Source organism: Sceloporus occidentalis, unplaced genomic scaffold, assembly GCF_023333645.1.
Source record: "Sceloporus occidentalis isolate IW3139 unplaced genomic scaffold, rSceOcc1.0.p SCAF_24, whole genome shotgun sequence".
NCBI classification, from domain to species: Eukaryota; Metazoa; Chordata; class Lepidosauria; order Squamata; family Phrynosomatidae; genus Sceloporus; species Sceloporus occidentalis.
Window position 1 is genome coordinate 8,737,360 of NW_028317004.1, and position 135,619 is coordinate 8,872,978.

Genomic DNA, 135,619 nt, shown 5'->3' on the forward strand with positions numbered 1-135,619 from the left:
CTAGATCTGCACCAGTCCACTGTGCTATTATTATTTTTGACGAGTTTAATTTGGAGAAACTCGAGTTGCATGCAGAGACCTGTCCTCAACCCCATTCAACACCTTTGGGATGAATTTGAACGCCGATTGTGAGCCAGGCATTCTCATCCAACATCAGTGCCTGACCTCACAAATGCTCTTTTAGCTAAATGGGCACAAATACACACAGACAAAATCAAAAAAACAGAAAAAAGTGGAAGCTGTCATAGCTGTAAGCAGGGCCAGCCCAAGGCAAAATGCCGCCTGGGGCGAATTTTAAAATGCCGCCCCCCCCCCCTTATCTACCCTTCCTCTCCCCCCCCCCTTATACTTACCTTTCAGCAGTCCTGCGGCGAGTCTCCCTGTTCGGTCTCGGTGCCGGCTATGAGGAAATCTTCCGGCACTCAGCATTACAAGCCGGCACCGAGACCGAACAGGGAGACTCGCCGCAGAGGAGAGAGAGAGAGGGGCGCCGAGCGGGTACTGACAGCTTGGTAAGCGAAAACCAAGCCCCTTTCTCTCTTTCGCTTTTTAAAAAAAAAAAAGGGCTTGGGGCGGCAAAGTGCCGCCCCTTCAAAAGTGCCGCCTGGAGCGGTTGCCCCACTTGGCTCCATTGTCGGGCCGGCCCTGGCTGTAAGGGTGGGGTGGACATATTAACACCAATGATTTTGGAGTGCGATGTCCAACTAGCTCAAATAGGTGTGATGGTCAGGTGTCCACATACTTTAGGTCAAGTAGTGTATGCACACACACTGGCATACTAACATTCGTACACACTCTGATTAATTCATATGATTATTTACATATAATGATTTATAAATTGACAGGTATATAAAATAAACACATGTACCAACCGATATATACATACAAGTTGATATATGAGATACTCATTAAAATCTTCCACGCTCCTATAATACTGACATCACAGACGTTCATCAGTACATATAAACACAGACCCACAATCATACCTTTTATTTTATATTTTAGAGTGCCAGAGTCAGATCCCATTTACATAGCTTAGCTTGCAGATGGTGGCCCTATGATGTTGGTGCATTACCTGGTGATGGAGCATGCAATGGCAGAGATGTTCACTTTGACATCATTTTTGGCCATTGGTCATCCAAACTAGTGACCTCCTCATGGTCCCCCTTTGGGGGGCATGGGATTCCAATACTATTTGAAATTATATTTTATATTAACCAAAGTTATATTTTGCTTTGTATTTTATTGATATATATTTAAATTGACGTTACAAATTAAAACATATGCAAACTTGATATTTTAAACAAGAAATATGTAGACACTTCATCTCATTGTTATTTATCAACATGGCCAAATAACTCCAAGTGAATTTGCACACCTTTTAACCATGTAATGCAAATGCTTATAGGTCACAATAAGACTTCCCAGCTGTTCATAATCTTACTCGTTTACTTTAATGTTCTAATCAAATGTTGATAATTATCTTATTAATGAAGCAAATGATAGAACATTTAATTATTATGTAGATCTTAATAAACGGGTATGCTTTTAAAGGCACAAAATCTGTTTATTATAAATTAACTGTTATTAGTAAAATTAAAACATTAAGCTACTATTAATTACCTAAAACATAAATTAACAAGTAGAATTTAGCAGGGTAAAATAATTAAGAAAAAAATATTAACATGTATTATCAATGCCAGTTTATTAATATTTTATGGTTTTTTTTCTTTATAGCGTGTCTTTTAGAAATTAATGACATATCTGACCAATTTTTTTTTTAACCTAAATCCTCCTGTAAGGTTTTAGTCTAAAGTATTATCTGACAGGTCTGCTTTAAACATAATGTTTTATTTTATTTTCAAAATCATTCAGATTTAAGGTACACCCTATAGTTTTGCCAATACAGCATTCATTAATGACATATTATTCCTATTAAAAAAAAGAGAATCAGAATTTAAAGCCTATTCAATATATGACATATTCTAAAAATATAACACCATTTTATATACCTAGAAAAAATATATGGATAAGAAAAGTCTATGAGGTCTTCACTCTGTGCTTGGTTCTTCAAAGGCCTTACCAAAATTTAAAGCAATTTCTAAGCTCAAATATCATTTTCATTCCGTCCCTTTAAATAAATGTCAGCGGGTAATATATAAAAGTTCTTTTTTTTTTTGCAGTAAAGGGTAATCTCAAAAACTTGTGTTCACCAGCCGCCAGGTGTCACGGCGCAACTCCTGAGAGCAACTGTCTTGCCTTTCAGCCGGTGAGTTCTAGAATACATTACATTAATTAAGTCTTTGGTGATTTAGCTTCCTAGGAGAAAAGTCCAACAATGTAATTAAGAGCACACTGGCTATATTGGATATGAATATTCAAAACAGTGTCAATTAATTAACCAACATATCTCCCCACACAACCAAACATCCCGTAGTTTAGAAATATACGATGAAGGGCACCGAGGTGCGGAATTAACACAAAAAAGGTTCATCGCTAATGTCTGGAAAATGGTCATTACCGATGTAATAAAAATGGGTTAGTTCAAGGGACTGAAGTTGTTTTGACTCAAGCCAAAACACGTTAACAAAAAGGCCTTCAAAAGGGAACCACAAGGATAATCCAATGTACACCCTCTCAGACATGTTAGAAAGATAAATATTAAATCTTCCCTCACAAAGGGAGCTGTTAAATAGATACTAAGCTGATATGCATAAAAAATTAATTAGGAGGTTTTCTCAGCATCAAACTCCTGGACAAATAACAACGTGTAAAGTACACCTTCTGGGCATAATGAACATATGCTAGAATTATCCTTAATTGACTAATTACATAAATTACTCATTAATTTTACAGCACATCAATTATAAAAGATATATCAATTAATTTTGCATAAATTAAGACCCATGCCCCCCCCCCAAAACACACAAGAGAAAAAATTGTATAATGTAAAAAGTAGCATAGAGAGAAAAACAATGTTTGTGTATTTCTAGATCGCAATAATAATTTGTTCTGCTCTGGGCGTAAAAAAAAAAAAAAAGTTATGAAAAAAAAAACATCCTTGGCAATTAAAATAATCCTAAAGACCACTTACGAAGTGATCATTCGTGCAGCAAGGCGAAACAGACCATTTAAATCAATTAGAATGGCTCTGATGGAAATTGAGAGCTTGGCAGTGACAAAGTATTTAGACATTAGTAATCACAAACGATTTAGCTTCCACATTAAATGCCTGACTGCATAGTAAAGCTTTATTTTACTATCTCAGCAGGGTGCCTGCCACCAAGTTTTTTTTTCTGCCGTGTATCCCAATGTAGACTTTGGCAACAATTTCACAGACAATTGGTAAAAATTAATTTGACACTTTCAAGACCCAAAATAATCGTGTTTGTTTTCTTAGACTGCAAGTAGGTCATCAATTAAGGACAGTAAAGGGGGTACCCGTAGAATAACACAGGACTCCTTGGAGTTCTACATATAGACAAAGGTAGAGTTGTGAAAAAACACTAACATTGGGTTGCCAAAATTATTGGTCCTCGGAACAAAATTAGATTTTAAAATAAACGGGTATTTTGATTAAAAATATCTCCCAACGTTTAGCCAAAAAAAGGACACTTTTATTAAAAGAATGTGTTTGATTTTTTTAAATTTTGGTTTCTGACCTATTTATAACTATTTATAACTGGGAAAGAATAAGGCATTTTACAAAAACAATGTAATATACATTCCCATCTTCTGTAATTTCTATACACATTATTGTGGCTTTAAGGGAAAGAAAGAGGAACCAAGGGATTCATGCCCATAAGTGGGACCATCACATGTCACGATCGCTAATCCACAGTTCCCATAAGCCACTGGCTGAGGTTTTTGGGAATTGTCGTCCACATGCCATATATCCGCACAAGTTTACTAATTTCACGTTTAGTTTAATGACTGCCATGCAACTACATACATTATGTAACTTCATTAAAGTTACATAACTTTACAGGGACAGAACAGAAAGCGCATACTTGATGTATTTTGCTCTACATCACTTATTCATAAGCAGAACAATTTTGAGAATGATTAAATTAGTATAAAAAGCAAGCACCAAGAATTTGACAACAAAAAAAAATAGAGAAAAAAAAACCCACAAGACTTTCCAGAAACTGTCATGCCATTTTTTTACATAAATGGTGTTAAAAGAAATGTTAGAATTCTCAGTGTGTTTTTTCTTAAATAAATACTCTGCAGACTAGCATGCCGTTGGCACAGTCCCAAACCTGAAATTATGTTTAGGGAAAAGAAGGTCCTGTACTCCTTAATAATTGGGAATATTTTGAGCAGGGGCAGGCTGGCTCAGGGGCAACTGCCCCACAGGTTGGTCCAAAAATCTTCACAAATGGCCAGCCCACTCATGAAGGTAGGAACACAACAGGGTCACGTAATGCTAATAGAGAGGCTTTTGTGAGCGAGCAATTAGAAAGAAGGCTTTGGGCAATGTGAGTGGTAAGGAAGTAAGGGAGTGAGAGAGTAAGGGAATACATTTTTATGTATGTATGTATGTGTATGTTAGAGTGAATGTGTGTTTGTGTTAGAATGAGTGTGCATGTGTGTGGTAGCATGAGTGTGCTAGTGTATTTTACTGTGAGAGTTTGTGTTCGTGTGAATGTGTATGTGTTTGTGCGAACGTGTGTGTGTTAGCAAGTATGTATATGTTAGAGTGAGTGTGTAAATTTGTGCCACTGTGCATGTTAGTTAGGAGGGCAAAAGGTTGATGGGGCCACTTGGCTTTAACTGTCCCCCACTAGCAGCTATACTAATATATATATATATATATATATATATAATGTAAAAGGGTGAAGCCGTATTAGTCCAGTAGACACGATGTCAAAAAATAGAGTATTGAAGAGTATGCGGTGATACCTTTTTTATTGGACTAACATAATATTAAAAAGACAAGCTTTCGAGAGTTATCCTCCCTTGCTTCAGACCTGATGAAGGGAGGATAACTCTCGAAAGCTTGTAAAAAAAAGGTATCACCGCATACTCTGCAATACTCTATTTTTTTACATCGTATATATATATATATATATATATATATTATTTTTTTTTTATGTCATAATAGAAAAAACTCCTATTCATTAGCAATAACTTATTTTTAGACTGTTTAGAGTAAGCTATTTTATTTTGTGCAATAAAAACCATATATGGTGTTTGGCATTATTATTTGGTTAGAAAGATGGTTACAAAGATGGCAGTGTAATTGTGTCCAGACTGTAAAGGATGTCCAGGTCAATGTCTTTTTTGTGTATCTCTGCTGTTTTGTACAATCAAATCAATGTACTCTAAGCACTCCATGTCTTATTTGTGAACGATTTTCGACCAGCCCAGGGGGAAGTATGTATGTATGAATGAATATATGTTAGAGAGAGAATGTATTTCTAAGTGTGTTTGTGTTAGTATAAATGTGTGTGTTATTATGAATGTGTATGTGTAGGTATGTGTGTTATCATGAATGTATGTGTGTGTGAGCATGAATGTGCATGTGTAAATGTGAGAGAGGGACTATGTGTTAGGCTGTGTGTAAGTGTGTGTATGTTTGAGCAAGTGTGTAAGTCTACATAAACGTGAGAATGTCGTGAGAATTGGTCACGACTCGTCTTTACCTGTTTCTTTGGCGAGCAGGTGCCAGCCCTCCCCTGAATATTTCAGCTACCATTTGCCGTAAATGACAATTACTATTATTTCACAATGCTAATTCACACAGATTTTCAAGAGAGCAGCTTTTGAAATAATAGTACTTTTTCTTTTGTGATATATGACTTTGTTTGGGTTATTGTATTAAACATTGGGGAGGCAGATATTGCATAATGTACATAGCTAATCAGAAATTACAGTAAAGGTCCATTAAATCTGATCTCGGGAATTCAAGTGAACTCAAGTAAGCAAATTAAGTGCTGAGTTAATTATGTTGTTAATTACTTAATTAACCGTTATCTTTTTAACGGGTGCCATTAATGAACTTGCATAAATTGCTATTTGACTACATTTATGTATTGTGTGTCTTTCTGTTTTTTTAAGTGTCTCCTGGGTTTTGCATTTTTCCCCAAAGTTTTGAATTTAATTTTATAGTAAAGAATCATTTCCCAATTGAGCGTTAAATCATATTAAATCTTGTCTTATTCGTAATTAAATTTGTTTAAATTGATTATATTTTCCAAAAGATAGACAATGCATTAATTAAAAAAGAACATATATTGTTCTACTGATGAACATAGTTGTTTTTTTCATTATACAAAATATTCAAGGGATTGATCAAATCTCTGGAGTGAGTTAAGATATCAATGAGTAAACACTCTTTACTTCAGCAGATACAATTCCCATTATCCTCCGCCAAGGATTAACTAATATTGGTTTGGACAGTTATCAACCTTTATTGTGATGATCTTGTCTATACTGATCAGCCATAGCGTTAGGACCACCTGCCTAATATTGTATAGGTCCCCCTTTGGCTGCCAAAACAGCCCTGACCCATCAAGGCATGTACTCCACTAGACCTCTGAAGGTGTGCTGTGGTATCTGTCACCAAGATGTTAGCAGCAGATCCTTTAAGTCCTGTAAGTTGCGAAGTGAGGCCTCCATGAATGCATCCTGCTGCCATGTGTTCTTCTGGTAAGCAACGCACACCTAGCTATCCATGCGATGTAAAAGAAAATGTGATTCTTCTTTGTACAGCGCTGTGGAATCTGACACCGCTTTATAAATAAAGTATAATAATAATAATCAGACATCAAGATTGTAAGCTTGCGAGCAGGGCTCTCTCCACCTAATGTATCGGTTTGTCTTAGTATGTCAATGTCATACCCCTTGAATATATGTATTTTATTAAGCGCTGCGTAAACTGTTGGGGCTATATAAATAAAAGATAATAATAATAATAAGCCACCTTCTTCAGTTGCTCCGTGGTACACTTTCAGCAGTGTGCTGGGGTCAGCATAGGCACCCTAATGGGTCTGCGGCTGCACACCCCCACACGCAAAAACTGTGATGCACTGTGTGCTCCGACACCTTTTTATCAGAAACAGCATTAACTTAAAACCTGCTAAGTATATTCTACTATTTGTCCTCAGTTTAGAAATACCCAATGTATTTTTTGCTTTTTTTCTGCACATTATATGGCAATAATTACAAGTAGCATTTTGCTATTCCAAAACCACTTTTTCCATATCTGGTAATTCTGCCCCAAGTGCCCGCGGGCCGGACTTTGGACATGCCTGCCCCAGGGTATTTCAAATGCTGGTATTTCAACTCTTTCCATGCATACATTTTACCACTAGCCTTTGTCAAAGTTTGCAGTGATATTGTTGTGTGTATTTTTCCCCACACATTGTACTTCAGTGTACTTCAGCTCCTGGTATATGTCATAACATCTATGGGTTTGTTTGGAGACTAAAAGGCCACATTTGGGAAGTGTGCATTTTTCAAATTGGAGTTTTGATATTTTGAAAATTCTGCCCATAAATCCTATTTGGGACATCTCTGAAGCCGGTCAGTTCAATTTACTCCATCAAATCATATATTTTTGAAAACTAGACACCTCAGGGTATTTCAAATGCTGATATCTTAACTCTTTCCATGCACCCTGTCACGGGCAGGACTACTTGCCAAGCAGTGACTGTGTGGAGGGCGTAGGCATTAAGGGGTTAATAGCACCAGGCCTCTGGATTTACTAACTTCACCCCTTAACAAGGCATAAATTACACCAAATTAACCCCCAAATCCTGCCTGTATCCCCCCAGGTAGTCTGCCACCACTCACGATTTTGATACCGGATTCGTGAGAAATCCGAATTAGAACATTTATCTCTATAATAATATATATATATATATATCAACCCACCTCGGGCAAACAACATATATATATCCTGTAGAAATTAATAACAATACGGTAACGTGGTATCCTCTCTTAGGGTTTGTGGATATCAATACTAGAGCCCAAACACAGACTTAGATTAGGAATATTTTAATAACAAAAACACAAAGATTACACAGTGCCAGAATTACAAAAACAAGACATACAAAAGAAAAAGAAAACAGCAAACAGTTCTTAAAAACAATGGGACTTAAACACAGGACCCTCACTCACGAGTTTCTCCAATAAGCCGGCCTGTGGGAACTCCTTAAATCCAGATGGTTTCTTACGATGTTGTTCCGATCAGAGTATATCATGGAGTTCTGCTTTGAGGTCGCTGCATTGTCCCTAAATCAGATTCAGCTTCAAGAAAACACCCCTCTGACCACATGGCCTATTATATGACACCTTCCCCAAGAATTGGTTCCCATCTTTGATGTGCCAATAAGTTATGGTGGGGTAAAGGTGATGGAAACCCCTCCACTTGAGATAGGAATGGAATTCCTATAACTAAGGATCCTTATCTGTTAGGCCATGAGTCACCACAGGGGTCCTTTGAGAAGATGACACCTCTAGCCAGAACAGATACAGAGGGCATGCCCAAAGAAACACATTAAATCAACCTCAGATTAACTCATTGAATGCTTAAACTAACCACCTCTGCTGGGTTACCCTTCCATGCATCCACTACATTATATGAGTTAATCATGACACACCCATTTTACCACCAACCTTTGTCAAAGTTTGCAGTAGTATTTTTTATGTTTTTTCCACCCACACATATTCCACATTAGGTATGAATTTACAGCTCCTGGTATATGTTGCTGTAACAACACCCTAATATGTGTTCAGCAGCATCTCCTGAGTGATCCCCCCATGCATGGGTTTGTTGGGTTGTTTGGGGGCTAAAAGACCACATTTGGGACATGTGCATTTTTCTCATTGGAAATTTGACATGTACCCCATCAAATAATACATTTTTAAAATGCCCCATCTAACATGCCAGTATTTTAACTCTTTCCATGCAAGAATTGTTTGTGAATATATAGTGCTAATTTTAGGACTTGCTCATAAAAATATATATACCGTATTGGCTCGAATATAGGCCGCACCCCCCCCCACTTTAAATGTTTAAAGTGGGGGTGCGGCCTATATTCGGGGTCTAGCGCCCGACGCCCGGGACATGCAGTTCCGGGCGCCGGGCAGGCAGCAGGGTTAGGATACAGATCCCCCGCAGCAGCGCAGGGGACCTGCATCCTACTCTCTGATACGCTCCGACAGCCTCCCCTGTCGGCACTTCCCACAGGGGGAGTGCTGGCACGGGAGATTGTCTAAGCGCATCGTGCAGACGTTCACCGGCAGCGGCGATGAGCGTGAATGACCTCCGCTGCCGGCACGTCTGCTCAATGTGCTTTAACAATCTCCCTTGCCGGGAATTCCCACGGGGGGGGTCCCGGCAAGGGAGATTGTTAAAGCACATCGTGCAGACGTGCCGGCAGCGGAGGTCGTTTACACGCATCGCCGCAGCCGGTGAACGTCTGCATGATGCGCTTAGACAATCTCCCGTGCCGGCACCGGAAGTTGTCTATGCGTATTGCGTAGGTGTCCCCTGCCGGCCCCGCAAGACACACGAAGTCTGCTTTGGTAAGTCGTGGGGGGGGGCACATCTTGGGGGCAGAGTGGCAACGTATCTCGGGGGGGGGGCAGAGTTGCAGCAGATCCCGGAGGGGCAGAGTGGCAGCATATCTCGGGGGAGGGCAGAGTGGCAGCAGATCTATTCTACGTTTTTTTTTAACAAAAAAAAAAAATTCCTTAGAAAAGCACCTTACTTTTAGGGTGCGGCCTATATTCGGGTGCGGCCTATAACCGAGCCGGCACGGGAGGTTGTCTAAGCGCATCGTGCGGACGGTCACCGGCTGTGGAGGTTGTTTACCCGCATCGCCGCAGCCGGTGACCGTCCGCACGATGCGTTTTACCTCTGCCCCCAAGACTTACCAGAGCAGACTCCCGGGTGTCTTGCGGGGCCGGCGGGGGACACCTACGCAATACGCGTATACAACTTCCGGTGCCGGCACATCCGCTGAGTCCCGGCACCGGAAGTTGTATACGCGTATTGCGTAGATGTCTCCCGCCGGCCCCGCAAGACACCCGGGAGTGTGCTCTGGTAAGTCGCGGGGGGGGGGGGGAGGACAGTGGCAGAATATCTCGGGGGGGGGGGATAGTGGCAGCATATCTCGGGGGGGGGAAGGAAGACAGTGGCAGCATATCTCGGGGGGGGGGGAGGACAGTAGCAGCATATCTCGGGGGGGGAGGACAGTGGCAGCATATCTCGGGGGGGGGAGACAGAGTGGCAGCATGTTTTTTTTAGTGCTTTTTTAAAGAAAAAAAGTTTTCTTTAAAAAAGCAGCAAACTTTTAGGGTACGGCCTATATACGGGGGCGGCCTATATCCGAGCCAGTACGGTATTAGAGTTGGAATGTGAAGACATGGAGCTAAATACTGCATATGATTGCAGAATTGCCCTCCAGGAAGGTTTTCGCTATGGGAGTGTCCCATCCATGAAAAACCATGAATGAACTGAACACTAGAAACACTAGATTAAAAATCTTCTGCTTTTTTTCTAACAGTTCAAGTTTTTTTAAAAATATGTTTTCATACAGCTGCATATCGGCCAGTTGTATGTTTTCTAGTTGTGTTGTGTTAAGCCCTATCTAATAGACTTGTGCAAACGAACCCAAAACGATTCTGACAAATTTTTAGTGTCGTTTTTGGTCCATTTGCTTTCGGACAAAGAATTTTGTTTCCTGCCCTTTCAGTCCGGATGAAACTTGGAGGGCTCTTTCCATTTCGAAATGAAAGTCGTCGTCACTCACCCTCACTTAATGTCTCCCTAATCACCCAATTAGACTTATTACAAGGGTAAGGGAAGATTTGGCTAACATTACCTTAACAGACTGGGCATGAGCCTCTAGTGCTAGGGATTGCTCACAATTTTCCTGTTCATTTGCATTAATCTATTATCACAAACATCTTCAGGGTTTAATAGGAAATGTTACTATTTTTATCCAAAAGCAAGATGAACTGAAAGTTTCAAAGCAAAGTGTTTTGGTAATGGTGATCCCATCAAACAGTACCTTGCTGTCATCACCCGAAAACTATTAATAGAACTATGACATCATGATCTCCTGCAGGAAGAGCCTTTAAGAACAGGCAGATACAAGTGATCCCTGTCATTGTCTTAGTTATAACATTTCAATCACATTGCTGGTTTATCTTTCCTATTGTGTACACACATATGATTAATGCCCTTCCCCTTTAAGACACGCACATTAAACTTCCAAACCGCACCTAACAATCACAGGCATTTCCCCAAGTGCTGTATATGACGTCATTATCTTCAGCTACTCGCAGCGGTACGTCATCCCCGTCAGTGGGCATTTTCAGTACGTCAAGTTATATAAGTATTAGATGCATTATCCAGCCGCACGTGAGACGCGCCGCTGATCTGCAGTATGGGCGCGAGACTCCCTACTCCATCGGCCGGCTTTACCCCGCCCACTTGGGCGCTGTCCGCTGTTGCAGTGCTGATCGCCGGATGACGTCACCCTCGCAAGTGATTGGCTGGTCAGTCACTGTTTCCCATCCGCACCGGGAGCGCGCGTGGCTTTCATCCAAACACTTGTCACGTGCACTAACGCATCCTGGGTATAAAGTCCTGTATATAGTGATGTGCAGTTATATTACCTCACTCATTGTAAATCTAAAACCACGGCTTCCGCGTTTACAGTAGGCTGTAGATTAAATAAGTTTTACATTTAGAAGGGAATTCTCTTTATTCCTTCACCATCCCCCTTCTCATCACCAAAATAAAATTCTGCTCTTGACATATGAACAATGGACAGCTGAATTGTGTGATGAGAAAGCAAGCTTTAACAGAGCTGATGGTAAAAATAAATAAATAAATAAATAAATAATAAAAAATAAATAAATAAATAATATATATATATATATATATATATATATATATATATATATATAGTGCGTATGTGTGTAAGTGCACCATGCACAACACCCACAAGTGAGCTACGGAAAACAATTCAAATTTAAAGGGAAGCCTGCAGTACATCAAGAACCACTGGTAGCATGCAGTCGCATTTTGTGAATGTGTACTATGGGTCTGTTGCAGTATATATATATATATATATATATATATATATATATACCAAGTAGTCGATTTTTAACACAGCAAGGCCAGATTAAGGAGCTTTGGGCTCTGGAGAAACTAACTTAGACATAATGGAAAAAAATCTCAATTTACTGTAACAAAAAACACCAATTTTACAGTTACAAAAAATGTATACTTTTGATGCATTCTATCATTCAGAAAATTAAAACCAAAAGTAAACATTTCTTTCTTTTCTACTACTCTGGTTTTCCTGCCTACTGCAATGTCTTTTTTCCTCTTGCAGTCTATTTTTTCCTTCTGTTCTATTATTTTCTGCCTCTTTGGCAATTTCTTTTCTCCTATTTCTTTTTTTTTTGCACCTCACTTGCTGACATCTTTTCCTCAAATTTTTCTACCTTCTTTTATCTTTACATTTGCTTTCCTGCCTTTTAAATTTTCATCCTCTTTTTTTTTGTAACTACCATTCTGGCCCCCACATCCATACATACACACACATACGTACAGTATATATATATATATATACACACATACTTATATACATACGTGCACACACACACTCACACACACACTACTTACCACATCCTCAACTTCCGTCCTATAAGCTCTTTGTGACCTGTAGTTCCCTCACTGTGCTGTGCTGTATATACTGCAAAGATCACTTAGTGGGACCCGACAGGATCACCATTCTGTGGGACAATGAGACCCTCAGACAGAACGCTAACATTTGCCAGCATAGAGGAAGGAGTCCTAGGGGGAGGCAAGGGTGGCATTGTGGAGATTTGTATTTTTAAAAAATTGTGCAGTTTCTGTATGTGAGTCCCATTGTTGTTTTCATACATGAGCAGTTTTCTATATGGGGGTCCCAGATTAAAGGGTGTTTTGGCAATAGGTGGCATACCTTTTGTAGACGTATGCATTTGTATTAGTACAAACTTTAATTTGAACGAAACTTATCAATTTTGATAGTTTGTACAAAAGGAGGAAATGGTCCTAAACAAAAAAAAAAAACTTAAGGAGAAAGCTTCAAATTTTCCTTTGCATTTCATTTTTTTCTCACTCTCTCTCTCACACTCTCTCTATCGCCCTACCTTCTCTAACAACAGCTTGAGTGACTGCTCTTCTTTGACTTCTCCTGGCTTTCCTCTGCTCCCAGCTCGTCCCTGCATTATCCTGAACTCTTGGAGTACTTCTACAACAGGACGGAGACTCTGCTCACAGCACGGAGGCTACCTCTTTCCAATCTTCCAGTTGAGGCAGAGGGTACATGAGGAGGCTCCAGCAGGATAATGTTAGGGCAAGCCGGGGAAGAAAGAACAAGAAGATAAGAAGAGGAGCTGCAGAGAAGGTGAAGGAAAAGCAAAGACACAAAGCTGTTGTTGGATAGGATGGGGAGAAATTGAAATTGAAATTTTGTCCAGTCTTTCAAATAAAAATAGTTTTTGATGGTTTGATTTGAGGTTGGATTCACTCCAAAGTTTCATTGACAGATCTCTAGTGTATGTATGTGCGTTTGCATGTAGGATGCTGTGTGTGTTAAGTGTCAAGACAAGTAAGAGAACCTGTACAATTGTAGTTAATTTTATTGATTTACTGGGACTGCAGCAAACGTTTTTTTCTTAGTTTTTTTTTTTCATTTAATAATTGATTTATTCATACTTTTGAGCTGTTTTGCAATGTAAAAAATAAATTCATGAGCCAATTACTTCAATATTTTCCCACAACAAATCAAAACAAATTAGGCAGGGCAGGGGACTGTGCAATATGCACAGTGTGTTTCAGTTCTTAACATCTTGTTCCTGAATTGGTTTTAAGTTGCACTTTTACACTCCGAGCAACTTTTTTAATTTCAGACAACGAAAATAATAAGTCAGAAAATAGTTCATGGAGGCAAATTATGACAAGGGACTTTATTTCCCATTTTTACCGGTGACTACAATCAATTTGGAAATGTCTGTGAGACAAAATGATTCCAGTTTTTGTTGGTTGGACAGAGGTGGCAGCAGGCGTGTATGAAAAAATAATATGATGACCCCTGGTATACCAGTACCAAGTAGGCTGAAGCTTTCTTCCCTGCAGTGAGAAATACAACTTGCCTGCCAGTGCCTGCCCGATGCCCTGCCTCTGCTGCTAATTCTCTATGCTGCAGTGACCCAGTCTTCTCTTTACTCTGGAGGATCAGTTCTTCATTTTTGTTACTGCTTGTCTGCCATTTCTTCATTGATGTCACAACGTTACCTGAAACGTAATCTGTCTAAAACGCAACTCATTATCTTCCCTCCTTCCATCTCCACCCCAATACCTGAATTCTCTATTACCATCAACAGCATGACTGTCTCTTCCACTAACCAGGCCTGATGCCTCAGGGTCATCCTTGACTCAAACCTCTTCTTCATCCCTCACATTCAGTCCCTCACCAGATCCTGCCACTTTCCCCTAGAAAACAACTCTAGATTGTTCACTTATGATTTCCTGTCTTGACTATTTTAACACTTTTCTGGTTGGCATTCCACTGTCTCCACTCTCTCTTTTCTGCAGTCTGTCCTAAATGCTGCTGCTAGGCTTATCTTCTCTTCCCCGTACTCCGCTCTTCTGCTTCCCCACTCTGCGAAATCCTCTACTGGCTCCTTATTACCTTAAAAACTAAATTTGAAAATGCTTGTACTAACGTATAAGGCACTCCATAACACTGCTCCTCCATACATTTCTGCCCTTATAAGCAAATACTCTCCTACTCGATGTTTACGTTCTTCCCATGGGCTAGGGCTCTCCTCCTCACTTATCACCTCTTCCTTTTCCGTCTACAAGATTTCACTCGGGCTGCCCCATATCTCTGGAATCTACTTCCACCGAACCTTCAGCATTCACTCTCCCTCCCAACATTCAATAAACATCTCAAAACTCACTTCTTCAGAGAAGCCATGCCATTTTAGCTGCTAAAACTTCCCTGTCATTGATACAATCCCACACTACCTCTCACCCTTTCTCTGTGCCTTATGTTTGTCACCCCATTCCCTCAAGATTGTAAGCTTGTGAGCAGGGCTCTCTCCACCTAATGTATCTGGTTGTCTTAGTCTGTCAGTTCTCGTCTTGTCATACTTCATGAATATATGTATTGTAAGAAGCGCTGCATAAATTGTTGGCGCTATATAAATAATAATAAAAAAATAATAGAGGGGCACATTTTGTCATGTACAATCAGTCTGTCTGGCAGAGCTTGCCCTGTTGCTCTGCTGCAGCTCAATCTATTCCTTACTTTGAAGAAATCAATTCTTTTTGTTTGTAATATTGGGGGAAATAGTGTAAAATCCTTTACAATTTGGATGTGTCTGTGTGCCAGTGCCTGCCTTGTGCCCCAACTTGCCTCTGTGCCTCAATGAAGTTAGCAACCTCTGGTAATGCAAAGTGTTAATTCCTCTAATTCAGTAGGAAATTGCCAATAGTGACATTTAAATAATACCTCCTGTGTGGATGCTGTGCTGCAATAGATAGATAGATGATAGATAGATGATAGATAGATGATAGATAGATGATAGATAGATAGATAGATAGATAGAGATGTATGCAAACTATATATCACTATATAACATCAGGCCAGCAGGGAATGAGCTACAATAGCTGCATTGTAACTGCAGTACATTACTTTCGTCAGACTGCATTGCATTGCTTTGATTGTGTCCCCAGTGTCAACCCCCTCGGCCCAGTGTCGGCACGGTCGCCCTATGTTTGTGTAGAGCTGTAGGCGTAAAAAGGGTTAAGTGCGCGGCGCGGTGTCATGTTTCAGCACCTTGGATAGGTTCCATGCGCGCTCCCGCGCCCTCTCCTTCTCACTGGGAGCTCTTGCTGCTGTGCTGCGTGTCCGGCTCCCCATTCAGGGCTCTCTGCGGGGCGGCAGCAGCAACAGCAGCAGTTTCACCAGCGCGACCAGCAGGTGCATGTACCCCAAGGAGTAGTAGAACTAAGGCAGGCAGCCCGGGGAGAGTTGTACATCAAGTAGCATGGAGGAATTCCTTCAACGCACCAAATCGAAGCTGGTGAGTCTTTTGTACTGCCGCCCGTACCGTTAAAGCCCCGCTGGATGAAACTTTTAACGTCGGTTGCAGATACACACTTGCTCGTTGGGGGCATTTGATACATTTTATCTGCTGCGTATTCTGCCCCACCCAGAGCTGGCAACTAAGCTGTGGATGGCTGTGATTAGGTTTCAGTTGGGCATCTAGGGGATATAATATTGCATTTAAAATAATCAATTCCATTGCTTTTTACATAATGTACACCATTCCAAGAGCATTTGAGCAAAATGGAATAATATACAGTCTTTGCTTTGTGGAATACTCTGGCACTTAAAGGGTTAACAATGCTAGAATGTGGAATTCCTGTGCAAATCCACTTTCTCTTTCTTTCGTTCGTTCTTTCTCTCTTTCTTTCTTTCCCTCTTCTTCTTTCTTTCTTTTTATAATTACAATATTTGTTTACCAAATACAAAGTGTTTATGATGTGAGAGGTATACTTTGCGGATTTAGATGCACTCTTGATTGATACAACTTGATGGACTGGTTAGTGGAGAGGGAGAGGATTCCTTGTTGAACACATAATCAGCGAGCCTTTGGATTCCTTTAATAATTTATTCCTGAGTTAAAAAGTTACACTGCATTGGTCGTCATTGTTGTGGATATAACTGTGCCCTGTTTAGCAGTTTACCATTGATTTGGGAGGCTGTCCTTGCTGTAAAGTTAGATGTAATAAGTTACTTTACTGAGCCTTCCAGCAGAGGTGGTAGAGGTTAAGTAAGGGAATTTTAACAGGCATGTAATATCCACATAGAGTTCTTACATCTAAGAGACCAATTACTGTTTAAGATTTGAGTCTTAACAGCAAGAAAAACTGACAGGCTAGATGGGCGTCAAATTTTATATTTCTGCTACGTGTACGTAGACAGTGAGCCTATGAATAATATTTGTAGTTATGGGTAAGGATTCCCTTTGCAGCGTCAAAGAATTAGTTCATACAGCAGAATCAAAATATAACGTCAACCAGCATCAGCATTCCGAACAGTTAATTCTTGGAATAAATCAGCGTTAAGTGATTCTCAATGTTAATGCTTATTTTTTCTGTTGCCGACATCTTATTGCTTATACCAAGATATCTTCTGAACCCCCATGTTTACTCATATCCATCACCTGAACATACCGGCCTTAGAGAGCCAGATAATATTCTCATAGGCAGAACCACTGCTTGAAATCTTCAACCACATTACTGTCTGTGGGTTTCAACTTTCCTTCTTCAACTCTTGTTCCATTTCACTTACAATTTCCTAATCTGCTCTCCCACTTACGGCCTGCAAGAATCACAGTGAGTGCATTAGAAGGGTTCATTATGAATGTGTAATTGAATGTCAGTGTGAGCGGTTTTAGAAAATGTGAGGGATGTCTGCAAAGAGCTGGGATGAAAAACCTCAAAACTAACATTACCATTTAGCAGCCTTCTGGAAATGGCCTAGTTGCCATCAGGGGATCCATGACACAACAGTACATTGCTTGGGGCTAACCCATACTCACACACACACAAAATTTCCTTCCTACCATATTCATATTGTGTAAACAGAATAGGTAGCTCAACAATATAGAGGGTAGGACCAAATGAGAACTGGTATTGAGATAAGGTTGTGTACCCTTTACAACCTAAAGCAAATGAGTATAAAAACTATTACTGTTCTCTAATAAGGTCCCTGAATGGTATGTTAGAACACCAGCTGTATTCTAACATACCATTCAGGGACCTTATTAGAGAACAGTAATAGTTTTTATACATATTCATATTGTGTTAATTACTATATGTTATCATAATATAGTCAGCATCAATATTGGGTATGCAATGACTTGAAGTACCCTCGATATCCAGGCCAGGACCCCCCCCCAATGTCCATTAACCCAATAATAACAGGCACCAGATAAAATGGCTTGCAAAGGCCACAGCCAATTTATTTTTTAACCAAGTCATTGCCACGTAACCTTAGCCCCCACACCTCGTTTTCAGGGCAAACACTACCAAAGTGAACACATAAGTATAATAAATAACACCAATAAACATAAATAATTAACAAACCCAAAAAGCCTAGCAGGCAAACTAGAAACCACCACACAGGGAAGGACTTACTGAGATGCCCAAACCTGAGGCTCCCTGAACCACCTACTGGAAACCTCCCACCAAATGCTCTTCCCCAGAGCATTCCCATCCCCCAGCCTGGTTAACTACCAGCCTGGTTGTGACAGCATAAATACCCCCTTCCTAACACAATAAACAGGGAGGGAGGGTAGGACAAACAACACAGGGTAAGGTGACAACAAAATGGCCCTCAGCCTCGTGACACAACCCCTTAAATAACCACCCAACTAAACCCCAACCCCACCAACCAAAATTGGCGCCAAGGCCTAGCCCTACTCGGGATTCCAGTCAGGGCCCATGCTGGCCCCCCAGGGCATCGTTTTATTGGTAGAGATTTACCTAAATTTGACGCTTACGTTGCAGAATAAAAATGTAATGTTATCTGAGACGAGAATGCTTTTTCTTTTAGCATTTGCGTAGTGTTCCATACCATAATACTGGGAGTTTCACTTTCCAAGTTTTCTATTCTGTTGTGTTGTCAGAAAACAAGAAATGTCAGGTCCCGTTTAAAAAGTTAGCAGCTTCAGAAGGTTCTGGTTTGGCTTATCCTCCTTGACTTTGATTTTAATGTATAGTAGACTGTGTATTCCCAGACACAACTTTGTTTATGTCAGATAATATTTGGTTGTGGGTGGAAGATATATATGTGAGGGGATTTAAGCACGCATAGAATCTAAGACAAGGCTTTGACAAGACTAGAGGGGCTGAATGGCTCTTATCTGCCATCAAATTCTTTGTTCTCTTTGATTTAGCAACCCAAAATGAGAACTGTGAAGGTACCACTATACAGAGAGCACCAGGGAAAATTCTTGTTCTATAGCGCAAGGTCTAAAATGTGCAGTATATCTCATCACTAGGCACGTATAAAAAGCATAAACTATAATAGATGCCTTTTTTGTCTGAAAACAATTAGCATAGTACCCAAGAGCAGGGGCTACTATAGAAACTTAAAAAAAAGCTTCTTTAATGTATTTTGATGTCATTATACCTTCAAAGAAAACAATAAAATGACATATCTGCTAGAAATTGTGTACTAGAGAGTGCAGTTAATGTTTTGTGTAAGTGGAACAGCACCTTGAAGAGCCACATATTCCCCATTGTTGATGTTAACATATATTCCCACCTAAATATAACTCTTATTTTTTGGAAAACATACACTTATTACACATAAAAAGTGTATTTTCTATAACTTTGTGGACAAAATAATTTGTTAACTGTTCTATGCGTTGGATATTTATAGCATGTGTTTGCTTCACAGCCAGGACCATAAAATTGTAAATACATCATTCATTCTTGTATGTGACAGGAACACCCCGCTGTAGAACATATTGCAGGCCTTGGGACAGAAGTTGTACATCTTTCCAGTCAGTGGTCTACTGTATATATGATGTAAAAAAACATCTGTAACTCTGCATGGCAGTGGCAGTGAGGGGTTAATTGGTTCTTAAAAAATAGTGAGCTTTTCCAAACCTGAGATACAGAGGACCAGATCTATATGTCTGCCTCTGCGTGTCTCCTTTCTTGGGTTTATCCTTCACAACTTAGGAAACAGAGGGATTGAAGTTAAAGAGTAGGCAACTTCTGAAGTGCCTTGTTATACCAATGAACAGTATGATACCCTACTCTGCCAATTATCAATCTTAACTTGTCATTCTCTATTACCAATTACACATCTACTTGTAAGACTTATTTAACTCAAAGGGAAAGTACATTTTCTTTTTTTCCCCCATTCTCCATTCACTGTCCCAGTCTTTTTGCCTTCAGAGAATAGTGGCAGCATTCTTTAAGAATAATTATATCATGATTCACCGAATGTTTGGGGTCGCTCAGGAGACCCTAATGGGTACACATGGTGGGAGCACTCTGAAAGGTGCATGGTACCACCTTCTTGAAATCTGATTGTTGGCATTAACAGGAACACTGGCTTTGGTAGTTTTTATTAGTCTCCCCATTAGTCTCCCCATTGATCTCCCCAGGCGGAGTTTCACCGTTAGGAGTGAAATAGAGTCGCTAGTACAGACCTTTAACTCCTGGAGCGGGAAGACCAATGGTCTCCGCAGGCTGAGTTTCGGCACCAGGATTTTTAAAGTCGGTACGAGCGACTCTATTGGTCACCAGCAGGGGGCTCGTCTACCATCAACCAATGAAGAGCAGTTGCTCGTACGGACCTTTAAAATCCTGGAGCCAAAGCTGCTGCGTAGTGCGTACCGAGTTAACCCTTCTTAAAAAAAACTGCAAAGAACAAAGAGAAAAAACCTAACACGAAGAATGTACTCAAATATTCGCCGAAGCACAGGAACGGGCGAATATTCGTGGATTTTTTCCCCCCAGGAAGATGAAGATGAAAATGAAGAGTTGGCCGGCGCCAAGTCTAGTTTTTATTTACTTTGAGCTTTTGTTTTCTTTCCATTCCCCCTTAAAATCCTCTTTGTCCTGTGTCGAGCATTCATGGATCAATAATTGCATTGGAACAGGTTCACCTCTATTAGTACACAACATACATATGGTGACTTGCTAGTTTTAACTGCACAGATAAATAAAAGTGTCCTGTACTACTTGAGAGTCAGGACTGGATCCATAAAGGATATCAAGCACTTAGATAAAGGCTATGTCTTATTGTTTCACGTGGGAGACTTATTTAAAGAGAGCACTATTCTCCACTATTTGTTCTTCACCATATTATTACTATATCTGGGCGTATGGTTACGATATTTTGTAGACATTTATTTATGTTTCATCTTATGTGTTCCAACATACTTTGTGATAAATAATGTAATAGAAAATGAATATCTTTGGGGAAGTCCTGTCTGAATAAAATCTGTCAAAACTGATTAAGCTAGAAATAACCTTGAATTTAAAATTACATTGAGAAATTGAGCAATATAATTACTAATGTTAAATGTTTTGCTTTTATCCTGGGATGTTGATTTTTTTATTATAAAAAAAATAGAATTTTATCAAAATCTTAAAACTAAATCAGATGTTGGATGTGTAAGGGTCAGAGTCCACCTAAGAGTTTATTTTTCGTAAATGGATACTGGAGGACATGTTATTATTCAAAATGTTATCTTAACAGGATTCTAAAAAAAAAAAAACTACGCTGGTAAATGATCTCCAGACACCCTCAGACAGAAGGAGGTGGAGCCTAAAGTAGGTGGGGCCACACAGCTCTATATTACTCCACCCACTTTAGGCACCACTCCTTTATGTCGCAAGACATCTGGAGCAAAAGTTGGCAAGTATGCATTCCCCAGCCTAAGGGATGGGGTTACCAGACATGCATCATCAAAGTGACAATGCTTTCTTTATATTCTGTGTGCTCCTTCAAAAGAGTTCAGAGATTATATTCTGATAAACACATATCTTGCACTGGTTTGGAGAACCTACCACTTAGTTGACCAACCACTGAAAGAACCCACGATTTTAGAGCAACATGTAGAATATGGCATCAACATTTAAACTAGTGCAATATTTGTTTCTCATGTTTTACCTGCATTATTATGGTTTATTGAGTATATAATTAAACTTTCTTCTTTTCCCTAAAAATCACTTTGAAGCCACCTCCATTAGATAGAAAAATGTTCCTCCATAACTGGAATGCTAATATTTTTCTTCCTTTTTATATTATTTAAGTTGACTGTACAGTGAAATACATTTAAATGTGATGGGAAATAAAAACTAGCATGCCATTGGTCTATTATCAATGCACATATTTACATTGTAATCATACCCTAAAACCTCTACCAAATATATCTCACATCTTGCAAGCATTTGAGCGTAAAACACAACCCAGTCAGCTGAAGTTAATCCGCGGTCACTGATCACGCTGTCTCTGCTTATGTAAGCTTACTTTATGTTCTTCTGCCTCTCTGTCTTCCAAAACATTGCATTCCATTCAGTGAAATAAGAAATGATACATTTAAACAGAAAAATAATCTTAAAAAAAGTTGAAAGAGGGGAAGGCAAAATGTCTGTACCCAGACACCAGTGCCCGTGACAAGGGTTGTGCTAGTCATTGTTGTTAATGGCGTCTTCACAAAGAATCTTGCCACCTACCCCTGAGTGGGAATCTGATAAAAAAAGGCATAATAAATTAAGGACCAGTTATATGATTAGTGAACATGCAAATATTTTCCTATTAATGAAAATACTGAAATTAATACTTTCACTTTACTTTACTTTAAATTAATACATTTAAAGATTGCAATGAAGATTGCAAGTTACTGAAGGTTGGTTTGGGTTGTCAACTTCAGAAACCGTACAAAGCATTTGTCTTTGGGATGGATAATGTAGTAACAGGGAATGGAATGCACATATTGTTTGTGGAATTTCAGTAGGATAAGCCCCAATATCCAAATGCTGCTAGTTTCTTATGAATCAGAGTTGCAAGTTAAGTCCCCATTGAAATCAATTAAAATCATCATGCAGAAACCTAAGGGAACTATGAGATTGTCAGTGAATAGTACATTTCTTGAGATCTCCCTTCCCAGCCAGTTGTTCCAGGTTAACCCTGTGATTATTTGGTATGAGCCAGCTGTACTCTGGAATGGCTAGTGTGCATTGGGTAGGGCTCTGATGCTTTCCTGGACATTCATATTACCATAACATTTGCCTCATCCCCTTGATGTCTGTTATTTGTAGTATTGGATGGTAGATATGCCAGTTCTTCTGAGACTACTATTCTTATTCTTTCCACTGCATGAAGTAACGGAAGGATTTGAGGACCCCTGACTATCAAGGGCGTTCTCTCATTCCTCTACCTTTCTAACATTAGACCTAAAGGCTGTCTGGTCGTATCTGCAGCCAAACTGTACTATTGCTGCACAGTCATAGTTATGGACTCCTATCAACATCAGTAATACAAGCCCAATTCAATTTTGGAACCTTTGTTTCTGAGCCTCAGTCTTGCCTCTGTACTTTTCTCCTGGGAAGAGCCAGTTCAGGTTTTACCCTGCTCCTACAGCCAATTAGTTGTGTGACTTCCCCCTTTATGGGGTCATTAAAAAGGTATCTGTGCTGTACCCAGTATGTTTTCAGTCACTGAAAGTATCTACTGTGTAATATAAAATCATGATTTTTATTTTTGCAAAGTAGCTTCTTCCATCATTTTTGTTTAAAAAAATTAACAATAAATAAATAAATAAATTTAAGGAATCTGATTAAAAACAATGTGTTTTTTTGTTTCTGTAAGGACATAAGACTGCTTCCTCGTAATTGATTGTATATATACAGACCACTCCAGTATTGATTTGAAGAACCATGCTAACCACAGAAATGTTCTACTCGTCTACTAAGAGGCACCAAACAATTGTCAATATTCCCTTTCTGAATCTACAGTTTAAGGCTGCACTAAATAATTAAATTACTGCAGTACTCAGCTTAAAATATAAGTGCATGTTGTCTTCTTGCAGTAGTGATTATATAGCAGTGGAAAGAAATTGAGGCTGAATCATTGCTAGGTTCAAGTTGCAATAATTTAGTTTTCTGTACAGATAAGCAGACAGATATGAAAAACTACACTTTCCAATGACTTTTTTTTTTTTTTTTTTACAAAAGTTGTAATACATGTAGTATTTGGGAGATATAGAAATGTTAGGTACCTTATAGATAATTGAAGAAACAAAAAATAATCAAAATATTCTAGATTTTTTTTATTTCTTTAGTATTTACAGTTTTTCAGTTTTTTCTTTCATTACATATAATATACATAAGTAAATACCTATACAGTATAGTGGAAGTTTTTAATGAGACTTTTTCATTTGCCTTATCAGAGTGGATTAGACCTTGCATATGGGACATCAGTGAACAAGGGGGTACTTAAACCTACCTACCTCTTGGGTATGGAGTGATTTGGAGTGATTTGTTTTATTCAACGGGTAGAACACATGGAATTCCAGGTAACGTCTTTATAGGTCAAGATTACCAGCAGGAGGTGCCAGTAGCCTCCATCTGTTGCTGTTTTGGATCCCACAGTTTAGTTGAGTTTTGAATACGAGAGCCAGTGTACAACCTTCGACATTCCTATAGTTAATAAGGTCTATGCACTAAACGGTGAATACTTGCGAGTTGGCAGAACTTGAGCGTTTGCAGCAGTAAGGGAGGTGAAATATGCAGGCATATACACCAGAGCAAGACAACTTGATTACACTGTCCTTGAATAATAATCTTTGGCCAAATGAAAGGTGACACCAAAAGATCAAATAAGAACCCCGCCAAATAAAAACAGCTGCTAAAAAAACATTCTTTGCTTGTTCACATTGGATTCCAAAAGTCCACTGGTTATGCGGGAGTGTAGGTACGATACACAAGGGGCCCCAAGTGGATTAAAGATGCATTGCATTTTCCATTGACTTCAATGGTCCACTGGACATCTTAGTAAATAGACCCAATTGTCATGTCATAATATACATTTTCAGCAAATAATACCTTTTTTGACAGATAAGTTCAGAAGGCACTTGTACCCAATTGGTACATCCAATGGGTACATGATAAGTATTGGGTTTTTTTTTTTCATACGATAAAACACCATGTCTAAGCCACCAGATTGTGCTCTGCTGACTGGACCATGGGGCTGTTGTTGTCCAGACCAATATCGTGTATGCTCTATGACGACCAAGCGGGTGCTTCTTTCGGGCTTTTTTAAAATCATCATTCGCAATAATCACAATTTATGTTCCCTCATTAGCTATTTTCAACACATCCATTTGTGAGTATCTAAGAGTTAATATAAGACCAACTCATATTTCCATATGCAATTTCCTTAAACAGCTTGCAACACAAAAGCCCATCTTTTAGCAAAATGTTATCCTGCGATGCCTCAGGGGAGCCAACATAGAAAATGGACAATATCATCTCAGTAATTCACAGCTTTTTTTGTAAATAAGTTATTTGTGTACACATCTAATGGCTCCTTAGCCAATGTACTGAGATTGCAGTACAGTGACAAGACAAGTTGTTTCTGTCTTATTCCATATGCTTGAGTCCCAAGTTCTCCACACTTTAATTGGTTCCCAACAGAATAACGTTTATAAGCATATGGTATGTAAAATGCTGACTTTGCTTTTGTTACCCAATATTTTATATGACACTTCTTTAAAACATATGAAAGGATCTTGATTACTCAATGTTGAAAAACTGAATAACTTTGTAGCACCCTGCAGTGGTGTCACGCCAACATGGAAACAGCGTAATGAGAATGTGTAAAAGCATTTGCTCTCTTTTAAATACTGAATTTTAGGGTTCGCTGAACCTATCAGAAAGGTGCTGTGGTATCACAACAAAAACAAACATGTTTGTGTTGTTGATTAACACTAGTTTTATTTATTCTAAGAGATAATAGTGTGATTATGTTAGACTATCCCAGTGTACTCTTTATGTATGATACATCTGTTGATTAGGGTCTCTACATGGAATAAAATATTGCCAGAGGAAAGGGAATATGGTTTCTTAAGTTTATTAAGACCCACTCATTTGTTCCCACATGTCTAAAAAATGTCATGACTAATTTTATTAGTTATCCCAAGGTTCAACTTTGGGGAAGTATTTAGACATTCCTCAAAGAAGGACCCGTTGGTATATGTTTGACAGCATCCTTTTTTGGGAATACATTGCAAATTTGCATTAGTATTGTAGTGTTTATAGCTTTTGGTGAAAAGCCAAACTTTACTGTTAACATCTTACTTGGTGCTTTTAATAGGACGAGATGTGCAATCAGTGTCATGCTCAGCTTGCAATGTAAGAGTCAATTGACGGCAGTAATTTGGCAGAAAGAGGTAACTTTCATAGTGTAAACTACAATTAAATGCAACTTTGAAATATGCTGTTGACTTTCCTTGTCCTTAACTTAATAAAACCGTTTATGAGGCAGAAAATCCACAGTAAGATAGCAATACTATAACATACCCCCAATGCTCCCTCTCTAGCACCCATATCCCTTAGTCACACGTTTTCATGAAGTTTCATTTCTAGTTATTTTCCTGCAAATAATGTATCTATATATTTATATATAGTTACTATTCTTCACAACTAACAGCCAGCAGCACTACACTGTAATACTTTAAGTAAGCTAGTTGCAAGACAAACCCCAGATCATTTATTGGAACCTAACATCACCCCTGTTCATAGCAAGTCCTAAAGCATAGGTGTGTCTGTTTTGTCATGGAAAATATTACAAGATATGCTATAGGGCAGATATATGGTTAAAGCAAAATATCAGATTTTCAAATATAATATACATTTTTCTTTAGAGGGGTTCAGTGGAAAACTTTGGGGACAAATGATAAGCAGGGATGCAAGCAGAGGAGGGTTGGCACCTTCTGGCTCAGTGGTCAGGTATAGCTGAGTGGCCCCCAGCAACTAACACAACAGCACACACTCACTGTAACATACACACTTACACAGTGTCCATCTCATATACTTAAACTAAAACGTACTCACATCATTACACCTCACGTATATCACCCATCATCATATGTCATACCATGATGTTGTCTAGATCCTTTCCTTGTAGTTGCTTGCACACTGTGCAAGCCACCATGCTATTATCATGGGGTCGGGTAATGTTGAGTTTCGTGACCCCACTGCGCTCCTGCCTCCAAGACAGACAGAAGACAGAAACACATATAGGTGGAGAAACACACATAGGGCAAAAACACATGAAGAAAGTTTGTGGGCATCACAAGGGAAACCCCAAACAAGTAAGTCTTTAGTTGAAGTTGATACATTTTATGTTTTTGAGACCTCAGAAGTCCAAAAAGCTTATGTCACATTTTAATTGCTTTTTTTTCTTCAGCTAGTTCAATAAAAAGACATCATTTTCTCTTTGGCTAATATGGATATATTTATTTTTCTTATGAAGAATAAAAATGGAGAAAGAGGGGAAGAAACAAATATACAGTCTGAAAGGAGGTATGAATGAATGAATAAATATGAATATACCCAATCTGCTCAGTAAACCAAAACACAACTGACAGATAACAAGAGCTAGGAACTTACCAGGTTTCAAATAAGGTCACTTAGTGAAATACTGTTTCCCCAGGGCTTCAGGTTAGTATCTACAGTTGCTGGATGGGGTATTAACCTTTGCTAATTTAGTTACAGCCTAACATTTTCCAGCAAGGGCAGCCGACTGCAAATTTTTCTTACCCCTTTAACTTCCTCATGCCAAGATCTTCAACGAATGAGGGAATGCTGCTCTTTTAGACAATCACATGCAGAAATTTTTTCTAATGATACATCAGCCAAAAACCTGCACTATATGTAAATCACACTCAATTATTTCATTATATGTACAAGGTTTTGCTTAAAGTGCGCCTACCATGCAAAAGTACACTAGAAACCAAATATCTACCAAACAAGAGAAGATCAAATGTTACTGAGATGTCCACTTCAAATATTCTTTTCTATCTGTATCTGTAAAGAGCTTATGCAATCATTTTACTGTATATTCTGAGATTTTCATATTGAATTTCACGCTTCCTCCGTCCGTTCTAAAATGCCTAATGTTCTGGAATCTGCTTGATCCTAAGTGTACTTGACACTGTTGAAGCTTTGTTGGTTTAGCCTTAAAGAGTGATTCTACTGAAACATTCTCCCCTATAATCAGTCTGACAGTTTCTCCTTCTCTTGTGCCAGCAAATACAAGATATCCGTGACTCAATGATTGGGTTAATATGCAAGATAATTATTCTCACCTCTATGGGAGGTACAGATCTTCACTAATAATCTAATTGTATAACAATAAATAAAAACAACAGAGAGGAAATAATAAACCGATGCTCGCATATCAAAGCCATCTACAGAAATCTCAAAACAAATAATTTGTTATTTGTGGTGATCCCTTTTTTCATTCAGGGTTTTGAAGAGTGAATTACATTGTAGGCATGTAGATTAGCTCTTTCCCACAATTTAGCATATCCTTGATCTTTTTAAATAAGCAGGTCAGTGTCATCAGAAATTTGTTTTATGAGATGAAAGAAATGGCTTGTAGTTAAGCATCGAGATTGAGAGATGAAACACTGTACTGTTAACTAATAGAACATCAAGAATAATCATAAACTATAGCAAACATCAAGAATAATCATAAACTATAGCGTTAAGGGGGTATTTACACAAATAGGGTTTGCTGCTTTTATTGTATTTTTTACCTTGCTTGAGATAACCTTGAGTGTGCATATACAGGGAACTGGATAATGATTGACCATATTGCAGCACTGTGTGGACAAGCTCTGGCTCCTGGCCTGTGCTTCTGAATGGTGTATAGCCCTCCATACTGCAAAGGCTGGATGAAACTGTTATAGGTCATTTGTGTCAAAATACACATTTCCTGCCAGTTAGCATCCACCACAAACATAAATGGGGAAAAAAGTGAAAAATCAGCAACATAAAACATATAACACATATTATTATATAGTTAGCCAGACACAGATTGTGGTACAGCATGACTCTTATTATTATATAGTGGGTCTGACGCAGACAGTGATACAGCATAACTCCTATTATTATATAGAAAGTCAGACACAGATGGTGGTACTGTATAACTCCTATCATTATATAGTGTTCCAGACATGGACTGTGGTGCAGCATGACTCCTATCATTATCTAGTGAGTCTGACACAGAAGGTGTTACTGTATAACACCTATCATTATATAGTGATCCATACACATACAGTCATATAGCATGGTGGTACAGAATCACTCCTATCATTACATATGATTTGGGCACTTCCTCTCCTCTGATTGGTGGAACAGGGGAAAGGCTGTCCTTGTGGTTCCTGTAGGCTCTGCCCATATACAGAAGTGAAGACAAAAGTAATAATATAGAAGAAGTGAAGCTGCAGGAAATGAGACAGGGATGTGGTAGTGGTCAATGGAGAAGGTAGGGAGACTTCTTCTGGGACAGTGCACACCCCAGTAGATCTGTGCTCTAGTCCTGACAGGGTCTCTGGATAACTGCTCAATGTGCCATGCACTAAGGACGGCTTCACCCAGAGACTCTGAGTCAAACATTGAGAGTTCCCAGTTATGCTTATTAGCATAACATAGGAGCAACCATTTTAAATTACAGTTCATAGGATTTGCATAATTATTTCTCACCGTTATCAATTCCCTTTTCTATAAAGACATAGTAATATTTCTCATTAGTGGCAGCTATAATTTGGGAGATAATTTTAGGATTCTTGATATGCTACTGCTGCCATTTTTTGATACAGCTCTCCATGCACCCATAGTTTATTTCCATAGGTTCAGTCAGTCCCTTGTTTTTTAAGACATAAAGGTTAAGTTCTCAGAACTTCTAGAACACACCTATCATGTAGGACATTGTCAGTACTAGATTGATGACCAAATGTGACATCTTTAATTAAATCACAAACATTAGTAACAAGATCCCTGCGGAAATCATAAGGATGTTGTACCAAAACAAGTTTAGGGAACCTTATTTTTTTTTAATTGATTTAATGTGCTTGAGTGAGAACTCATAATGGGATCAGTCAACTAAAAGGTTTTCTTATTAGTCACGTTAGTTAAGTCATATATCAGTCTCATGCCATCCCTCACAAATCAGCTTGGATATTTACAAGTAGCTGTTGACTAGATGCAAGTGTCTGTGATTTTACAGGATTGAGGACACGTCTAGGAGACAAGGACACCCCTCTGGCAGCTGCAGCTCAATCACTCCATTGGACATGGACTTTGACGAACTCTAGGCTAAAATACTAAAATACTGCTCTATTTTAACAGCGTGAGTTGAGGTTGTCCATGGGTGTGCTGGATCCTCATGGGTTACTTCTATTCCCCTTGGTATCTGAGGCAGAATGAAAAAAAAAGCATAAATAGCCTACATTGATAAACTCAGTAAAGATCACTGGGTCCAGTATACAAGAAAAATTGTCTACATAAAAGAGCAACCGATAGAGCAACAAAAGGTTACAAATGCTGGATAATATAAAAACATATAAATAGAAATAAATAAGAGTGAATTCTTACACATTGCATTTTACCCTTTGTATGTGGGCTTTTTCACAGTTTCTTATTTGAGTTAATTTCATTATTTACTTATATGGCTGTGTTCTAATTCTGCTTGGGATACCAAGGGGAGCAGAAGTAACTTGGTGAGGATCCACTACCACCATGGACAACCTCTCCTCGGCTGTTAAAATAGAGCAGTATTAAAATAGTGAGTGTAAAATCTACAGAATTTTCAATAGTGCTATTTTCATACTGTAATATACTACACTATATTTTATATTTTGTGATTATGATTTCAAGGGATGTAATTTTATTTTGCTTATTTAAAGATGTGCCCATTTAACCAACTCCATCCCACAGCACAGGAGATGAACATGGTCCATGCATGCCCCCTAAACGAGTTATTCTGCATGTTTACTAATGACTTTTATTATATTTTCAGGATCGAGCTAAACAATTGGAAAAGGTTCACATTGTCATTGGAAATAAATGCTGTGATTTGGATTCTATTATTTCCACGTTAGCATATGCCTACTATCTAGATAAGGTAAGACTACTTTTGACATTTCTTTTCAGAATGCAAACAAAATAAGGAAACTGTATTCTAAGCACTTCATTTTATAAATAACCAACTGTTAGTCTGGCCTTTGACATAAACTCTAACCCTGTTGTTGTTTGCACACTGGTGGCTGCCGGCCTGTCAACTGCCTTCCTGCAGCTGCTGGAATATTCAGCCTCAGGCTACTTATGGGTCACACACACCTGACAGCCATTTTGCCATTATTATCTTTTTTATTATCTTTTATTTATATAGCGCCAACAATTTACGCTAGCTTGTTATTTTCCTTTTTTAAGCCTGCTCTTTGCCATACTCCCTTGACAGATCATAATGCTCCTCTTTATGCTGATACTGAGTCCTTGTTTCTGAATTCCACACCCCTTGTTTTCTGGTACCTTAAACATTCGTTGTTTCTGAGCTCCTGTACCTTGTGCTCAAATGTTTAGCGTTTGTATGGCCTCTTTGACCCATCTTCTTGTGCTCTGGTACCGTGAGGTTTTGTTACTGTCACGAACCGAGTGAACAGGTCTGGTAGGAGCCCAGGTGCAGGGGATATCCTCTGGACGGGGCACACGGCAGGTAGTCCTCTGGATGGGGCGCACGGGCAGGAACCCCACTGGACGGGGCGCACGGGCAGGAACCCCACTGGACGGGGCGCACGGCAGGAAGCCCTCTGGATGGGGCGCATGGCAGGAACCCCACTGGACGGGGCACAAGGCAGGAACAAGGCAGGAACAAGGCAGGAACAAGGCAGGAACAAGGCAGGAACAAGGCAGGAACAAGGCAGGAACAAGGCAGGAACAAGGCAGGAACAAGGCAGGAACAAGGCAGGAACAAGGCAGGAACAAGGCAGGAACAGGTACTCAGGGCCAGAGCAAAACAGTCCACCAACATCAATGCAAAGGCCCTGACTGAAGGGCTGGGCAGGTTTAAATAGGTAGGCTTAATCCAGGTAACAGGGTCCAGCTGCATGCACTAATGAGGTCTGAGTGGTTCAGAGTGACAAGGGCGGCCACTAGTGGTTGAGAAACATCATGAGCTTAAAGCAACAGCGAACGCTCCAGGCTGAGTAGGGTTACCTTGTTCTCCATGTTCTTCTGCACCTGTCCTGGTTCTGTACTGACTTACTCATGGTTTATGACCTTGGCCTTTCTCACTGTATTTTGAGTCCTACCTGCATTGTTTTCTATATTTGGCATCCTTGGTTATCCTGAGTCTGTATAGGACCTTGTCCATGTTGTTTCTGACATTAGGCTACCACTACCAATGGGATCAACAGGTAAATTTGTTTTGGCTCAACCTGTAGGCTTAATTGGAAGCATGCTGGGGGTTTAAGCTACATTATGTTGTGTTACCCTGTATTCAAGTGATATATTAAATGTATCATGGTAAAGAGGTGTCTAATTGTGGTATGTTTTTTTGTGTGTAACTGTTCTGCTTGTTTTGAATTAGGAGTGTGCATTTCCCTGAAACATCATTATCTGGCATACAAGCGTATTTGAGTATCAGTTTATTGCTGTTGAAAATGTATTTGATCGCAGGCCAGTTACAGATTCTTAATAATTGACACAGTGAGAACAGAACATTTATCTCTTAGCAGCAATTTACAAACCAATCTCAGTTCCAATTTTGATCTATTGTGTCTAAGTGCAATCTGAAGAAGGGTGAGCTGGAAATGAATTACGTGACAAACACATGGTATTTTCACCCCCGGCTACAGTACTTGTGACTTTAATGATATTTTACAAATTTTTTTTATTTATTAGTGAATATGTGGTGAAAAATCAAATCATGTTAGTGTCAGCTCTTTTGTATCAAATGTTTCATTATGGCTAAGGAGCAAGATTTTAAGGCATGCTCTTCTAATTTTTCCCATAGTGTAGCATAGAAAAGCTTCACACATTTACACTGCAGTTGCATTTTGAAACAGGAATCAAAAATACTATCATAGTTACTGTAAAACATTGATCCTCTGGTATACCAGGAAATGCTCTGTAGGGAATGCATTAGGAAACTTGTAAAAGTGGACATCATTGGCATCTAAGGTCAGCAGTTCAGATAACAGGTTCAACTGCCGGAAAGAAGAGGGCATCTGGAAAAAAAATCCAGTGTAAACCTGCATAATCCCAGTTTAAAAGGGAACTCCATTTTTATTTTACGTTGTGAAGTCAGCAGGGCACCTAGTAAAATGTGCTTAGTAGGGTTAGCGGAAACAATGGGGTTTTCCATGTATGCCTTACCTTACTGATTCACTCGATCTGCACTTGCAGCCTTTTTGGCAGTGCATGGCTTTTGTATGGGACATTTTGCAATGTCTGTATTTACACGTTATATGTTGCTATGTTAGTTAATTGACACTGTGTTTTGAGCTCCAGGAGGTTTCAAGGTCTTGAGGGCAGAGGTTGCTGAGTGACATAGGATCATGAGTAGGCGACTACTAATGTTAAAAATAAAGTTAAATAAAATATAACACATAAAGTACATAAGTAACACTTTATGTAATATTATGGTGAGCAAAAAAAGTACTAGAAGCCCTCCATGTACAAAAACACTGCTCCAAATGCAAGAATTCCAGTTTTCCAATTCACTTCAATTGGGTACTCTAGTTATGATTATTATTATCTTTTATTTATATAGCGCCAGCAATTTACGCAGCGCTTAATACAATACATATATTCAAGGGGTATGACAAGACGAGAATTGACAGACTAAGACAAACCGATACATTAGGTGGAGAGAGCCCTGTTCACAAGCTTAGAATCTTGAGGGAATGGGGTGACAAACATAAGGCACAGAGAAAGGGTGAGAGGTAGTGTGGTGGTTGTATCAGTGACAAGGAAGCTCTAGCAGCTAAGATAGTGCGGCTTCTCTGAAGAAGTGGGTTTTGAGATGATTCTTGGACGTTTGGGAGGGAGGGTGAATGCTGAAGGTTCGGTGGGAGTAGATTCCAGAGGAGAGCCTTAGCCCATGGGAAGAATGTAAGGATCGAGTAGGAGAGTATTTGCTTATGAGGTCAGAAATGTATGGAGATACGTAAGATTACATTTCAGGTTGTGACATTCATGAACAAATATCAGACAAGCAATTGGTAATATGCAACATGAGAGATGGAGAGAGATCAGGAGAAGACAGGTAGTGCCCCTAAATTTGCATCTTACATGCAATTCACTTTAGGCAGCATAGGTGGTATGTTGTCTGTGCATGCACAGAAGCACATATCAATTTGCATGTATGAGAAATGATCTTCTATTGAAGCCAGTGGGTGTTCAGCTCACATACATGCAAGTTGAGTGGCAAGTCATGATCAAGAACTCCATACTGTTGTCTAAATGTTCACTTGTTTTCAAAGTTTGGATCTGCTTTGGACAGATGAACATATGCTGGCATATTGGGTTAATTTTTGTGATACATTTTAAATAACTGCTAAATTATTTAACAAAGCCTACCTTGTACTGACTATATTTTTTGTAAGGCTGTACATTCACAACATATTGATCATGCCATAAGCATTTTGAATTACTGTTAATATATTTGTATGTCATGTCTGTGATCCTTCCTAATCAATGTGTGTTAAATGTGCCTTCTTAGGGAGAAGCCTGGGATACTTTTAAAACAAAGCTGTTTACAATCAGTGATTGTTGGACAACAGTCATGCTCCTGCAGTCAGACACTTGTCTTCACCTAAGATCAACAGAGGGAATCTAAATCGACATAAACTACATCATATTTACTAATCAATTGTGAATAAGAGCATTTCTCACAGCAGGCAGCAGGAATTGAAAATTCCTTACACCTCAATGGATAATAATGTTTTCCAACTGCATCTTAAAATTTATTTAGACTTCTTCAGAGAAACATACATTTAGTGTCTTTTTAATTACTTAAAGAACCCTGAATAGGAAGTAGAACTTGGCTTGCTTCCTTTAAGGCATAATTAATGGTGAGTTAAAACACCATCTTCACCTGCAAACTCCTACAGTATGTTTTTCCTTTTTCTTTGTGAATAACCCCTCCTCTGTATGTTTTTGGATTTTAATTTTCCATGAAATGCACGTGTTGTATACACGAGCACTGAAATCTGAATGCATTCCTGTCTTTTCAGACATCTTCACCGAGCATACTCTGTCTACCTGTTCTAAATTCCTCAAGAGTGGAATTTAGCTACTACAGTGAGACCAGGTTTATTCTGGAGGAGCTGGATATTCCTGAATCATTTCTAATCTTCAAAGATGAGATCAATCTTCAGCACCTAAATGATGAAGGCAAACTGTTAGTAACGCTTGTTAACATCAGCACCTTGACAAGGTATTAAGCACTGATGAGTTTTCACATACTTATTTCCTGCATTAAAACTTTGTGCAAGGCAATCTAACAGCAAATTTACAGGTATTGTACCTGGCCATTTTCACATACACATTTGCTCTAACACACATATACACACTCATTATAACTAAGTCACACAATTACACACTCTTACTCATTCACACACCACTCACATATGCTCCCATATACCCCACACACTTCACATTCGTACCTTGTCTGCAGCCTTTCCTTCATGTCTGATCACACACAATAAAAAAATAATATACAGAAAAGGGAGCGCACAACAAGTTTGACGAGTCCTATCTAATGGCTATTTTGCTACACACGAGGCCGAATCAGTCACACAGTGCAAGCAGCCGTGATATTACTGCAGGTTCACATAACATTGCATTACGTGACCCCACTGCACTTGCGCCTCCACAAGACAGACTGTGCCTGTTTGTAAAATTTTGGGCCATCCGGGGGCACTTGCCTCCCTGCTCCCCAGGCCAGCCGGTCCCCTTACAGACCTTGATTGTGTCAAGTGGTCCTGAGATCAGATATTTTTTTTTTGTTTTGAATCCTCACTGACAACAATGTATTCTTGAAATTCATAGTGTGGATGCAAATTTGGAGGCATCAGCTGTCAACGTCATTAATCCAGATAATAGATTGGATGGAGTCCAGGCATTCCACGAGTCATCTTCCTCTTTAGTCGCAAAAAAGATTCTTGAAGAGGCACCAGAGCTTATTACTCGGCAGCTAGCTCATCTACTCAGAGGTGAGAGATTACTCATGACATTAATAAATGCTAAAAAGTTTAATGGAGTGTTTCTAAGTCTGTCCATGCTTAAAAAGCGTGATCCATTCTTTGGTTAACAATGCCTTGAAAGGCCACAGGGAGCTTCATAAAAGAAGCAGGGTGTAAAGAGTTTGTTACGAGTATCTTTGTATTGACTAATAAAAATGCACAAGTAAAATAGGCGCAAGCTTTCCTTACTATATTACCAGACAGGAATATTAAGTGGTGCTATCTACACCCCAGCTGGGAGGCTGTAAAGGCTCTGATGGTTGTTTTAACTTTGTTTCCTGTGGCTCGGTGGCATTGGAAGTAATGACACGCGTGCCCTACAGTGGACAATGAATATGGATCAGTGTCCTGTGATTGCATACTTAAAGACTTTTCTGGTCAAAAAATGCTTATATAATTCTATTTTGATGGTGAAAAATGTAACTTTCATTATCCTTTCATTATCTGCAATGGCTATAATCAAATTTCCATTATGTTTCTTCTTTTCTCTTGGAATGTCCAATATAGCCACCACAGCTACAAGCAGTGGGGAAGAAAAACAGAGCCATAAATAGGATTATTGGTGTTTCATAATGTAGCATCAAAGTATCTTACGCAGCCTACACCATTTTGCTAGGATTACACTGAGGCTGTATAAAAAACATATAAAATGATAACATCTGTTTTTTCTTGTAAGCAATATTTACGGATGTCTAGTGTGAAGGAACCCTTCAAATAAACTCTTCTAGATCAGATTCTTAATGTCTGTCCTCAAATTCCCTCAGCGTCCTTTAGTGGTCTTAGTAAAGCCTAAACATCTACTGTAACTAGAAAACAAAAATAGTTTTTTGAAATTATTTTGATCTTTCCTGATTTAACATTTTGCTGGATGATGTTTTTTTTGTTTTGACTTGTTTAATGAAATTTGTATTTTCAGGAAGCATTTTGTTTAATTGTTTGTCTGTGGAACACGGAAGTATTCCTACTCAGCTAGAAGATATTCTTTATGTGCTGGAAGAAAAGTTCCCAGAGCTGCCACCACGGCAGGATATTATCAGCTGTCTACAGGAAACAAAACTGCATAGTCAAGGTAATTGTTGACGTACTGTATGCCTATTATAGAAAACAACGGATTTATGTTTTACGAAAACAAGCAAACTACTTAGTTGATAATACAGTATACTTTTTAGAACTGCACTGGTGAAACACCTGCATTTGATTGAGGGCCCCAGACTGCAAGCATTTTAGATCACATTGTGGGATATGTCTATGAAATGAGGCTGTACCTCCGGGTTAACTGAAGTCACCTGGAGTCAATTGCCTGGGTGCATTATGAGGGTCTCTGTATAGACTGACATGATGACTACTCTACATTTTTTTTTGTGAATTCACAAGAACTATGTGGTTTCTTTATTTCAGGAAGATATTTACAAATGAATGTGATAAACATGGCAAAGATGACAAACAAATCTAAAAACATTTGCTCCGCTTTGTCTCATAGTATCTCAGAACAGAGGTAGTTTTCCACTGATAATCAGCTACTTAGGTTAGATGTGCATCATGGAAATTATAGTTCCACGGCAGTTGGAGAGCTACCTGTCCAGTTGGTTAACAATGTTAAGTAAATTAGCTCATGAACAAACTATAACTGTCAGGAGACTCCACAGCTCAGAGCAGCGTAAGGGTTGGATATGTAGAGTACACCCTTCTAGCAGGTACATTTTAAGGTGTTTGGACTACATAAGAATATTGTTGGGTTTTTTTTGGTTAAACAAAAAGGACATATAGGTTTGCCACAAAAAGCTTTATTTGTTTTTGCTGAATAAAAGACTATTTTTCTATCAAACTGGCTTCCAGTCTTCATCTCTGATAAGATCCCTTACAAATGGACAGGCAAAGATCATCAAATGAGCGGAGGAACCGCATAGGTGTGTATTTGGAGATAAGTGAGGAAATCTAGGTAGGGTAACTTCAATGCAGGGGTGAACATAGGATTTAAAAAGCCCTTGGGTGCAGGATTTGACACACCCTTGTTACTAGCACACACATACTAACACACATACTAACAAATTGCTCTAACACCCACACACTCGCCATATACTTACACATACATACACACGCTTTCTCTCTCACTCCTCTTCTCCCCATCTTTTCCTCTCTCACACATGCCATTAACCCTAAACTGTACCCTGACACTCCGTACACTGGCACACACTCACCTTAATAGTATACACTACCATACAGTGACTATCTTCAGTGTTTTATTAGTATGAACAGGACCCATCTTTTAAATTATTAACAAAGAATGAATCTAATTAGTTTCTCAAAATAGCTTTTATACTTTAATGTCTAAAAACTTCGCTCTAAGCCCTTTCTTTTTTTTTGACATTCTTTATAATTTCCTACAATATGATCACTACAATTGTCTTTCATATTGAGCGAAACAATTAAATATTGCAGCTTGATTGATTTAACAGAGCAAATACAAATAAATAACCACAAAAAAATAATTAGTAGATAAAGATGTGATTGTTTTTCATTAAGAAAAATAATTAACATGAAAGGAGATGGCGGCATTGTTTGATTAAACTCCTCAACAAAGAAATAATTAGCAGTTGGTGATATGCATGGCTATGTTATTTAATAAAAAAAAAGATAAAAACTATGCTTGATAATATTATTTTACAAGAAAACAATCAATGACGTATGTTATTATGTTCATGTTTTTGACAGTTCCTAAATCTATGATACCCATTCCCAAATTTATGATACACATTTATTTTTGTGTATTTTCATTCTTATGCAACTCAATGTGTATACAGTGCATAACATTTTTTCTTTCTTGATCCTTTAAATTAACAAAATTATTCAGAATATCAGTAATACTAATACTATAATGTATCCTATTAGAAATAGATGTGCGTGGAACCACCTCTATAGTACTTTGAGCAGGGCCCTCCTTATCTGTTCTTTTTGTATGTCAAATTGCTGTGATATATACTATTTTGTTGTAATTGTTGTATTTACAATGAAAAACATTAAATTAACTATAAGCAGTTGTAGATGAAACTGTCATTTGCCAAGTAGGTGCCTGTTGAACTATTAAAAAAAAAAGCAGTACAGACAGAGATAAGCTAATGCAAATGTATACTATATGGACAAAAGTATTGGGACACCTGACCATTAAACCAACAGGAACTTTCATGACATTACATATATATATATGACATATATAATATGTCTATGACATTAATACCAAGCTCGCAATCTCCATTCCAGTTCATCCCGAAGGTGTTTGATGGGGTTGAGGTCAGGGCACTGTGCAGGGTAGTCAAGTTGCTCCACATCAAATTCATCCAACCATGTCTTTATGGACACTGTGCACTGGGGCGCAGTCATGCTGGAATAGAAAAGGGCCTTCCTCTAACTGTTCATACAAAGTTGGAAGCATAGCATTGTCAAAAACGTCTTGGTATGCTAAAGGGGATATAACAAGACATTTTGGACAATGCTATGTTTTCAAATTAGTGGGAACAGTTTTGGGAAGGCACTTTTCTATTTCAGAAATTTCCATGAAAACTGCTAAGTGACCTCAGTAGTGTATATTATTGTATTTGAAATATTTCAAGTGACTTTCCATCAGTAAAAATATAAACATGCAGAATACCGTTCCTAACTACTGGCTAGTTATATCACATTATTTTACTGTCTGGAAAATGCTATATGTTTAAAACATGGCTTATGAACTTTGCCTGTGATATTTGTCATCTATGGCGATTGATAAATCTGTTGGATGTGATTTACACGTGTTGTATACAATATTGACTAATCAAGTCATATTCACCAGGTACAAGTGTTGACGAGATTATACTCAACGACTACAAAGAGCTTTTTGATGGGGATATAAAAGTGGCTATTAGTACCATTTACATGATGTTAGAGGTAAGTAGTTATTGTGTCTCCCACGTTTGGCATTCTGTAAAAGGGTTTAATATTAAATACTAGAGATCGCACAGGTACTATGTGCACTGGCAACATTTAGATTGCTTGTGAGCATTCAATTTAGTTTATGTGTCGGGGCAGCATGGAGGCACAAGGATCCAGAAACAGAAGTGGAGAGGAGATGTTTAGTTTTCTTGTCCTCCATTATCCCTGATAGTCAGAAAAGGATCCAGGCAATAGGGTTAAGGTCACACTGGCTCACATGGCACTAGAGTTACATCTGCATTCCATCACTGTTTACAGAACACAGAACACAGGTTCTGTGTTTGCCGATGTGGGGTGCTGTATTGACCCTTGGTGGATAATTTGCTACTCTAGGTCTAATTTTCCTATATGGTGGGGCTAATCCTCTTCTCATGTAAATACTCTTCATCTTACCTCAATGGACTGTTCCAAATGCTTTCAGTCCTCACTTTACTGTGGTAGCCTAAACATAACTTCAGGGTGTGATTATACATAGTATACAAAGCAAATGCACTACGGTATCCCCAGGCCTGTGCTTGTACAATTTATCTAACTGCAAATTTAACAATGATTTAATAAATACTTGTTATACAATCCCCCAGCAAGAAGAAAATAGTTATCCACATAAATTAACCACATTCTCTTCTAAGAAATGAACAGAGTTACATTTTAACTTGTCTTAGAAAAAAGTCCACAGGGAGATGGCACTAGAGGCAGCAGAAGCAAATAATTTCAAAGTTGTTTCCAAATCCCCACATTGTCTGTCAAAATAATTAATGATGCAGATATTTGAAGAAAGAACATCTTACTTTGAGCCCTGCCATTAAACGTTGATGTTTTGTAGATAAAACCCAGGTAATTGGCGTTTGCAGCCCCAGCAGAAAACTCTTCCAACCTACCGGTAAATGCTGATTTTTGCCCCCAGTGGTTATCTAATTTTTTTCACATTTCAGAAATGTGGAGAGCTTTGGGGTGTCTGTCTATGCTAATAGTTTTGCAGCTGCTCAGCTACAAAAACAAAAAAGAGATGAATATTCATACTTAAGTTTGCCATAAAGGGGTAGTCATAAATTAAAGTTGATGATAAAAGTGCCTATTAAAAAGTAAGATGGCCAGAGTTGCTAAAAATGGACGTTATACCCCAAAATAAACATTCCCTAAAAACTGAATAGATTTCTTACAATGTTTTGAAGTCTCTAATGGACTTCCTTTGTTGTGTCTTAGTCAAATGAGTTTTAACCTTGGACTGGTCCTAGATTATGCAAGGAAATTTTTGGTGGGTCATTGGGCCTGGGCCGACTTGTTTCAATTTCAGAATTCATAAAATCATGGAAAGTGGATTGCCGCACAGCCATTTAAGCCACAGACCCTCACTGACAGTCCTCTCACTCTTGCTCTCTCACACTCACATTCACTTTCACGCGCTCTCTTAATGCCTCCCTACCTTTTCCGCTGACAGCATCCATGTCCCAGTCTCCATTTCCACAGCTCCACTTCTTTTGCCCTTTCTTGTCCTTCTGTCTTCTTTTTTTTCGGTCTTCTCTCTTCATCCGCCTCTCCCCGGTATCAGCTCGGTTATAAAAGTTACTTTTACAAAAGAGTGGATCCTCCGTATACACTGTCTCCCTTGATTAAAGGAACAGGGGAGAGAATGTGGTGCACTCTGCACCCATTGCAGATGGGTTCAAGGAGAAGGAGAAGTATAGAAATGCAGGACACATGAGAGGTCAGCGGAGAATGTAGGGAGACATTGAGGGAGATTGAGTGAGAGCGAGAGTGAGAGCAAGCAAAACAAAAACAGTGGTTCTGGGTTTGCTTTTTTTTAATAGAGTCATTTTATATCAAGGCTTTTTCTTTTTCTTCATTAAGAGCCAAAGTTTGATGGGTCGTCTTACAATTAGTCCCAAACACCTGTATAAGCAGTTAGGCAGCCACCCAAACTCAAACAAAAACGTATTAATGGGAACTCATTCACTAAACAGTCTTGTACCAAAGATGGGACTAAACCATGCAATATACCTCTCTGTAAACTTTGTAAACACATCTGCAGGAATAATACAGCTCAGCACAATATGCATCATCAAAGGCTCATACTCATGCAAATATAGTGTATATAATGCAGTGAACTGAGCTAACCAAAAGACAAAAATAAGATGAAATGACATATCATCCAAAAGAACAAAAATTTACTGAAATCCTTTAAATCATCACGTCAGACAGATAAACTAGTCCATACGTAACCTCAAAATCAAAAAGCACTCTAATGGAACTCCAAAGATACCCCAAAACAGAAAGATGTTTAAAATTAATATGATTCATTAATTATCCATTCAGTAAATTGTGTAATCTTTCATTGGTGGAAAATATTTGATTTACAATTCAACTCCCTGGCTAAACTCAGTTGTGGATGCTTTGAAGTCAATAGAAAAAACACTGCTCCTAGGGCATTCAGTAGTAGATTCTATGCAGATGTGTAAAGAGGTTAAAACATAGTGTAACATAGGGGAAGCAACAAAAAATAAAGTTATATGCGGATGACGTACTACTTACAGTCAGAGATCCCTTAAATTCCTTAATGAAGACAATGGATTTAATACACCAATATAGTTTGGTTTCTAACTATAAATTAAACTTAAAGAAATCCATTGCGCTCCCTTTTTGCTTAGACGTAAAACAAAAGAAAGAAATGGAGAAAATAGGATTAAGTTGGGCTAATCACTCACTTTGCTATTTGGGAGTTAAAATTTCTATTACCCCAAATAATTGGATGGAGATTAATCTCCTCCCTTTGATAAAAGAAACTAATCTTTATTTTAAAAATTGGTGTAGTTTGTATATATCATGGTGGGGGAGGATAAATGTGGTCAAGGCATACATCTTACCAAAATTTTTATATCTCTTTAGAATGATTCCCTTGAGTATACCCTATAGCTGGATGGAGCTAATCCAACGGTCCTTTAATAGATTCATCTGGGCAGCTAGGAAACCAAGATTGAAACAGCAATGGATTTCAATGAATAAATCACAAGGAGGTCTAAGCGTGCCACTTATTCAAGACTATTCACAAGCGGCTATATTTTTACAAGCATGTTTAACACAGAGAATTGAAGCAACTCAAGAACCGTGGTATAGAGCAGAGATTCCAAGAAACTACCCATATAATAATTTACAAACTCTTTTTTGGTTATCGACCAAAAAAGTTACTCATATAATGGAAACAGCAAACAGTATGGTTCTGAGACAGCTCCTTAAAAATTGGAATTGGGTAAAAAGACAGTCAGGATTAAAAGATAAGATCATAACAGGCCTCCCACTCCATATTTTAGGAAACTGTATGGAGAATATAAACTTGAAACCTTGGAGCCAGAGAGGTATAATCTTTTTCGCAACTCCAAATTGAATACCAGCTTCCAATCGAAGAATGTTATAATTATTTAAGAGTAAAAAGTTTCCTGCTAAAGTGGAACTTAAACCCCAAAATACAAGAACTTTTAGGCTATTTGACCGAAGTAGGCACTCAGCGAAAAGCACTTTCAAAAGCGCTCCAACTTATAGCACTGTTGAAAAAAGATCATACCCCTTTGGCCCTAAAAAAATGGGAGAAGGATCTGGGAAGTAGAATTAATATAGAGGACTGGAATAAATCGTTGAATCTAACTTATAAAAATATACACTGCCTAAACTTGAATGAGGTACAATATAAACTAATAAATCGTTGGTATTTAGTTTCCACAAAAAATGTATCCAAACAATATACCGAATTGCTGGAGGTGTGGATATTTTAAGGGAGATTTTCTCCACATATGGTGGAATTGTTCCCTTTTAAATAGACTGTGGATGAAGGTATCGGAAAAACTTATAGATATATTTGGCTCGCAATGGACATTAACTCCAGATAGAGCGTTATTACATTTGACTTTACCTAAAGCCACAAGTCAAGAAATACAACTATTATTACACCTATTGACAGCTATTAAGATAGTAATAGCTAGAAAGTGGAGAACTCCAGAGCCAATATCATGGATAATAGTAAGATCGCAAATCCTACACCAATGTTACATGGAGAAATTGATCCTAACACAAGATAGAGGCACTATTAAAAATCAGGAAATATGGGAAAAGTGGATCAACCTCATTTTAGACGGCAAATTAGATTAGAAATAAGCCTGACTAAATACTTTATATCTTCTTTTCTTTTGTCTTTGGCTATAGGCTAAGGAAACAAATATGGCCAATATACCTTAGTAACGATAATGAAATATATATACACACAGGGCCGGCCTTAGGGGTGTGCGACCTGTGCGACCGCACAGGGCGCCATGGTTGCAGGGGCGCCTGACCGGGACTTAGATTAAAGCATCGGTTTTTTTTTTTGTGTTTTTTTTTAAACTTTATTTAACATCATTCATGTTAAATAAAGTAAAAAAAAAAAACGATGCTTAAATCTAAGTCCCGGTCAGTTCTCGGCAACCGCTCGGCGCCCCTCACTCTCCGTGACTCCGTCGCTGTGCCGGCATCTCATGTTGAGCGTCGGACTATTCCGGCTCTCAACATGAAATGCCGGCACCGCGGCAGAGTGAGAAGACGGATGCCTCCCGCTCTCACCGCAAGACTCCGGCAACAAGGTAAGTGGGGGGGGTGTAGTTTGAAGGGGCAGAGGGGGGGTGTAGTTTGAAGGGGCAGGGGGGGGGGTGTAGTTTGAAGGGGCAGAGGGGGGGTGTAGTTTGAAAGGGCAGAGGGGGGGTGTAGTTTGAAGGGGCAGAGGGGGGGTGTAGTTTGAAGGGGCAGAGGGGGGGTGTAGTTTGAAGGGGCAGGGGGGGTGTAGTTTGAAGGGGCAGGGGGGGGTGTAGTTTGAAGGGGCAGAGGGGGGGTGTAGTTTGAAAGGGCAGAGGGGGGGTGTAGTTTGAAGGGGCAGAGGGGGGGTGTAGTTTGAAGGGGCAGAGGGGGGGTGTAGTTTGAAGGGGCAGGGGGGGTGTAGTTTGAAGGGGCAGAGGGGGGGTGTAGTTTGAAGGGGCAGAGGGGGGGGTGTAGTTTGAAGGGGCAGAGGGGGGGTGTAGTTTGAAGGGACAGGGGGGGGTGTAGTTTGAAGGGACAGGTGGGGGTGTAGTTTGAATGGGCAGGGGGGGTAGTTTGAAGGGGCATGGGGGGTAGTTTGAAGGGGCAGAGAGGGCGGGTAGTTTGAAGGGGCAGAGAGGGGGGGTAGTGAGGGGGGGCGCCAGAGGAGTAGTCCGCACAGGGCGCCACAACGCCTAAGGCCGGCTCTGTATACACACTATTATGTAAATGCGAAAACCCCAAATGAGTCCATACCTACATATTCAGTATATTTAATATATGAAATTACGGAATCCACAATAACTGTTGTCTTAGTATTGTCAGTTTTTTTAATTGTATCTTGTTTGTTATTTGTCTAAATACTGTATTGTATTCCTTTTTTATGTTGTATTTAATACTTAAAAAACAAATAAATTAAAAAAAACAAAAACAAAACATAGTGTAACATAGACCATTTAATCATCTCACTGTCAAGTCAAAATATTAATAATTGTCAGGAAGGCAAGAAATGTACCATGTACCAACTTGCACTACCTACACATCATCAACCATTTTAATCATACTTAAAGTTATCATGCATATTTAATGATTAAGAATATAAAGCTTTAATTTCACAACAATCTGTACAAATAGGAGACAATTTAGTGACATCAAGACTAATCCCTATGCATGTAGAGTAAATCTACAAGAATCACTACACACTTACAGCTTATTAACACATTAATTCAAATTAATTTGACAATTTATTTGATTTGGAGGTGCAGAGGTATGCTTTGATTTGATTAGACAAACCTTGGTTTAGATGTGAAAGCTGCAGATGCTGTGCTGTAAATAAATGACATACCCACTAAACATTTACATGCATCTGAGCAGTTAGAGATTTTTCTTTGAATTGTGTGTTGGGAGTTGAATAGTTTACGAGTGAGTCTGGTTTTGACATGAAATCAGCATTTGGTTGCAAATTGTAGTTTTTATGCTTATTACTGCTTTAGACTTGATAAAGGGAGGTCAGATTAAAGTTATCATACAATTTTTGCATTGGACTAGCATGTCGATTCCCAAATATATATAAATATATAATAAATATAAGATTGACAGACCTATATGGGGATTTAATGCAGTTTAAAACATCATAGAAAACTTTCTACAGTTTGTAAAATAAATTGATTCTTTTTTACAAGTGTAGTGACACTGAATGTTTAAGTAATTCTGTTTGATGGAAAACACGAACCCTTTGCCTCTTGTGTAGCTTTTCAGAAAGAGCTTCCTGTTGTGAGAAGTTAGGGTATGTAAAATAAATGATGTATGGAGATATTGGAATGCGACTTGGCTACCTTATATCTAAGGAACATTAAACATAGGGCCCTCGTTTAGCAAATAAATAACCATTCATTTCTGTGGCTTCACACTTTGGACTTTTGTGCATATTCTGCCAAGATAAAGAGAGGATATTAGGGATTTAACATAAAATATATCGCCAAGGGGGCTTCTCATAGTCCTAGTCTTTCTGCCACATGGTGTGTTACTAATGTGCATAAATGGGCTTAAATGAATGTGTTGTCTGTGTTGCATTTGAAATATGTATATATTTATATATTATTTTCTAATTGTGTTTAAAAACAAAACATTAAATATGTAACTTTATTGAGTTTGAAATCCAATATACATACATAAATCAACTTCAATTAATTTTTAAAAGCAGTGTACGAAAGCGCCCACTGATTTCCAAAGTTGCAGCTGCCACTGTGATCATAAGTTTATATTTTTCCGGTTAATAATGGACTTCGCTTAATATTAATCCCTCGCACGTTATATGACATGTTGTCAGGGCACTCGGTGCCAGATCAGGTAGGAGTCTCAATGCAGGGGCAGGTTCAGAACATGGATGTAGGCCGGCTGATGTGTCCAGTTCAGGGCTGTGCGCTACTTTAGCTTTAGATTTTCTATTAGGCGCCATCTTTAGGTGTTCAGAGAGAGCAGGAGAAAAACAGGCAGGAAACTGGAAGCCCACGGGCAGGGCAGACGACTAGGAAGCACACGGGCAGGGCAGACGGCTAGGAAGCCCACTGGCAGGGCAGACGGCTATGAAGCCCACTGGCAGGGCAGACGGCTAGGAAGCCCACTGGCAGGGCAGATGGCTAGGAAGCCCACTGGCAGGGCAGGCGGCTAGGAAGCCCTCAGGCAGGGCACAAGGCTTGGAAGCAGCTGGACAGGTAGGTACGTCTGGAACACGCCGGGGTCTGGTACACAAAACTGGATCGTTGACATAGCCAAGAGTCATACACAGGAGACCGATCAAATGCAGCAAAGCAGTAGCTCAGTATACAGGGCCAGGAACACAATGCTCTAGCAATGAGGCTAGGCTGATGCCTGGTTTATATTAAGCCTTAATTGACCAAACGAGGGGCAGGTGTTTCAAGAGCATTAGGGAACAGCATGGTCCAAGGAGAGGCAGAAGGACACTGCAGTCCAAGATCCACCTGGTGGAGTATTGGATAGGTGATAAACCCAGAGTCCACAGGGTTGCAGGTTCGAATCCCGGTGGTGCCTGACACATGTACTATTCACTGGTATTAGAAGTCAGGTTTGTAATGATGTCTAAGTATTAGATGAAAATGGAAATGGGAGGGTGTTATACAGACACTAGACAAGCCAAAAGGCTTGTTTTTCCTCAGAAATCTCATGGTGCTGCCACAACCACAAGGGATTCTGGGTAGGCGCATGCAAATAAGGCTAACAATTATCACCTTTGCCTCTATAAATACTATATATAGTGGAAGGGTTTCCATCACCTTTACCCACCATAACTTATGTAATGGTATTTGGTAAAATTAAAGATTATAATAACGACGATCTGGCATTATCTTTTGTTGTAACCTTTGGTTGTCGGTGATGTGTTGTTGAGAGGCACTTAAAAAGTCAAGTGAATGTACTTAGTACCATAAGAAAGTACCCTGGGTTTTTTGGATCAGTTTTTACAAACCTAACAAGGTAATACCTGTAGATCTGAAAGCCATGTGACTGTGAGGGCTTTATGCTATAAACAATTTTAGGGCCTGCCACTAGGAAAGTCATATGAGATTGGTACTATTTGGGCCTAGACAAAAGTATTAGAAGGGAGATCAGCAGTGACATAGGCACAGATCTCCTTTGTCTTCTTTAGACTACCAAAAACAGACAATATAATGTATAAGTAATTCTGTTTTATGGAAAACAGGAAGCCCTGGCTCTTGCGGAGCTTTTCATAAAGTGCTTCCTGTTGTGAGAAGTTACAGTATGCAAAAATAATGATGTCACTTATCATCTGGTCAATACCGCTTTTCTTGTAGCGTCTGCTACCCCGCTAATTCAAGGTAAAGGCAGAGCCTGCTCATAAATGTACAGAGGATTATGTACAAGGTGTCACAGGTGCACAAACAGCATAAAAATACACGCATTTGTGAGTGCGCCATCATATAGGCAATAATTCCAAGATGTTGCCAAATATAAATATAAATATGTCTGGGTTTTAGCAAACAAAAAAAAGTCAACCAAATTACAAGTGTAAATGCTGGTAATTCCGTTTACGTATATCATATGGCACATATTCATACCTGGGAACTCTCCGGTTACCTGGTATTAACCTATTATGTGCATGCAACACCATTTACATAACCCCTGGTAGTGAGGCAGTTATGCCACTTTATAGAACTCAAAGTCAGACCTCAGCTATAGTATTATGTACAGTTCTAGAGACCCCATCTCCAGAAGCATATTGATATTATAGACAGAGTTCAGAGGATGGCTACTAAAATGGTGAATGGTTTGCAGGATATTAGGAAAGGGATCTCAATAATTACAGTTTGGGAGACAGAAGAGAGAGAGAGGGGGGGGGGGGTGATAGAAACTAACATAATATTTAAAAGACAAACTTTCGAGAGTTATATCTTCATCAGACCTGATGAAGAGATAACTCTCGGAAGCTTGTCTTTTAAATATTATGTTAGTCCAATAAAAAAGGTATCACCGCATACTCTGCAATACTCTGTTTTTTTTTACATCGTGTCTACTGGACTAATATGGCTAAACCCATTTACATTATATATATATATTTATTTATTTTTTGTCGAGTTACAGACAAGGATATGCTCTCACCTAAAACTTGCCAAAAGGCCAAAAGGATCCCAAAACAGATTTGAGAGTAGAGACTTCTCTCAAATCTACAATCTCAAAGTAGAACTTCATGGGATACCAATAAAGGAGTCAGTAAGGATCCAGCCAGAGCGTAAACATCTCCACAGAGGCATCTGTCCTCAAGCTTGTCCTCATGGTTTAAAAATAGAGGATTAGATGTAAGTTAGTGGTTTAAAGAAAGAGGAAGTAAGATTAGAAGCCTGATATCTGAAAGGTACCCATTGGATGCATTCTAATAAAAAATGCCCTTCACAGCTTTATCACTGAGAATTGGCACACATTATACGGTGTAGAATCCAACACTGCCTTGAACACTGTCCCTTTAAGAATGCTGATCTGAAAACAAAAGAAAATATTTGCCATAGTGTATAGGTTAAAGGTTAGAGATACTGTGGTTTCTCAATTAGGCATGTAAATGAAACATTCATTATCTTACATGCTGAGAAGTTGATGAACTGTGCAGTATGTCTAAGCCCACAGTCAGTAGTGAGATAAACCATTTCAGACAATGCAGTCAAAAACCCAGCTAAGGTCTTCTCAGGCTTCCCTTGATTGATTATTCACTACATAATTGTATTTTACTGTAGATGTAGAAACTGAACAAAGTCAAAATGTATAAGAGGGTGTTTACCCAGAGACAGTACCAAAGCTACTGTGTCACTTGGCTGTACTTGTCTGCCCAGGCCAAAGGAATACCTGAAGTAATATTCCAGATATGACATTGGGTTTTATGACCCATGTAGACGCATCCATGTGGCGTCATGCACCGTTTTACTCTTAGGTTACTACTTTTGGGGGCCTTTTTTACTTTCGGCAGTTTGACATATTGGTCATCTAATTTTGGCGTATATTATACTGAAAATAGTGTTGGACACTGGGGAATTAAACCAATATATTTGAGAAAATGCCAGAAATGTTAAATTGTGTCATAGAGTGGGACTTTATAAGTGCTTTAATGGTTATGTTATGAATAGTGAATGCTACAGTGTTAAGTACAGATCTGGAGTCTCAGATAGCTAGATAGATAGATAGATAGATAGATAGATAGATAGATATTCCTAATTGGTGTCATTCGATGCTTAGAAAGTAACAGTCAGCCTACGTTGCAAATCAATATATTGTGAGTAAGAAATAGATAAAATAGTTAACATTATTTATTTATATTGCACAGCAATAATTAATGTCAGTAATTTCTAGCTAACTGGTTTAAATGGCAAGTTCTAAGTATATAAGCTCAGTTGATAAAACAACCCCAGACTTTAGGTATTCTTTATTTTGACTATTGAATAAAATAATAGCAACTGACTGAAACTATGAGCTAGCAGTTGAGATGCGTAATTAAATATCTCTTGGAATGCAAAAGAAATATACATGATGTATCACTGTTTTTCAGTATTAACCAGTTATCTTACAGGACAACACATTTAGCGGCTTTATAGATAAACTTATTGAAAAAAAACTTTTTCAGTGTCCGAATCAGCTTGTGCTCTACTGTAAAGACTAAGTCTGTGACAAACCCCTTTAAGCTGAGGGCCAATAAATCCCTTGTTTTGGGACTTAAATTAAGGGCAGTAAGGCTGATTAGCAGCAACTGGTAAACCCTGATTTCATCCAGAGGGGAACAAAAAAGCGAAATAATAAAATAAAACCCTAGCTCCCTGTTGGAGTCCTCTTTGGTCCATACTTTCCTGCCTAGACCGAAGAGACTAAATGTCGTCTCTTAATCCTCCCTGCTAGACACAGCTAAACCAGGGTCTGGATAACCTCCTCCAGACAACACATAGGTCCAGGCAGGAAATGCACTGGTTTAGCCATATTCTTTCTGGGCCTCTGCTTGTGAAGGGGAGTGGGGCATTAGCCCACCCTGCTTTCCAGCTCAACTTTTCCACCCCAGGGACATTTTGTGCGATTTTGTGACAAATTGATGACTATTCATGCAATTAAGCATAGGACTGCCCCTCCTCTTCGGAAGTAAAGTTTCTACTTGTGCTTCAAACAAGTCTGGACATTTGAACACTAGCACTCTTCCTACCCCATCTCAAGAATATATTTGATGTGTGAAAATTAGATGAAACATCTGATATACTCTCCCTCCTCCTTATAAAGACTGCGTGAACTAATCAGTAGCAGATCAGAAAGTTAACATTAGGACTTATACAAATATAGTTTAATCGGGAGGAATACTCATGTAGACCTTCATGTTTGAAGATAATATACTATACTTTCCCTATAGTATAGACATAAGGTTTTTAATACATATAAGTTACTTATTTTAATATGTAAACACAATGACACAGGTTTATTTAGAGTATAGAACTGCAAAAATGTAGTATTAGAGAAAAAAACAATTTACTTTAAGGTCCAGGTGGTCATCCAGACGTCTTCCAAAAAAGGAACATTACACATCCCATCCAGTTGTCTCCATAAAGGTTTAGTAAGTTTATTAGAAGTAAATTGGGAACATCTCTTGAGATTGGACACAAAGGTCTTGCAAACTGTAAATTTAATAAACAAACAGCTGTTGGGAATATGCTGTAATAGCTGCTATTAAACTCCATTAGCAATGTTGATGGCTTGCTTGAATTTGATGCATCATTTATCCAGCACTTTCAAGAGGTTTTAGGAAAATATGTAGATTAAAAAAAAACACAACAGGGTAGATGTTTTTTATTTAAAGCTGTCACAAGTGAAATATACATCATGCTCATACATCTGATATACAACAGCTTTTCATAGGAATTATAAACAATTATTTAAACTAACAATTGTAATTTACCCTTGTGACATGCCAATGGTTAGTAACATGACCAGTGAATAAGCTGGTCGCACAAATAATATAATATATATATAACCTTGTCATTCATGATGGGTTTTTTTTTGTGCTGCACAAATCCTTGTAGCGTTAATCTGGCTACCATGCTGCCATTACTGGACACTGGCACAAAATACATTGCACAACCACGTTACAAATGTATAAGCATTGATATCGCATTATACCATACTTCAGGGAGGGGAAACAGGAAACCTTTGAGAAACGAGGCATGGTTGATAGTGGACAGGGGTGGCATTAGTGGCAAGTGGTATGAGGTTGTGGGCATCATATTGATGTAGAATGCCAGGATATGGTTTTAGTGGGCCATGAAGAGTCCGCATGGGAACTGTGAGGTCTCTGTGAGGTTTGCCCTGGCTTACATAGACACTAGCATAGCGGAACCAGGAAAAAAGCAAAGGTTGTGCAACCATGAAATTATCTTATGGAACTGTAAAAGGCATCCATTTTATTCATGGGAATATCTGTGCCTTGTATCTGCCCTCTGCCCTGTAGCAGTCTATAGTCCCTCAATTCCAAGACTCTTGTGCTGCCTCCTGTTTCAGTATAGATTGTAAGCTTGCAAGCAGGTCCCTCTCTACCTAATATATAGTATTTGTCATACCCCTTGAATATATGCACTGTAAGAAGCACTACATAAATTGTTGGTGCTATATAAATAAAAGATAATAATAATAATAATGAGCTAATTTCCTGTTTCTGAACCTATTGTCACAAGAGAGCCTTGTACTATGACATTCCCCCACCAGAATCTCATACTTTGAGTGCCATAATATACCAGACCAGTAGATGTGAACGAACTCTAATGGTTGGTTATTACAGATCCCATAATGATAAACATAATTATAAATGCCAGAGGCACTGCTAGGCTAATACTGCTGAGGTCATAGCAAGTGTTAGCAAACATTTAAGAACTGTAACCACAAACACTATATGTTATAGATTACAAAAGTATTTTTTATATATTGTATTAGCATTAATTAGAAGTATGTCTCAGTAAGGGAGAGTTTAAAGATTCTTGCTTTATACATATCCCATAAAAAAAACCTTATAACCCCATTACATCCACCGTCTGGCCACAAATGTCACTGGGAATAATGGAAGATGAGGGTGAAAGACTGATCCTTGTATCTAAGAGTACTGGTTTAAGAGCCATTTTAATTTTAAATTCTGAAGGCTTGAGATGGCTCAGGGGAATAGGTCCCCTGTTTCTACTGGGCACCATAATGTAAAATAAGCCATATAAACACATAAAAGTAACACATTATCAAGTTAGATCTTTTTTACCATCATCTTTGTACAGTCATGGTACTGGATTACAGCCAATGGTCCTCTGACATTTACAGTTGGTTTTACATATGAACTAGGGTGACCACATCAGCCATGTTTTCCAGGACACATGTCATTTTTACATATTGCTGACCAGTCCAGATAAAGTGCTGCCCTCCACTATGGGGGATGTATGACTGACTAATTGCTTACCTGCCATAAGTTTATATATCCCACATAATGCAGGGCAGCATTTTATTTGGGCTGGTTAGCAATATGTAAAAACTATATGTGTCCTGGACAACATGGTCGATGTGGTCACCCTAATATAAACCAAAGGGTCATGCAGTGTGCAGTGGCGTCTCCAGCTTTCATATTTAGGGGGGGCACATGGGGGGCCAGGAACCAAAGTATGGGGGCCAATTATAAAACGGTACATATACACTATATATATATATATATATATATATATATATATATATATATATACACACACATATACACACACACGTTAGGCAGTTATTTCTCATTCTTTAATATTAGCCCCTGCTGATGACAATATATAGAAATATTACACCCTGCTTCTGATATATATTAATATTAACCCCTGCTGCGGATATATATTGATATTAGCCCCTGCTGCGGATATATACTTATATTATACCCTGCTGCCGATATACATAAAAATTATACCCTGCTGCCGATATATATTAATATTTGACCCTGCTACCAGTATATATTAATATTAGCCCCTACTGCCAATATATATTATTAGTCCCTGCAGCCAATATATATATAAACTTAGCCCCTGCAGCCAATATATATTAATATTAGCCCCTGCTGCCGATATATATATAAATACTAGACCCTGCTGCCAATATGAATATAAATACTAGACCCTGCTGCCAATTAATATTAATATTAGCCCCTGCTGCCAATATATGTTAATATCTCCCTCTCCCTCCCAAACTATCCTAACTACCCCCTCTCCCTCCCAATCTATCCTAACTACCCCCTCTCCCTCCCAATCTATCCTAACTACCCCCTCTCCCTCCCAATCTATCCTAACTACCCCCTCTCCCTCCCAATCTATCCTAACTACCCCCTCTCCCTCCCAATCTATCCTATCTACCCCCTCTCTCCCTCCCAATGTATCCCTATCTACCTCTTCTCACTTCCTATCTACCTCTTTTCACTCTCTAACCCCCTCCTAACTTTCTACCCTCCTCCCCCCCCTTTGAAGTTCACTTACCTTGGGCTTGTAGAAGTCCAGCGGCGGGATCGCGAGGTCTCTGTCTTCCTGGTTCTGCCGCAGTGTGCGCGGCTTCATTGCTGAGCGCCGGATATGACATCATATACCGGCGCTCGGCTTGAAATGCCGGCACTGCGACCAAGGCAGAGGCCTCGCGGTCGCGGAAAAGAGTGAGAGGCGCCGAACGGTCGCTGAGAACTTATTCCTCAGCGACCGCTCGGCGCCTCTCTCTCTCTCCTCCGGATCTATTAAAAAAAAAAAAAAAAGACGGCGTTTCAATTGGGGGGGCACACCGGGGGGCACAGCATGATTTAGGGGGGGCCATGGTCCCCTCTGGCCCCCCCCTGCCGACGCCACTGGCAGTGTGACAGTTATTGCGGTCATTTGCCCCCTTTTGTTGAGAAATTTCTCAACAAAGGAAAAAATACATAGGAAGCTTATCTACTGACCAACACTCATCCCACTGAGCATGCTTCATTACACAGCCAAATGACCCTCACTCTAGGGTGACCAAATCCACCATGTTTTCCCCATAATGCAGGGCAGCATTTTTTGGGGGCTGGTCAGAAGTATGTAAACATGATTTGTGTCCTGGTGTGGTCACCCTAACTTACTAAGAAACACACACTCTTATTGTGCCAACTCTTAACCGGAATAACCAGTCTCACTCACACAGACCACTCCAGTTGATGCCCACTCACATACAGCACTCTCAGCCAAATTATACTTGCACATCACTTAACCAACACAGAAATGCTCCACATGGTCAGGTTATCTCTGTATGATAGTCTTAAGGTCTGAGTCTTAAGTATGAGACTTTACTTAATGTGCTGAGCACCCACCTCACACTCATCAGCAAGCCTAACTCTGTTTTTCCGTGAGTGTGGTCGGTCCCATTATTGTTACATTCTTGCAATTATGAGACTGATTTCAAGCCCTGATGAGAATTATGTTATGTCTAACAGACACTACTCTGAGTTTAAGATGCATATGGCCACAGGTAATGTTTTGTTGCGGTGCCAAAAGGAGCTGAAGTGTGAACAGTTAAAACCAAGAGACATTATTAATTGGACATCATCCAGGGAGGCCTCTTATGACTGAAATGGTAATGTCTGAATCGCAGTGTCTCTGTAGTTGCAGTAGACTGTAGGTCCACACAGTGCTGACGTGATTAAAAGCCTCGAGACTAGGTCATAGACAAAACAAAGTGTTGTATACTATAGCAAATATATGCAGCAAATGTGTATTTATAACAGATATGATAATTGGCCTTCAAAGGATAAAAATGTGCCCCAACCCCTGGAACACAAACTGTTAAAAAGCCCTCTGTCAATAACACCTGATTTAACAGTATGTGTCTAGCATAAGGAGAAGCTAAGAATCATGATAATCATGATGGTACTAATCATGGTGTTTGGAATAATCTCAAAAATAATTTAGAAATGGTCTCCTAAAGCGTTTGGTTCCATTTTTAGATGGCGTAATATAAATACAAGCTAATCTAAATGATGAGTGTAAATTAATTATTACGAAAACCCTAAAACTCACCCTGGCTGATTAATCAGGTAAACATTTTGCTTAGTTATAAAAAGCAATCTTTTTAATTTTAAGCTAAAACATTTAAGCAATTTCCTCAAAAAGGGGAAAAAAATCCTTCTGTACTTGAAAAAAGGGAACTTGATGTCTCCCTGGATTAACAAACTATAACGAATCCTGTCCTTATAGCCAACTATAGCCCTGTATATTCTTCGCTAAAAAATAATCGAGTCTATATTTAAAGGCATCTATTAAATTCCATAACATCTGTAAAAAGTACATTCCACACGTTTATTGTTATTACTGTATAAAACCTTTACCCTGGTTTAAGTCAATATTCCCTTCTTTAGATCAGACAATAATATTGTACAAATATAGTATTGCACCATCCTTCCCACTAAACTCATACTAAATAATAACATTAATCGTATTCTTTTATTGAGTAAAATAAAATTAAATGAAGAAAATGTGAATTCTATGCATGTGTACATTAAAGGCAGCAAAGCAGTCCTTGTGTCTACCATTTCTAATTAAGACAGAAAAAAAGGTAACATAATATGACTAGAATAGGATAGAGCAATACATTGTATATTTTAGTTGGTCTGTAATTCGTAAAAACAATCATGTAGCAATAAGTAAGACAGCCCTAGTGGTCTACATTGTCTCACTGTCTATCCATGTACCTAGACACTGATTGCATGACTACTTATATATCATTTCTTCCATAAAAGATACATAAAACGCTAAATGAAATATACTAAATATTTAGACCATTCCATTGATCACAAAGATGTAACAATGAGTTAGCAAGGATAGAGGTCACTGTGCTAAATAAACATTAACAACACATTTTGTCTATTATACAGGGTTTAATTGCACTCATTGACTTGTAATTCTCATAGCTGTACAGCCTCCATTAGCATTAGCCCTTCATTTATCTTCACATTGTATGAATTAGTAGAATGCAAATCTTAGTTCTGAGATCTTGGACAAAAATAGAATATATATGATATGTTTGTACAGAGTATATAATTTCTTTATTGCCAATTTTGCATTTCGCCAAAGAACCTGACTGTTTAACAAATGAGTTGCTGAAGGCGTCATGCATAACCATGAGTAGTTATGACTATATTTCTCCAAGACTATCATTGTTTGTAGTTCTCTCCCAATTCATCAATTCATCTTAATTTATTTGCATAATACTGGGTTTATTCAAAACTTAAATGCAACAAAGTTTCAAGGCTCCCTTCCAAAGTCTGATAGAAGTAATAGATGCCATTTGCCATTTTTACAGGGTTACTTGGTTACCGCTTTGTTGCTCAAATAAGGGTCAGGCCCAACGTTACATTGTTGCATAGTTACTCAGGTGTAGCTAAGGTCTATTAAGTTCCAAGTACCCACATCTATCAATCCAGAAGAAGGCAAATAATTGAGACTTTCATAGAATATTGTCCCAAAGACATAAACAAAACAGGCAATCAGATATTTCCTTGGATCAACATTACCTATGCTAAAGTTTTTACCCTATGTTGGCTAGGAAGGCATCCAATCAGTAAAGCCTCTTTACTTGGCAGTAGATTACACATCTTAACTGTTTTCACTGTAAAAATGTTCTCTTTGCTTAGCAAGGAATCTCTTTCCATTACAGGATGCCACCATGCTGTCTGTAAAGTCCTATGAGTGAAACGATCCCTAGACAAGTCTTAAGATTGTGTTTGATAATACTTGTGTATAATAATAACACATAACAATATTTATAATATCGTACAAAATGATTTAGAAATCCATAGGAGTGAAGCAGTGAGGTCGCCCTTTTTTAAATGCACATAAAGGTATTTGTATCTTTAGGAAGTTGAAAACTACCATGCCAAGGGCTCATATCTCAACAGTTGAGTAATCTATGGAAAACGCAATTATAATGTATATTTTATATCTTGTCCCTACCCCACCTTGACAAATTTCTACTAGCTGCATGCTGATTCATTATAGACAAAATTACAGAAATAATTTGTATTAGGAGTAAGATCTGTCATCTATATGTTGCAAACCGAAATGTCTATGATGTATAGATTACATTTTATTGCTTGTTTTGGTTTTCTGTTCCTATCTGAATACCATAGACATACAGATATAACACACCAGAGAATCATGTGAGACAGAGCCATGAACTTGGTTCTTGACTTTTTAAGATGTCCACTACCCCCGATACCACACACACGGCACACTATGTGCCAAGGATTGACCCAACATGAGGTTTTGTTGCTGTAGATATTTTCTGTGAAGATCCATCTCTGCTGTGAACGTGTGATTAAGTAACTAGCTAATGGCATTTGTCATGTAATCCAGGCTTCTAGTTTGTTTATGCTAGACCAACTTTATCCATACTCCAAACAAATTATCTTTTATAATTACCAGCCTGAAGATAAATCTCTAAATGTTTTTCTGATGATAGTGCTGTGGTTGGCAGGTGTTTAAAGTGCCTCCTAGGGACAGAGATTGAAGACGGGCCTTTTTCTCATAAATCCTCGGGGCAAAGATGTTTAGTGATCTTTTGTAACATGTGTAGAATATCCTTGTGTGGTGCCCCTTTTAATGAATACTAACAGGCAAAGGTCATATATCGCTATGAAGAAGAATGTATAGCTGCTGCATGATGAATGTCTGAAAAAGAGCTCAGTGGACATTCTGAAGACAGAAGAAAAAAAACACCATTCCTGTTTGAACAGTGCTCCCTGCTGTTTCATCTGCTTAGTTTTCCGTGTGTATTTTACCTTTCCAACAGTAATTCATTTTGTCACTTTATTTGACAAATGGACAGCCTCGCAAAAGTGACCTTTCTGTAAACGAAAACTAATATCATTACTTAGAACAAGCATTTACCAAAGCAACCATTAAAGAAAAGACTTTTTGCTTAATGTTAATGTTCCTTCTGTATAAACATTTTGCTACCATGGCTCAGCCACCCTATATGTGTGAAAGAGATGTACGGCAAATAAAAGATTGCAAATTTCAGCATATTGCTAGCTCTGAAAATGAATCCATGCATAGGGTTATCATGTGTATTACGCATTACTGATTGTTAAAGGGTTAATTAGAGACCTCAGCGTTGAGGTCTGTGGTACTCTGTGAGTTAAAGAATTAAAAAGCTCCACTACTCAGCATTAAAGTGGCCAAGCTCTTCTTAGGGCAGTTTTGGTACCTATTTTTTATCCTGGACATGGTGCTGATGACCTTATAGCAGCCAAAATGTCCCAAAAATACTAAAATAGCATTTTACCATAAAAATCCTAGTAAGCAGTAGAGTGAAGAAGAGAAACAAAGCACAATATGTTTTTGTTGTGCTTTTGGTGAAAGTATATTGTGTTATGGCAATTTTGTTGCATAGTTTTATTGCTTTTATACTGACAGACGTGTACTCTATACTTTCTGGCCGTGTTCTGCCTTTCCTTGATTTTGATATAAATTATTCTGATCACCATGGGGTGAAAGGCAGCACATGAGACCAGGTTCTTAACCCTTTGCTGGCCAGATATGTTAACCACACTTATCCCTATTAGCATATTTGGTTAGGAAATGACAAAGAGTTAAATATCTTCATGAGACTGTTTTATGGCGGCAGTTTTTGGAGTAGTTACCAGTTCATTTGCTGTTGTGGTACTGCTGAGACAAGAGACAGTTTCATAAATCAAGGCGAGCTTTGATGGATTCTACAACTCATTGAAATGAATGCACGGAAGAGGGGAGAAATCTCTTCAAATTCCCACTTTGACAAAAGGGTATGCAAAGAGCCTGAATGGATGAATGGTTGATTAATTTTGCCAGAAATGTTCTCGACAGCAGGAAATGTGTTTCTGCATTACTGTGTTTGCATGGGAGTTATTCTGTAAGATATGAATGATGGCTTATAAATTTACACCTGGGGCTCTGAAACTAAAAAAAGACAGCTCCCAGTCAGATTAACCAGCATTATTCATATAATGTTCGGTGCATTTAATAAGGTGCACTAAAGCCTCCAGGTCGTTTCATAATATTTGTACATGTCATCCCTTGTTATTTTGTTGATGCTAAACTCAGTCTTAATTTATATGTGAATGACTGTTGCCTTGACAGGGGTTCTCAATCATTAAGGTAACATGTATCAAAAGTATTTAACTAGGTGGAATAGCTCAGGACTACTTTAGTTTCAGCATTGTAAGGTAATGGTATAATGGTATGATGTAAAGTCCATGCGTTTAAGAATAAACAGGACAAATGTTATAAAATGTTATAATCATGTCTGGGAGTCTACACGTGAAGCCCTGCAACCATGGGCCTTTGGGTTAGCTTCTTTCTTCTCTGGGCAGAGGGAATGGCATTTGATGTGCCCTGTCACCTGCCTACTTCTGCCCACTCCCACTTCACCCAAGGCTGTTTTAATTTTTTTTAATTAATATCCCCTCTTTATTATAGTTTTCTGTGAAACACCATTGAGATTTGACATTTTTGGTCCATCAGAAGTTCCACAAAAGGCTACTTCTCAGTTTGAGAAACGTTGCTTGGAGACTCTAGAACTTGACAACAATACTATTTTTACAGTATATTATATTAAGAAAGACCTATAAATCGATCTTGAAGAATATTCTTGGGACACAATATAACAGGGAACGTATGTTATCTTCAGACTTGGTTATACGTATTCAGCTTCTTCTCCATCCTGATTGAACTAATTACAAGAACCATTACTCTTCCCTTGGTTTAGAAATACAGAGGACGGTTAAAGTTTAAACTACAGTATCGACATTTGTGCTATGCACTCTTCTATTTCTATAATTCTTAGTTTACTGCATATAAACAGTAAGAAAAAAACATTGATGATCTCACCTCAAAACTTTTAGAAAAAAAATAAAATAAATGGTCTTTTCTTCAAGAGGGGTCTTCTGGTAATTAGCTTATATTTGCAACAAATGGTACACAGACTGTTGGCTCTGCATGTGTGCTATACAATTGGTGTTTACCCTATTATGTTGCAATTTAAGTATATGTCATAAAGTTTATCAACGGGAAATGACAAAATAATTAAAAAATTTTACATTTGATGTGTAAATTTCAATACTTGTAAACCCTCGATTGAACGTGATATTTTTATTTATTAAAGGACTTGATTAGACAATTTACGTTTAAGATTCTCTATTGTTGGGTATTTTTAGCAAATGAGATGTCAGCAGAAAGGCTTCATTAGACCCATCAGGATATCGGCCCATGAATAACGATTCCCAAACTGTACTGACAGTTTCCTTGAGCCAAAATGATGGAGCACCTCTGACAAAAGCCATATTGTGCTCTCCATGAGCAGAGTGTGAGGAACAAGAGAGACAGTTTGCTCTTAATTTGGTCAGGTTAATATTGACACAAGCGCTTCCAAGAGTCAGAAATGTGTTTGCTAGACATTTTCAGGAAATCGCTTGGGGTATGTGACAGAAATCAATTAATAATGAACTTGACATTTTTTTTCATGCAGCTTTTTAAATATTAATAAGCAGTATACTGTTTTAAAATTTAAACTATGGAACAAAGGCACTGGAATATTTCTTAGGGAGCATTTGAGAATTTCTGCAGACAAAAGATTGGTAAGATAGAAAACTTTTTAAAATATAGTAACTGCAAGATATCAGCCTGAGAATTTACAAGCATTTTCGGTTCATTGTGAACTAACACACCACTGTGCAGTAATATCGATTAAAAAAAATACTTATATTCAATGCTGTAAGGAATGAAACTGCCTTGTAACCTTACATAGGAAATGATACCATAGAATAACACTGTATAAAAAAATTGGATGTTTTCCCTGGCTGCCTAAAGAGAGACTCACATTTTAGGGGAGCAGATCATTGCACATGGAGACCCCCACTAGGGTTTTTGATAGTCTTGATATAAAGTATCCTCACAAAAAGATAGGTACAATGTGGAAATTAGGATCAAAGTGCAAATAATATAATAACAAACCTAATATATGCTTACATCAAAGTTTGCAGTAAGATTCCTCCAAAACAGCAGGTAAAAATAGTGGCCAATAAAGTAATCATTAATTTACCATGCGGCTAAATGTGGTGTTTCACTAAAAGGGATCATTGTACGCTATGATATGCTTTTCTTCGTAAATCATATTTTATTATGGCTTTACAAAGAAGTGCACAAAGGACATCACATAAAAGTCCCCAACCAAGTTATAGTGTGCATGAGCAAGAGAAGCTCTGATTGTCACTGACTGTAAACCTTCACATTAATGTCCTGGGCTAGCTCCCCCAGTATGTCACACACTTTGAGCAGAAGGTAGAAGTGAAGATTAAGACAGCAAGCTTCCTTAAAATAAAGCTAATAAGAAGGGAAAAGGTGAGAAGAAAAAGGGGGGAGGACCCCAAACAGATGGGGCAGAGCATGGAGACTCAATTCCAGTGACCAGGTGATCCGGGCAGGAGCCATGTTAGCACTGGAGACCCAACCTATTCTCATGTCCTCACTTCACTAATGTTTTAACTCATCTGATCCCATGAACTCCATCCACCCAAACCAGGTGGCGGTCATTTGACCCGAGGCAGACTTGATTAGCTCTTCTGTTGCCCTGATCTCCTCTACTCTCTTGACTCATTACCATGAAGTCTGGATTTTCGGAGAGAGACAAGAGCGGTGAGAAAAATGACAAAAACAGGCCTCCCCACAAATGCCCAACCAGACACTCACAGTAAGGCCCACCAAAAGAAGGCCACAGAATGTTTTCTTATCCTGCAATGGATGCAGCCACAGGCTATTGCTTAAGGGGATTCAGAAGGTAGATCGCTTCATCTTTATCTATTGCTTCTGAGTAGGGTAAATGTTCCACTCCAGAGCTTGCCTAAAAGATGGGCAGCCTGATAATACTTAAGGGGCTCCCAGAGAGATAGCCCCCCTCTATTCTCCAGGACACAAGACCTATCACCTGAGCCTGGGACCACTTTATTTTGGTGAGGTTAATTCTCCCCTGCCAAGAGACCTCATCTTCAAATCACTTTCCGGCCAAAGGGAGGAAATTATCCACGTATAGGAGAGAGAGATCGCTAGAGACCCGAATTCCCTAATACTTAATTCTATCCGAACACCAACTAAAGGGGGAGGATTCACTCAAAGCCAAGCCATCTACAGCTGATTCTGAATTTTAAACCATATGCCCCTCATCACATTGGGTAACAAAACCCTGGGCTGTGATACTGACAGCATTATGTCATCAACATAAGCAGAAACCTTCAGATAACCACACCTATAACAGAAACCATGAACGTTTGGATTCTTCCAAATAGCTTCAAGTTTGGGTGAGCCCAAACTGCATAGGCAACAATGGGCAGCCCTGCGGCGTCCCCAAAGGACTGAAAATATCCTCTATTTATCCCTACAGTGGCTGATGGAACACATCCATACATTGCCAGTACCATACTCCGTAAAGTCTCCCCACAACCCATCTGAGACAGGGTGGCTGCCATAAAAAAAACAATTCAACCTTCAAAGGTTTTTTCTGCGTCCGTGGAGAGAAGCAAGACCTGATCTGAATGAGCAAGAGATGGCAACACCTACCGTAAGCGCAAAGCCAAGATCTTAGCAAAGATCTTTAAATTTACATTTAATAGGTAAATTGGAGGTAGCTCTGGCACCGCGTCAGGTCCTTCCCCTCTTTTGGCAATACAGCAATCATAGCTGCCAGAGTATGCAGATGAAAGTTCTCCCCCTCTCAGGTGAAGTTAAACATAGCTACCATGTGTTGCAACAGTGCCTGACCAAATGATTTATAAAATCATAGTGGAAGACCATGTGGCCCAGGAGCCTTACCTGATTTCATAGCTTTAATTGCTAGCAGAACTTTGTCCTCTGTAATCTTTTTCTCCAAGCAATCTGCCACAGCAGGATCTAACCTGGAAGAAACATGCTTAGCCAGGTAGTCCTTCATTTTCTGAGTCCTACCAGGACTACACTGAGCCGCCTGGCCATAGTTCTGTGGTCAAAGTAACAAGTTCCTGAGTACTTCCTCAGCCCTGTTTTCCCCCAAATAAGTATCTTTTCTGCTTCTGAAACTAGAAGGGACTAACGCAACACCCTTCAGCAATATGCCAGGCAGTACATCTCAAGGGTAGCTCTAACTTTGTGTGCATGTGCAGGGATTGTGCAAGGATTTTTGCCACCTTGGGCAAAAACCAAATTTTGCTGATCCCCCTGGGTCCACGACTTTGTGCCCTTTTCTTGTAAGTGGAGTCATGTAAGCATATCATAGACATGACACCCCCATGTTGACTGCACCCTTTGTCCTTTCCTTCACTGTGCTACACCCATCCCCCATGTAGTTCAGGTGTAGATCAAATAAACACCACATGGAAACACAGCAATGCTGATATAGAGTAACTGAATAACACACAAACCCAGGCTTATAGGTATAGATTAACTGAAAATCACAAGCAAACCCAGCAGTGAAGGCATTAATCAAATAAAAAATGCATTGAAACTGTAGGCCGTACACCCCTGAGGCCAGCCCTGACACCCAGATTGCACACACATGACTTGCCCCAGCACCCAGATTGGATGCACATGACTTGCCGTAGTACCCAGACTGCACACATAAGCATACCTGGGAACTTTTGTCCTTGGCGTTGTCCTTGACGTTGGCGGGCATTCCCACTGACGTCAGGGGCGTTCCCACTGACTTCTGCTGGAAATACCCCTATTTCAAGGAAAAATGGGCGGGGAGCGGGGAGTGTCAAGACCCCGCTCCCGCAACCCGGGTGATTCGAGTCTTGACCCGGAGAACCGGAAAAGTGGTGCTTCACCCGGCAATCTCCGGGTCAAACCCAGAAAGTTCCCAGGTATGCACATAAGGGCTCAGAACCTTTAGGCCCAAAGCAGTAACAGTAATAGATAGACTGTCAGAATACAAACATATACACTACCCTTACAAATGCCTGCCTATAAACACATACGTATACGTGAATTTTCACGCTTGCTCCTGGCTTAAACTTACCCTTGTGTGCACACACTTGCTTTCTGTAACAAACACTTTCACAAAACAAACACACCCTCTCTCCTCTTTCTGAGAATTTCTACCCCATCTCTTTATCTCTCCCTTTTCTGCTCATATCTCCCCTTCTCATTACCTCCTTTATTTCTCCCCTTCTCTTTGATCCTACCCCTTTTCATTACCTCTCCAATTTCTATTTATCTCTCCTTCTCTTTCTATTTGTTTTTATATTTTCTCCATATCAATCTCTTTTTTCTGTATCTCTCTTCTTTCTCTTTATATGTCGTTTTTCTCTTTAGTTCTCCCACTTCTCTTTGATCCACCTTCTAATTTTTTTTGTTCTCTCTCTCTCTATCCACTCACCTTTTCTCTTTATTTCTCTCCTTTTTCTCTAAAACTCTGCTCCTCTGTACCTTTTCTCCCCCTTCTCTCTACTTCTCATGTTTACATCATGCTTTTTTCCATGTGTCTTCCCTGTTTTCCTCTTTTCTCTTCTTTTTTCTCCTTAGCCCTCCTCTTATTTGTCGTTATTATATCTCACCACATTTAGTATTGTTCTCTTTTTCCCCCATCTCTTTTCCTTTTCATTATCTCCCCCTTCTCACTGTCTCTTGTTTTTCTCCCTATTTCTCCTCTTTCTGATTATATCTGCCCCTATATCCATCTCTCCCTTTTCTCCTAATCACTCCTTTTATCATTATCTTCCCCATCTCTCTGTGCCTCCTCTAGATCTTTTTTCTTTGTTTTTTAACATCTATCCTATATCTATCTGTTCTCATCACCTACCTTTCTGAAGCCTTCTCGTTGCAGGCCTCAGATCATTGTTCCATTGCTGAGCATCCGATCTCACTGCTGAGCACCTATATATGACATTATATCCCGGTGCTCAGCATTAACTGCTGGCAGCATCACTAGAGAGCAAGGAAACGCAGGCCGTCACAGCATGTCACTGCTACCTTGCAGCGCTGCCGGTGAATAATGCTGAGCAGCGAGGCCGGGTGCATGGAAATCTATGATCTCCACAACCAGCCCTGCCCCTCCAGTGCCTTAAAGGAGCCCCCAACTGATTTGCGCCGTAAAATCAGTAGAACACAAGAATTGAACACAATTCATAGAACACAAGAATTGGCTCAGATTCTTATTAGATAAGTATTCTGAAGCGAATGTAAACTCTGTACTCGCCATCTAGTCTCTCACAAAAGCAATTTTCCAGGAGGCAGCATTGGGTGAAGATGGATTATTTATTCATCTGTGTCTTCCTTTTGTGGCAGATTTTTTGCATATAGGTTGCATACCAGAGCATACGGCCATTTGGCAAGTGAGACTAAAAACGAAGCAGTCACTATCGATGAGCTTAAAGAGGTGTTGACTGCATTGATTTTCAGAAAAAAAAGCAACATTTGGATTGACGGATTCATTTGCTAATTGTGTTACTTCTTTGAACATTGTACTTCTTAAGGTTCTCACCTGTTTGTGAAAATGGTGTTCCATGCTGTCATGTAAAATGGTCCTTAAGGACCATTGCAACTGCATGGGATGTTACATGAAAGCCTTCCAATGGTGCCTCTTTGCAAAAAATTGCATTGGGAGCTTCTACCATTGCTTCACAAAGATTATGTGGGTAACTTCTTCATAAGTATAGCTTTATACAAAACTTATTTTTTTTTAACACCTATATTTTTTGGAAAGTTGTAAGTCCAAGTCCAAGTTTTTTCTGCAGTGGGCCACTTCATCAGAATTGTATACGTGCGCGGGCCGCACTCATTTTTCACTGTGAGAAAATATGGCCTTTAAGAAAATATGCAGATTAAAATAAAGTAAATGACACAAAACCTTTACTATCACTGATTTCTGGGCCTAGAAAGTGTTGTGACTACAAATTCAGGATAATTAAAAATGAAATAGTTCTATTTATTCTAGGGATGCACCAAAATGAAAATTCTGGACCAAAACATTCACGGTTCACTTAGCCAAAACCTAAAATGACCCCCCACCTTTAAAAATAATAATAAAAACTCACATTTTTAATAAAAGTAGGTAACACACCACAATTGGACAGAAAAAATAGCAATATGACTTGGCATGATAGGAGTGTGATTGCTAACAGCAATCACACTCCTATCATACCCAGGCAACCAGTAAATGCTGGTACCTAGGCATGATGGGACTGTGCTTGCTGTGATTGCTGTTAGCAATCACACTCCTATCATGCCAAGTCAGCCAGCACAGGGTAGCTGTAAGTTATGTGCAGACCCCATACTGCTGGCAGCATCAATACACAAGGGGGGCAGCTAGCTAGGTTTTAGCATGTACTGGCTGACTTGGCATGATAAGAGTGTGATTTCTAACAGCAATCACAGTCCCATCATGCCTAGGTTCCAGCACTTACACATCCAACCAGTAAATGCTAGAACCTAGGCATTTTGGGACTGTGATTGCTGTTAGCAATCACACTCCTATCATGCCAAGTCAGCCAGTACATGTTGGTACAGGGTGGCTGTAAGTGATGTGCAGACCTCATATTGTTGGCAGCATCAATACACAAGGGGGCAGCTAGCTAGGTTTCAGCATGTACTGGCTGACTTGGCATGATAGGAGTGTGATTGCTAACAGCAATCACAGTCCCATCATGCCTAGGTTCCAGCACTTACACATCTATGCTATCACACACACACTCATTCATTCATATACTCATTCATTCACAGATTAATCACGCATACTCATTGTCACGGAGCTGGCTAGTCCGACCGACTACCTCCGCTGTCTTGTGCTCCCTTAGCCTGGGACACCACACTTTCCCCGGTTCCCCAGTCACTAGCCGAGACTCAGTGTAGGGTAAAACCAAACCAAGACTGATTTATTTTAGACACACAGAGCTGGATATATCCAGCAAAACACACATTAACATAAAACAAGACATTGGGACACAAACTGCCCCCTTAATCTGCCTCTCAGAGACAACAGGGGCAGTAACGGGATTAACAATACAATAAGGGGAGACTGATTTATACAACATTAAACATCAAAGAATGGTGGTCACTCCCTGGTGGCAGATCCTGGCTGTCTGCCGGAGATAATCCTCTCAGCCAGTGATGAGATCATACTGCTGGGGGTAGCCACAGAAGTCTTTACAAACCCAGGGCCCATAGTCAATAGGGAGGAGGCTGGCAGTCAGGCTTCTCCAGTGGCCCCAGTGATGGAGGCTTCCGTCACAATTCTCCCCCCTTCGAATTGGACTGACATAGGATGAGACCCCAAACGGGTTGACTCCGTAGTCAGTCAGTTTATTTGGCCCATTAATGCCCTCCCAAAATTGGTGCTCCTGCTGCTGCTGGGGAGATGGGCCGGCTGCGCCATCTCCCGGGTACCGCTGGGGAGTGATGCCGCCTGCATCCCCTCCCTGGTGCTCCTGTTGCCGTTGAGGAGGGAGTTCCGGTTGATCCGGTCCTGGAATTAGGTTCTTCTGCTGGGGGGGCGGGTCGGCCGCTGTATCTCCCTGAACTCCTGCAGCTTTGGTAGGTGCTGCGCAGAGGCCAGCGATGCTCTGCCTGGTTGCCAGCACTTCAGCTGGGGTTAGGGAATCTTGTGGGTCGGCCTGCCGCTGGGGAGGGAGGACCGGTTCCTCCGCTCCCGGACATGTGAGCTGCCGCTGGGGAGATGGGCCGGCTGTCACATCTCTCGGTTCCTCCCACTGCCGCTGGGGAGGAAAAACAAGTTCCTCCGCTCCCGGACATGTGAGCTGCCGCTGGGGAGAAGGGCCGGCTGCCACATCTCCCTGGATCCCTGTAGTCATTGCAGGTGTGGGGCAGTAGCCAGCAGCGCTCTGCCCTGTTGCCAGCTCTTCAGATGGGACTAAGAGATCTGGGCAGACTGCCCAGCATTCTGAGGCCCCCGGTGTGGAGACCGCAGTGTTATCCACCCCTCTTGGGTTAACATCCTCAGATGTAAAATCAGTTAGATCCACAATCTCTGGATCTGGTTGTGGAGCACAGTCGCACAGCTCCAGTATCGGATCTGGATTAGCTGCCCAGTATCCCTCTGACTCAGGGGTGGAGACCGCAGTCCCATCCACCCCGCCTGGGTCAACATCCTCAGGTGACCACTCAATAACATCCACAAAATCCACACAATCCCTGGACACTGGGGCATTCTGTTGAACGCGGTCAAACAGTTTTTTATACGCCTTTTCCAGTTCCCACTCCTGCGTAATTAAAAAGTCTAAATCACCTTTAAGTCCTAGCGCATCTGGGAGGTCCCACTCCCTGAAATCCCGGATGTCCTCAATCCGCCACTCCGCTGTACTGCCGAAGTCCGGATCCTCCTGAAGACTATCCCATAATAATCCAGGGCCACCAAAGTCATAGCCCTCTGGAGAACAATCTTTCGCAGTTCCCCAATATGCTTGTTCTGTATACCACTGCAGAGCCCTATAGTGATCTTCCAGCTCTACCTCCTGTTGGACCAGCTTGTCCAATTCGGATACCCATTGCTCCTGGGGTTGCTGTCCCAGGAAAGACATCCGTAGTTCCCGCTGGTCTCTAATTTTTTGTTCGGAGCTTGGAAGACACTGACCCCGGCGTATAACAGCCCTCTGCCATACTGACCGTCGAACCACTTGCCTCAGGTTCTGGTATTGTTCTGTAGGCAAAGCAGTGGTGTAGCAGGAGAGGATGACCCGCAGCAGTCCCTGGAATTCGGATACCACATCCATGTCCTTGTCAAGGCGACCGAAGTCTGCCGTCCTGTCGGTCAATCCCGGTAGAAAGTAAGTGTCCCTCAGACTAAGAAGAAATCCCACCGCTGCCACCAATGTCACGGAGCTGGCTTGTCCGACCGACTACCTCCGCTGTCTTGTGCTCCCTTAGCCTGGGACACCACACTTTCCCCGGTTCCCCAGTCACTAGCCGAGACTCAGTGTAGGGTAAAACCAAACCAAGACTGATTTATTTTAGACACACAGAGCTGGATATATCCAGCAAAACACACATTAACATAAAACAAGACATTGGGACACAAACTGCCCCCTTAATCTGCCTCTCAGAGACAACAGGGGCAGTAACGGGATTAACAATACAATAGGGGGAGACTGATTTATACAACATTAAACATCAAAGAATGGTGGTCACTCCCTGGTGGCAGATCCTGGCTGTCTGCCGGAGATAATCCTCTCAGCCAGTGATGAGATCATACTGCTGGGGGTAGCCACAGAAGTCTTTACAAACCCAGGGCCCATAGTCAATAGGGAGGAGGCTGGCAGTCAGGCTTCTCCAGTGGCCCCAGTGATGGAGGCTTCCGTCACACTCATTCAACTTCAGCAGGGGGCTCGGCCTCCCTCTGCGTTCTCTGGTACTGCACAGAGGAAGCAGGACTGGGGGAGAGTCATGTGATGTCACGTGAACTCTGCTGGGTTCCGCTTCCTCTATGCAGAACAAAAGACCCTCCCACAGGTAAGTAGCAGGGCTCTTGCCGATCTTACGCGGGCCGCACCTCGAGGTCTCGCGGGCCGCATTTGGCCCGTGGGCCGCATGTTGGACACCCCTGTTGTAAGAGAATGTAGAAGAATTAATATGTATTATAATAAATAAAATGAAAATTTAGAAAAAAAATGGCGTACAAATGGGGAAATTGTGGTTAATGAACACAGAACAACGGTACCAGAAAAGCTGTGTTCTCTGGAATGCAAAATATCCAAGGTGCTGAAAGGGTTGTCATTGTAACGCTTGGGCACTCTTTTCTATAAGCCAGTGGTTGCTATTTGCTTTGCACTGTACCCTTCCTCTTAGTCGTCATAGCAGCCTCTTTCTATAATGATAGATAGATAGATAGATAGATAGATAGATAGATAGATAGATAGATAGATATTGCCTTTAACTGTTAGTTATTTACCAATTACTTTACTTTGCCAGAGACAAGCAGTATAACTTTCTGCTGTAAGCTAAAAAGTGCCAGGAAGGCAGTGTTGTAGTTTGGCTGTGATTTATCATATGGAAAATTCTCTGAACAGCAGCACTGTAGAAACGGCCAGCCTTGCAACTGAATGTCTAAATATAATTTTAAAATTAATAGGCAATATGTCAAACTCCCAGAGTGGACAATTTGACCATGGGTTACAACAGTGCTTTTGCGGATATCGTGCTATGTATGCAGAATATAAATATCCAGTACTTGTTTAGAAAGTTCCTGCTTAAACTTATACAGTATATCAACTGCAATATCTATCTATATATCTATCTTTATATATATATATATATATATATATTTAGTTATAAACTGCATTGAATGGGTATTATTACAGTATAGACATGTAAGAGATTGTATGTGGTTACATTTAATATAATTTTTATTACATTTATTATTATTTTTGTTGTTTATTTTCCTTTTCCTTATACTTATTATATCAATTTATTTATAGTTAATTGAATTACTAGAGAAGAGAAGAATTATAGAAAATGAATGGCAAAAACATCTGTTAAAGCTAGAATTAAGTTCACACACAAACACCCAGCTTTCAGGAAATACAGGTTAAGTTAACTCCTTGTGGTTTTTTTGGTTTTTTTTTTTTCTCAATAGCATAATGTGACATTGATGTTGTGATATCTTATGTCAGCAGCAAAGCACACAATGTTGTTGAGCAAAGTTCATGGACCTTAACTCCCCAACTTTGTACCTTTATAGCAGGGGCGTCCAACATGCGGCCCGCGGCCAAATGCGGCCCGCGAGACCTCGAGGTGCGGCCCGCGTAAGATCGGCAGCAAGGGCAACCGATCTTACGCGGCCCGCACCTTGAGCCCTGCTACAACAAGAGCCCTGCTACTTACCTGTGGGACGGTCTTTTGTACTGCATAGAGGAAGTCCTGCTTCCTCTGTGCAGTACCAGAGAACGCAGAGGGAGGCCAAGCCCCGAGGAGCTGCAGTGCAGGTAAGGGGGTGGGGAAGGTGTTTGAATGAGTATGCGTGATTGAGTGAATGAATGAGTGTGTGTGTGTGATAGCATAGATGTGTAAGTGCTGGAACCTAGGCATGATGGGACTGTGATTGCTGTTAGCAATCACACTCCTATCATGCCAAGTCAGCCAGTACATGCTGAAACCTAGCTAGCTGCCCCCTTGTGTATTGATGCTGCCAACAATATGAGGTCTGCACATCACTTACAGCCACCCTGTACCAACATGTACTGGCTGACTTGGCATGATAGGAGTGTGATTGCTAACAGCAATCACAGTCCCATCATGCCTAGGTTCTAGCATTTACTGGTAGGATGTGTAAGTGCTGGAACCTAGGCATTATGGGACTGTGATTGCTGTTAGAAATCACACTCTTATCATGCCAAGTCAGCCAGTACATGCTAAAACCTAGCTAGCTGCCCCCTTGTGTATTGATGCTGCCAGCAGTATGGGGTCTGCACATAACTTACAGCCACCCTGTGCTGGCTGACTTGGCATGATAGGAGTGTGATTGCTAACAGCAATCACAGCAAGCACAGTCCCATCATGCCTAGGTACCAGCATTTACTGGTTGCCTGGTTATGATAGGAGTGTGATTGCTGTTAGCAATCACACTCCTATCATGCCAAGTCATATTGCTATTTTTTTGTCTAATTGTGGTGTGTTACCTACTTTTATTAAAAATGTGAGTTTTTATTATTATTTTTAAAGGTGGGGGGTCAAGAATTTTCATTTTGGTGCATCCCTAGAATAAATAGAACTATTTCATTTTTAATTATCCTGAATTTGTAGTCACAACACTTTCTAGGCCCAGAAATCAGTGCGAGGAAAAGTAAAGGTTTTGTGTCATTTACTTTATTTTAATCTGCATATTTTATTAAAGGCCATATTTTCTCACAGTGAAAAATGAGTGCGGCCCTCGCACGTATACAATTCTGATGAAGTGGCCCACTGCAGAAAGAACTTGGACACCCCTGCTTTATAGTATAATGGAAACAAACCTTTTTGACTTTATTATCATTAATATGTTAAACAGTTTTATATTACATATGCTCTCTAATGCATATGACTTAGTGTCCCCAAATGCATGGTGGAGATTCATGAGCATCCTCTATACGTATTTGCTCTTTCTCCTAAATACTTAGGAGATGCCTAAATATGGGTTGGGGGGGGGGGGTTAGTGTTCGGTTTTCCTGTTTTTCATTTTTTGGGGGGCCAGGAATAGAATGGATGGTAAATTACTTACAAAATACTTGAATATGCATTCTTCGTTGTTACAAAATACTTTGTTGTTGATGCTTTATGGGACATTGGACTGTGCCTTTAAGCATTAATGGTATAGAGTTGTACTGTGTTCGCCATAGAAAGATATATAATATGCCTTAGGAAGAGACCTAGATAGTCTCGAGAGCTTGAAATCTTTCATACAGTATGTTAGGTAGCCAATAAAGGTTTTATCTTTATCAAATTTTCTTTAAGCATTCATATAATTAGTAATAATACTAATGTATTTTTGGTCTATTACATCACTAGTATATATATATATATATATATATATATATATATATATATATATAATTAGATATATCCCAGCTGTGCTCTTAGCAAGTGTGAAAAAACTAACAACAAACCAAAGTGTGCTTAGTTGCAACAAATCGAAACATCTAAGAGCTACCTTTACCCTTTAGATATTTCTTCAAAAATATCTCTTGTACATGAACATTCAGGCATAACTCGTGATATTTGACCTGTGCGATATTCTATATTTCTCAATCTTTTACTGCAACAATACCTCGCAAGTGACATATTATAAAATATTTCTGTTTACTCGAATTTTTTTTTCTACTTGTATGGTTCAATTTGTGGCTAAAAGAAATTGAAGGCTCACTTTTATTTTTTCCCCTAAATGTTTCTTTCAATGTATTTAACAACAGTGCCACCTTCTGGTACATTTTATAGTTAAAGCTGTACTGTCACCCAAGTGAAAGCCATAGTTCAATCACATATTTTTATTTGTTTGAATGTTCTTTTAAGTATTCAGATTTTGTTATTGCAGATAAAATCCCAGGGCATTTAAAATCTTCTTTCTTTCCCATGAGCCCTCTGATTGTAAAATAAAACTCATATTAGCCCAGGTAGGAAGTAATGTAGATGGGCTAGCTGTGCATTATTTTTAGCTTACTTAAATGCCCCTAGCACTAGTATTAGGCATGGCTGGAATGGTCCGGGGATCCAGTGACATAGTCATAAGCCATAATGACTAGATTAGATTGACTGCAGCCGATCCACTATAACAGGTAGTATATAAAACACATGAAAGACAGCCAGAGAAATGGAACATGATACATTATGGCATAAAGTAGCGGTGCCTTATGAAACAGAAAGAATAAAATAAAGCATAACGTAGGGAAGGAGGAGTTAAATAAAAGAAGTTAGTGAACTGAAAGATGAAATGAAAACATGATATGGTGATAAAAGAAAAAAAATAGGAAATATAAGTAAATACAGGTGCAGTAAGTGACTGCGGCAACAACTAATTCTCACAAGTGAACAAATAGTTGGGGGTATGGTGTTGCTTCATGGTAGATCCCACTAACATAATACATGTTCTGTTTAATACTTTTTTTTTACTTATAACAAAACATATTTCAGCCTTTTTAAAAATGTAAACTTAGCTGTGACACATTTTAGAGAGTGTCATCTAGGCACTGGCTTGAGGCTTGAGATACCTACAGCTCTACAGCATGTAGGTGATATTTTATCTCTTAGCCCATAGGTGCTGTCACCCCATCCCACAACTGTTATTATTGCTACACAAAGTAAGCAGTTATATGTGGATACTGGCTTTTGTGTTGGATATTTTTTTCTGCAGATTGCATTTACGCAAAACTTCACAACATCAACAAATCAACCTCATCAGAAGCTGCACAATAATAATAATAAAAGCCTGGCACGTGCTGTTTGGTGATTAAACCTGCTGTTTGTGACACCTGTCCCAGGTCCCATGTTAAATCTGCACACAACAGATGGGACAAGTATTTCCAACATTCTTGCTTCAAAACAGCTTCTAGTGACATGTAATTGTAAATTAATAATTGAAGAAATCAAATGTTTCCATAGGGGAACTAGTCTCTAGAAATAGGGTTTGATATGGATGTGATTGTCTTTAAATGTCTCCTGGGCTTCTGCTGAATAGGTAATAATTAGGGCTGCAACTAACGATTATTTTAATAATCGATTAGTTGGCCGATTATTTTTTCAATTAATCGATTAATCGGATAAAACATTTTTAAATAATGTAATAAAAAACGTACAATTTACACTTTCATCTCTTTATTGCAATGGCCTCTCTCTCTCTATTCACCTTCTTATTTTACTGACATAATAATAAAAGCTACAAGAACCCAAACACAGTGTTTCTCAAACTAGGTTTTAATACAAAGTTATTAGTAAATATTAATTCATATGTTAACTATTTTTCATATTTAATAAAAACTATGAGAAAAAAGCCTTGTTTATATTTTTGTTTTATTTATCAAACTGCCCCCAGTTATGCACATCTGACCCCCAGCTTGCCACTCTTCCCCCATATATGCCTTATACGTCCTATATGCCAGAGATTCCACTCTGCCCCCTCAGAGCCGGCCTTAGGCGCTGTGGCGCCCTGTACGGACTACTCCTCTGGTGCCCCCCCTCACTACCCGCCCCCTCTGCCCCTTCAAACTACCCCCCCCTTTGCCCCCTTCAAACTACCCCCCCTCTGCCCCTTCAAACTACACCCCCCCTCTGCCCCTTCAAACTACACCCCCCCTCTGACCCTTCAAACTACACCCCCCCTCTGACCCTTCAAACTACACCCCCCCTCTCTGCCCCTTCAAGCTACACCCCCCCCCACTTACCTTGTTGCCGGAGTCCTGCGGTGAGAGCGGGAGGCATCCGTTTTCTCGCTCTGCCGCGGTGCTGGCATTTCAACATGAGATATGCAACTGAGCCCCCTGATATACCTTTTACCCCCAGATATGTCTTATGCCCCCCTGATATTGATAATGATAATAGTGATCAGGCGCTAAATATTGTATAATTAAATAATTATATACAAAAATAAATATTTTTAAAATATAAAAAATTATATATATATATATATATATATATATATAGGTGAATATAAATAATGCTGCAAACACTAATAGGGTAACCCCAAAATACCTATAGAAATAAACAAAATATAATAAAGTGTTGCGCCTATAATTGTAAAAGTGACAGTAAATTACTTATTACATCAATATAATGTGCAATATAAATAAACAAAAAACAATACTTATATTGATTTTCCAGTCTCCATTCGTTGTGTCAAAATCATGTATCAATATATGGAAACAAAAAATCATAGTGCTTTCCGCAAATATATGTGAATCAAGTGTATCCTCTGTATGATGTTTCACTCACATGGAGATGAGCAATAAGTTTGCTCTGACTTGTTGAAGTATATAGCGAAGGAGTTTCGGCTCCGTTCCCGCCGAACAAGTTGTTTCAGGACGCCCTCTCCGAATCCCTTCTTCGACGTCACTGAAGAAGCCCGATTGGGTGAAACGCGTTTGCGTGTTGGATCGTCATCGCGCTACATCCGCAAGTCGTTCGCCTTGGAAAGGAACGGAGAGACTCAGACGCGCTACAGATTGTTTTTTTAAATGTAAGCATGCTGCACCTTTTTTAAATATTAAATATACATTTATACCTCACCTCCCTGCCTTTCTATTTTTTTACTGAGTCGACTCGTGCTCCTGCTGTGTGGACAGCATAAATACTCGAAGAAGGGATTCGGAGAGGGCGTCCTGAAACAACTTGTTCAGCGGGAACGGAGCCGAAACTCCTTCGCTATATACTTCAACAAGTCAGCGCAAACTTATTGCTGTTACCTTTCGCCGGCGGGTCTGTCCAGGGAGCTCCTCTGCTGCCGTCCTCGGTGCTATGGAAGTGCACACACGTGCACGCTGTCATGGCGGCCAGGAATCCTTACCCAGCAACTGCGTACGTCACGCTAGGGGGCGGGTCCTCCCGCTTTTTATCTGATTGGCTGATTATTGCCTGCAGCTGTTTGGCACCAAATTTAAGCCCACTGCTCACTCTAATCTGAGCCCTTGTGTGGTACATTCGTTATCACTGTCTCAGTGTGCTATATATCTGATATTCTGGTTTTCTGACTCCTGCTTTGTTCCTGACTACTCTTTGATCGCCGCCTGGATTGACTTCGGATTGCTTTTTGAACTTTGCCTGTTTGCTGCCTGCCTTGACCTTGGACTGTGACCTGTTTTTGCTATTTGTACTGTTCCGCTGCTGTCCCACTATTCCTCCTACAACTACTTGTCCGGATAGCTCACCACTCTGCATACGGGACCCGTCCCTTGTCGGATTGTTACAATTGCTCATCTCCATGTGAGTGAAACATCATACAGAGGATACACTTGATTCACATATATTTTGTTTCTTTTTTGTTTCCATATATTGATACATGATTTTGACACAATGAATGGAGACTGGAAAATCAATATAAGTATTGTTGTTTGTTTATTTATATTGCACATTATATTGATGTAATAAGTAATTTACTGTCACTTTTACAATTATAGGCGCAACACTTTATTATATTTTGCCCCCCTGATATGCCTAATATCGATATGCCTTATACCCCCTATATGCCTTATAACTTCCAATATGCCACTCGCCCCCATTTATGCCTTATACCTCCCTATATGCCACTGTGCCCCCTGATATGCCACTCCACCCCCCCATAAATGCCCTGAACCACCCTGAAATTCATTATACTCCCTGATTCACCACTCTGCCTCCCCCAGATATGCCACTCTGAAATTCATTATACCCCTCATACACCACTCTGCTACCCTGAAATTCATTATACCCCCCATACACCACTATAACTCACCCATATACCACTCTGCCTCCTCCCCCTCCCATACACCACTCTGCCTCCTCCCCCATCCCATACACCACTCTGCCTCCTCCCCATCCCATACACCACTCTGCCTCCTCCCCATCCCATACACCACTCTGCCTCCTCCCCTCCCATACTCCACTCTGCCTCCTCCCCCTCCCATACACCACTCTGCCTCCTCCCCCTCCCATACACCACTCTGCCTCCTCCCCCTCCCATACTCTACTCTGCCTCCTCCCCCCTCCCATACGCCACTCTGCCTCCTCCCCCCTCCCATACTCCACTCTGCCTCCTCCCCCTCCCATACTCCACTCTGCCTCCTCCCCCCTCCCATACTCCACTCTGCCTCCTCCCCCTCCCATACACCACTCTGGTTCCTGCCCCCCATACTCCACTCTGACTCCTCCCCCTCCCATACACCACTTTGCCTCCTCCCCGCTCTCATACTCCACTCTGCCTCCTCCCCCCTCCCATACTCCACTCTGCCTCCTCCCACTCTGCCTCCTGTCAGCAACGGAGGTTCACAAGACACCAGGGAGCCGGGGGTAGAGAGGCAGATGGCGTATGGGAGGGGGAGGAGCCAGAGTGGTGTATGGGAGGGTGGCTCCCATACACCCCTCTGACTCCTCCCCCCTCCCATACACCGATCTGCCTCTCTCTCCCGACTCCCTGGTGTCTTGTGAGCCTCCGTTGCTGACAGGCACTTACACTGCACCTTCATAGAAGCCTCAGCGTAAGTGAAGGGCAGTAACTGAGTCTGTCTGTGCGATGCAGACCCCCACCGGCTGACAGAGAGGATGATCCTCTGTAGGAGACCTCGATTCTCTGTCAGCCGGTGGGGATCTGCACGATGCGCACAGACAGCCTCCATTACTGCCCTTCACTTACGCTGAGGCTTCTATGAAGCTGCAGTGAAAGTGCCTGTCAGCAACGGAGGTTCACAAAATACCAGGGAGTCGGGAGAGAGGCAGAGTGGTGTATGGGAGGGGGGAGGAGTTGGAGGAGTGTATGGAAGTGGAGGGGGGAGGTGGAAGTTGTCTGTGCGCATCGCACGGACACCCGCCGGCCGACAGTGAGGAGAATCCAGGTCCCTTGCAGTGTTGCGGGGGATCTGGATTCTAGTGTTATAATCCGATCTCTGTTTGAGGTCGGATTATATAAGGAGAGGAGTTTTACAGAGCATTTGCTCTGAAAAAACCTCTTTTTATAATTGATAAAAATCGATTCGACTAATCGATAATGAAAATCATTGTCAACAATTTTAATTATCGATTATTATCGATTTTATCGATTAGTTGTTTCAGCCCTAGTAATAATAGCAGATACGTTTTCCTGGTATGTCATTATGGAAGCCATAATGAGCTTTATCTGTATTGTATTCATTTACGGACTCCGTTTTACATGTTTACAAACTAATATCATAATTTATATATGGACCTACCAACCCACAGCATTCATGAAAATCTACTGTCCGAGTCTCTGTTACATGTATTTGCAAGTTCATATTACGCATTAAAGATGTCTGTCGCAAAGCTCTCACCACACAAAACTTGTCAGATGGATTCATATTTTTGTCACCCTACTTTGTCTCCAATATTTGAAAGATTGACTAAAAGCAGCTGGCTGGATTTTTGCAGTTTGACATGCCTTGTAGTTAGCCCTATTGACATTTTTGTTTTCATGAATATATACAATTATAAATGAAATAACTGACGGTGCCTGTCTCAAGTCCTCTGAGTTAACATATTGGACAGAGTCCTGGAAAAATTATTGCCTGTATAAAAATATGAAGATTTGTCTACCTGCGTATGGGCATAACTCTTAATAGTTTACTGTGTATACCAGGGCCAGTCTAGTAACACTGTGTGGGTGCAGAGGTACACAAAAAACAATTGAGTAACCAGTGCGACACTGAAATATTTTACATGCACAGATTCTGTAAAGAAAACTTAAATTTAACAAAGAAAACTAAAAAGATTGAAGCCTGCAGGATTAATTTGTATTGTAGTTAATAACTAATGCAGCAGGAACAATCTGAAATAACAAAGTAAGACATGGGAAGGTTTGTTCGTAACAGAAGTAAGTCAAAGCAATGGTTAATCATTAGCATGGAAAGGAAAAAAAAATGTATTAGTTTTTTTATAGAAGTGTAATAGTTTGTCATATAATACTTAATAAATATTGTTCTAATTACTCTTGAATTTAGGATTTAATGAGCTGCAGGAACATCATTGGTGATCTCAAACTGTTTGTGGACAAATGGGAATTTGACATACTTATACTTTTGGCCAGCTCCACAACCGAGGAACAGCCAAAAATACGGCAAATAGCTGTCTATTCTGAGAGCCCTGAACTGTGTAATCAAGTAAGTAGATCCATGTAACTGCTTTCATTTAACATTTCCACAATCACAGCTTAAAACTAAGATTTAATGCAAAATCTTAGGTGAACTTGCAGTCTACTGGCCAGACCTCTTCTAGCTATGCCCCTTGTTTGTTTGAAATGTCCCTAGAGCAGGTTAATTTGGCATTTTAACTTACTTATGATCTGTAGAAGCATAAAAATCTCAACTATCTAAAGAATAACGTCTAAACCCTGTGATGATAACAAGCTGGAAAAATAATGTTAATTCATTATGTGTTTTGTATTTTAACAGGTTTGCTGTGAACTAGAAGAATGCCAGAGTCCTTTCCTCGATATGGAGCCATCTGATTATGGTTGTGAACAGTTTTATGTCTACCAGCAACAGAATCCATTCATTACTTCTGATCAGGTTGCTGCTATTATCAAAGAAGCCGTTAATAGGAGACGAATCGGGATACACCCCAATAGCAGGACTTCCTCTACAGAAGCAGTTGCTGGCAGTGCTCCCCTCTCACAAGGCTCATCTGGCATCATGGAGTTATATGGTCCTGACTTAGATCCGCAGCCAAACCCTGTGATTTTTCCAGACAATCCACAAGACGTAAATGGATCAGTACCACCCCAAGTTGATGTCAATGTAGACCTTGTGAGTCCAGACAGTGGATTGGCTACAATACGAAGCAGCCGATCTTCAAAGGAAAGCTCAGTTTTCCTCAGTGATGATAGCCCAGTGGCTGAAGTGGCTGGGCCTCACCAAAGCTTTCTTGCTGGTGCTGATTCTTACAGTCCGATTCCAGAAGGCATTATAGTGGAAGAGGAAACACCACCATCCAGGAATAACAGTGACAATCATGATAAATATAACTTTGATTTAGCCCCAAACCTCCGCTCTGAATCTTCTTCTCATTCAGCTGACTATTCTATGGTTGATGACTTTTTCTTTCATAGTGATTCATCAGAAGGCCAACAGCCTGTTGCTTTGAAAGGACACGATGAGCCACATCTTTATCCGGGCCATAATGCAGACTGTTCTACTGTCTCATTGAATGAAAACGTGGAAAATATTAATTTAGTAGAATTTGATGATGACTTCATGCAAAGCCCAGAGAGCAATGGTGACTTCTGTGAAAAAAATCATCATATGAGTGACACAGTTGAATATGAATCACCTTCATCTTTTGAAGTTCTAGGAAATTTAGATGTTAAAATCCCTCCAACTCCCATGAATAGCCTAGTTGAAAGTTCTCCACTGGATAATGGACCTCCAACCTTTTTTCCTGAAGATGTAATAGATAAAATAAATGAAATTGGAACTAATGACTCATCTCAGTCTCAATCTAAGTATGTATATTGGTGGAATGCAGGGGAATCAAATTCAGCATACGAGACCTTGATGGATGCTGATACATGGAGTTCAAGTGAACAGGAAGTTGTGTTTCACAGCCCTGTGTCCTGGAAAGACCAGAGACCAAAGCTATCAGTGAAAGATCATTTCGAAAGAAATTCCTCTTCATTTCAGATAACACTTGGTGATCGCCATAAAGAAAGTGCAAGAGAAAACCAAGGAGTAGAGGAAAACAAAGAAAAGAACACATTTTCAGAGTTATGGAAATCCAGCCAATCCTTACCAATGACATCTGACCCTTGGAACGTGTCTGCAGACAAATTTGGACAACATGCCAAAGAAACTGACAATACCTGGTGTACAACAGTTGAAGAGAATAATGAACCCCATAACAACCAGAAACAGGGGGCAGTACCAAAATCAAAAGTGCTACATCCTGAAATGAATACTACTCAGGATTTAGGACATCTGCAAAATGATATTTATATTTGGGATTTATATGAAGACAGCAAACATTCAAGAATTGTAGATCCTCCTTCGAAATGGGAGGATCCATTTTTTTCTTATAGTTGCTTGGACTTTCCTATTGCTAACACAGTCAAAGACTCCTTTGTTTCTTCACCAGATACAAATTACTCAACATCAGACTCAAATATATCTCCTACATTTGAGGAAAAAATTAAAGATCTTAAAATACCTTTGGAACAAGAGAAAATATTTGACCAAACTGAGATGTGGAAAAGCGAAAATCAGACATTCGATGATGCCTTTAGTTCACATGCGAAAAATGTTATTTATCCCATAAAAGATACAATAAGATCACCCAATGAAACAGTTCAACCTGAAAATGAAAAATCTCATTCTGTAAAGTTACTTGTTCAGAATTGCATTATTGATTCGGAAGGAGCAGATAACACAAATTTTGCACAACCCTGTGTCTTAAAATTAGAAAATCTTCGGCATAATAACCAAATGAATAACCAGAAAGTTAGTTTTAGAGATGAATTCATCTTTAATTGTGGGGAACATGAAGAAATATCACTAAATACCAAAAGTTTAGTAGGTGAAATTCACAATTCTGGTGAAGGCTTTAAAAACTCAGAGTTAGGCCCAAATAATTTACCTCTTGTTAAAAATGTTCATAGTATATTAGTTACACCACTGCATGGAGAACACACTGAAATTTCTGGTATCGCCTCAAACCTTTGCCCATCAAGTAAAATTAGCAATGATGCTTCCCGCAAAAACAAAGAACAGTCTGATATAGCTAATAATACATATGTTTTAAGTGGTAGTCCAGTAGCCGCAACGCTCCCTGTTGACACTGAATGTCTGCCCTCTCATTTACCAGACAAAGTGTTAAATACTTTAGCTATAAAACCAGTGGAAAATATTTATGAACTGCACAGTAGAAAAAGTGAGGAAGTCCAGCAGATGACCTCTGTAGCAAGAGAGAATAACGACTCCCCCGAACCAGATTTAGAAGGAGATACAGAATCCTCTTCATTAAACACACCTGATGATATAGAAAGTCCTGATTCAACTTGTTTAGGAAAATGGAATTTATTAAGTAAACCTTTGCAAGATGTAATCGAAACTCAAACTAGTATTGGTGTACAAGAGACCCACATTACAGATGATCATAGTCATGATGTAATTCAAGAATCAAAGGCCAATAATCCTGACAACAGACATTTACCCTCAAATCAATTTTCAGTAGCTCCAGAGGCTAATAATAGAAATAAAATGCATGCCTCTAACAATTATTTGGAGAGTGAAAATCAGTATCTTAATAGGAAGATTCAAGTGCAAGAGAATGTCTTGTTTAGTAACACGTCTCCTGAAAAATACTTAGGATCCATGTGTTTTAGTGTGAACGATTTTGTTTCACAAGAAAATACCAGTGAAGATGTGTGGAGTAATACAGTTCCTGACAATTTTGATTCTGCTGATACAGATTCAAGTTCTGGTATTTCTAATATATATTTGAAAGAAGATTTGAAACATGATACGTACAATGATAAAAACACTTTGAGTTCTTCTTCACATTCCAGTGCATCAAGTCCAGAATGCTGGGGCGTTTTACAGGAAAATGCAAGTGATACCTACCTATGTACAAATAAACTAGAAAAAATCCCATTATCAAAGAACAATGAAGAATGTTTTGACATGACTCAAACTGATATGTCCAAATTAAGTGAGATGCAGAAGGAACCGATTACATGCAGTATTCTAAATAAGGTTCCTATGAATTTAGATATTTGGAATACTCAGGTATGTGAAGACTCTGAGTCTTCATCAACGAGTCCTGAGGAAAATTGCAGTCTGAATCAATTGCCCATGTTAAATAGAACTACCAAACACTATTCTGAGGATGGACAAAGAAAAATAGAAAATACAGATAGTGTATTATTTAGTGAACAACAGTCAAACAGAACTACTGCAGATATAAATGATAGTTTAGAAATTGTCCAAAAACAGCTAGACTTTTTCCATAATTCTTGTTCAAATGATGAACTGAAGGTCAACACAAACATGCAAACAAATCAAGATACAATCTGTTTAGATACAAGTCTAGATTACCTTCAGAATTCCATATTATGTGAAGGTTATGTTCCACATAATAATACTTCCTTAGTAAATAAACTGCAACACAGTAGTTGTGCCCTTGATAGTCACAATGCCAAAAACTCAAGAGACGGTAAAGGAGTTTTGTCACCCTGTGAAAATGTTGCCAAAAATGGATTTTCAAATAACACCCTGAACCATTCACCTGAAATTCTGGATTGGTGGAAGAATGATCAACAAACAGATCAGAATTTAGAAGAATCTTACCAAAATGACACAAAATATGGAAACAACTGGTTGTCAAAACCAAATGAGAGTATTAACATCACGAGCTTGAGTTCATTGGCCAGAGAGCATCAGTTTCCTACTGATTTTTTTGAGGACGGCTCCTCTACACTTGCAGAAAACCTTGAGGTTCCAATGAGTTCATATGCAAAAAATACACAGTCCATGCAATCCAGCCCACCACATCACAACCGTGGAGTTAATGTGGATAATCTATTTACAGGTGACTTCAAAGGGGTTCAAAAGATCCTAGCCTGTGCTCCATTGCAAACAGATATACCAAATAGCTATATTAAATTTCAGACTTCCAGGAGTCCTGATTTTTGCAAAGAAAATGATGAAGCCCAAGCATATGAAGATGAAGTTAAAACTAGAATAGAAACTACTCACAAGACTGGATTGGAAGTTGTCAAAACTTTCTTGCAAAATGAGTGTTTACAAAAAGAGAATAATACCTTTGACTTAGAGAGTCAACCTAATGAAAAACTAACAGAACCCAAAGTGGAGAACATATCAGAAACATTAAATTCACATACATCCTCAGCTTCCAGAAATTATTATGACAACATGATTCAGAACACATGTTTTACTATTCCAGAAGAAGTATGTCATCCAAGCAAGCTTTTAGGAGTACATGGACAGGTCAAAAACAAGGAAAAGATGTTGGAACCTGGTCTTCCACAGACACAGGTGTATACCACGCTAGAATTAAGAGATGAAGCCGTGGGGAGTAGTCATATTTCACCAGAAGAGGGAGACAGTCGAGCTCACAAAGGTAAGAGAATGGAACTAAGTAACAATATGTCTTTATTTTTTAGAGAACATGCTAATTAATACATATTAAGATAAGCACTCATAAGATGTAGTTCAACTTATTCATTGTATGTTGTCTTCTGGGAGGATTATAATTATTGTTGATGTTAACTGACAGTGGCGGAACTACCGGGGTCGCAGGATTCTAGGGAATCCTGAATTTGTAGTCGCAAAACTTTCAAGGCCCAGAAATCAGTGAGAGGAAGAGTAAAGGTTTTGTGTCATTTTACTTTATTTTAATCTGCATATTTTATTAAAGACCATATTTTTTGTCACAGTGAAAAATTAGTGCGGCCCGCGCACGTATACAATTCTGATGAAGTGGCCCACTGCTGAAAAAACTTGGACACCCCTGGATTATGCCCTTTGTACATGCGCCCCTTTTTCTTTGATTTTTTTACAGATATGATTCAATATGTAAATTGAATTTGTTGAATTTGTTGAAAAAAAATTGTTGGGTAAAAATCATGTTTTTTGGGGGGGGGTGAGGGGGTGGGGGGGCCCTTAACAGATTCTCGCACCCGGGCCCTGAGGCGTCTAGTTACTCCCCTGTTAACTGAGCTGACAACAAGGTCTGATGCAGGTTGAGGATCAAACGTGAATCACTAGATACGTAACAGAGAAAGACATTGATGTCCCTCAATTGCAATCCTTTTCTAGAGTGTCCATAAAACGGATTAGGTATTAGGTACCTTTATAGGATCCTACTGAAAAGTAGCATTAAAAAAAACCAAAGTGCTAGAAGTATATTTAGAATGTGTGCATGTTATCCCCTGTGTATCAAAACAACTCTCATTTGTCATTTATAGAATTTGTGGAAGGTCTGATTCCGGGTTTGAGCAATAGCAGAACAGCTGAAACAAGTCCAGTTGATGAAGTAATTAATGACAGTTTTCAAAGTGGTTCCCCTGATGTAATAGTGCACAGTTTTCCTTTAATGGACACTAATATCAGAGACTCTGGTAAAGCCTATTCAGTAAACCTTCCAGATACATTTCATGCAATCTCCATGACAAATACAAGTGAAAAGCAAGCTTCTCCTAAATCGGAGTGTCATTCACTTCGGTTAGAAGAGAAACGTTCTTCTGTTATACCTCAAAGACTGGCAAGTGAAAAGAAATCAGAAGACATTTCTGAACAGGAGCACAGCTGGAGCATAATACTGAGTCAGACAGAAGTCTCTGATTCCTCCCTTGAAGATATTTTTAGCAGATCTGTAGATTCAGATAAAGCACTAGGGGACAGTTTATATCAAGGGTATGCAAAGTCAGATAATTATCAGAGTGAGTTCAAGGATCATGAGTTCACAGACCTTGAGGAAAGTTTTGAAATGTGCAAAATAGATGAGAGCAATAGCAAACCACCCATACAATTGCACGGTTCTCCAAGTCCACATGAAGTACACATGCAGTACATGAAGAATCCAGAAGATGGCAAGGCCATAAAGCACTTGATCCCTGGTGGGGCTCAGAGGTAGGATTTACAAATGTTCACTAAAATGCAATGAATTAAAAAATGTTTTACAATAATTTGCACGAAACCTTTTTTCTGTTTCCAACAATGCTATGGTTCATGATATTTTTTTTTCAGATGAGGAGCGAACAATTTCCGCATCATCTAGAACCATTATACCAAAATGGTTGGCACAAATACAGAAAAACATCCATACTAACAAATATGACTTTACTAAACTTGCTTGCAAATGTGCTAATGTAGTCCAAATGAGGTTGAATACCTTTTATGATACATGCTAGGAGCCGGGCTTAAGATAGTGACCATACCTCAGAATTTTCTGGCTTCCCTTGGTGGGATGTGGGTAGGAGATCCCGCTGATGTAGGTAGGCGTTCCCACTGCACTGATGTTGTAGGCGGCCCCCTTTACATTTTAGGCAGTTCCACCAACATCAATAGGCTGTCTCCCCAACGTCATGGGACACAAGCTATTTTTAATGGAGAGGTAGGCAGGGAGTGGGGCGAGTTTCCCATAAGTGACCCAGAGAGTTCCCTGGTATGATGGTGGCTTGCAGTCCTTGGAGCACTTTTGATAGGTACTGACCACTGCAGACCGGGAACCCCCAACAAGAGCATGGAGATGCTCTGACCCAATCGTCTAGCCATCACAATTTGGCACTTGTCAAAGTCTCTCATTTTTCCTTTTTCTAACTTCACCTGTCAGTGGTCATAATGTTATGGCTTTTTGGTGGCATATATATATATATATATATATATATATATATATATATATATATATATACATATATATATATATATATATATATATGTGTGTGTGTGTGAGAGATAAATCGGGACACTGCCCATGGTTTTTCCAGAGGAAATCCCAAATCAAGCACATTAAAGTAATGAAAGAGAAATGGGGGGAGCTGCATGTCTTAAAATTGAAAAAAAATTAAAATTTGTGGTATTTACTCATTCTAACATTGGAAAGGTTAAATGTAATTTCACTAATCCCTTTTTCCGGTATTTTGGAAATCATAAAGGAATGCAAAATGTTAATGGAGTCTAATAGGGTCATTTGACTTTTTAAAAATTTAAATCAGTCCAGAACAGAAAAGATTAATTGAGTTTAATCTGTTCTTCCTTGTAATTGATGCAGTGCTCAGTGGCTGACCAGTGATTGCAGCTGTCCGGCACTGCAGAGGTTACCTGTAATGCAGAGGTTACCTTAATGGAGTAACTATAGCCAACACATTAACCTCTTTAAGGACAGGAACATAATAATATGACCTCCGCTGCCTCCACTGATCGCTACAACTGCCAGTTGTGATCAATGAGGGCACTGATGCTGTCTGCTTGTCCAATAAGCAACACAGAAACAGAGGTTCCCCCATGATCCTTCCCCTGGCTTAACCCTGCAATCGCCACTTTGCAGAGAATCGCAACTGCCTTGACACTTCTCCTCACACTTTCACCTCTTCAATGCATTTTAGGGGTTAATATTTGTGTCTTCAGTCCCCACGGGCTTGTGGGGACCAAATTAGGATGATTGTCGTGTTCCTATAATTTGCTATGTGATCATTGATTAAGTAATTGATCACTGATCAGTCACACAGCCTAATCTGATCATCCATATTTCCAACACTTTACTCTAAATGTAACCTAACCATAACATCTAACGCCACCTAACACTATCCACTAACACTACTCAACACTACTTGATTACAATGTTTGAAAAACATGACATACCCATTCATTTGGGATATTTATGTATTTGAGGGGTGTTGCTGAATACATATCAAGAACTTTTTCTGTTCCTTCACATATCCTCTAAGAAAAAAGTGTGGCAAAAGTGCAAAGCAAATGGAAAAAGGGCTTTTATGTTCTTACCATCAACTGTGAAAGGTGCTGGTGTGGAACCAGCTGCGTGAAATGTTCCATTATGCCCCTAGCAGATTCTCTGTGTTGTCTATATGAAAAGATTGAGTTTATTGGGTTAAATTTAAATATGGGACCTCTACTGTGTTTTAAATGGGGCATGAAAAAAACATGCTAAATAGATTCTGCTTTTTTATTTCAGTTTAGAAATATCCAATGTTTTTATGTTTTCTTTGCAAGTTATAGGACAATAATATTTCAAAGCCAGGTTTATTTCCCAAATCTGGTCATTCTGCCCCATGTGCTATTTGGGACATCAAACCATATATTTTTGAAAAAGAGACACCCAGGGTATTTCAAATGCTGGTAATTAAACTTTTTGCATGCACTGATTGTACCACCTGCCCTTGTGAAACTTTGTGGTAGTAATTTTGTTGCGTCCCCCCCCCACACACACATACTTTTGGTATGAATTTACAGCGTCTGGTATATGTCACTGTCAAACAACACCCCAATACATGCCCTGAGTACAGTGATACCCTCCCATGCATTAGTCATTTGGGAGGTAATTTTTTGTAATTTGGACATCTATTCATATGGACATACCGTATTTGCTCGATTATAAGACGAGGTTTTTTTCAGAGCAAATGCTCTGAAAAATACCCCTCGTCTTCTAATCGGGGTCGTCTTCTAATCAGACCTCAAATAGAGTCTGATTAGGAGACTAAGATCCAGATCCCCCGCACCGCTGCAGGGGACCTGGATCCTCCTGTCTCACCCCCCCCCCCATCATACACACACTTACCGGTGCTTCCTGCTGTATTGCCGGGGCAGCGGGTTGACGTCTACGCGATCCGCGTAGACAACGTCCGCTGCAGCCGGAAGGAGGTGTGGCTAGCAGCGGGGGTTGTCTGCGTCCGTCGCGCAAACCTTCCCCGACTGTCAGAGATCAGAGTTCCCCGCACCGGTGCGGGGAACTCTGATCTCTGACAGCCGGGGAAAGTATACGCGACGGAAGGATACAAACCCCCGCTGCCAACTCCACCTCCTTCCGGCTGCAGCAGAAGGCGACGTCAACCCGCTGCCCCGGCTGGAAGCACCGGTAAGAGAGGGCTGAGAGGGGAGGGGAGGGGAGAGTGTGTGTGTGTGTGTGTGTTAGTTAAATGGGGGTATAGGGTGTGTGTATGTGTGTGTGTGTGTGTGTTAAATGGGGGCATAGGGCATTTCTGGAGTGGCGTTAAGGGGGCATTTAATAGAGCACTCTGCCTCCTGAAATGCCTTATACACCTATATGCCACTCTGCCCCATAATATGCATTTTAACCCCCTAAATGCCAGAGTGGCATATAGGGGTATAAGGCATTTCTGGAGGCAGAGTGCTCTATACAATGCCTTTTAACTCCCTTAATGCCACTCTGCCTCCTGAAATGCCTTATACCTCCCTATATGCCACTCTGCCCCATAATATGCATTTTAACCCCCTAAATGCCAGAATGGGATATAGGGGTATAAGGCATTTCTGGAGGCAGAGTGGCATATAGGGGTATAAGGCATTTCTGGAGGCAGAGTGGCACATAGGGGGTCAAAAGGCATACCATGGGGCACAGTGGCATATAGAGGGTTAAAAGGCATATCATGGGCCACAGTGCCATATTGGAGTGGCAAGCCTGGGGGCAGATGTGCGTAACTGGGGGACAGGTTGGAAAATACAAGAAATAAAAACAAAAAAAATATTTTTCTCAATCATAGCTTTTATTAAAAAAAATAGTTTACATGAATTAACATTTACTGGTAAAACTTTTTTCCTTTAGGGTCGTCTTATATTCAGGCTTTTTCTTTTTTTCCTAAGTTAATATTCAGATTTTGGGGGGTCGTCTTATAATCAGGGTCGTCTTATAATCGAGCAAATACGGTATATATCGGATTTGAACTTTTTTTTACATCTTGTTGGAACTGGAAGGTTTCCCTGATGGAAACATCAGAGGGGAATTATTTTTACATTTGTTAACAATTTTTTAAATTCATTTTACTAATTACATTGTCTGGAGAGACCCTCTTGAAAACTTGTTTATTTTTTTAAAGGACCCTGCCATGTTGCGGGAGGCAAAATCTCTCGCAGTGGCAGTTGTGACCACTTTCCACTATATATATATATATATATATATACACACATACATATGTGTGTGTCTTATTTCATAAAATGCCAAAAACCTATTACTGTTACTTGTGACGTTGCAATGCACATGTCTTTTAGTAAGACATGACATTGCTTTTCTCAATTGGTTGTTCACAAGCTGCTCTTCACATCATCCCCAGTGTTGCTTTATGCTGCACTCAGGCTGTGAGAAGGCAGGTGATCATCTGTATAGAGAAGTACCACAGATCATGTGACCAGAACATGGTGGAGCTCTGTAGTCGATTCCAGGCAAAAACAAAGAGGGATGCTGAGAATCCACTAAGCATCCTCTTCTGGCAAGCGGAGAAAAGGAACCTCCTGAAGCTTTTGCAAGGTAAATGGAATTGTGCTCACAAAGTGGGCAAATTAATAGCCCTGTTATTGTGTATTTATATATATTTTTAACAAATGAGAAAAGAGAGAGGGGGAGAGAGGGAGACGGGAGAGAGACGCTTTTCATCAGCATTAAACAATTGTTACCGGATCCAGCCAGCCAGCTGTATTTTCCTGCTTGGCGCTGATGTAACTGACAATTTCAGTTACACATTTTAATTAGATATTTATGTAAAAAATGACCCTCTGCAATGTCAGTTTTATTCAGTGATCCCGTTACAATAACCAGCATTTGATTATATGCTGTAACATGGGTCTGGGAATATTAGAATATAAATTAAAACATCTATCATTTTTCTGAATATCCTTTAATATGTTTTAGGAGCTCTGGCACGTTGGGGGTTAATGCTTATCTTCCTGTGCTATGCAGTAGTGTATCTATTGGATATGGAAACATAGTTTGCTTGGTGAACAGCGCATGCATGGGAAATCTCTTCTACTTTGCATTCATCTATTTTACTGTGGTTTCAAGTGTGTCAACATTTATTATTCTGAATGAGCAACTGACATTTAAGCAATGCAAAGTATAGAGTACAAAATGGGTATATAAAATGGATATTCTGTATATTATATCATGTAATATTTATTATTTGTTTAAGAATTCATTTACCGCTTTTACTGTGACTACATTCATTTATTGAAGCTGGCGTGTGTGTGCTTTTGGTTTATAAGGGACTATTTTAGCTCAGTGGCGTTGGGACGTGTGGTAAAAGATGGCATAACTGGCGTAATAATTTAATTCCACTTCCAAAGTCATCTCCCACCTCCACCCCTACGCAGGCTACAGGAACCTGCATGTCCACCAAAGGGAAGCAGTAATTTAAGGGAATAATAATATAGCAGGGAGGGATAATTATGAGAATACACATAAAACTTTGGTTTTTAAAATGGGGTTTAAAATATATATATATATATATAATAACATGGATTAGTTTGGTATACTAAACCGTAAAATGTAGGATTTTGAAAAGTGGCAGATGCAATTTGAATATCATAATAATGGGACAGGGTTTCCGATCTCAGTACCAATGAGAAGATTGGAGTGGACCCTTTAATATTCTACTGTATTTCTTAATGATATTTGATCATCCTAATTGGATCTTTTCTCACCAGTATATCACATTTGAAGTCCATGGTTCAATGCAGGTAACTAAATTCCAAATAGTTTTTCCTTGTCAATAAATGTTTTTAGGTTCTAAACCACCATATGAGTCAGTGAAATAGATGCCAGGTTACGCACCATTAAGGGGTTAATACTTGAACAGCCTGGGGCTCTTCCTCCGAAGTTTTACTAATTACAATAGTGGGATAAAGACCCCTCTAGTATTATCACTTAACATGTAGGTCACTGGAATACCATTTTAATTGGAATTGGCCTCAGTTTTACTATATAGAAAGTTTTACCTTAATAAAATACATCTGAACAAATATATGTATTGAAAACAAGAGTTAAAGGCTAAAACAAGACTATGGACTGATTAAGCTTTGTCTGTTTACATCAGGAAAAAAGGGAGACAAGGTAGGTTCTTACCTACCATCAAATTCTATGTTTCTATTGTTTTGCATTTAAAACAGGATAGAGTTGTCAGCAGGTCCAAATATCTGGTACCATAACTGTCAAGTGTTGCTATATTGATCCAATGGTCCCATCTCTCTGGTAGTAGCATGTGTACCAGGGTCGCAAGGTGGTTTAATCACTAAACAGAGAGTTGGCAGGAGAGTTGCGGTATTCAGTCCCTAACAAAATTGGCACGTTTCTACTGCAAGAAGAGCTGAGCTCTGCATAATGTATAATTCAGTAGGTGAGGAGACCTTGAAGAAATCTCGTTGGTTTCCAACACGGCCAGCTAGGCTCTTCCTGCAACAGAAGCTTAATGTACACCTTCATAATGCATAGTGAAGTCAAGCACTTGAAACCACAACTCTCATGTCAATTCTCCCTTTAGTGAATAGACCCCATTTTGCAGTGATTTCTCTGAAGAAGGTAGCAGAGGAAGGGGAGCAATGTGCTCTGAACTCTGATGGCTTAACTTTTTCTGGCAGTGGGCCAGTGGCCAATAGCACTACAGACTTGTCCTTACTGCCACTCCAGCGGCTGATTGTTTCTTTCAGAGTCTAAAAGAGTAATGTATGTCTGAGTGTTTCCAGCTGGCGGCTTCCCAAGTCTGGCCCTGACTAGAACCTTTGGTAGCACATAGTAGGTCAGAAGAGAATCCAAGGGGGTTGGGACAATTCCCCTGCTACAAAACCCAAGGACAGATTGTAAGCTTGGATGGTCAAGCCCCCTGTGTCCTACTGCCCAATGGACTGGTTACAAGGGATATCTTTTATCTCCCCAACCTCATATTTACGATATGGAAGATGTGCCAGCTGAGCATAACCTCCGTAGACGTCATCATATTCCAGTGCTCCTTGTCTTAAAGGCGCTGCACACATTCCATTTATTCATATAGCGTCAGCAGATTCCATGGTGCTTTACAATCAGAGTCGGCAGGATACATTTAAAATCACAAACAATAACAAACTGGTACAAAAGGAGAAGAGGGCCCCGGTCTTGCCAGCTTACAATCTTTTCACCTTTTAATGTGTGCAAGATGCTGACGGTGGAGGGGGTGCCTGGGGGCACAAAGGTAGAAATGGCACAGCTTGTATATATATATGAAATGCTTTATAGAGCTGCTTGTTTTATCCCAGAGTTGTGTGTATTGTGAGCAATTCAGGGAATATAACGACTTGTTATGTCAGTTTGTTTAAATTCGTCACGACATATTCCACAATTGACATTTTAAACTACCCAGGTATTATGATTATGTTCTCTGAAACTATCATGGTTCTATGAGTTCAAAAGCACCATTTGTTCATCCTGCGTTTTTGCTGCTTTGTGGTGTCAGGTTGCTAGGATTTTATAGGCCAAACTTTCACATCCGCAGTTGAGTCATAGGTATTGCTTTGAGCAGCATTCTGCACGTCTGAACAACACAGCATAGGGAATAGATTGCGATGAACCAAATTCTGTGGCATTTGCAGGCAAGGGTACATTAGTATTTAATAAAAAGTTAGCACTAGCCCATCATAAAACACAAGGTAAATACTGCACACAACATTGTGTTAGAATGCCTCCTAACATATCAGTTCCTGTTTATAGAAATGGGGATGGCTTTGCTGAGCTAAGCTTTTAGATGGCCACCCGATTGTAACCGATGAGTGCTGAAGGCACTACACGTAGGAAGGTTTTTACAGATTTTTATTGATCTTGGAATCCCACGGGGGTTTCTTGTTTCCCGTTCGTGCTGGGTGGGGGAAGTGGCTACAGGAGACAACAATGTGAGGAATATCATTATGGTTCAATGGAGTAGATATTATTTATCATTTCTAAAGTATGCCAGTGTGTTCTGCTGTGCAACTGAATGGGGTTGAATACGAGGACAACCAGCAGAATGTGACATAATGAATGTCTATATGCAGGGCCGGCCTTAGGGGTGTGCGACCTGTGCGACCGCACAGGGCGCCATGGTAGCAGGGGCGCCTGCCCGGGACTTAACTTAAAACATCGGGTTTTATTGTTTGTTTTTTTTTAAACTTTATTTAACATACTTCATGTTAAATATAAAGTTTAAAAAAAAAACCCGATGCTTTAATCTAAGTCCTGGGCAGGGGCGCCGTGCGGTTGCTCGTGAAGTTCTTGTGACTCTGTCGCGATGCCGGCATCTCATGTTGAGCGCCGGACTAGTCTAAGCTAGACTAAGACGGATGCCTCCCGCTCTCACCGCAGGACTCCGGCAACAAGGTAAGTGTGGGGGGGTGTAGTTTGAAGGGGCAGAGGGGGGGTAGTTTGAAGGGGCAGAGGGGGGGGTGTAGTTTGAAGGGGCAGAGGGGGGGGTAGTTTGAAGGGGCAGAGGGGGGGTGTAGTTTGAAGGGGGGGTGTAGTTTGAAGGGGCAGAGGGGGGGTGTAGTTTGAAGGGGCAGGGGGGGTAGTTTGAAGGGGCAGAGAGGGGGGTAGTGAGAGGGGGCGCCAGAGGAGTAGTCCGCACAGGGCGCCACAACTCCTAAGGCCGGCTCTGTCTATATGTGCCTCACTCCTATGGACCACCTTGCATCTACCTCCCTGGTGCACACTTTTGAGATTACAATTGTACATGTTTACTCTACCCTATTTAATTTCTAGAATGTTGGATCCATGCAATCTGTACTTATGATTTTAATAATCATGATTTAAAAAAGCGAATACATTGAAAAATCAACCGTTTTCAGCTACAATAGCCATTTACAACATTGTTGGCACTGTATTAAAAAGACCTAGGGTTGATCTGAGGGTAAATGTCAAGAAACTGAATACCAATTGGATAGAGTGCAATGATAAAACCTATGAGAGGATTGCTATTCAGTTACTTGCTGGCTTGTGCTAGATTTATTTCCGTCAGTGAACCTAGCCCAAAGTGATTTATATGCAAGTATTAGCTTTTCCCCTTCATTCCACTGGCTGCTCTGCATGGGTTGCATGCTATATATCCTTTATATTCCCTACCTGAGCCAGCTGCCAAAACCCGTAAGGCAACATAATTAGCATACCGGGACCACTGCATGCTAATTAACAGAATAATTTCACAAGGAGTAGGTCTTGTGCAGGAAACACAGCTAAATAATTAGACCCCTGCATATTCACCATTGCCATCATATGCCGGCTTTTCCCTGTTTAAAATTATTTTGTGGCAAATTCCTTTTTGTTTTTTAATTTTACCTTCGTAATTTGTTTATCACTGCATGTGATGAGCCATTAATTGATGAGAGACACGCAAGGCTTTCATTAGTCTGTTATTTTAATGCCAAACTATCTTAACTAATTGTATAATCTTATAAAGATAATTTAAATTAAAACGTACACCCGTGCGATCAGAAAGTCCTGAATAACATTGTAACAATGTTATCTTTCTACGGCTGATTCATTCAAATCTTATCTAAAATAGCATATGTTTAAGTTCAATTAGTCAGCCACACATGATAGAATAGCGTAATAACATTAGGTATGTAAGGCCAGATTGTACATTAACCAGTTACATTTTGGCCAATTTATCAGCTGTTTAAACAGTATAATTGTAATAAAGAAACGTTATTAAAGCCATTGTTACAAACAAATACACTACTTAGTAATACCATATAACCCATAGCACTACATGAATAGTCTATGCAACTTCATCATCATGATGCAAAATGTCCAAATATTCTGCTAACTAGAATGGAATTACCTGCAGAGGTTAGAATAGGGCACCATCGTTATCATTTAATATGATGACGATAATTAGGCTCCTAGCTTTAATCGCCGATATACACATTTACTTGGCGTGGTGATGATGAATGGTGTGATGTCTCCACTTGGCCAAGGAGTTACCCGACTGTTGTTTTAGAATAAGGAGGGTGTTTTGTTTAAGCTTAGCCTTTTAATTACATTTTTTAGTTGAGAGTCGTGTTTATCCTTGTAACTTTTACATGCATCCCAGGCATCGTAGCATCAGATAATCAGTATTGCGGTGGCTTTTATCTTGTTTGCACATGAGAAGCGGACCATCAAGCTTTCTAATCTATTAATACTCCCTGTGATACCGTGGCATGTAGAGTATGTCCATTTCGGGCATAGAAGCTACATGAGGATATGGCCGTTACTATATCAGAGCAGCAGCTTAATGACAATATTTTTAAGTTTACTTAGAGAGTCTATGATATTGCAAGTAATTGTAATGAGATAAATTGAACAAGACCCCAACTCATGCCAAACAAGATCATATTGATTTGTGATGCTTTTTCAGCATTAAGCATTGCTTTTGTAACTATAATTAAGAATAACTGGTTTTGTTTTGCAACAGAGTTAAATAAGTCATAATTTGTTTTGTGTATTTTTTTTTTTTATAAAGCACCAACATATTCTGTATCAGATAAGAGTTTTATGTGCACTACGTAACTGGTAATATGTCACTGTATTAAGTAACATTCCATGATAAGGAAAATGGATATAGCCAAATTGGTCCAAGAAAGGATGAGGTCTTTAGTCAACATACTACGTGACTCTACATCTTTTTCTATGTTGGTGCAATAAAATGTATTATTTTTTAACTAAAGACCTCCATTAAGTAACACATAATCAGGATCCTGCTCATGCGTTCTGGCGGTGGAACCATTATTATTATTATTTATATTGTTATATCACTTTGGGGGTTAAATGTGGGGCCGATTTTGTGCTGAATTGAGAATAGTTATTCTACCGTCTTCTCATTATATTTAGAAGGCAATATTAGTAAATCGCACATGAAGCCAGGGCCAGACTGGGGATGAAAAGTGGCCTGGCATTTGCCCAGTTTACCCGTTGCCCAGTCCAGGCACAGGCTAAATTAAATTCAATGAAACACTTTTGTTTTAGGGATGTGGCTAGAAGTGTGACTAGGACAAAGGGTTTTCGATGACTTTGTTGCCTATTAATAGCTATTCATACAACATTACGAAGGACAACATATTTTATTGACAATATTTAATATAGAAACACAATTGATACTGTGTTGTGCTTGTACTCTGTACAAAACAGAGACATCAGTAACAAAAAGAGAGACAAAGTGATTTGGGTCAGAAAACTGGTCGAATTCATTTACCCGCATATATTTTTTTGCAAATGAGCTTAATTCCATACTTGTCTGCCAAGTTACGAATCTTGTGGATTAGTGCCAGGAATCCCCCTAATGTAGTGGGTGCACTACCAGCACTAGCCTTCCAGCAGGAGTGGTAGATGTTAATACAGTGAAGGCGGTTAAGCAAGCATGGGATTAAGATAGCATGGGATAGGTTAAACTAGACATAAAATAAGGCCACGGACTAAGGAAAGTATTCAGAGGTTGGGCAGACTGGATGGGCCGAATGGTTCTTATCTGCCGTCACTTTCTATGTTTTTATGTTAATGTATTTTTTATGTTCTTGTTATTTTAAGAACAGGAAATAGAGGGCTGTGCATGTTCCATGGCATGTGCTGTAGAAACACAATTGATACTGTGCTGGGCTTGTACTCCTATTAGGAAACAGGGACTTCAGTAACAAAGAGGCAAAGTTATTTCGGTCCCAAGTGTAATTTAGTTACCCGTATGATTTTTTTGGCAAATGAGATGTTTAATCTAAATTCCCGATCTGCCTGCCAAGATCTGAATCTTGTGGATCACTGCCAGGAATCTCCCTAATGTATTTTTATGTTCTTGTTATTTTAAGAACAGGAAAAACAGAGCTGTGCGTGATCCATGGGCCACAAGGCATGCTGAAGGGTCATTCAAGGGGCATTTAAGGTTTAGTTGTCAATAACAATATCTTTTACTGAGTGATGGTAACGTATTTGATAACATTGCACAATGTTTTGGAACAGAAATATACAGAAATATGTTGTTTCAACACCCTCTTTTATATTTCCAGCATCTCTTTAGTTTTCTTTTAGAGATGAATGTACATGACTTTGAGCTTGTTTTGTTTCCTCCTGTCCCATTATGTGAATCAGGCAGGGTCTGGAGATGACTAAGTAGTCTTGTTACTTTAAGATGAGTGGCTGCCAAATGGCATACATGCAGCTGCTGGCTGGATACACTCAGTCATGAGTTTAATTTTTATATTCATGTAGTGTGTCGACACACATAGCCAGATAGTGGCCGTGTACGGCTGCACCCAACCAGCCATCAGCAATTAAGTATAGATGAAGAGTATTTCTGGATAAAGATGACATCAGTGTTTGGAAGATAATACAAGATAGAATCTTATGTGATGGGATTGGGAGTAATCAGTACACTAAAAAAGTCATCATATAGGCTCTGCCACACCAACACCCAAACGCACACAACAGGATAGGCTCTGCCACACCGATACCCAAACACACACACCAGGACAGGCTCTGCCACACTGACACCCAAACACACACACTCCAGGACAGGCTCTGCAGCACTGACACCCAAACACACACCCCAGGACAGGCTCTGCCACACCAACACCCAAAGACACACACATCAGGACAGGCTCTGCCACACCAAAACACACATACCAGGACAGGCTCTGCCACACCAAAACACACATACCAGGACAGGCTCTGCCACACCAAAACACAAACACCAGGACAGGCTCTGCCACACTGACACCCAAACACACACACCAGGACAGGCACTGCCACACTGACACACAAACACGCACACCAGGACAGGCTAAGCCACTACGAAGCATGATTTTTTGTATTTTCTACACTGCTGTGGCCTTAAACCCCCCTCTTTATATTTTTGCCCCTTGTGTATTAATGCTCCAGCTATGCCCCCCTTTAGTATTGAGTAATGTGTTCTGCCCCACAACCTTGTGTATTGCCCCCTTTGTGCATTTATGCCACCACACTCATGTGTATTGATTTGTGTTGCCCCCAGCCAACCCTCCTCCCTTGTGTATTGATGCCCCACCACTTTTATAGTGGTTAATGTGATCTTTGTGTGTAACAAGGTAAGTGGGGGGTGTAGTTTGAAGGGGCAGAGGGGGGGGGTGTAGTTTGAAGGGGCAGAGGGGGGGTAGTTTGAAGGGGCAGATGGGGGGTAGTTTGAAGGGGCAGAGGGGGGGTAGTTTGAAGGGGCAGAGGGGGGTAGTTTGAAGGGGCAGAGGGGGGTAGCTTGAAGGGGCAGAGAGGGGGGGTAGCTTGAAGGGGTAGTGAGGGGGGCGCCAGAAGAGTAGTCCGCCCAGGGCGCCACAACGCCTAAGGCCGGCTCTGTTTTCAGACATACACACAAATTAACGGAAATAGCAAATGTCCTTAAAATCAAAATGTGTTCAAATTCACAAGCTTACAGGATAACACAAAGCATTCATGTAAAGCAGATGAGGTGTGTGGTGACATTATAATAATAATAATATGGAGCTGTGCCAGGCAAAGTTGGGTGTCCCAACAAAGGTGCGTTAAAAAACTGGTAAGCATGAGAAAGCTATCTGTGGATATATATGCATACAGTAGTGATAGACAATCATATATACAATAAAAACACATTTTTGCTTGAATCTTCAGTAGCGCTTCCTTAAAACAATAAGTGGTATCAACCTCCACTGACTATTAAAAAACTCACAAACAAGTGTAATTTGCACTGTTGATGGTACTGGATTTGAAGTCATAACTCTTATGTAGGAATTTGTATATGCCCATTACATGTTATGTATTGTATATTTATAAGGAATCTTTGTTTGCATATTTCGGCAATTCATACGAATCCCTAAAAACTAGGAGGAATAAACCAAAGCAAACGAAAACAAGACAGAGTTCCAAATTTTTGTTTACATTTCGTTGGTTCTTGCCTTCCTTGTCCTTGTCTTCAACCTTCTCTCTTCTATCTTCTTCCACTGTCCCAAAAGTCTTTCTGTGTGGACAACGGGACTGAGACGTGACCTCCTGGTGAACTTCTACAAAATGGCGGAGCTTCTGGGCACACCCTCTCGCCCATTCCTCCAATCAGTAGAGAGGATTTGCCTGGATGCTCTGGCATTTTGCAGAAGTTCACACATTTTGTTTCAGAATGTAGAATGAAATGGTATGAAACTAATGTACCTGAAACTGTAGTAAATACATCCACATTCATCCTACCCAGAAATTAAAAGACTGTCTGACCAATGACATAGGGAACAAGTGCACTATGAGCCCCTTCACATAAAGACAGATAAACATAAATGGAAGTGAATTATTCTAAATATCCAAAAGGCACCTGTCTATGGTGGATAAAATGATGTCTATGCAAATATGGGCTAATATGCTAACAGATAGCAATATCCTCTGGCATCAACCAATGAAGAGCAGCTGCCCTTATGGACCTTTAAAATCCTGGTGCCAAAGCTGCTGCATACTGTTACTGTGTTAACCCCATAATAACCCCTGCTAGAAAACCGGTGGAAAACAAAGAGAAAAGCGAACACGAAGAACGTACACGAATATTCGCCCAAAAAATACACAGGAACCCTTAGTTTTGTAAATACACATCTTGGAGTAATGGTATAATTAAGAAATACACAATGCTTAGCAAGAGAACAGATGGCGTTTTCTTTAAACATTTACAAATAATCGTGTTTATTCAGCTTCTGTCTTTGTTCTGATCTGCAATGGCACGTTGAATTGCCAAAGAAAAATGAACAGTAACTTGACTCCCACTGCAGGTAATCTCTGAAAGATCAATCTGGGCACAACACAAAAGAAGTAATTTAGCTTGCAACGCTTTTATAGTCACATAGGTTCTGTTTACTGGAAAACCACTTTCTCAAGAGACAGGATCTCCTGAACCCAAGCCTTTTGCATGCTAGAGGAGCCAAGTGTTTTGGTGTACTATAGGACAAATGTGGCTTTCAAATGACCAAATATGCCAATTTAAATTATGGTTCTACACATCAAGCTATGCTTGCTTTTTATCCATTTCTATACATAATATTTTGGTGGGTTTTTGACGCATTTTTCTTGTATTACGCAAATTTTCTATATATCAGAAGGTAAGGTCGGACCTCATTATTTGATCTTCCACGGTAAAAAATCCATTACTTAACACCCTCTTTACTAAGGTTATATTGTTTCCTGAAACGCTTTTGAGCTTTTCGGGCATTTTTACTATATGCTTATTCAACCATTATTCACCCGTTACATTTTTAGTATACCCGAACAATTTAGGTATTGTTTTATCACCTGGGAACAAGGCTTTCTTTTCATATGTGTAGTCTAACAAACTGTATCACATTACCATACCTGGGAACTCCAGAAGAAGCACCGCGTGAACGGCCATTGACGTCAGCAGGCAGTCCTGGCCGCATCCCGCAAGGGTAGGCAGAGCCCACAAGCTCCCAGGTATGCACATTACATCGTAATATGGTACCATACACCCCAACATTTAAGGTGTTCCAATCGGGGAAACCAGTGTTGGGGGTTTGGCTAGAGGTGGATGGTGCCAGAGGTAGGAGGGCTGGCTGGAATCACCCATTAACATTACCCAAAGAGCCACCTTGTGTACAAATGTAAAACAAGAGGGGGGGAATCCACATTATGTCTCTGAACCAAATATTAAAAAATATAAGAAACTAAAGCTCTCCCCCTTTAGTAAATATATGTAATGTAGTGATGCGTCAATGTGCATTGTACAAACAGTGGTGGCAGTAAGCAACATATGGCTGGTTAGGCTTGTGTAAGATATGATAAAATGCCATACATATAATATATAAACATGATTCCAGATTAAAATGCATTTCCAAGCAACTTCTAGTGCAGTTGCTTTCGTTGACTGCATCTCCCATCACCATTATCATTATGGAAGGTCATCTGCCTGTTTTGTATTTATATTTTATGTATTTTTGTATATAATAACAAATTCCTTGGAATGTAAGAAAAAACCCAGCTAGTTTAAGCTAGTTCACCACTGTGGGCCAGGGGAAAATACTTCAGTTGGTGCGAAATAATAAAACAAGATATGTATTGTACTTCTGAATAGCCTTATTCTTTATTTTAGGGAAATACTACTAGATGATGTTGGAATGGACATCCCATTTGATGCAGCTGAATTCAGACCAGGTGAGATCATACTTTCTGTTTTAATTGCATGTATTACCATGGTTCACTTGGTGTTCAATAATTCATGGGGAACCCTATAGCATTTTGACTCAATTCTTCGTTTATTGTCAGTGCAGTAAAGGATTACATCCAAGTACATTACAATACAGGTGTACAGTTGTGTGTAACGGTTACATATCCAAAAGTGGTACTACACTATTGAACATATATGTACAATAAGTACATGAATTCAATGTTACAAATAATACGCACACAGACCATAGAAATGAATATAAATCACAAAGTATCGGGACATAATATGATATAGAAGTCATTTAGGTCACAGTATATATTGCATATACAGGAGTATCAGTATATAAAGTAACCATTGTCACAACTGCACAAGCAACGAAGATACACTGGTAACACATGTGTAAGAGTAGGAATGGCATACATAACATAAGTCAGAATAGAGAAAAAAATAATAAAAGAAAAAGACGCGAGCCGCATTGCCACCAACCCCAGTCAGACCATGAATATGTGTTCCATAAGGTAGACAAAGTAAGATAAGCATATTGTGTATAATTGTGTTATAATGTTTGTAGAACCTCCAAATTCATTGGATTTAAATGGATCCCACACAAGAAAAATAAAGCTTACTGCACCTAACATCAACCTTTCACTGGACCACAGTGAAGGCTCTATCCTGTCAGATGATAATCTTGACACTCCTGATGAGCTTGACATTAATGTAGATGACCTGGATACTCCAGATGAAGCTGATTCCTTTGACTATACGGGACAAGGTAAGATCATAGTCCGTGTCATGAAAGTTTATCTCACAATTATAGCTCGGCTCATTAGACCTTGTGTTTTCAATATATGTCTTAGTTCCTATTTCACTGATTCTAAACCCGTAGACACTTAGACCCATCGTGAAGATTCTATGTAGTGACCAAATGTGTTAGCCAAATGGTTCTAATACTGGTCCTCCTGGAAACCTTGACTTGTCATCTTTTAAACATATACATAATTGAGTCACCTGCATTCAAACAGGGATATCAATCATAACATACTGGTAGCAAAAACACCATATATATGATCACAGTAGTGTACAATAGGAAGGAATCAAATCCAGACTGTGGTACCCTGACATTGTGGGGAAAAACCCTAAGACTCAGGGTCAAATTCTGGGGGTTTCTTTAGTTGAAGGAACTTCATAGAGTATTAACATTCCCCTTAGGGAGCATGCTAGTTATTGGGTCTTCTGCAGAAAGGAAAAAGGTGAACGAAAGGTGAATGACACAAACAGAGTGAAGATGAACTAAGTTTGCTAAAGTTCCAGCAGCTCTGACAGTAGTCAGTTGAGCTGGTGTAGGAAAAAGAGCAAAAGGGTCAATCTCGCCGCCTGTAGCTCCAGAGCTGCAAAATGCATTATATTACTACTCACAATCTCAAAGGTTTGTTTGGTCATGCTACCATACACTAATATATTCTTTGTTATTTATGAATATTTGTCCAGAATATCTTGTCTGGTATTTATACAGTCAATAGCAATACAAAGAGGCTTACATAAGATAATCTGTTACAGGAACTGATTTCTGACCAAAAATGTATGATGTCTCTTGGTAATGCTTGGCAAATTGCCAAATGTTAAAGCATTTTTATTTTTTGGTGTAGATTTGTGTACCAGTCCCTGTCAGGGTGGGTTACCGCGTGTATTTTTCTGAATTCTCCAGAATTATCAGCATTGCAGTCTCCACTGTGCTTTTATCTCTTAGTTTCCACCTTTATAATATGTTTTTACTTTCCCATTACCCCATGCCCTCAGGTCATCTCCTGCCATGAATCGCGATAAAGACGTGTTACTCCTAAGCTTAACAAAGGAATAGGATAAGGATGCCCAAGCAGCTTTAATTGAGAAACAAAACAAACATCCTTATCATCTTACAAATACACACGTAGCTTTGTAATGTCGTGCGTTACCCAAGTAGCTTGTACCTCTTGGGTATCTTAGTAGCACATATAATACAAGCTCCCTGGAATTCTTTTCACCAGGACTCAGGGTCGGATTTGCGTCATATCATTGTTAAAGAATCGTGTTCGCATTTCATTTTATTACGGTCTCTTGGAGTCACTTAAAAAAAATACTGATTAGGATACAGCGTTCCCTTAGCTTTTAATTCATTTCAAAGTGTCCGGTATTCCACTCATTCATGCCTATGGCTTAGCATTTTTAAAATGATGGCGTTCGCTTAAAGTATAGCTTTGCTATAATTAGAGAAACTTTTATGTTAAGCTAGTATGTTTTGCAGATTTATGTTGCAGACCTCCCAACGAGAGTACTGCATGGGCATTTACAACTTACCTTTTGTTTTGGTTTTGATGTTTACTAGAAAAGAGTTTATAGAGAAGAAATGTATACAGTGTGTAGCAAATGCACATTTGGTCAAAGCATACATTCAGTTTATAACCCACATGTTATAGTCTGAAAACTGTGAAGCTACCATAAAACCCACAACATTTGAAATATATCCAAATATCTCACACAAAAAAAATCATTAATCCGAGTAAAGTGTTCCAGAAACTTTGGGCCATGCATCAGAACACACAACTAGATTACAAAGCAATTTGTAAAGACAATTCATATATATATATATATATATATATATATATATATATTTACTCACAGAGTCCATTGCACACCATTCCAAATGTTCCAAGCCCGGTGCTAGTAACCAGCAGTTTCCATATAAAACACTTTCAAAAAGATGGTCAGCACTCCAGGTCTTTAAATTGACAATTTCATTTTATTCAAAGTCAAGTCGACGTTTCAGTCATTACTGACTTTCATCAGGACACGTCGACTTGACTTTGAATAAAATGAAATTGTCAATTTAAAGACCTGGAGTGCTGACCATCTTTTTGAAAGTGTTTTATATATATATATATATATATAAAAAATCAATGAGGTAACCCCCAAAATTAACAGGATCACATTACGTTACATTTAATTTATTGAGTACCAGCAGATTCCTTAGCAAATAATAATAATACAAGGTTATAATAGGTTACTGTTAAAGGAGGGAAATGGGGCTCTTCCAATGACAACACTAATGTATTATGATTTAAATTCTTATTTATAGTAATAAACTAATACTATATGAACCTTTTCCTGTCAATTGTTAATCCCACATTTTGCAGTTACCTGCTGGACTTGATAATAACTGCTGGATTATCCATTAGGCATGATAGGCACATGACTAGTGGCCCCTGAACTCTGGAGACACAGAGTGCCTAAATCCAAAATCTAGATTTACAGTTTGTCCAAGACTGGGTGCTCACCTGGGTCATGTAACGCTGCGGTACATGTCTGTGAAGCCAGTCCTGTTGTGTGCAGGAGGTATTGGAACAGACGTGTGTTAGATAAGCAAATTTGTCATGTGTTTGTGTGTGTCCGGATGCCTGGGAGCCCTGTTGAGTTTTTCATTCAGCACTGTAGATAATCTCATGCAAGTCCTCTGAACCAATACCAATGAGCCACAAATATTATTGGAGTTGCAAATCTACAACACCTTATCTATCTTCTTTATGTTCAGCCATCTTAACATGTGGGTAAACACTCTATTTACCATTTGCAGGCATACAGATTCTGGTGCCAGGTGATAAAACCATCAGTGTGCAAGGACTTTGTTGCAACTTTGCACCCTATGACTTTATATATAAACTCCCCAGTTTGTGTTACTTGCTAAATTGGTAAACTCAGTTTACCCTGCGCGTCTTTAATAAGCATTAAGGAACCTAAACTCAGCATCTTGTGTGTTGTGTAAATCCCAACCACCGAGCTAGCCAAAGAATGCTATGTCTGGAGAACAAAAGAACATTTCAATATTTGCTTGGAAGATTTTGAACAGTAGATAAATCAACGGGCATTCTAATTTGCCAATTCTTCTATTTCTATGGACACAATTGGGCCATTGTTACTATTATTCGACCTTTCCCTCTGAAGCACTGGAGCACATTTTGCTTTAATCAGAGCAGCTAGGAGAGGCCTATTTATGTTGTTCACCCATTCGTGTCTTGATTGTTATTTCTTAGCAGTGTACGAATGATGTAGAGCCCAGGTAGAAGGCTTAATTTTATGTTCAAGATGTTGCATTAATCATTTTTAAGTATGTGCAATGAGGATTTGGCAAGCTCCAAAACGTAGGCGTGCCACTCTTGGCGTGCCACAGTTTGGCATGCCACGCACATGTTAACAATTAAGTAAAGTAAAGAGTGTTAAAAACAATATTCATTGCTGTTTAGGGCTTTCTATACCAACATATCATCTCATTTGGTGCCTTCTCATGTCTCTGGATGAATTCATTCAGTAGCAATATAATGTAGACATTTTTAGGAATAAGCCACATGTGATAATTTAGGATTGTTTTTCTCAAAAGGGACATTTCAATGGAAAAGCATCTGATGTTTTTGACACTTGGTGTTATCAGAGCAGGGGGATTTGTTAATCTTAACATACTATTTTTTTCATTGACATTCATTTTAGGAGATTTAACTATATCTCTTGGCACAGAGCGATGCAAGAGACTGATAAAGTCATACAGAAAACAATAACTTCAAGTTATTGCTGCTAAAGGTAGTTCTACAAGCGATCAAATCATATGGTGTACTTAGTTTATCACACATGGCTTCTCCATTTCAGCTTTATTTTTGTTTAATAAATCATGACAGTGTAATATGTCATGTGTTGTTCACCTGAGGTTGTATTTACCTAATTTTTAGACCTGCTAAGGAACAGATGATTGTTATGTCCTTATAGGTAAAACCATAGAATTCAAAGAGGGTGCACTCTCTTTTTCACATGACTTGTCTGTATGTGGTAATAATCCGTGAACACATAGTTATTCTTGTTTACCTAACCAGAATCAAATGTGTACATTTGCAGAATAATATAATGCCCTCAAGGCATATATAAAATGTATTTTTGTATATTTATTTGAGATGACCGACCTGCACTTGGGGAAGTTGCACCTGAGAATTTTGAGTCAATCAAGGAGTATACAGCAGAGGAAGAGAGAGCAGATAACAGATTGTGGAGGACAGTTATAATTGGAGAACAAGAACAAAGAATTGATATGAAAGCTATTGAACCATATCAAAAAGTTATATCACATGGAGGTATGTTGTTTATTCATTGATTTAATATACTTGACATATGTCTTACAACAGCTCTCTTTCCACTTACACACTTACCACTGGGAGTAACCATCTTAACTTCCTGTTCTTAGGATCTATGCAAATATTCATCTCCATTCTCTATGATCTTTGCCCTTTTTTTAAGTTACTGTCCCTGTTTGGTGGATGTTGACTGATTCTACCTGCCATTTAATGGTGGGGGGGGGCAAAAGTTTAAAAATACATACATAATAAACCATTACAATGATTATCTATTTGTACTTTGGAAAGGTCACAATTTCCAGACACTGTCCCCCCGTCCAGAGAATCTACCCCACTGTCCTGATCATGTGGGTGCTTGGCATCTGTGGCCAGTTCCCCTGACTGGTCGAGAGAGCTGTAAAATTAATGGTGATCTGTGCTGTAGCAGAAGAGCCCACCATGCAGCTCACACATGGAAGCTGAGCACTGCTAGATGGCTCATCAGGATAGGTGGGTGGGTGGTTGGGTGGCCACTCCTGCCACCAACTAGGCCCACTTCTGATACTGGTCACATCCCTCTCCACCTTTTGTCACACAACCCAACACAGGTGTCCCAATTGGAACACTTGAAATATTGGCAGGTATGGAATTTTCACTGTGTTGTACAGTCAAAGTTTGAAGAGGGCCCCAGAAGAATTCCTTCTTATGTTGGCCCTTAGTTAATAAAGTATCGTTGTAGTTACTAGTATGTGACAGAAACATAGGTGTGTTCAATTATTTCAGTTTGGTTAGATTCTAGTTATTAATTTTTCTCATAAATACATTACATTATTTTTCCAAAAGTTTGTACAGACTTCTGCTAAACAGTGTCTGCATTATGTTTCGACTTTACAGTTGAGCTAATTAAGAGCCCTGGTCTCCCAGAGTGGTGTGAGTTGGCAAGAACATGTGCTTTCTGTTGCCAGTTGGAAGAAAGGCATGTAAAATACTTTTGATTTAGCCAGTCTCAGAAGAGGGTGGGCTCAGGACATCTGGTGTTTGGTCTCAATTCAACATAGAAAATTTATTTAAACAAAACACGTTTTTTTGTTAGTGTATAATGTAAAAAAATAAGTATATTATGTTACATTAGAGTATGTATCTATTATTGTAATGTAAATGTTTAGCAAACTAAACATAAGTAATTTCCCCATAAGTAATTTTCATTATTACAGAATAACTTGTAAATACAATAGGTTACTGATTGGTACTGAATACAACCCCAAGGGCAGATACTTTGGAAGTGTATGTCTCCAGCACCAATAGCGATCGAAAACATATTTTTATTTTGTTGAGATAAAGGAAAAACAGGTGACTTCAAGAGTTCATAGCTAATACTGTTTTTTCAACTTCCATCAACTCATTAACATTATAGAAATTCTGCATCAGGGGGCATTTAAAAAATAAATGTATAAGTGAAGAATGCGCTGTATTTGGTAAAAGGCAAAAAAAAAACGTGCCCATAATAAAGTGCACGTTAACAGAATCTTTTAGCTGACAAATTGTGTATTTCTAAAAATCATTCATTATTACTGGTAACACCTTCCCACTGTCCCATTTTAAGCAGAATACTCTTGATATCCGCTGTCCTGCCAAGTTGCCCCACTATCCTGTTTATGAAGGCAGTGATTCTCATGGGTGGGTTGTGGAGATCAGAGAATGGGCCCCTTCGGCCACACAGATCTCCGTCAAGGTGTATAATGCCATATCCCCACATTCAGCTTCAACATATGTGACAAGGTGGAAAGCCAAGAGGATAGTCCTGTCCTCAGCCCTGTCTCTAACCATGTCCCTGCCTACCTCTAATCACCCTCCCTAACAATGTACCCTGCTTTGGACACCTGAATTGTTGGGGGTATGTGATTGGCGCCTCGTGGGTTAGGTTTGTTCTCCTGGGAAGAGGCTATGGTTTTAGTACCTGTTTTAGAGGCTTTGGTGCCAAATGTCTTTCGTTATACATGTAAGTGCTGCATTTTAAAATTTCCATTCATCTTTTTATTATTATATTTAAAATTACACCACTGCCTATGACGTACTTTGTGTGCTGTTTTTTTATGCTTATGCAGCAAATACGTTATTCCAATAATCTTAGTTGTATTTCTTTGGCAGGTTACTATGGAGAGGGTGTCGATGCCATCATTGTTTTCTCTGCATGTTTCCTGCCTGACAGCAGCTGCTCCGACTACAACTATGTCATGGAAAACCTTTTTCTGTGAGTACCGAGTTCTCATAAATATTATCATGGGCTTTATTGTAATGTGACGGCTGGAGCATTTTATTTTTTGGCTCCATCCTTTTAAGAAAACATGGCATCAGTTTTTTGGACAAAGAAAAATGATGGGAAACATATTTTACCTTATCACCCTAATGCTTACCAAATAAATCCCTCTGGTGATTTCAATCACAATTTTTCTGCCTATAAACAAAGAAAACTCTTGTTTTACAAAGTTAAGAGTTAAACCTTTTACTAGGTCCAGTTGTTAATAGAATACAGCACTACTCATTCTTAATAGGTAGTTAACAGGAAAATGACATGAGAACTGGAGAGCTCAGAAGAAATATTCTGTGGGTTGCTATGGCGATTACACAGCTTTCACCACAGAACTGTTGTTTATACATAACCCCTAACAGTTTAACAATCTATCCTTTGTTAGACTGAATAAGTCAGGAAAGTGCTCTGATTCAATCTATCTAATCCTTAAAATCGTTACACAAGGATAACTGACCTTCACATAAATGTACACTATGCTTTAATGTAAAAGGTGTCCGTGTTTGTTACTGTCCATAGAGGTATATAGATGTGAATAAGTGGGCGGGGGGGGGGCAGTGGCAGGGACACAGGTCTCGTTATGTGAGCCCACTATAGCATTGCAACACATGCTCATGGTGAGTGGCAGTGTGAGGCTTGTGTTAGAGTAAGTGTGTGTGTATGTTTGGGCTGCTATGATTTTTAATATGTTGTGCCACTGCTCAAGCTTCTTTTCCTCTGTATGTTTTGCTTGAAGCTCTACAAACAGCCACCATGGCTACCATTGTAAGAAGTTTAGACAATATTTACACCCATATCGCTTCTGTTATTGGTTTTCCACGCAGTGCGTTTTAGTGAATGTTTGTTGGACAGGATTGGCTATTAAGCTTTAATGGTCACCCCTTATTTCTCAAAGGGGCCAATGAACTCAGGGAAGGAGACATTTCTAAATTAGCTCTACTTTAATGATGAGGCTCAGCATTACAATAAATACCATTATTGCACTATGTAATGTTGGTTGTTACATAATATGTGCACATTGTGGCATGCCAGGGTGTGATGCCAACCAGATTATATGCTACTATTAAATGTGATTTTCCACCTAGACAAAACATTAATTGTGTTCTCTGGCAAATAAATCTTAGCAGATCTGTAATTTTGTTCTTTTTCCTTAAGATTTAATCACAGTAAAGTAATACAGAAGCCTTGTTTGTTTCCAGTTCAAGCACCCTTAAAGGGACACTCCGCCTATGATATTAACTTTAATGCATATGATAGCCGAGAGATCCTTTTAAATTTGCATGCCCCCACCCTTGCAAATACATGGGGGTATTCTGTAGAATCCCCCCTCTATACATTTGCCACTCCAAACAGCCAACCAGTGGTGAATATCGTCAGACGATGACCACCAAAGCTTTTGAGACCTGACAATTCTCTTGTTCAGATTGGTCCAGATTTTTATTTAATTTTTTCATGTTTGCCCAAAAAAGGTATCAGTTTCAACTAAAGAGTCAAGGGCCAGGCATAAAACTGAGATCACAAATCAGGGGATAGTTTACATTAACTCCACCCCACCCTTAAACACAAGAAATTAACCTATTATGTTAGTTTTTTTTTATAAACATGCTTTTAGAGAGAACATTTGCAGTAATCAGTTGTCATCTTTATTAGATTCCTTTCCCAATTGAGAAAATACTAAAACATATATGTTGACTGATTTGGCCGGGAATAATGAGTATGGTGTCAGCGTGTGAGCGTATGGTGATTTTGTGTTATTAAAATGCATTAGCATAAGTGTGTATATCAACATGTAGAGTGTATAGTGTTAGTGTGTGTTACTGTAAGGTGTTAGTGAGCATATGATGTTAACACGTGTGCCTATTGCTGTATGGTGTTAGAGTGTGTAAGTGTATGTTAGTGTATAGTTTTAGCATGAGTGTGTGTGCCAGTGTATGATGTTATTTTGAGTTTGCCTGTCAGCGTATGGTGTTGGAGTATCAGGGGGGAGTCTAGGTTTAGTGGCACCTGGAAGAGGAAGAAGGGGAGCAAGAGTGAGAATGTGTATGTGTGTGTATAGAGTGAGTGGGTGTTAGAGCGAGTTTGTGTGTTAGTGATAGGGGGCACTGAAGATATTCTGCACCCATGTGTCACTAACCCTAGCCTCGGCCCTGTTCTCACAAGGTGTGCTTATGGGAGGTTCGTAAGACAGAGTGATGAATTGACCAATGGGTGGGATAATGGGATGGACATGGGGTGGTCTGATGGGAGGGGCATGGAGGCCAATGCATTAAGCCTGTACTGGGCCCCAAGATTTCTGATGATGGCCATGTACCTCTTTAACAGTGAAGTTTGGTAAAAAAACAAAAAAGCTAAAAAGCATAAAAATTCCAATTTTGGGGAGCTGCTGAATTGACAAATATGTACAAACAGCAAAGAAAATTATCTGCACACACCTAGCAAATACTATTTAAAAGCACCTATGTGAGGCATAAATATTGGGGATCACTACACACTATACGATAAGGAATTATCATATAAGATAATAGAATAAGATAGGACTCACTTAAATTGGGGTTCTTTGATGTAGTAGCAGGTAAGCAATATATGGCCATAAAGTGTAATGGGATCCAGTTAATGTCCACATTTAACTCATTACCACTGATAAGATAACTTATTGGCTTTAAAGGAAGGCTTTAATAGTCTGTGAATATAACCCTTAGTTTTACAGAGTTGGTAACACTTAAGAGGTAAATGCTAAGATTCACATAACTATTGATTACACATATTACTGTCAGATAATGCCCTTTTTTATATAACAATTAATTGTCACAGGGACATGTGCCAACAGCAACTGGTGAAATTCAGAGTAGGCTTGCCAAAGACACACCCAGGGCCCCAGCTTGCCATGCTAAAACCAGACGGTACCACCTATCAGACAGAAAGGAGCCTTGCGTGCATCATCATGAACTGGGATGAGGCCAGTATTGGGCTTGGCCAGATTTAACTGAAACTCTGAAGAAAAACAAAATTTCACATACCAGTCACAATTGAAGGCAAAAGTTACTAACTGGCCTAGTAACGGGAAGGCAGATATTGGTCTAGTTTAATGTATATGCCAAGAACGTGTTTTGCTTTCATGTTATCTGACGATATTACATAATAATTCATTTTTTGTATCTCATTAGTTATGTGATAAGTACTCTGGAACTGATGGTAGCAGAAGACTATATGATTGTCTATTTAAATGGAGCAACACCAAGAAGAAAGATGCCTGGTTTAGGATGGATGAAAAAATGCTACCAAATGATAGACAGGCGGTAAGAAATTTTACTCCGCTGTGTTATACAATTGAGAAAAGCACCAATTATAGTAGAGCAGGATGTGAAGGAGACGGCTCCATGCTGAGAATTGTTTTCCCTCATGCTGTGTGAAAAATCCCAAAACCCAACGTGAAAGCATGAGAATTCCTAGGTATGCATGTGATACGTCGGCCGAGAGACACACACCAGCTTATATACCTGCACCTATGCAAAACACACACATTGACTCACGAAATACAGTTTCTTACAGTATTTACTTCCCTGCAACCACAAAATTGTTTTGATTAGGTTTTATCATTTTGGGACAAATGTATGTTTTATACAATGTTGGTTTTCTTGTGATAGTTCCCCTTTAACTAGAGAAATTCTTCATCAGACAGATCATTTGGCATGAATACAACATAAATCAACATGTCTGGACCCACCCGTTATAGTGCTTTCAAGACACAGACACAGAGGAGTCTTATTTTCTTGTTTAATACGCGTACGCTGTGTTCTTTAAATATATTTTTTTAAAGCCATGGTGCCACATTTGGTTAATTATTGTGTATATAAAATATAGTTTTGAAAAATTAAATGGAATTAGATAGGGAGCGAGAAAAACATATGAAGCAGAAAGACAGTACGATAATAAAAAAAAAAAAAACAGTGCTCGATTAGAACCCTCCGGGCACATATACATGCAAACATACATACATACATACATACGACAAGGGGGTCATGCTTTATGTATAATGCATTCTTATGTCCATGAGTACTTTAAGCTACCCCTTTGACAGCTGATTTTAGATAATACTACATGTGTTGCCAGCCACTGAACTGAGACCTGCTGGTATAAAATGTTCTATAAAAATGTCCTTGAAGTGACTGTTTAAAAACCCACATAACTATAGGTTGCATTAAATGTGTTTATGGCCCTGCGTACATGTCATGCCCACCATAAAACATGAAGGGATTGGAATATGATATGTCTAGTGACTTAATCAGACAGCTCCTATAAACGCACATTGTCTACTAAGTGCAAATATTGTTTAAAGCAATGCAATAAACGTCAATGCATATGAAATTCCCCTCTGGATTGTAAACTTGTTTCTGTAAATCGAATTGTTATGTTATATACTACTTGTTTATACATTGTACAGCACAGCGGATTATGATGGCCCTAAATAAAAAAGAAATAATAATACATTTAATATAATTTATGTTATATCTTTGCTATATGATCAATATTTGTGGTGCCATGACAGGCTAACAAACACAAAACGGTGCCATAAGAAACACGGTTGAATAAGACCAATTAGATATTCAGTGGGTAACAGTAAATCAAAATTGTCTGGAAGATACATTTGTGGGCCTAATCATATAGTGCATTATTCTCACGTATTGCATTTTGGATTCTTTGTTATACAGCTAGAGATATTGACATTTCCAATGCAATAAGTGGTTTATATAATATTAATTATATAATATAATGGTTTAATATCCGTATTATATGTAAAGACCATCAACGGCTTAGACAGACTTTCTGTAACATGTTTTGTTAGCAAACCATACATGTTTGTCCTTTTTTTTACATGTAAAGTGATATAGACAAGGCCTGCATTATTACGATATGTCTTTTATACAGTTTTTATTACAAATGATCTGTTTTAGAAAACAAAGGTAACTGTTTTTACATGTGCATGGAAAAGAGTTCATAGTGAATGGGCATTTGGTTATATATTTCAATGCAGGTTAAGGAAGAACCTAAAGTCATTCATAATTGTTCATCCGTCTTGGTTCATTCGGACTATATTAGCAGTGACAAGACCCTTCATAAGGTGAGCAATATAACTTTGGTTTGCAATAATAAAAACATATATGCTGTCCAGGTCTTTCCTATTGAGCACTACATCATTTGTCAAATAAGCTTATGGAACCGAAAATAGTGGATACAGTTCTTGGGATTACATCCTTGCTTTCTTAGCGCAACCTTTGTTAAGAGAACAATGGGTACTTGGATTCAATTATAAGCCTTCTTGAATAGACTGGCTGCTGTCAATCGTGACCATGGTTACATGTACCCCAATAAAGTGTATACATGTGGATACTAACAAGCAGACTATAGACATGTAGTTTTATTCTTAGAATGACTGAGCGGGTCATTATTAAATGGAGGAACGCAAGCCAAGACTTGAGAGCAGGGCCCTCTCCACCTAATGTATCAGTTTGTCTCAGTCTGTCATTTCTCGTCTTGTCATACCCCTTGAATATATGTATTGTATTAAGTGCTTTTTTTTTCATTATTTTTTTTTGGAGCCCGAGGTGCGTGCTCCTTTGGTGCTGCATTCTGTGCCGAAGCCAAAATACGCTACTGGGTTCCCCCGAAGGGAAAACCCAGACAAATTCCTTCTGGGAGGGCTAGAGCTTCAGGTCACTCCTGCAAGAGAGGGACCCCTTCTTTGGAGAGAGGAAGGGGCCAAAATGCTCCCAATCCTCCTCCAGCAAAGTAAGGTTTCACTGCCTCTAAAAAAAAGAAAACAGTGTCCAAAAAACGTGGGTACAAAATCGTGTCCAAAATCCTGAACTTGGCCTCGCCATGAGTTCTGGTAGCCGTGAAAACAACAAAAAAAGGAAATTAATTAGCACTTGTGAAAAAAACGAAGTGATGTATAAATAAAAATAAATAAATAAGGGCAGGCCATTACTGGCCTAGCCAGATACAAAAATAAATCAACTTAACCCTGAGTCCAAAAGGTACAGGGGGAAAAGGAAGTGAGAAGTGGACCGCCAGTGGATCGTGCGCACACCATGTGCAGCGGCGTGCAAGACTGTACATGGTACTCCAGCATTTCTGCCGGGGCAAATCAGCACCTCGGGCTCCATTGCTTTCCCAGCCCTAAGGCCACAGGATCAGTGTCCCCCCCCCCCCCCGGCATAGGGGTATTACACTTGATCTTAGCCAAAAGGCCGAGAAGCGATTAAGTGCTGCGTAAATTGTTGGCGCCATATAAATAGAAGATAATAATAATAATAATAACTCTGGTTCTATGACACTTTCTGGGGGCCCTAATGATCAAGCCTAGTTGCTGTGATTTTGCATGCTCTCCCATCTCCAATTGTTACTATTTTCTTATAAATAAATTACTAAATTCACAGATTCATACCAAAATATATTTTAGCTTTTTATAAAAGGCGTAGCTCCAAATTAGACCTGAAGTGAATAATTTGTATATGCAAAACCAACTTGCCTGACAAGTAGATGCGTCCAAGAGCAATAATAGCCTGTGGTTCTTGAAGGTCTCTATTATAAATCTGAAACTTGCTGTCCTTACATGGCTTTCAGGAAACAATAAACCTCCAATAACGTTGTTGCAATCCATAACACATAACACTTGCTTTGTGTTTGTCAGGCGTGTTGTTTTGTATATATATTTTTCTTAAAAAGCAGTAACCTGTCCTTTAATGTTGTACAAAGACCCCGTCAGATTACTAATGCTGCATCAACACCAAGGCTACATCGTATCCTACCTAGTTATCCAAAATAAAGAACTGTAAATTATTGTGGGTATGTGCCAAATTTTAATGCCACCATTCAACTTTCATTTTTATTACCTTTTAGCTCCAAGTTTAGCAGCAAGATAAAGTATGTGTCTACATTGGCAGAACTCAGAGAGTTGATTCCGATGGACTATGTGCAAATCCCAGAGAGCATTATCAAGTAAGTATTATCAAGTAAGACCTAAAATGAACTTAACAGGTCTGTCCTTTAGATGACAGAAACCACACTTTTTTGATCGGAAATAGAAATCACTGTGTTTCTGAAAGCATATATATATGATTCTACATCTTTTTTATGTGTGTTGGCCCAATAAAAGGTATCTCTTTAGAATAAAGGTGCCATCATCTCTTGAACCAGTACAGCTACATTCATTTTTCTTATTACATGATATGCTTATTTAAAGGCAAATGAGGGCTACCAGTGAGAATTGGTCAGAGGATTGCAACCCAGCTACAATTACATACAACATGTTAACACAATGAAAATGAAAAACACAACACTGTTAAATGGATAAGTAAAAGAGAGAAACTAAAGTGTGACTTTAAGAATGAATGTTTTTATAGACAGATCTCCGAAACCACTGCTCTCTCATACCCATCACTTACCCATACACTTTGTTTACACTTTGTTTACAACCTTTCAATAGCAGCTTGTCCAATCCAGTTGTAGTGTCCATTTTAATACATTGTCAAGTCTCTGATGTCCTTCTCAGATATCACATCAGTCTGTGATTGCGTTCCCTGGCATTTTTCTCACACATATGCTTCACCTACTTCTCTCTTGTAAGGTATGAAGAAACAAGATGTTTTTCAAGAAGTGTAAGGTAAATGCCAGCAGCCTGCCTTACCTGCCACTACTAACTAACCAAAAGATCTCAACAGTAGTGTTCAAATATCTGCACCCATATACAGGCAGACTAAACCTCGGTTACTGCAGCTGCCATGTACTGTACATCACGGTGTTATGTACAAAGTGTGCATTGATGCATTTGCCCACTTTCACTGTTGAGATCAATTTTCAAAGAAACAGTTAAACCAGTTCCCTTGACCTTCATCTGGCTGCAGCTTGCGCAACAATGTCTGGGTGATCTGCTGTGGCATGTTTTCAGTTTCCCTGCACCTTCTCGCCTGATCCTTCTCGCTTAAACATAATTCGAAGCACAGAAACCGCAAAGTGGGTAGTTGCTAAGTATAGTGATAGTGAGTATAGCCTACATTTAGTTTGGGTTAACTAATAAACTGTAGATTAGCACAACGGCATATTCTGGTTTAGGTTAGATGGGCCTATGCCTAAGGTGGCAGTTCCAAGGGGCCCATCCTATTGGTGCAATCAGACTCTCCAATGTGCCACTACCTGGGCATATACTCTATAAAGCACAGCCTTAATAATGTCCTTACTCCGCATATGCAATGCACTGGGGTTTGATGTCATAGCCTGGCACTCAGCATGGCAGACCCCATACATGGAGGTAAGTGATAGGGGGCAGCTCACGCCCTGCCCTTGGTCAGGCTTATGGCTGTCCCCAGTCGAGATACTTTTCTGGATTAGCATCATTAGTTTATCTGGACTCTAAAAATGTAATCTTAAATTATGTCTTGCCATGATGTATCTAATTTACTTCTGATTAGATAACTATCGGATAATAACCCACCTGGACTGGGATACTTCCAGCTCTGTCATCACTCCTACCCATCCAATAATTCAGCAACAAATTGTAAAAGGAAAACTACAAGACTTTATTGGATGGCCATTTGAACCTTTATGCATTTATATACATTCAAAGAGTGAATTTAAGTAGTCATATACATTCAACTCAATGTGTGTGATGGCTGGAGTTTACCTTTAATTGCATATTTGCACAATATACATAGTTTACCGCATCCTAAGAAACTACTAGTTTTAAAGCCATGTAACTCTTGTTCTATACATGTGTGGGATCTTCCTAGCACATTGTAGAGACATAGTACCCCCAACAAGTTTACAAAACAGTCTGATGGACATTACACTTTGGTGCCATAATGGAGCACCATATAAGTTGCACTTTTTTTAAAATGTGATGACACCACCAAACCTCTTCTGGCTTTGCTTTGCTTCTTACGCTGTGCTTGCTTTTCTCTCCTGCACAATAAATTATTACTAATACAGACTGGACGAAGAATTGAAAGAAGCTGAATCAAACAAGTAAGATACTAATTCTGTATTAGAAGTGTGATGTTACATATGTTTGTTTTCTCATGGGTGTGATTCTAGGGATGGAGTCAAATACAATACCAACAGTGTGTTACTTCATCCTTCCTGGTATACAATCACAAAAAGATATTCCATGTCTGCATTGTATAGCAGCTGTACCTTAAGGGTGTTCCGATGGATACATAAATACCTTTAAAAACTATTATCCTGAAATAGTAGACATGCTTTGCAATACAAAATGGGTGCCATTAATACTCATGTTGGCTGTAACATAATCCTTTGATGGTGTCCTTCACATATTTGCAAAACTGTTGAGAGGCCTGATTATAGAAAATACATAACTGAAACCATGAATGTGCCATACAGTACAGTATGGCCTCTTAGTATAGCCTTGGGGGTATTCCAAAATAGCAGTGTCTGGTCCAAGTTGTCATCTACATAGTTGGACCAAGAGCTTTATAGATGCTGCTGGAAATCCTTTTTACCACTATTAACTACCTTTAAAACTATTTACCAATATTTGAAAGTGTTTTTTATTTGTAAAGGTAATAAATACAGTATAAGTTTAGTAGATAAGCAAGGTGGCTCATATAAACTTCTTGTTAGAGGGACAGGGGTGTACAAGATATCTAACTGGGTATAATTTAAATGAAATATGGTTATATACCAGGTATCCTCTTTTAATGCAGCCTTGCAGAATGCAGTTCACATAAACATCCATTTTTAGAGATTAAACCTAGAACTGGACACAGTAAATACTTTATGTGCAAAAAAAGAATTCCATATATACAAACCTGGAAACACTCTTGTTTTGACCCAGTCTCTCTGGGTCAAGTGCTGCTTCCTCAAGGGTTCTAAATCACTCTCCTCACTCCTTCCTCAGAAGCTTTGGGTAACCTTGAATCAATCAATGCTGCAACAACCTAGCTGGACTAATTTATTAAAAACAGTCATCAAACAGAAAACCCACCAATAACCATTGATTCAATATTCTTTAGTATTGGTCAATGTGAATGAACCAAGATTATCAGACAGAATGCAATGCAGGAATAATCCAGGAAATCTAGGAATAATACATTTTGTAAAACTGCTCCTTTTCTCTCATTGCTTAAGCAAAACATGTTTAGTGTCTAACAAAGCCACATTTGCTTGTTTTTTCTCCACAAACACACACTGTCCACACATGTATATTATTATTTACTCCGTTCTTCCTTGTAACCAGAGCTGGCTGTCTTCCCGGTGAGCCGGAAATCACATCCTTGCATCACAGGTAAGTCTTCCCTTTTCTACCTATTGTTCGTACTTTTATTAATTGTATTTGTATTTTGTACAAAAAATTGTAGAGTATCTAATGTCTGGTTTTGGTTTAAAAGTCCTTAAATCTCTCTAATGTAGGTCTACTGGTTGTCAGTGTAACAAATTAATACGAGTCTGGGTAAGCAAGGTCTCTGAGGCCACCAAAGGAGGGTTAGTGAATGTATAAGTGAAATATATATATATATATATATATATATATGTCAATATAGATCAGTATCTACTTAATAGGAACAGACAGACTGACCTCAGTGATGCACCATGAACTGCCTTGCTTCCATTTTTGCTCACAAGGAAAAGATACTGAGCAAAGATACGTGCCTATTCTTGTTCTTGACATCATTCAGTGGGCTTGATTTAAAGAGGAGGCACTTCTTGATGTATTCATCAACTGGCAGTACACCAGTAACACCCTCTTGCTCTTTTTAATGCACACACTGGTATACTAAAGCCTTTGTAGTGTAGGCTAACATGATTATCAAAGCACTCTTTACGTAGTCATTCCTGAAACTTCACACATTGCATAAACAATAGTATGGTAAATATACTGTTGGTCATGAAAAAACAATAACTGGTTCTTTTCTTCTCTTTAAGATCTGAAAAGAAAAATGGAGACAACTTATGATACCCACGTAACAGAAGAAGAATGAGCTACGTGCTCATCAGTGGAATAATTAGACAATTGTCTTAATATATTATTTTTTCTGTGATTATTTTGATTGCATAATGCCCAAGACAATTTATGTACATTGTTTTTTAAAAGTATAATTTAATAATAGACTGCAATGAGGAAATCTCTTTAATCTGAAATAGCATTTCATTACTGCAAGGTATCAAACGTAGCTTGTTTTACTATAGTATATAAATATAAATATCACATGCAAATCATGGCATATATTGAGCATGCTCATAAGTCTCATAATGAAAATATATGGTAATTCAAGGGTAATTAAGTTAAATTACAGAATTTATTTTGCTTAGGCTTGGTTCTATCTTGTGGAAAAACACATTATATATTTAAATGGATAGGAGACTTTAATGCAGTATTGATCTATCTACATGTATGTGTTCTAAATCATTTAAAAAAATAAGCCTAGATAGCTGTCATGTAGCATATATACATCTATCATTTTCATATGAAATCCTGGACAAAACACAATAGTGGCTTGAGAGAGAAAAACTTTCTCAGGTTGCATTTTATTGAGTATTTAGAGACCATTTTAATCATTAGCCTAGAAGATCAATAAAATTACATTTATGGGAAACTATTAAAAAGCTTCTTCAAAATTTATACCATGATGATGCAGAACCACAGTTAGGTTAATTTCCTGTCCTTTTTAGATATTTAGTAGTCATGACTTGGGGGGGGGTGGGGGTGTCCCACACTTCCCAAGTTATATTTGTGTCTTTATTTTGTCCTTTTGAATATTTAAATTCCCCTCAGGGTAAACCAGAAACAAATGTCACAATAAAGGATTCAACACAGAAGTAATGCTTAACTTGCGTGCCTCACTGGAACACCAGTTCCTTTTTGGTGATTTTCTGTGAACTCCACTTCTGTAATGACTGATTGTTACTGTATTTGTACAGCTGCACAGGGAAGCTATTGTTATTCTTTGATCGGTAAGAGATAAGTCCTAGCCATAAGTAAAGCTTCACACGAAGATTACATAGGTAGAGTGTTGCTGTTATTTCCCTAACTTATGTGCGTATAAAAGTCTCTGTGAATTTCCTCCAGTAGTTGCTACTTGTGTTCACGATAGTACTCGGTGTAAAGAACTCAATTGCATACTTGACCTTTCTGATTTTCTTAGCTTTGTAATTGATGAACCACAGTTTTCCATGGAATGGAACATTATGCTTTTAAGAGGCGCTCCCTTTAATATTGAACGTTTAAAGTTTCCCAGTTCCACACGTCTTGCTCTTTAACTGGAATATCTGTCAAAATTGCCTTTGTATTGTTCTTGTGGTTTTGTCTTGTGGTAAAACGTCCAGTGTCGTTATGACAAAGCACAAGGAACAAAAGAAGAACTGAACATTCTCTTAAGGCTGCAAACTATAACATGTCTAAATATTTGTGATTTCAATGAAAAGGGCCCATCGCTTGTAGTTCTGTCATTGCCTGCATCCCTATAAACAGATTTCAAAAGACCAGAGCAGCACCATCATTATATTAAAAGTGTGTCAATCACTATATTTCCCTTGCAATATTAAACCTTATACCGGTATTTAAGATGTCATATTAAAGTTGTGTGCGCTGCCTCATAATCACATCTCAACCAAATTCATTGTCAAATGTTCCTTTAAGTCTACTGTTTCATTAAAGAGATGTCCTTGGAAAAAACACAGCTGTCAAAGACTTTTTTACCCAGCTACTTTTCAACTTATTTACATGCTTATGGCTTCCCTCCTCAAATTAACGTGATGCCACTTTTTTTATGGGCAGCCTGCAGGAAGAGGCCAGTGAAATATACCACAAACCACAGATTGAAGACCCTAGTTGCTGTAGAGCACACACACATTCAGTCCAATATCATACCCTTCCTCTCTCTCTTGTTTCTTCTCTTAGGTGTCTAAGACTCTATACTGACACATACGCACATGCTAACACCGTACACTAAACACAAACTCCATACACATACATATATATACACACTCTCATGCTCCTCTCTCTCAGCTTTCCCTCGCTCAAAGATCTCCCTATCCCTCAACTCTCCCATATATCATTCTTACCTCATAAATACCCTTTCGTGCTGCTTACACTGTCTGTGAATAATTCTGAGCTTTTACTCCAAGATAATGCAGCATTTGCTATGTGACCCCACTGGGCACCACCGTTACCAGGGTTCCTGGGAGCTGGACGGGTGGGAGTGTGGGGCCTTCCTGAGTGCAGGGCCTGCATTTTGCCCTATACAAAGGGCAACCCTGGATGTGGGTTACCAGCCTGAACTCTGCTGGCTTCTGAATACTGCTCCAGGGAGAGGAAGGGTAGAGGGGCTTTTTCAGTGGGATATCATACCCATGTAGTTGCAACATAAAAAGTGTTGCACAATTTTGGACTTAAAGGTGAAAATAAATATTTTCCATCAGATAAAATAAACACATTTATATTCCGAAATTATTTTGGTGGCTTAGTTTCATTATTTAGCTACATAAAATCGGTACACTTATAATGTCTGATCTGACCAAAAGCTAATCGTTGCCCAAGTTCAGCGATGGAATGGTTGATTAAATAACCTTTTATAACCAGACCCGGGTTTCCAAAAAAGCATAAAAAGTGTGGTGCGATATTAAAAACTAAGAAGTGAAACAAAATATCTTAATACAAACCATAAAAAAACTAGTGGTTACAGGATGTTGTACAAAGAGACAGCTTCAGGCATTAGTTAACTGAATGGTTTCAATGGGGTGTTGTCCTGTATAAAAAAACAGGAATGGACAGGAACATGGAGCAGTATATATATATATATATATATATATATATATATATATATAACAACTTCATTATTTGCATATGAACTTGGTTCCAAGTGTGGTGAGAATGCAGTACAACTTCACTACACGACGGCAAATGAAATTCCTTTACGCAAAGCTGCAGTAAAATTATTATTTATTGTTTTCTACAGCGACATCAGATTCCGCAGCGCTGTACAAAGGGTAGACAGGACATAACAAGATGACATACAGAAACAACAGGCGAGGAGGGCCCTGCTCAAATGAGCTTACAATCTAGATCAAACTTGGAAGTGCTCAAATGTAAGGGCACAGACAAAGAGGTTCAATGAGGTTCAGTAGCTGCAGAGTCTGTAGCGTCTGCTTCTGACAAGGAACTTAATGCATGGGTTTCAACTTTTCCCGTTTCCTCAGCATTGTGAGTCCTCTTTGACTGTATCGGAGAAAAATTCCGCTCTTCACATAAAATCTTCATTCCCATCAAAACTGACTAGTCCAGTGTAAAAAAAAAAAAAAAAAGCAGTGTTATTGCTTTCCGAATATAAAATTATAAAATTGCATAGAACATATACAGAATTCATTGTATAGATCAAGTAGCAGCATGTACAGGTACAATTTGAGACATAGAGAATCCTGTAGGTCTTAGACAGATCACTTTATCCCAGTGTTCTCCCAGGTGATCTTGCCTGCGTATGGTATTTTTTAAAGTTACTACCAACTATAGCGTAAAGGGGTTAAGGATAGTGAGGAATGAGAAAGAGATCTAAAGCTATATGAGAAAGGAAAATACAGTCATAGACTTCAATGAAATCTTATTGTAAAGAACAAGATGAAGAATGCATTAAAGTAGTATTTCATTTTCTGCATAGACATACAAGTATCTGTTTTTATAGGTAAAATCAGTGTAATAATGATGTAGCACAGTACATAGTTAACACTGCCCTAGGAATAAGTGTACAACATTTCTATGTTAAATTAAATGTTGCCTAATCCAGTAATATTGTTTCGTACAAGGACATAAACAAAACAGTGCTCTCCACCATCCTCATTTGCAACTCTGTGTACACAAGTTACTCATTTGGAGTCCTAGGCAACTTTAAAACTTCTCTGTTTAATCAGGAAAAGGCTACAATTTGAAGCATGTCTTGTATGAAGCATTTTAGGGTGGACTTTACTAAGGTGTATGGCATAAACAGCCGTGTGAAAAAGAAAGTACACTCTCTTTGAATTATATGGTTTTACATATCACGACAAAATAACAATCATCTGTTCCTTAGCAGGACTAATAATTAGGACTAAAATTAGAAACAAAGAAAATTAAGAAGTAGAGAGTTAAAGAGAAAAATATAGGGGAGAGATAGATAAAAAGGAGATATATGAGGAGAGATGGGGAGAACATTATCTTCAACATTGCTTTCCCATGTATATACTGTATATAGAAATGTATAGAAATATTTTAGCTTACAAAGAATGGGTGCCAGGGGTTTGCATGTATATGTAAGCCCATATGCTGCTCCCACTGCCATTTTCTTCCTTAAAATATAAGGAAAGGGTTAAACAATGCAGATTATTCTTCAAATTCCTGCATGTATCCCCAAACATAATTTATAATATATATAATTCTGTTCATGTATATGAATCCCCGGTATACTCACAAGTACTTTTATAAAAGCCAGGATTTTAGATCCTCTCCTCCACACATGTGTTACTCTTTTGAGGTTTGTACATTTTCTTTGGGCCAGAGGGCATAAATTGTCCAGCCCAGGTTGCTGAAGAATATTTCCTTAATCCAGATCATTCATTAAAGTAATGCGCTGTTAAATGTTCCTGGCGCAAGTTAATAGAATTTTATTGATATTATAAAGTACACATCTGATTTTAGGATGTCCAGCATTTAATTCCACTTATGGCAACACAAATCCCTTAAATGGATTAAAGAGAAATCCTTTTGCATGAATCAAATGTAACTTTACTAATGATTTGTAAAAACATTTCAATTGTTTTGACCTTGACATTGGGACCTCTCCTAATCCGTCCCAAAACAAAAACTTCAATGGCTGCAAAGTCCTACAACTAATTCATATACTCAAAATAAAGGTTTTACCAAAATATACCATCAATAGTAACCCTTTCATAACTGGGGAGATTTCCCACTGCAGTGAATTAAGCTTTTTGTCATTTTTCTTCAACCATGATTCCCCTTTTTAGTATTTAACGTATTGCACATACTGAGCAAACGTATATGTTGGACTGTATCAAACAAACCTAAATTTTAATTTATTTATTTTTTTAACAAAATACACAATTAGTAAATGAATGCTTCTGTGCTTCTCAATGATAAACACAATGTAAAAGAAATGTGGAAACGTAACTAGATACTGACATAAAATGAAAGCATTCAAAAAGGTATACAATCTTAAAACTGTGACATAAAGCACAAGCAAATACCTTTATTAACTGAAACAATCATACATTTAATAAGTGTCACTGTCCATTTTCATATACAAATATGAATATTTTTTTGACTATTATACATTCCTCCACAATTCCTTCATACCATAAAAGTTCAAAGGAAAAACATTTAAAAATAATCTAAAGTCAATGAAAAGTATATTTTAGTAAAACAGAGATAATTGCGCATGTATTTATTTTCAGAGTTTCGGATCACGCTGTACCTGTATGATTACATAGCTTTTCTAACCAAGACTTCATTTGCAAATAGTGAGGATTTTTTTTTTCTCTCATGGAGACCTCCTTGTATTTACTCCTTCACACAATGACACATAATTAGAAGGTCTGGCATAAACCACAGAGCATAATCTATAAATAGTTATAGTGGTTTAAACAAATTTACTTCGGAGAATATTTTATCCGTTTATTTCCCGTTCTGGTAAAAAAGAAATAGACTAATATATAAACAGTTACCATGAAAAAATTAATTGTAAGCCAACTATCGCAATATACTTGGTGAGGCTATTAAAAAAATCATCATCAAGTTTGTGTCTGCCAGACCTCTGTGTTGATCCAAGAGAAAGCAAACAAAATGTACCTTGCAATGGAATTTATTACTTCCTTATAATAAAAGAGCAATAATATTTTCCCCTGACTCCCACTTCCCTCCCCATCTAAAATTAATTTGTAAACATGTACCTTAACTGACGTATTAAGGACTAATCTAAGTTATCTAAGTGTAACCATTTATGGTACACGAGTGTAAAATGCCATCATAAAACTATACTGTACTTTAAAGGGGATTAAGCCAAATCACACAATCTGCCATTATTAATTGTGAAGGTAACCATTATTTTCAAAAAGAAGAAAGTCTGTCTCGCTGGCAGTCTGAAGGTCCAGTATAATCCACCCCAAGATAATGGTGGCTTTATGTAACAAGAGTCTTTAATATTCCTTTTGCAGTACTTGAAAAACAGTGTATAATGCTCCTGTCTATGTACTTATTTCTAAGCTCACAAACCCTGCACTCAACACTATCCGGCAGAACCTTGGTGTAAATCCTCAGTCATGTTCAGATTGTGCATACAGAGAAGGTCCAGTCAGAGTGCACTGCTCTTTAAACCCCAACTACTATGTCCCACACCACAGGGACAAACAGATTATCAATCGTCAGCAGTGGCGACTCTAGAAACAATATATAGGGGGGGGGACACACAAGATACCACAGTCAAACTGGGGGGGGCATTAATAATTTCCACCATTAAATCATACCACTGAAAAAACATATATATATATATATATATATATATATATATATATATATTGCCAAAAGTAATGGCTCTGCCACACTGACACCCCCGAACACACACACCAGGACAGGCTCTGCCACACCAACACCCAAACACACACCAGGACAGGCTCTGCCACACCAACACCTATACACACACACCCCAGGACAGGCTCTTCCACACCAACACCCAAACACACACCAGGACAGGCTCTGCCACATCAACACCTATACACACACACCCCAGGACAGGCTCTGCTAAACTGATAACCAAAAACACACAAATAGCAGGACACTACGTCACAGTCATCTACAACAGGATGGATTTTTCGAACTGCATTGTCGTTTATATCTCCCTTAGTGTTTTTGCCCCTTGTGTATTGATGCCCAAGCCAGTACCCTTTTAGTATAGATTAATGTGGTGCCCCCACACCCTTGTATGATCGGCCTCCAGCCACCACTATTTGTATTAATGCCCCCAGCAAGCCCCTCCCTTTATTATTGATTTATGTGATGGCCCCATCGCATATACGCGTTAGACATGCATTTTTAACTACATAATGAGTACTTATCTCTTTGAAGTAAAGACTATGATTGAAACATAATTTCAAAATTACAGCTGAACTGGCAGTTTCGTTAATATTAGACCCTGCTGCCGATATATATAAATATTAGCCCCAGTTGCCGATATATATTATTAGTCCCTGCTGCATGTATATATCAATTGAAATTCACTTGTGATCTCAGCACTGAAGGTATATATCAAATAAACAGAATCAGACATACAAATCCTGTATTTGCAGGTATACAATAATAATATATGAAACGTAGCATTGCAGGTATAGATCAAATAAATACATGGAAACAGCATTGCAGGTATTAATCAACTGAATATGACAAACCCTGTATTTGCAGACATACATAAATAATGTATGGAAACATAGCATAGCACATATGCATCAATAGAATTACATAAAAACCCAGCTTTGCAGGTATAGCTCAATTGGGATTCACATAAAAACACGGCATTAAAAGTATATTTAAAACCCCCTAAATTACAGGCATAGATCACAGGTTGCACACCCCAAAGCCAGCCCTGGAGTCCACACTGCCCACATAGAACCTGACCAGCACCCAGATAACACACATAAGATTTGCCATCTTTGTCCACAAATAGCCGAGCACAAGTCAACTTTGTCCCCAAGCAGTCCGTCATTTTTGTCCCATAAACACCCTACCTGCACCATCTTGGTGCCCAAGGCTCAAACATCCTGCTAGTGCCATCTTTGCCCTTCCACAATTATACATCTATGATACACGCAAACACTTTTACAGTCAGTCACTCACTTATTCACACTTTCATTCACATAATTATTCTCTCAGCCACCCTTTAGTATTGATTTATGTGATATGCCACCAGCCAGCCCCTACTTGTTTATTGATGCCCACACTGTCACACCCCCTTATATTTGTGCCATCCAGCCAGCCCCAAATTGTTTATTTATGCCCCAATTATGTATTGATTTATGTGATGCTCCTCCCAACCCCCATTATGTTTTAATTCTCCCTCACACTTGTATGTTGCCTCTATTGTGTAGTTGTGCCTCCACACAATTGTGTTTATGCCCCTAGCAAGGAATCCCTTTAGTATTGCTTTCTATATGATGCCCCACTCAGCCCTTTCTTGTTTACTGTTACCCCCACTGCCTTGCGCACTTATGCCCCCCCAGCCAGCCTACTTTAGTATGTTATTTAGATTTAATATATGTTCACTCCACATTGATTAGCGTCCCACCAGCAACAATTTTACTAATACCGTATTGATTCTTCGTTTCCTGGCTGACTTCTTTGCTCAGCCTGCCTGCTCTGCACTCGAAACTCACTGCACACGAGGAGCTCCGATGACCGTGTGAGCCCGCACCCCACAAGCGTCACGTCTCGTCTTAAAGGGGGGCGGGATGAAGAGCCTCAGCGTAGCAGCTGTCAAAGGCATCATGGATCCACCGGTCCCCAGATCAGCCGGTCCACCGGGAAATCTAGGCAGTCGGCAGTTTTGAAATTCCGCGGGGGGGCAACAGGGGGGGCAAGGAATAACCTAGGGGGGGGGCAATTGCCCCCCCTTGCCCCCTGTAGCGACGCCACTGATCGTCAGGAACAGTCTGTTATTTTCTATAATAATAATTCTGCACCAGAATCTCTAGTTATTGTGATATTTGCATATGTGTGTTCCAACCAATCACATAGCAGTATTCAAATTGTGTGATGATATTTACCATATCTAGTTTTAGTTGAGGAATGTTTATTCCTATTTTAGTGCCCCCTGCTAAAGAAGGAGGACACTATTTGATCTGTGTGATCCTTTGCCTGTTATGTATGGTTTGGTCCACATCTACAGCAGGTGGTGGAACAAAAGCTGATGTCAATCTGGATTTATTTCAAAGTGGGCCATTAAGAAGTGGGACTTCATGTGGAACTTTTAAGTTTTAAGTAAAAAGTAAATACACCACAAGGTATTTCAGACTTCGATGAAAGGTTTAGGCTTAAAGACAGACATAGAGCTACCCGGAACATAGGGCACGTTTAAAGTTTAAAGTCTTAGAGCTTAGAGTCTTAGAGGACAAGTTAAGTAGTTATATGATGTCAAATTCTAATCTAAATTACACCAGATATGTTTACTTATGGGTAAAAAAATACACCTTACCTTGGTACTATTGTCCATGAATCTCTATCAACACACATTCATCCAGGTTATAGAGAGAGATTGTTATTTGTTCTATTGAACACAAACTATGCAGGAATCTCCAATCTAACTGCAGTTGGACAGCTTATCAGTTTACAAAAAGAAAACAAGATATTTACCAAAGTTTTCTATATAGAACAGCTCAAACAATTCAGCAGCTCTCAGGGAACAAAACCATGTCTTCTTATTAGATCAGGGGCGTACGAATATTTGGCACCTGGGACGGATCCTGTATCTGGCACCCCCACCACACACACAAAAAATAATTTATTTCACAAATTTGTAAACTGGAAAAAAATAGAAATCTTAAAAAATAAATGATTAACTTATAAATAAATTAAATATGTTTAAATAAATAACATTTACTGAACAGATATGGCACAGCATAACTCCCATTACTATACTGAGCCAGACATTGACCGTAGTGCAGCATGACCACTATCACTATACGGTAGGCCAGACCTTGACGTGGTAGGCCTCTGCCTCTAAAATAGCATCCCCATGCCTCCCTGTGCCACAGCTGCCCCTAACACAGCCTGCCTGTGCCACTACTGCCCCTAAAACAGCCTGTCTGTGCCACTGCTGCCACGAAAGCAGCCTGGTTGTGCCACCTCTGCCCCTGAAACAGCCTGGTTGTGCCACCTCTGCCCCTGAAACAGTCTGCCAGTGCCAACTCTGCCCCTGAAGAAGCCTGCTTGGCACGCCTCTGCCCAGGCCCGGACTGGGACAAAAAATAGGCCCGGGCATTTAAGCCCGCGCAGCCAATATTTATTTATTTATTTATTGTTAAAGCCCACCCTTCATGTACCATCTTTGCATTTACTCATTCACACAAATCATTAACACGTTCATTAATGCAGTCTCACAAATCATTCAAGCAATTCATCCACACATGAATTCATTAATTGTCATACGCATTCACACAATTCATCCACACATTTATTCATTCATTCATTCTCATACGCATTCACACTACCCCCTCTCCCCATCTTATCTGCCCCTTCTCACTATGTTCCCCCTTTTCACTATGTACCCCATTTTCACTATGTACCCCCTTTCACTATCTATCCCCTCTCCCCATTTCTCACTATCTAACCCCCCTCTGCCCCTTCTCACTGCACCCCCCTCCCTCACCCTACTTACCTTGTTGCTGGAGCAAGCAGCAACTGCGGCCGGGCCCGCGGCAGGACCGGACTGACTGGGCCTATGCGGCCTCTACGGCCGCATTAACGCAGGGCATAAGGGGCACCTGCCCCTTAAGCCCACCGCAACTGCGACCGGGTCCGCCACTGTAAGGGGCCGGGAAGCCCCCACCAGGGCCGGCCTTAGGGGTCTGCGGCCGCACAGGGCTTACATTAAAACATCGGGGGGGGGGTTAACTTTATTTAACATCCTCCATGTTAAATAAAGTAAACAAAAACTTTATTTAACATGGAGGATGTTAAATAAAGTAAAAGAAAACAAAACCCCGATGTTTTAATTTAAACCCTGTGCGGCCGCACACCCGTAAGACATTAAAAACATTGCCCGCATTCGTCCCTTCCTATTTATACTAGTGTGGCTGGCCCTTCCCTACAGTGGCACTTTTACCACTTTTATTATACCCTAACTCCTTCTATTAAAGCTTTCCTTACCTCTTGTTTATGTAAACCAAACTGTTATGTTATTTACTACTTGTACCATAGCAGTAGCATAGTTGAGGATGTCTCTCTGTATACAGGGCATATCAATTAACAGTTATCAATATATTGTAAAAAAGATTTGTCAAGCATGGTAACCGTACACTAAATCTAGTAATGCTTGTGCTTCTTTCTCTTCCACATTCACAGAACACTAAAAATGATTTACACAGCCAATTTTGTTTGCAGATCAGAAATATAATCAATAATCATCCTTGTTATTAGCCAGATTACATTCCATTGGTTCAGGACAAGTCCCCTTTTTTTCTGTAAAAAAGTCTTTGTTACAAGATAGTAATAACTGTCAATTGATATTCACTCACGATTTTCCCACTGAAGAAGCCATTATATTACAAATATTCCAGGAACAAGGGTTTTGCATTACAATCAGATTCATTTAAAAAAATGGAAATGAACATGGAACATTTGCAGGGTATTGCTCAATCCCCTGCCTGAAATTATAAAAAAAAAAAAAGGAAATATGTTCCCAAACACATAATACTATAGAATAAAACTTAATTTTGGCCAAATCTTCGAGAGGGGCTTTATCTTGTTTGTTAGCTTGGTTCATTTAAATGAAAACAGCTCTCCCAGATACGTGACAAACATAATTATATGAAACTTAACCTTTGCCACTAACAGAAACTGAAATTTGAGTTTTCTTGGCCTAGTCTCAACACATGTAACTATGATATTAGAAGCTGAATACTGTGTGCATTCATCCCTTGTTTCTTTGGCTCATAGTAAACCCATCTCCATGTAAAGTTTTCTAAGTATTCTTTGTTATATTTCTTTTCAAGTAATCCACGTTACGTTCTTCAAAGCTATATTCTTCTTAACAATGAAAGCCTTCTTGAACCATATTGAAATACGCCTGGTTTCTTTCAATATACATTAGAGTCGGATCGCTTTATGCGTTGATGAAAACTAGCAACCTGGGGATGGGCCAAGACCGACGTCTTATTTGAGGCTCAGTTTCCAACACAGGAAACTGTTGGTTAACTGCGAGAAACATTACGAGAAAAAGTCTTACTCTGCCCTACAGGAAGCAGAGATCAAAATCATAAAAAAATGTAAACAAAACAAACACGCAAAAACATATATTTCATATTTACAGGCTTTCTGCACATAAGAGGTGTGCTTATAACACACATACTGTCGAGGAATAACCGTCCTAGGAGATATCAAAGACATGAAAACTTTTATGTGCTTTCAAATCTGCTTTCCTTTGGTGATATATCTAGTATCATTCATTTTTATGTTATTGAAAGACCATGATATTCGATATGTCTTTGAATGATTGTGCAGACATCCACTTATAATTACTCACTCATTTTTGCCATACACAGTGTACGTGTTCTCACATCAATCCCTTCCCCTTCTCATTACAACTTGGCATTACTTATGTATGTTTTGCTTATCTTATCTATGTCAATTTAATAAAAAAAAAACATCTGAATTGTACAGACCAACTTGTGAATCAATCTAATCTTGACTTCCAAAGGCTGCACAGGGGGCTTCTTACGAAATATATCTTGAACAAAGTGCATGACCGGCAGATCAGAAAAAATGCACTGTTAAGGAGGAAGCGATTAGACATATTCCTGAAGTGTCAACGTGGGCTTTCTGTGTCAAGGTACAGTCTCTCTGCCTTGATATGTATGAAATATAATTTTTATATTACAAATTAATACAAAAGTACTTTATCATTATTATTTAGTATTAGAGCCGCAGGGGCATTTCAATTAGTGCTAATAAATCAACACGGGGGAAGTATTTCAAAATTGAAGACAAGAAAACAACAATATGACGACAACTTTAGATGATTGATAGGAGGGTATTGGATATTATATTAGTTAGTTAGTTATAAAACATATTAGATCGTATTGTATCCAATCCATTTCCCACATATCCAATGAGGTTGCTGTTACACAGAGGCAGGGGTCTCCCCCTTCTTCGCAGGGGCTGAGGCTGCTGTGTAGTTGTAGAAGAGGGGGGTCTCCCCATTTTTCTTAGGTAAGTAACACACGGTTGACATTTTAACTACACAGAGTTGGAGGATCTCACCATTTGGCCTAAAAGAAGAGAAAAGACATTGAATGAGATGATCTTCGCTTGTCCAATTAGCTCACTCCTGTCATATCATGCTGAGGGCTTGTCCAATGGCTGTGCTGCATCTTTTAAAAGAAAAAAGCGGAGTAGTAACGAAGAGAGTGGCTGCTATATTTGACACTGCTGTGCTGCATCTGTTTATTTTACAGAGTGAGATTCTTCTGTGTTAGACTTGTTGAGGCTCAGACTGCTATTTCCTACCGCGCCTAAGACTCTCTAAAGTTTGATTTAAATAAGATCATTAATTTAACCAGTCCACCACGATCCTTAGCATTATGATTCTAAGCTAATTTTGACCCTCTTTCTTCCATCCATTGGTCTTAAATTCAACTTCTTCTACGCATTTATTGCTTGTTTCCATGGCAACCAAAATTTCCCCCCTAAAACACATTTTCCCAGGCGCGCAAGTCTACTTCTTATATACGCATTACACGCTTCTAATAACATTCACTGCTTAATGAAATCCACAGCTTTAACGGGCACTTAATACAAAACAGACCTCTTCTACAGGCAGTGAATATTGTTGTTCAACCGTTTCCAGGCTCTGTAACTGTATTGTATAAGCATAAAGGTATGCCCCTATGTTTGTATACCAACATATACAAGGTAACGACTTACATTTTTGTATTCCACATAGAGCATTTTGTATAGAATGTATTCTTAAAGGAACAGTAACACTCCCAATTATTTGGAATGTTTATAGTATTTCTGAAATAACAGGAAAATAAATGAGAGTTTGGATTTAGATTTTCTATTTGGTGTTAATATCCATGTTTAAATTAAGACTACCAAAAAAAACACAACAAAATAAATAAATACAAAAGAATGGAGCACTGCTTGTTCCCCATAACATAATGCATTAAACAAAACAGATCAGTCAAGGTGGATAAGATAGAAAACAAACATTTGCTTGAAGTAGTCGGTGTACGGGGAAAGTTAGAAAATATAAACACAAATAACTTTTAAAGAATAATAAAACTTTGTTTATCTAAGGACCTGCCGTTGTTAACAGCGATGGAGACCGAAATATTCTAGTTACCACAGGCAGTATGATGAGTCAGGGTGTTTGTCTAGTAGATTGGGCTAAAGCCTAAAAACATGCTATGCAAAAACTACAACTGGGTCGATCTTTTTAAAAATGACAAGACTGTTGCAGTGTTGCTGTTTAGATGTCATTTTCTCCTTTGTCATTAAGTGCATTGTGACAGAATGACCTGTCACAAAGAGCACCAAGGTAGTCAGAGATGGCTCCAGCCTGGCTGTCAAACAAAGATAGCACATGTAGAAAATCCATTGTGTAACTAATCGCATCAATAGGATTGCTGTCAGGGGAATAAAAGGTTGTGTTGAATACATGTATCTGTTAATTTATGTTAATGCAGTTCTGTGGATATATGAGTCTATGTTTTACAA

At 39.3% G+C, this 135,619-nt stretch overlaps 1 protein-coding gene across 1 annotated transcript; it reads left to right on the plus strand.

Moving 5' to 3' along the window:
* Positions 1-26,799: 26,799 nt before the first annotated feature.
* Positions 26,800-121,108, plus strand: LOC149300583 (protein prune homolog 2-like). Its single transcript, XM_089485093.1, has 20 exons — positions 26,800-26,937; positions 30,651-30,755; positions 34,870-35,072; positions 35,687-35,850; positions 36,797-36,949; positions 39,707-39,801; positions 80,051-80,209; positions 80,501-85,181; positions 86,029-86,692; positions 102,631-102,692; positions 103,277-103,477; positions 107,676-107,852; positions 109,980-110,082; positions 113,304-113,435; positions 115,172-115,258; positions 117,040-117,138; positions 117,767-117,802; positions 119,125-119,160; positions 120,392-120,439; positions 121,078-121,108. The coding sequence occupies exons 1-20, from the start codon at positions 26,800-26,802 to the stop codon at positions 121,106-121,108; spliced, it is 7,374 nt and encodes a 2,457-aa protein (XP_089341219.1).
* The last annotated feature ends 14,511 nt before the right edge of the window (positions 121,109-135,619 follow it).

What these genes read in the sequence shown, in the direction of transcription:
- LOC149300583 (XM_089485093.1), top strand. Translation starts at nt 26,800, where the DNA reads ATGTTGAGTTTCGTGACCCCACTGCGCTCCTGCCTCCAAGACAGACAG. An exon ending in ACAAGGGAAACCCCAAACAA is followed by an intron (nt 26,938 to 30,650) that starts GTAAGTCTTTAG and finishes TTATATTTTCAG; the next exon opens with GATCGAGCTAAACAATTGGA. An exon ending in GTCATGGAAAACCTTTTTCT is followed by an intron (nt 110,083 to 113,303) that starts GTGAGTACCGAG and finishes GTATCTCATTAG; the next exon opens with TTATGTGATAAGTACTCTGG.